Raw genomic sequence first — 144,179 nt, forward strand, 5'->3', positions numbered from 1 at the left:
GAGGTTAATAGTTTGACTGAATTTTTGGCAGAAATTCAGTTTCTCCAGTATGGCGGCTAGGTAGTTCCAATTAACCCTATCAAAGGCTTTTGTTGCATCTAGTGTCAATACTGCCAACTGAAGGGAAAAATTAGAGGCGAAGTCTATCGCACCTATTAAATCGTGTGTAAGATTGAAAAGATTTCTGCCTTTAATTAAACCATTCTGGTCAGTATGCAGTAGATCACCTGCAACTACACACAGCCTGTCAGCCAAAATCTTTGTAAAAACCTTATAATCGGAATTGAGGAGTGAAATAGGTCTGTACGACCCACACTTCGTAGCTGGTTTTCCAGGTTTTAAAATCAAAATAATATTTGCCTCTCCCCACGAGGTCAGTGGTTTAACCCCTTCTATCAAGATTTTATTGAAAACCATAGTCATGAAAGTTATTATCTCCTCGCCCAGGGATTTATACACCTCGGACAGAAGGCCATCTGGCCCTGTCGCCTTACCTGCTTTACAGGCTAGAAGAGCCTTCCTAACTTCCTGATAAAAAATGTCCTCCTCTAGTTTCTCTCGTTGAATTAAATCCAACGCTGGCAAATGAATCTGTTTTAACCAGTCTGCAGCTGAAGTTGTCTCTACGCCATTATCTTCCTCATACAATTCCTTAAAAAAGGTGTGAAAAGCCTCTCCAATTTCGTCTTCGTTGTTTGGTTTAATGTTTGTGTCATCCATTTGTCAAATTACGCACTCTGTCTGTTTTGGCCTTCCAGGCTAGTAGCCTACCTGCCCTCTCACCGTGCTCAAAATTAGCAGGTCTGCTCACCTCCCATCTTCTAGATACTCTATCTTGAACTATGCTTTCTAAACAGACTTTCAAAGAGTCCAAATTTGCTATTAATGGCCAAATTTTATCTTGATCTGATTCTTTAATAATTTTATTTTCCGTCTCCTTCATTTGTCTCTCAATAGATGAGATTTCCCCCCTATACGGTCTGTTTTTATACGACATCTATTTGTGACTAGACTCCTCAAAAAATGCTTTAAAAGTGTCCCAGACCACCATACAGTCAGCTGTTATTATTTAAGAAAAATGTAATCTCCTGAGACAAATAGCCAGTTTCAACCTCATCTGAAAGAAGTGTGCGGTAAAATGACCAGACCCTATGCTGAACATCCACTGCTAATTTTAAGTCCATCCAGATTGCCGCATGATCTGATAAGTGAGGGGTCGAATAACCTATGTTTTGAATATTACCTCTCAGATCGTTACTTATTAACATGTAATCGATCCTGGATTTGTGTCTGTATTTTTTGTTATAAAAGATGACACCTCAATTCTGAAAATTATCTTCTCTAATTTGTTGGGGTTTCCTTATACGGTAATTTTTGCAGGGGACTTAATATAGTGCTAGACCCTTTACTTGATAAATCCCCAAGCAGTAGGGCAAATCTCCCCTCTAAGTCTAGAGCATTTTTAAAATCCATGATGAGATAAAATGCACTGGTTGACATCTGGAGGTAGAGGGCAGGCACCCAATTGGGGGTGTCTTTTTATAACACCTTTTCCTTTTTGAGTTGATTTTAAACGTTGCTTTTTATTTGCAAGTTATTCAACATTTTGCATTTTTTCCACATACTGGTTTAAGAGACTCTTTACATCTCTCACCAGTAGGTCTTTTCTTTAGCACATTCTCTCCATCATATTCTTTTTTGATCTCACTTTTAGGCAGATAGCACTCTTTCTTCTGTTTTTCTCCTCTCTTACTTTCTCTGCATTGTAAATCCCCCTCTTTCAAGACAAGTGGATATCTGAAAAAGCAAATGTAGAATACTTTTAATTTTACATTACATACAATTATATTACATACCATAAGTAAGTAAGTAGCTACATTAGTGGTTATGCCAGTGTGTAACATGCTGTGCAAATGTCTCAGAATGGGTGTGTAAATGGGTATATGAGTGGCTGTACAGATGGGTTACTGGGTGTGTGAGTGGTTGAGTGCCTATGTGAGTGAGTATATAGGTACCTGTATTGGTGAATTAGCTGTTTGGGTATCTGAGTGACTGTGCTAGTAAATGTACGGGTGTTGAAATGGGTATGTAAGTGGCTCTATAGATAACTAACTGACTGTGTTAGTGAGTGTTTGGGTGCCTAACTATGTGCGCAACTGTCTGGGGATGTGGAATTGCCTCTGTTTGACTGATTGTGTAAGTGGCTGTTTGGTTTTGTAAATAGGTAGATGAGTGGCTATATATGTAGGTGACTAGGTGTATGTATGTGCACGTGCATGTTTACCTACCTGTCTAAGTGCTGGGTATATGAATAAACGGGTGTGTGAGTGAATCAGTCACAGTCTGGCTATATGAGTGGTGGGCACATAAATCCTCTGAGGGAGTGTAAGTGCCTGCATGACTATGTGAGTGGATATAAATTACATACTATTAAATTATTAAATTGCATACTATAACCAGGCACCCTCTTCTAATTTCAAACACATTAATCCCCAGTGGCTTGATAAAATAACTATATTTTCAGTATACCAATTTCTCTTTCTCCTTTGCTGATGACTATGCTTTTACTTAATGTACTCATCTACTTCATTTCTATTTTGCATTTTCTTTTGTTTTCTAAAAGCTACACATTTTCTTTCAGCTTATATGCAGTTACAATTACTTTTGCATATACATTTTTATAGTCCACCCTAATTCACATACCTGTTAATTATCTTTGCTGTTCTCCAACTCTTATCTTAATATCACTTAATATCTCTTACCAGTGCAAATCAGAAATTGGAAATATAGCAATGATCCTCCACTCTCAATACAAAGGTACCAATAATGGCTACCTTTCACGCTGTGCTGTTACTAATACTACTGTACGTAGCAAATCACAGGTGTTTTGGTCACATCCGCGGATCCACTGTGGCGCTCAGCGTGGCCCTGTGTAAATCCACTGCAGATCCAGATGGAAGCCCATACAAGCATTTAACAATCTTCTTTCAATGCTTTCCTTTTATATTTTACTTTGTAAAATATACTCAGTTACAAGCCAAGAACACTTCCTACTGAGCAACATTTTTTACACCAGTCTTTTTTTGAGTTTCACACTGCAGTCTATTATGTTCCTTTCCCCCACACTCTGTTAGCTCTATTTCCATAGTAACCATGTTTGCAACACTCTCCGGCTAGCAGTAGGTCAAAAGTTACTCTGACCCCATGTTTCAGAAATGAAAGTGTTAGTGACACAAGTTATGTGTCCAAAATATTTATTTTATTTGTTCACATAATTTGCATCTATGCCACAATCATCGGCATGGCCCCCTTGTACCACCGCAGGGACCTTCCGACTATTGCTGCAACACCGCAAATATTGGTGGAAAAAATATATTAGTGAATCATTAATACACATTGTTATAGAGATATTGAGATTCTAATAAATGTTTTTACAGAGTTATTTAGATAGTGATTTATCTAGTGTGATGGTTAGAATTAATGATATAGTTATAATTTTTTTATGTGGTAGTGGCTATTAAATTCATGCTTTTGCTTTCGAGACGTATCTGCGGGGATCGCAATTACCAACATCATTGCAATCCCTGGCCTCACCGTGAAAAGGGAAAAGAGGATTTAGAGATGGTTGTTTTAGAAATACACTAGAATCTTATGAGTTTGAAGTGTACAGTAATAATCCCCTAGTGTGTAAGATAGTGTAATATGTATGCATAGATGTGTTTTTCACTTTATGGAAAAGGCGCGATCGTTACGGTTAACGAAGTAATTGCGACTCTCCGAATACCTGCGAAAATGGAAAATAGGTCTTAAAGATGGATTTTAAAGAAACTTTATGCAAATACAAGCGTTTAAACATGTTTTTAAAGAAGCATGTATAAAGTAATATGTGTAGCACACTGTTTACAATGGATTTTTTTCATTAATATTTTTGGATGTGTTGGTGGCCGTTGAATGTCTGGTTTTGTTTCGTGATTTCACAACGTATTTATGAGGATCGCAACGTCATTGTGAAGATTCCCAAAAACTAAAAAAAAGGATCTTTATAAGAGGCAATTAACAATATTCTCAGGTACTAGGGTGGCTCTGACAAGAGCCTTTGTGTTGATTGTTTGCATATGACAGCTACACATAAGTCTGGATGCAGAGTTTTAGGTTACTTAAAAACATCCTGTTGCCTTTGCCTGTAAAGTGCACTCCATCATATCTACAAATTCCATGTATGTCAAAACGCAGATTGTTGTTATAGATACATCCCATGTAATGGTCTCTGAGGTATACAGAAACATTTTTATTAACATGTTTCCGGGCTTTGTCAATCTGAGGACAGAATTGATTTGACCACTTCCATTTCTGTCTTTGGCATATATTAGAGAACACCAAGACAGTAGAGGGAAAAGCAGCATCAGTTCAGCAAAGGATCTTCATTAGGATTTCCACCCCTACCTCAGTTAATGTGCCCATGTCATTTCCATCACAGTGCAAAATCATGAGGTGAGGAGCTTGGCAATGCCCAATCATATTAACCAAAGCCAGCAAGTGATGACACTTTATTCCTCTATGGCCAAACCAACTAATCTCCTAATTTGGCAAACTCAAGTCCCTATCAATATCTCTCTTTTGTGCAGCCTCTTTAGCCCAATAGACATAGCCATGGTCAACAATCCCCACTCCAAGCATTTTCAAATGAAGGAGAAATTGCAGTTAGGAGAAGGCTTGAGCTGAATGAGGTAATTTTCCAAGTGAAAAGCAGTTAAAATGGAAGCGCTTTCTTTAAAAAAAAACGAAGATATATTTCTTTGGATGCTGTCAGTAAGTGAAAAAAATGAGGTACGTTGGCTGCATTAGTAAGAAGTCCTATTATTGCTGTTGCTTAAAAAAGGAATGTAACACAGACATGGTTATGCAACTTAATCATTTCAGTAAACCACACCTGCTGAACCTCATTTGGAAGTAGCATGGGCCTTCTAGAATCTGCTTTGAACTTGTGACCTACTGATTCCAGTAGGCTGCTACACACAGTCAGCTAAGAGTGTATTGGGGGAAGGGTGTTAAAGAGGTAGAATTTTTTTTAAAGTACAGGTGTTATGAAAACATATAACTATACATTTTAATTTCCAATTCAGAACTATGTAGTAAACTGTTCTGTAGCGTTTACATTTTAAAAATAGGTTTGTACTCCTAGTTTTTTTTGCCATTACTCCATAATGATCGCGAATACTTAACAAACATACACAGGCAAAAATCTCTTTTTGAAAGAGAGGGAAAGGGTTAATAGATTCTAACCATTCACATGTGGAGCTAGAGTATTCTAAAATGAAGGACAAGATTTCATTTGCTGCCTTTTGAATGATTACAGATTGGAAAGTTGAAGAGGCTGCAATGTTATGGTTACTTTGTATGAGAGTGGTGTACCATTCTTGTGGTTAGCTTTTACAAATCCTGTGGCAAAACTATTTAAATTGCGCTAAAACAACAATATTATCTATGAACTCAATTCACTAGTATGTACATAACGTTTTAGTTATTTAATAAAAATTACATTAGAAATCAAGATGATATGAGAGAGTGATAAAAAAAGAGTTTCAGAGTGATATAAAAAATATATCAGACAAACTGAATCTGGCAGAAGGCATGTGTTTAAGATCTTAGTACAAAATGTTTTGGAAAGTAAGAAGAAAATGAATTAGTGCTCCTTTATTCCATTGTGTACTTCATAGAAAAACAACTGTACAGTATTGTTGAAAGCTACAATGAAGAATGTATTTAAAATTAAGAATGTTTTAAATATCTAAGCATCATGTACAGAATAGATACATCTATGTTTTTTGAATTCTGGGAGTTGTAGTACTTTTAGTCACATTATTAAACAGGATTAGTTAAGGCACTAATATAAGTAAATGTTATGCGCCTGTATATGTATTATAAAACAGTAATATCTGTTAGGTGTGCATTAGGAAATGTTTGTCAATGTGTTTTTTTACGTCTACGAGTGGTTTGCCTATGCTCAGATTGTGTTTTGCCTTGTGATTATAAATAGTTATATGTACGGTGGGACTCAAGTTTATTTAAAGATGCAGAGAAGACTAGATATTTTTGGAAAGATGGCTTGAAGGTGTAGATATTATGGGATCACATATATTTTTACATGGTGATCTATATTCTTTAAGGCTAATGAACAGTTTATCTATGCAGTGAGTGTGGTGTTTTTCTTTAAACATGCTTTGTTTATTATTGAGGGTAGGTTTTAGTCCAGAATGTCTGTTGAGAGTTCTTATGCTACCTTAATTTGGAGGAGAGGACATTTACTTTGAAAAATGCTGAATACATTTTTTAAACACAGAAGATAAAATTGAGAAATGATGTAGGTATGCCATTAAGACACGTTTTGTGCTTTGAAAAAGTGAGATTTGTTGTACACTAAAACAGATAGTTTGATACTTACAGAAGGAGTTAAAGAATGAGTTACAGATGTAGTCACAACTGTTATATATTTAACAGCAATGGAGATAATTTACAGTCACCCAAGCACTACTCAGGGACTCATCCAATCACTCAGCTCTTAGTCAGTTATCAAATCGCTCCCACACTATGTATGCACTTATTCCATCAACCAGGCACTACACATGCACTCTTCCTATCAAGGAGGCACTCATTATGTACACATTGTACTACACATGTAACACCCATGCATTTATCCAATCACCCAGGCACTAACCATTCACATATACAGTCACCAAAGCTGTACCTTTGAAGTTATTCATACACCCATGTACAACACAATTACTCATACAAACACTCAGTTATAACGCATGCACTCACCCAAATACTGGGGCACAACCCATGCACTCATGGAAACACTCAAGTACTAGTCATGCACACATCCAATTAAGCAGTAAGTACCATTGCAGTGAACTTATCACCCATCCAGTATCTATGCTCTCATCCAATTACTGAGGCAATACTCTTGCACAAATATAATCACCACAGTAGTACACTTGCTTTTATCCAATCAGTCAAGCTTTTTCAATGGACTTATGCAGTTACTCAAACATTAGTCATGCACTCATGTAATCAGCCCGGTACTACCGATGCAGTCATTCAATTATCCAGGCAATACACATGTAGTTATGTAATCCCCATGCACTACCTCTTCAATTAATCAAAACACACGGGCATCAGTCATGTGCTCATTCAGTCACTGAAACACAACAATCTGCCAGGTGCTATGTATGCACTTAAACAATCATGTACGCACTATGCATGCACTGAATAAATCACGTATATATTACGCATGTGGTCTTGTTATCACCCAGGGACTAGAGTAGCACTCATTTAATCATCCAACCAGTATCTATGCATGTACTGAATCATTAAGGCATTAGTCATGCACTTGGCTAATCATTCAGGCAGTACTCATGCCTTCATCCAAACACCCAGCCAGTAGCAATACAGTCATCTGAACACACAGGCACTTACTATGCAGATATGGAACCACTGATGTAGTTCCTACATACTCAGGGAATCATCCAGGCACTGCCTATATTCTGAGGGAATCACCTGGGTACTATCTATGCACTCATCCAATCATGCAAGGAGTATTGTTGTACTCAACCACAAACACATGTATTTAGAAGTTTTAGTGAGGAATATGAACTCTTTTAGAATGATCAGGTGAATTATATATGTAACCTGTCACACACTGTTTGCATGTGCTCAGAAGAATTAGTGAGCTATATGCTGTGATACAGATTGTTATATGGAGTGTGTCTCAAAAATTAAATCCGACACATCTAAGTAGAAAAGTATTGAAACTAAATCTACCAGTGAAACAGTTGTTGAGAGGTTTAGAATTGTGTTGTGTTTTGGGATTTACAGTATTAAGACACTGTATGTACATTTACACTTTGGTTCATGTTTATGTTAAAATGTACTACAAAAGGGAGAAAGTGGTATTTTACCATGTGCAAGTGAAAACTGAGTTATGGAACAGCTGTGTTGTAAGGGAGGGTGCTATATTATTAAAAGGTAACTAATAAATTAAGTTTGGTTTTTTGGTGTGGATTTTGATACATCTAAGTAAGTGCTTGTAATTATGTAGCTAGGTTCATCTGTAGATTAAAAACTGCAACATAACATAACACTGTTTTTGTATTATGTGTAAGCCAGTAGTAAAGTAGTTGGTACATTGGCTGGAATAAAAATTAAAATATAGTTTTTTTTTTTACAGAACAATATCTACATAACTACAGACAGAATGCCTACAAAAGCTCGGAGGACAGAAGCAACTTGGGTATCTATGCAGAACTGAGACACAAAAGGAGCAAAATGCAGAAAAAGTGGTGAAAGAAAAAAGAGCTACTTGTAAGAGGACAAAGTCATTTCTTAAAAATATATGTTGCCATTTCCAAAGATTACAAAATAATGAAAATACAATTCAAACAATGAGAAAGAATAACTGTGGATAAAATCTATATAACAAGAGCAGGAAAGAATGTAACAAAATGAGCATACCTTAACCAAGAGACAGAAGCAATTTAAGGAAATCAGAGCCTGGATGTTTCGTAGAAGAGTAGTTATAAATCTACTGAGAACTATGAAAAAGTATAGAAGAAGGAGAAAGGCACTGAAACAGGAAGAACGAGTTGAGAGAGTAGTTGATAAGTCCTTTGCTATGAAGAGGAAGCTTTTCATTTTGATTATAAATAGAATTAAGACTCTTGACAAAATGGTATTGTGCATGAGGAGAAAAAAACAGAAAAAAAGATTAGTGAATAGAAGTAACTTTTGTACAGTTTTTAGTGGAGAATGGATACATACTTCTAGTAGAGAGCTTTTCTTTAATGAAGAGAGCTATCTCCAGGATAATAGATTAGTTCATGCTATTGATGAAAGAGGACAATGTTATGAAATGAAAAATGGCACTTCTATAGCGAAAGGGGTGATGGTACTTAGAAATATAGATAGAGTTATTGCAGAAGAGGTACAAGGAAGGCAGAGTTAGGTGCCTCTATACAAATGGAATTGTAGTAGTGTTTGTAGTATTTGACAGCAATCCATTGATATATTAAGGACATTTCTGTGTATCTTTCCAAAGCGAAGTTTAAAACACAAAATAAGTATTTTACAAGGTTTGGATCCTTGCAAGATTAGAAAGAATACACATTTGCAAGGAAACTCACTAGCTTGTTTATCAAAGAAAGTGTGCCAAAGCACCTTTAATCATTTCAGGATGTTATCTGTACACCACTCAACAATGCAAACTTTAGTTAGGAGGCTGTAGAATGTGAAAACCCCTTTTTTTATGTTTAGGAGAAGTTAATAGAGCACTTTTGCATGGTACTGTGGTAGTCATAGAAAAGGATTGTGATGATGTTCAGTTTTCTTGCTTTGGTCCTGAGCAGGACTATAGTGAAAATAAAGAGTTGTTCAGATGAGGAGTTGCAGACCAGGATCCAGATATTACAGTTGATCGTTTTGAAGATGTGCATAACAAGTTATAACTGGTTTCTATTCCAGAACCACTTCAAGGTTTAAATATTTATTAGTCCAGTCTTATCCAAACTATTCATCCATTTCAGGCTATAGTCTGTATGGAGCCAAAGAGAGCCAAGTTATCGCCAAAAGAGCTGAAGAAAGGTGTAAAAGGTAGAGTAGTGTATTTGTCATTAGATTTTAAGAAAACTATTGAAACTTTAGGGGTTGATAAATATTTAGACGACGGACTGATAATTATGGAAATGGTGTGCCTACTAAGAACAAAAAGATATGGCAGGAGTTTGTAGTTGTTGCCAAAGTTAAAAAAGCAACTTTATATCAGGTACAAAATAATGTTTCCTATAGAAATGTAGAAAGCCTGCAAGATATCACACATATGGAGGCTCAGACATTTCTGTCAGCAGGTCAGTTTGAGAAGGTTGATCAGTCCAGAACAGAAGAAATTGATGGACATTATAGTATTTTCCCCTTGCATTCTAAAGAGGTTTTGGGTGATGCTATTGACCTGTTTCAAATAAAGGAGGCAAAAGGAGCTCTATTTAGTGTGTAGGAGAAATGTTTAGAAACTGTGTGTTTCCCACATCTTTTTCCTACGTGGTGGCATATATGACAACCAGCCTCTATAAGTACCTGTAGCTGAATATAGATCTACTAAACTTTATTCACAAGACTCTAGATTTCGTCAGTGTATTCCATATATATTTTAGCTACTATTTGAGAGTGACTTGTCTGACCTCTCATATGCTGTGAATCACATTTCAAAAACAGGAGCTAATTTGCTGAATATATCAGCAAGAGAATCTCTGGAGAAAGTTCAAGAAAAAGATGATCATTTGAAAACAATTTAAGAGCCCTAATGGCATGTCAACGTGGAACTAATACATACTGGTATCAGTGTCATAGGAAACACAAGTGTATGTTGAGGACCCAAAGAGCACCTCCTTGGTTTCTGACACTCAGTTGTGCTGAATATGCATGGGATTATCTCCTGGAAATCATGCAGGGGGAAAATTCAAGAATTAAAGACATTCATCTGAATACACAAGGAGAACTGTGCTCACTAGACCCTGCAAATGTTTGAAGATATTTTCATCACAGATTTCAAGCAATGAGGCTTTCATCTTGAACAAAATAAAACCTCCTCTTGGTGAAGTGACTAATTTCTTTTGGTGCAGAGAGTACCAAGCCAGAGGTGCTCGCCATATTCAAATGCTGTTGTGGGTAAAAAATGCCCCAAAGTTTGAAACAGATAGTAACGAGTCTGTGCTTTTTTTGCAGTATGTAAATTGCTCTTTTGCAATGGGGAGTGGTGACACAATTATTAAGACAATAATTTCTACAATTCCAAAATCAAATATGCGGAAATACTATCAGCGAAAATACAGAGCAAAATGGAAATTTTATACAAGATGTCATTTTGGATTCCCACAATCAGTTATCTCACAAGGAGGAGTCAACAGTTTCTTGTCTGCAGTCAGACACACACTTACAAGGAAATCACTGAAAAATACATACAGCATAAGAAGAACAGAGGGCTCCAAGTTCATTAATCACTACAACCCCGTGATTCTGAAGATGTGGAATGCAAACATGTATGTACAGTTTGTTGTAGACAACTCAATTCCTGTTGCTCAGTGCGTTATGTCTTATATAACAAAGTCAGAGAAAACTGAGATAAAGGAGATGTGGGAAGAGATTTCAGCAGAAAAGAGTCTTATAAAGAAATTGTTCAGTTTTAGTTTGAAAATACTTTCTCACCGAGAAATAGGCCGTCCTGAATGCATAAACCGATTAAGCTACTCTAGTTTGTTTTTTAACTCTAGAGAAGTTCTATGGGTGAGTTTAGGGCTTGCTAATACTCGTAACAGAGGACTGAAGTATTTTCCTGAAATCCAATATCTTGCAGAATTTGAGCCGAACAGTACAGATATTCTGAAGAGTAACATGCTGGATACATACTATCCAAGAATAAGTCCTCATCTGGAAAGGATGCTTCTCTATGAAATACTTCAACATTATACATTCTGAAAAAATGTCATAAAAACATAGAAGGAATATTTGCTGCAGTTAAATGCAACAGATGTATTGGATGTTTGGTCAGACATAACAAAGGAAATGTAATCCACCATCGTAAGCTAAGTTTCTAATCTCCAGACAAAGGAGAATTTTTCTATTTAGCCTTGTTACAGATGTTTAGGCCACAGCAAACTGAAATGGAGCTACCTGGAGAATTTAACTGTTATGAAGACTCATTCAATGTTGTGAAAGACAACAGTGAGTGATTTGTATTTCCAGTGTATCTTCAAATGTTGAAAGATGAGAAATAACTGCTGCTGAGATAGCAAGAGATAGTTCTCAGAGCAGTCAAAGTTCAGCACCTGGAAGTCAAGATCTTCTTGGGCAGCCAATCATTCAAAATGAAGCTGCAGTAGCTATGAATGAGGTGGAAAATGCAATGCAGCAAGTAAGACAGGAAACTGTGGATCTAGAACAACTAATACAGCAATTGAATACAGATCAGAAAGACATTTTTGAAGATGTAAAAGATAAAGTAGAACATGGATTTCTACATGAGAACAAAAGTGTGTATGTTCTTCATATAAAACAGTTCTATTGTACATGAGTGGTTAAGCTGGAACTGGAAACATTTTCTTGAATAAAGTACTGACATGTTAGCTACAGAAGACAATAGATTCCAATTTGTCATGTGTAGTTATTGGACGAACAGGCTTAGCTGCACTTAATGATAGAGGAGTTACCCTTTATCTATATGGCCGAGATACCCGCCACCCCCTCTCAACACAATCCCCAAGAATTGGGAAACCGGAAACAGTTCTTGAACTTTTGGAAGGCGGGAAGGGAGTCACCCTTCCCGGCCGTATTTATTAAAATATGAAACAAAAGAAAACATTAAAATAACAGTTTCATATAATGTACAATTTCATTTCCACATTACGATGTTGGCTAACCTTAACAGATCTCTAATACAAAGGTTCTCCTAGCCGAACTAACATCCTACAAAACATTTGACTTGAAATTGTACATCCTAACGTTAAGGGCCAACGGCAAGGTCGTAACCGGTGTCAGATCCCTAAACCAGAAATACCCCCCTCACTTGTGAGAGGGGCGACCGCACAGAGGCGTACCTCAAGTGCATTTACCAATTTCCCTTTGTACTTGACGGGGGCCCAAATAAACTCGACGCCATTTAACGGTCGTTCGAGGACTCGTGTGAGGTGTCTAAAAGGTAGCGTAAACCCCCTCCCGCACCCCACACAACTTACCCATCTGCCGTCGCAGATGTCCTGGCCCCGGGAAATTCCCCAGGAGGGGCCGTAGCCCCTCCTATCCAGGAAGGGGCCTTGACCACCTTTCCTTTCCTTCCGGCGGCCTCTCCTTAGACAGGACCGCCTCCCCATTGAGGGGCCAATTGGCCACCTCCCCCGCGCGCTCCCATCCGTAATGGGTGACGCCCCCTCATAGGGATCTTCCAATTACTGCTCACCGATCATGACCTTACCGCCCGACCAAAATAAATACGACAGTTTTACCTAAGTTACTAAGATCCTAAAGCAAAACAGCATTTATTATCAAGCGTAAATACTGATCAATCCTTGTTCAAAATTACTTTATTAGCAAAACATACTGAAAATAATCAATCTTTATTGCATCGCTAAGAACTATCACGACAATCATCACAACCTGTAAGAAAGCAGAGAAAACCAAAGATACTATATCAACTGTATTTACAACGAATCGCTGTCCTCAGGGGCTGGTGGGTGGGTCAAAATTGCTCTTCGTTCCGTCTCGAGCTCACGTGCAGCGGGGAGGTGCAGCTTCAGAGCACAGGAACAAGAGGATGCTTTGTTGGCTTCCGCTCCTTTTATCCGTCTTCAGGGTGGGCGTGAACCTGCCCCCGCCTGCCTCCAAGGGCGTGGCCGGCCGTGTTGGTGTCTAGGCCAGCCCACTCTAGGGCGGGAAAAAGGCGCGCCCCGGCTACGCCGCTTCGGGCATACCAGCCGAGACTCGCCTCCCGCCCAAGATGGCTTCCCGGGGAGATCGTGGTACTCGACCATACGTTCGGGGGGACCGATTGGTCGCCCCTTTCCATATGGCCGAGATACCCGCCACCCCCTCTCAACACAATCCCCAAGAATTGGGAAACCGGAAACAGTTCTTGAACTTTTGGAAGGCGGGAAGGGAGTCACCCTTCCCGGCCGTATTTATTAAAATATGAAACAAAAGAAAACATTAAAATAACAGTTTCATATAATGTACAATTTCATTTCCACATTACGATGTTGGCTAACCTTAACAGATCTCTAATACAAAGGTTCTCCTAGCCGAACTAACATCCTACAAAACATTTGACTTGAAATTGTACATCCTAACGTTAAGGGCCAACGGCAAGGTCGTAACCGGTGTCAGATCCCTAAACCAGAAATACCCCCCTCACTTGTGAGAGGGGCGACCGCACAGAGGCGTACCTCAAGTGCATTTACCAATTTCCCTTTGTACTTGACGGGGGCCCAAATAAACTCGACGCCATTTAACGGTCGTTCGAGGACTCGTGTGAGGTGTCTAAAAGGTAGCGTAAACCCCCTCCCGCACCCCCACACAACTTACCCATCTGCCGTCGCAGATGTCCTGGCCCCGGGAAATTCCCCAGGAGGGGCCGTAGCCCCTCCTATCCAGGAAGGGGCCTTGACCACCTTTCCTTTCCTTCCGGCGGCCTCTCCTTAGACAGGACCGCCTCCCCATTGAGGGGCCAATTGGCCACCTCCCCCGCGCGCTCCCATCCGTAATGGGTGACGCCCCCTCATAGGGATCTTCCAATTACTGCTCACCGATCATGACCTTACCGCCACAGGCCGGATAGTTGACCGGCTATCCGGACCCCCCACAAAACACTCCTACCTAAAGGTCATGCTGTAAACTCCTTAACCATGCTATGAAGTCTCCTATGAGTAATTCGTTCCCCACCCGGGACAAATGAACACCGTCCCCCAAATACATACTGTCCCCTTTAATACAACCATGCGAAACAGAATGCAGTGTACTTGAACGAAACAATCTACTCATTTTATTATTAATTTTCCTTACTGAATGATTCAGCGCAGAAACCGAAATAGCCCCCCGCCACACTTTCCGTGGGATCATATGGGACCATGCAATTGTGCACCCTGGAACTCTTCTCGCCAACCAACTTACCGTGGAAAGCATCGCCTCAAGAAGAAGTCGTCTACCAGTGGTCACCAAATCATTGCCCCCAAGATGTACTATGATTACAGATGGCGGTGACCTTGTCCGCCCTAACAAACCCTCGAAAAATGCTTGAAACTGGTCAATACAGAGCCCGCCCTTTCCGTAGAAGGACACACTGTACCCGTATTCCCCAGCCACGTGAATCATGTCACCTGCTTTGAATACGTCCGCGGCACGCCTCACGTATGAGTGGCCCACGACCCACACCTCCTTTTTCACAGCCGGTAATGTCTGACCGCTGGCCCCCCGGTGTCGGGTCGACTGGACAGTCCGCCCCGCCTCGTAGGCTTGCGCAACTGAAAACCAAACAAAAACAAGAAGCGTGAGTACATCGTCACAGCTTCACAACATGTGCAACCATACATACCTCTTATAACAGTTCGAGGACCAACGCCCCACACGTTTTATTTGATCAACATTCAGACCCCTGGCTGTAGCTTCCGTAGCAGCCCCTATCCGAAAGGAATGGGTCCCAAAATCGCCAGGGTTCAAGCCCGCGGCAGAAACCGACATCGCAAGCACCCGCTGAAACTGAAACCTCGTCAGTGGGGTGGCGTCAGCGTGTCTTAACAAGGTCCCCCCCCATGCTGCCACCCTCTTCGCTAAATATGCTTCTACGCACCCAACAGGGCACATGGCAGACCCGGGGATCCTCTGGATGATTACACAGTCCCCGATTGCATCCTGATCGGATTTGGACTTTACAAACGAGACCGTCATCGTCTCCTCTCTGACCTGAATGTGTTCCCGGCACAGTCCCCCCATCGTATCCTGCTTGTTCTTTGCCACTAATTCGCTTACCCGCATAGCCCCATGGAATGCTAATGCAAATGCGGCTCGGAACAACACTGCTTCGTACTGGGATGAACATGTTACCGGTAGCACGGATAATAACAGGGCCAACCTATCCAAACCTATCGGGTGCCTATCGTCTACTCTACGACCCTCAAGGCGTTGCCACCCACGTAGCGCTTTCCGCACAACGAAAGACGCTGTCGGGTCCTGGATCCCATGAGCCCTTGCCATGAAGGAAATGGCGGCCCGATGCCTCTGGGCCGTAGCCACTGACTTGCCTGCGTGACGTAAAGAGAGCAGGAATCTTACTACAGACTCTTCCAGACCCCAAAGCCCCCCTCCCGGCAGTACCCAAAAAGGCCCAATAGGAACGGAACGCCCCTTCATATGCCTTCCTCGTCCTGGGTGCTAAACTCTCTCCCACGAGGTCTTGTAGTTCGGGGCACCGAGAGACCAAAGAGCTTCGGGAAAGGGTGCCGCCACCGGGTCCGCTGTGGGCAGAAAACCCCAGAAGGCCTGCATACGGAAACGAGAGAGCGCATCAGCCGCTTGGTTCATCACCCCCGGCACGTGCCGCGCCCTAAACAGTACATTTAGTTGCATGCACAACAACACAATTTCCTTGAGTAGTCTCAGAATCAATTTGCAACGTGCTGCCTGACTATTGATACACTCAACCACGGTCATGTTATCAGACCAGAAAACCACAGAGTGACCCCTAAACCCTTCTGGCCATGTTTTCAAGGCCACCAGAATAGGGAACAGTTCGAGAAAAGCAATGTTACTCGTCAACCCGCACTCATGCCACCATGACGGCCATTTTTGAGCCGACCATTGTGTACCCAATATGGCGCCAAAACCCACACTCCCCGCCGAGTCTGTCCATAGCCCCAGCTCCTCGGAAGACACTGCTGGTTTATTCCAGACAATTCGACCATTGAAATCCGCCAGAAATGCAATCCAAATGCGCATGTCCTGGCGAACCTCCGCCGAGAGTCTTGTACGATGATGTCCTTCCTTCAAGCCGACCATGGACTGTGCAATCGAGCGGGAAAAGGGGCGTGCCATCGGCATTACTCTTAGGGCAAAATTCAACTGACCTACCACCTGTTGCAATTGATGTAAGTTCACTTTCCTTGCACGAATACATGTCTCAAGGGATAACCTGAATTTTAACACCTTTTCTTTAGGTAAACGAAAACAACCTTCCACTGAGTCGAGCTCGATCCCCAGGAACTCGATTAAGGTCGAGGGACCAACCGTCTTACCTGGCGCCAATGGCACACCAAATTGATTCATTAGGACACAAAATTCATGTAAAGCCTGTCCACACTCAGAATCCCCGGCTGCCCCCAGAAACAGAAAGTCATCGAGATAGTGCATAACATGTTGAAAACCTGTCTTCCTCGTGAATACCCACTGCAGAAAACAACTGAATTTCTCGAAGTAGGCACATGAAATCGAGCATCCCATTGGCATACATTTATCCATGTAATAACGACCCTGAAACTGAAAACCAAGGAGACGCTGATCGTCTGGGTGTACCGGGAGCAACCGGAACGCTGATTCGATGTCCGATTTGGCCATCAGCGTCCCGGGCCCCAGGCGATTTAACATGGCAACGGCCTCATCGAAAGATACGTACCGCACCGAACATACTTCAGGATCTATCGCGTCATTCACGGAAAGACCATGTGGGGCTGACAAATTGTGTATCAGCCGAAACTCACCCGGGTCCTTCTTGGGAACCACCCCTAGAGGAGAACACACAAAATTAGCAACGGGTGGCAAATCGAATGGACCGGAGACACGACCTCGAGTCACCTCTTTCCTAATCTTTACCTGCACCACCGCCGTGTGCTGTAAGACCGACATTTGATTCTTACAGTCCGGTACCCCCTGAAAATCCCCCACTGGGATGCGGAAACCCTATGAAAACCCGTTCCGCAACACCCCAGCGGAAGCATAATCTGGGTATTCGCTGAGCCAAGGAATCATTGCCATGGTATCAATCGGGGTCGGTAAAGGTGCCCCTCGGACTATATTAGACCTGTTTGGTGCCTCCCTTACCACCGTTATCACCCGTTTTGGCTCTGCACATGGACTCAGGATGGGATGGCTGCCCGCATCCCCCACACTCGTGTCTGAATTTGCATGACCCCTGGGGCCTGGTACATTTGCCCCTGTTAAAATTCCAACAGATCCCCCTTTTACCTGTGTTGCCACTCGGCTTCGTGTGGAACTCGTTACCTGTACCCGTCCGAAAGGGGGTCCCAGAGTTTTGGCGGGAGGATTCCCCCCCGTTACTCCCTACTAATGGCACCTTCAACATACCCGTACTCTCCATTTTTTGCCAAGACACAGAGTCGTAACAATCCCAGGACAACAACGGGTCGTGTTCTTTAGCTTTTCTAAAGAGATTATCATAGCAGAACCACTGATTGCCCCCATATGCCACAGAATACTCCATAATCCGTGACTGATAAATGGGTAACTCGGTCAACAACTCAGGTCTGCGCTCCCCCATGATGGAAGTAAAAATTCCCCACGCTCTGCCCCAAGTACCAATGGTCTCATCGACCTTAAAGGCGGCCATTTTAGCGCGCCAAACACTCGGATGCATGAGCTCCTTTTGACTCTTTACATGCTCGATCTCGTAATGGTCGGTAAGCAATGAAAACATGTTTACATATTTGTCCGCCCAAATCAACTCCTTGACTTCTAGTGGGACGTGCTGGGCAATCTTCTCCTTTCGAGAAGGTGCAGAGTCCCCCCCCGCAATCGGCAATGGCCGCTTACCTGAAGTAGACCCCACGCTTGTCGCCGAACTTGGGCCTGCTGTACTTCCGACCGCTGGGACCTGCGGGGGAACAGAAGATGGCGTCTTCGTAGCCTCCCTAGATTCCCGCAGTTGCCTCATCACTGCCCGGGCGTCGTCAGCCGTGGCGCCCTCGCTATCGTTTCCCAACCACGCTGCCAATTGCGCCGCTAACTCGGGGGGCATATCCTCCCTGTTCGCAGGGGTGACCACCACAGGGATTGGGTTCCCCTCCTTTGGCGCCGGGGTTGGCTCCTCTCGTGGCGCTTCGGGAACCGGGGTCTCCCCCCCAAGTGCTCCCCTCCTGGGCCTCTTGCTCTTTCCACCGGGAATTGTTCCCTGTAAAGGCCGTTTTGGTCCTCCCTCCCCGTCCTTAGCCTCAACCTTTCTCTTCAGATCGGCTATCTCCTTCATGAGCATGCGGAGCATCTCCTCGGTACCGACCCGCTTTCCGACCTTCTTGGGCATTTTTAGACGGGATATCTGTAAGACAAAAAAGAGGGATTACAACGCTCAAAATTGCTCTTCGTTCCGTCTCGAGCTCACGTGCAGCGGGGAGGTGCAGCTTCAGAGCACAGGAACAAGAGGATGCTTTGTTGGCTTCCGCTCCTTTTATCCGTCTTCAGGGTGGGCGTGAACCTGCCCCCGCCTGCCTCCAAGGGCGTGGCCGGCCGTGTTGGTGTCTAGGCCAGCCCACTCTAGGGCGGGAAAAAGGCGCGCCCCGGCTACGCCGCTTCGGGCATACCAGCCGAGACTCGCCTCCCGCCCAAGATGGCTTCCCGGGGGGATCGTGGTACTCGACCATACGTTCGGGGGGACTGATTGGTCGCCCCTTTCCATAATGAATGCTGCCTATTGAACATGACAACAAATTAGAATACAAAACATTATCTGGTGATGCTTGTCATGAAGTGGCAATAGCATTAAAGAAATTAAAGCTACTAATTATTGAAGAAGTCAGTATGATGTCTTACCTAATGCTAGCTTTTATATATTTAAGTATGCAGCAAATATGAAAAACTGCTACGGCATGCTTTTTGAAGGAAAACACTTAATAGTCTTTGGAGACATGCTACAACTAACTCCAGTAAAAGGACATCCTGTATTCAAGAAAATACTACACAATGATACAAGGAATTCACTAGGAAGTATTGGAAATGTAAACATTTGGGAAAACTTTCAATACAAAGAGTTACATCAAATATGCGACAAACATCAGATCTGCATTATGGAGATATACTGAATGAATGAATGAATCTTTATTCGGCAATTTTCACCATAAAAGAACACAATATATAAACATTTCATTTCTGATAAAAGATTATATAATACAGTAAAAGCAATGACACAACATTCACAGTTTACTAGCAGTAAAATCATCCTTAGCTAGTGGACTTTCCGGTTTGAAGTTTCAACAAACGGCAACGTGTCCTCCACGCACTTCCTAGGAATTTAGCCACCCCACAGATCATACTGGCCGATGAAGAGTCTGTAGAGAGGACACGTAATGCCTGGCTATGGCACCTCAGTCCTAGTTCCCTACAGACAGGTTTCAACCAGAATTTCCGTGCCCCTTTGTAAGAAGGGCACGCGAAGAACAGGTGAGCCACCGATTCCTTAGGGGCCGCACAACCCGGGCAACCCTGCGAGCTAGCATCTGTATTCTTCCATTTACCCATAAACTCATACACCGGGAGCGTCCCATATCGCAATTTTAGGTACAGCGCTCGATCCAGTGGTTTAGTTATTAAATCTAGAAATGGTTCCATTTTGCGCGTACACTTTATAGACAAAAATTGGTCAGTGAGAGAGCCCAATTTCCTAGACCTCATAACGTTGTTCTGTACCCAGTCCCAGTATAGTTTTTTTATGACATCTTTCGGTGGTGGTGATTGCAACTCCCATGCCTCTCTGAGACCCAAAGTGAAAACCAATTCCTTCAGGTTATTCAACCACGCTATTTTTTTACAGGTGTCCAGTACAAGTAGTTCATCTAGCCCTTCTGCATACTTTGCCAGCTCTTCAGTTCTTCGTAATCGGGACCAAAATAACAACGGACGGAGCCTCACCAAATCCTTTACTGATTTCCTGCCCAGATCCAATCTTAATGGGATCATTGGGGTGGAGGTAGGAAGGGCTACCACTTTCCTAAAAAAATTGTTTTCCGCCGTCATCAAGTCAGAAATCCCTTCAAACCCCCACAGCTCCGAGCCATAAAGTGCTGCAGGTAGGATCTGGCCCTCATAGATGGTCATAGCTGGGGAAACCGGTTTACTGGTTGACTCACGTATCTCCTTCAGCGTCACCCCGGATACTCTTTGATGGTTTAGAAGCATTTTAGACAAATGATCCTTCCAGGTCATGTGGTTGTTAATTCGGACACCTAGGTAGTCAAAAGACTCAACCAGTTCAAGTGGGGCATTGTTAAGCACAAAATTATTTCTGAATCTTTTCGAGGGAGCAAAGGCCATCAATTTGGTTTTCGATGTGTTGATAGTTAAGCCTCTGTTGGTGCAGAAGGAGCTAAACCGATCCAGGAGTTTTTGCAAACCCACCGGGGATTTAGAAATTAATAGGGTGTCGTCGGCGAAGAGGAGTGTGGGGATTCTCTCCCCCGCCAGGGATGGGGCATCCGACTCCTCCCCCATTAGATGGTCCACCACTCCATTTACGAATAGGGAGAAGAGAGTCGGAGCCATGACGCATCCCTGACGCACTCCTCTCCGCACAGGGATCCTATCTGTAAGTTGACCCTGGGATCCCCATCTCACCCTTGCATAGTTCCCCTCGTGTAGCTTAACAATTAGGCTCAGAAGTCCACTGGGAATACCCATCTCTCTTAGAATTCCCCAAAGTTTTGTGCGAGGGACCAGGTCGAATGCGGTTTTAAGATCAATGAACGCCATATACAAACTACCCTTCATAATAACAACCGCCTTCCAATATATGGCGAACAGACGAAAGACCTGGTCCATCGTACCTACCCTCCTTCTGAACCCCGCTTGTAAATGGGAGAGGATACTAGCCTCCTCTATCCAGTCTCCTACTCTTAAAATGATGACCCTGCCGACCACTTTCTGTATTATATCTATCAGACTAATGGGTCTGTAGTTTGCAGGGTCATCTCTAGCCCCCTTCTTATACACCGTAACTACCTCGGCCCCTTTCCAGGAGTCTGGAACCTGGTGTCCCCTCATGATCAGATTCATTATGATCGCGATTAATTTAGCCCAGACCTCCGGATCCGCCAACAATAGATCCCCTGGGATCCCATCCTGCCCAGCGGCTTTTTTAGGGGTAAGGTGTCTAATCGCCAAAACTACTTCACCCGTTGTGAACAAAGGATCGCTTTTATCCGCGGGAGCCCCTTCACCCTGACTAGTCACCCCTGGGCTAGTTAGTTCTTCCGCGTCTCCATAAAGAGATGCGAAATGTGTAAACCATTGCTGGCAAGTTATATGATCAGCCAATGGTTGCGATCTTCTCTGCCTTGATCTGTTGACCAATTCCCAAAAGAGGTTTGGGTTCCTGCCACTCACTGCATTGGAAAGATCCAACCAATGCTGTTCCTCCCACTCCCTTTTGGCCAATGATAATGATTTCTAAAGGACATAAGAGTTGGAGTCTTCACAAAAGAGGGAAAGAGAGTATTAGAAATGGGTCTCATCGAAAATCTGTTTTCAAGTAATGTTTCAACTGCTGAAGTAATGTATAATTTTGTTAAGGAAGAGTAGTCTATTGTTTGTTTGATGACAACTTTTGAGGAGTATAGTAAATTCAATGGATAATTATTACAACTTAAAAAAATAAATATCATTGAAATTACAGCGAATGATAAAATGGAACATCAAGGAGTTAGAGTGCTACTAACAGAAAAACTGCAATCAAAATTGGATAGTTTAGAGAAGTCTGTATCAAAAACTGCAGGACTAGAAAAACAGTTACGTATCTGTAAAAATTATAGTGTATTTTTACGTTGTAATTTAAATGTTGAAGAAGGGCTAGTGAATGGCGCAATGGGTAAAGTTATGACCTTTATTAATTATCCCAACAGAAATGACATGGAATACTTAGTCATAAAATTTGATGATGTTGGTAAAGTTAAGCAGCTTGGTAGGAGAGTTTTACAAAGACTTGTATGGACAGCAAAAGCAGGTCCCTGTGTCTTTAGCGTATGCAGCAACTATCCACAAATCACAAGGTTTAAGTGTAGATACAGCTCTTGTTAATATTGATAGTAGTGTATTCAAAGATGGAATGTCATATGTGGCTGTGCCACAAATTAGAACATTGTATGGTTTATTTCTGATTGATGATGATCAGAAGTAAGTCCTGATGTGAACTGTGTAATGAAGTATAATTGGTTAAGAGGTCCATATGCTCCTTATTTAGGCCATTATCCTGTGTTTGAAAAACCAATAATGTGTCCAAAGTGGAAAATATTATAACAGTCTATCAGAGCTGAACAGAAAGATGAACAAAAAGAAAACCAACAAGGACCTAAGGAAAGAAAACTACAGCACAATGAGGAAATGGAAGGCTATCACTTTGATAATAAATATGGAGTGAACTGTTATGCAAATGTAGCGTTAAATGGACTGTAATATTTGTTACATTTTACAAATTCTATCAAAGAAAAAGTAGATAAAAATGTCTTCAAAACTATGTAGTTTACTTGAAGAATTAGGAAGTGACCTAAGTATTATAATTCTCCGACTGTAATAAGAAAACTTACAGATGACTGTACTGGATCAGTAGTATTGTCTCAAAATCTTCAGCAGGATGCTCAAGAATGATTAAGGGTAATGCTAGGACTATTAGAAAAAGAAGTTGTTCTGATCAATTAATTATTTGGTTTAACTTATAAATGGAACCATAACTGTGAAGATTGTGAATTCGCGTCTAGCACGGAAACCAATTCTGAACGATTCCTTTAATTGACATTACCAGATTGCAACACTGTGCCCTTTGAAAATGTAACTAAAAACACCGCTCAAGAAATGACCTGTCCAAACTGCAGTTTAAAACTTAGGTCAACGTTGTTATTACAAATGTATGGAAAATATGTCATGGTCATGCTACAATGATGCAGAGTGGATGGTACTAAATTAGGAACTGAAATTACAAACCTCGTAGCTGGACAGATTTCCATTTCAAAAAGAACTTTCACAACTATAGCAATCATATTTTCTAAAGGGATTAATATAACCTCTGGACACTACACAATATATTTAAGATGAGTAACAGGATGGACAGAATGCAATGGCATTCAAATCAAGACTACCTAAAAAGTTACCAAACTAATTCCTGCTATTTCTAGAACCAAATTTCTAAGGAGAATTTAGGATTAAAAAATGTGGTATTGTGTTGACATGTATATGGCTTATGGGTTTCTGAGACATTATTTGGCTTATTAGGGGTATTGTCTACAGCCAGCTGTTAGAAATGAAACATACTTTTTAACTGCGGTAAAGGAATTTATAAAACATTTGAGGACTACGTTCCATTACTGCAGATACAAATTAAATGGAGATACTATAATACTAGTAGCCTTACGTTGTATCTCAGAAGTTTCTTTACCACTAAAAAATGTCCCCTTTTGTTTCTCCTAAAGCAATTTCTACATAGTACTGTGTGTTATGTTTTTCGTACATGGACTAAGAACATTTAGACATTATTTGGCCTAACAGAGATGCTGTTTGGAAAAGGATATTGAAAAAAGAAGACTGCTTCATAATTGTTGGACATTTTGTACCAGATATAAAAATATCAGAAACAGTTTTAATATATAGTTACTTTCATTAGGTATTTACCTGTCAGCAAGCCAGTATTAACAAACTTGTGGTGAGTGGAATGCACAGTATGACATATTTGTAATGATCTACTGCGTGAATATATATTTTTTACAATCCCTTGTTTGGTGTTTCCCACTGTTTGATGATGCTGCTGCATATAGACCACTGTAGAACAGTCAAGAAGTATGAAAGCAGAAAACAGTAAAAAACAGTAAATTATTTGACTATGGTAAGTTCACGTTTTGGAGAAAATAACACGCTGTGTTGTTTTGATTGCCAAATGTTCAAAATGAAATCCTAATACATTTTTCTCAGTTTATATTTTTTCACAGTGGTTGCAGATTGAGATATATTATGTGAGTCAAATCAATAATCTACTGATGGATTCAGCGAGTCACTACTCATATAGTCATGCCATGTCCAAGGCACTACACTTCCACTTATTGAATCACCCAGGCACTACCTAAGCACTCATCCATTCACTCAGGCCGTAGGCATGCACTCATCTATTCACTCAGACACTACTCATACAGTTATGCTATCACCCAGTCACTGCACTCACACTCATTCATTCACCCAGGCATTTGCATTTGCACTCATCTAATTACCCAGGCACTATACTTACATTCGTTCATTCACCCAGGCAGTACACTTACCTGTATCCATTAACCCCAGAACTATAATTGCAATCATTCAATAATCCAGGCACTGAACCTGTAATCACCCTGGCCCTACCCATGCACTCAGTCATTCACTCAGGCACTACCCATGCAGTCATGCAATCACCCATGCATGGCAGTTGCACTAATTTATTCACCCAGGCATGGCACTTGCACTCATCCAATGATCCAGGCACTGTACTTCCACTCATGCAATCATTCAGAGACTACACTTCCACTCATACAATCACTCATGGATTAACTTTTCTCTCATATAATCACCCAGGTCCTACCCATGCACTCATCCAATCACCCAGCAGCTACCCATACTTTCATCTAAACATCTAGGCACTACTCCTGCACTCATTAAATCACCCAGGCAGTACACATGCATTCATCCAATGACCTAGGCACTTCTCATGCACTCATTCAATCACCCAGGCCCTGTACATGCACTCATTCAATTACACAGGCACTGTACATGCACTCATCCAATCATGCATGCACTACCCATACAGTCATGCAATCACCCTGGGACTACACTTGCACTCATTCAATCACCCAGACATTGCAGTTGAAATTGTGTAATCACCCAGTCACTTCACCTAAACACTACATTTGAAGTTATCCATTCACACAGGCAGTGCATTTGCACTCATCCAATAACCCAGGTACTGCTAAAGTATTCATCCATTCACCCAGGTACTACACTTGGCCTCAGGTACTGCATTTGCACTTATTCATTCATCCAGGCACTGCACTTCCACTCATACAATCATCCAGGCAGTGCACTTGTACTCATACAATCACTCAGGCATTACCCATACAGTCATACAAACACCCAGGCACTGCACTTGCACTCATCCATTCACCCAAGCACTGTACTTGCACTTGCACTTATCAATTCACCCAGGCACAGCACTTGCACTCATCCAATCATCCAGGCATTGTACTTGCACTCATACAGTCACATAGGCACTACCCATGTACTAATCCATTTACCTAGTCTCTATGCATGCTGTCATGCAATCACCTAGGCACTGCACTTGCACTCATCTATTCACACAGGCACTACATGTGCACTCATCCATCCCCCCAAGCACTGCTCTTGCACTCATCCAATGATCCAGGCACCGAACTTGCAGTCATGCAATCATCCAGGCCCTGCACTTGCACTCAGGCAATCACTCATGCAGTACCCATGTATTCACCCAATCATCCAGGTACTGCTCATGCACCTGTTCATATACCAAGGCACTACCCATACACTCATGCAATCACCCAGGCCCTGCCTATGCAGCCATCCAATCACCCAAACACTACCCATAGACTCATCCAATCACCCTGGCACTACCCATATGCTCATACATTCACTTAAGCACTACCCATGCACTCATAAAATCACCTAGTCACTACTCGTACACTCATACATTCATCCAATCACCCAGATACTACGCATGCACTCATTGAATCACCCAGGCATTACTCATGCACTCATCCAGTCAACCAGGCACTACCCATGCACTCATGCAATCACCTAGAAACTACTGATGCACTTATTTAATTACCCAGGCAGTACTTATGCACTCAAATAATCCTCCAGGCACAACCCATGCATTCATAGAATCATCCAGGCACTACCCATGCAAAAGTCCAATCACCCTATTACTACCCATACATTCATACAATCATCCAGGCACTACACTTGCAAACATCCAATCACCCTATCACTACCCATACATTCCTACAATCATCCAGACACTAACCATGCACTCATTCAATCACCCAGGCATTACCCCTGCCCTAAACCAATCACCCAGGCACTACACATGCACTCATCCAATCACCCAGTCAGTTCCTTTGCACTCATCTAAATATCCAGGTACAACCCATGCAGTTATAAAATTACCCAGGGACTACCCATGCACTCAGAATCACCCAGGCAACACTCTTGCATTCATTATACCATCCATGCACCAGTCATGCAGTCATTCAATCATCCACATACCAGTCATACGTTCATTCCAACATACATACATACTTAACTGTAAATGGTGGTTCCAACAGAATCATTGAAAAAAAAATTGTGGTATTGTAAAGTTTAAACCATGTTTTTGTTTCATAAAAGTTCACTGAGAAATGTGCAAAAAATATAAAAGGGGTAAAGAAATGAGCATGTATGATTTTTTCAGCATTGCGAATAGCTGTAACACACTGCTCACCAGCACTTAAAACAACACCACAGTCCATGCAATATGTGGCCCTTCTAGAAAACTCTGGAGCCATATCTGTAGCACGAGTCTGGACCTCTGAAGGGACTTTCTGGTCAGGCACTGTTGCTGCTGCCACTGATGTTTTTTTTTTATTTTTATTTTTTATCCTCATTTACTACCCTGGTCAAGCCGTTAAAGTCTAACAGGGTCCAACACACCATCTCAGACATCTGGGTGACAAGGCCTTAGATCAAGATAGGCAATGCCAATAGTTGTGTCACAGAACCCCAACCGACCTATGTGCAGAGACCAAGAGTAATCTTCAGAGCGTTGTGTCTAGCCCACATACAGGACGCCGCCTGTTAGAACTGGGATAAGGGCAAGTGCAGCTTAATCATCGGACCGGGGGAAACCCCCCATCAGAGACTCTCGGTATTAACCCCAATTCAAAAGATGCCAAAAGGGTCTCTTATTCTGATTACCCAGCCTTGTTAGATCTAACTTGGAGACTTGTAGTATCGATGCTTGCCAGTCCTGTAAGGTAGGTGGTGAGAAGTCTTTCCACTTTTGGCAAATTTCTCTTCTAGCCAGCAAAATAGAGTAAAACAAAAGATTCTTGGCTGGACCTGAGATTCCATTTACTAATCCAAAGATTAGATGTGTTGGATTTAAAATGGTTTGACGATCAAGATGAGTTGACAAAAAGCTGCTTACAGAACCCCAGAAAGAGGACAGAATTGGGCAATCAAAGAACATGTGCAGGTCCGAGGCCGCACTTTCTCCGCATCTCAAACAGGATACCGGCAAACCTTGTGAAAATTTTGAGAGCCTCTGTGGTGAATAGTAGGCCCAATGCAATGTAAAGAGATGGTTATGACGTAGCCAAGCTGGTTTTACTATATCCCACAGTGTTTTGAAAGAGTCCAACCAAAGATTGGTAACATCCTGGGCTAAAAAGGAACTTCCCCAGAGTTTATCGGCAAGTTGAAATTCGCTGTCCATCTCCTCTAACATTGTATGGTACCAGAATGAGACCTCCTTTTTAACAGGGCTTTCGTCTAGTAGCTGGAGCTCAAGCTGGTTACCTCCACCCACTGGGAATCTACTCTTAGATACGGACTGTGCCTGACCCCAGCTAGCCATTTGCAGGTATTTGAACCTTGAAAGATCTAATCCAGTACTGTCCTTTAGAGAGTTCCACGGTAAGAGATCCCCTTCTAAAACAGATTGCCCCATACTTTAACCCCTGCCTCCCTCAAGGGTAAAGAAAGGCTATCCTTAAGCCATCCCAGGGCACCCGGTGAATCCCAAAGAGGTGCTTTACTAGAGAAATAGCCCAATGAAGCTGAACTACGGAGTTTAAACCAGGTTTTAGTCATTCCTTATAGGACTTTTAGTTTTATTTTCTTAAAGAATTTGGGGTCGACGAATTTAAACAAAAAACCCTCCAAAGAAAGGCTCGCTCCACTAGGCATGGCTCTAAACATGCAGCCTATCCCACTGTTGGTAGGCATCTTCAATAGCATGCAGGAGTGGGTAAGTTGAAAAGCCCATGCATACAATTGAAGATCGGGGGCTGCTAAGCCTCCCTTTTCCCTACAACGCCTCCATTTTTTCCAGGCAATCCTGGGTGTGTGTTGTGCCCAAATAAATGAATTAATGTCACTCTGCAGCTTTAATAAAAGTGAGGGTTCAAAATATAAAGGAATAGTGTTAAACAAAAAGGTAACCTCTGGCAAGATGGACATCTTAATGAGGTTAACTTTCCCTAGAGTGAACAAAGGTAATGTGGACCATGTTCTCATGAGTTTCCTACAGTCCTTTGCTACTGTCAAGAAATTTGATTATACAATTTTATTGATATCCTGTACAATTGTGATAACCAGATATTTCATTTTGGAGCTGGTCTGCACTCCCCTGTCCTCGAAATTCCAGGCCATAATCTCCGTTTTCGAAGCATTAATCTCATACCCCGAAATTTTTCTGAAATCATGAGCGAGTTTAATCACAGAGGGAAGGGCCGAAGCCAGCTTCGACGAGAAGATCAAGATATCGTCCGCGTACAGGGCTACTTTGTTTTTTCCACTCTCCATATTTGAACTACTTGATGTTAGCGTTGTCCCTAAATTTTTGGGCAAAGGGTTCAATATATAAATCAAAAAGGAGAGGGGAGAGTGGACATCCCAGACACGGTCCCCTAGTGATATTAAACGGGTCAGTCATTGCTCTATTCACCAAGAGGCACACCGAAGGATTTTGATAAAGCAGCCTCACAGTACGAAGAAACTTGTCTCTGATGTTAAATTTACCTAAGACCCCCGACAGGTATGACCAATTCACCCTGTCGAAGGCCTTAGTAGCGTTGAGCGTGAGAACAGCCAAAGGTATAGAGCATGTGGATGCTACATCAATAGCCCCTATCAGGTCATACGTTAATTCAAACAATTGCCTACCCTTAACAAACGCCCTCTGGTCCTGGTGCAAGATGTCTCCCGCAACGACCCCAATCTATTGGGCATAACGGAGGCAAAGATTCTAAAGAGTCACGCTGATTCAAGGTCAGTGAGGGAAGTTGAATTTCACTCAACCAGCCATCAATAAGATGCGGCTCGATGACTTTGCTCTTCCTATACATTTCTTGGAAGAACATTCTAAACAGCCTCCGGATATCCTCATCAGATATATATGCCACATTATCTTGGGTAATCGAACTGATGTTGTTGCGAACTTGGTCAGTCTTCAATTTCCAGGATAAGAGTTTGCCTGCCCCTTTGCCATACTCAAAATGGGCAATTTTACTGGCCTCCCACCTAAGCATAATACGAGTATTCAATACTCAGTCTAAGTGCCCTTTTTCTCTCAAAAGCTCATGTTGTAGGTCCCATCGAGTGTTACCTAGAGCATCTGGGTGTAGATCTATGTCCCTTTGTATTCTTACAATTTCCACTCTTCTCTATACAGTTTCTTCTTATGCATGCCCCTGCTAGTTAATTGTCCCCTTAAGAAAGCTTTATAGGCATCCCGGACGCAGCCTAAGGAGTCTGAGCCAAAGTTCACCTTCATGAAGCAATCCGATTCTTTTACTAAAAATGAAATCTCTTCAAGTTCCAGGAGAAGGGAACGGTCGAATGACCACGTCCGGGGAGAAACCTTAGACAGACCGTCCATTCTTAACGACACTGCAGAATGGTCTGATAGATGTAAAGGGAGATAAGTAATTGATTTTACTACACTCTTCAAGGACTGACTAATCAAAATTAAATCAATCCTTGATTTGTGATGATATTTATGATTGTGAAAAGAGACACCTAGTTGCTGACCAGACGTAACTCTCCATATATCCAAAAATCCATACTGTCTCATGCTTTCCAGTAGAAAAGACCTAGTTTTTGATACGATTAGCGCCCGACTATTCGGTGATTTATCTAAAACAATATTAAAATCACCTGCCTGAATAATCGGACCTGAGTAAAGCAATAAATGAGAGAAGATGGATTCAAGGGCAGAGGGATCATCATGGTTTGGGCCATAGTATCCCACTATTGTTACAGATGTACCTGCAATGATTGCAGTAACAATCACCCATCTACCTGCAGGGTCTACCTGCTTAGAGACTGTTACTCCTCTGATATTCATGGTCTGGGTTGTAGCAACACAAAGGTCTATCCATCTATTGTTTTTTGCCAGAGAGAGCATCTCTGGTTCTGTCATATGTGTCTCCTGGAGAACAATGACCTGCGCACCTGAATCACGAAGATACTGCAAGAGCTTATCCCTCCTGGGTGTGGTGCAAAGGCCATTGATATTCCAGGAGAGAACCTCCAGACTATTCATAGCAGGAGCTCTCCCCTCCCATCCTATTTGTAATACTTTGCGTAGACATGTAGACCTTTATGTAGAACATATAGAAGCTCTTAACCTCATATACAAATGCCACCTTTACAAAAGTCGCCCCATCAAAAACAACAAATATTACAGGAAAGAAAATGAGGACATTTTTTAATTTTTTACCAAGCAGTGTCCACCCACCTACCCTATTTTGTAGCTCCAAAACTTGTGGTATTACCTTAAAATAGGATCTTAGCGAGGGAGTCAATTTTGAGGCAAGAGTGGAGGTTGATTTGCCTACTTTGACTATCTTAGGTTCTTTTGTGCGCTTGGCTTTTATCTCGCCATTCAAAAAGGTAGAGGCCTTAAATTTCTGTTTGGGAATACTATGACTCAGCCCTTGAGTCTGAGTGTTCATATGCTTTGGTGACTCTGTTAAGGGACCCTTTCCGTTACTCAAATCTCCCAGTTTGGGCTGCGCCTTTACACCTCGCCTTCCCCTTTTCAGCCCCTTACTTGATTGAAAGACCCCTTTCTCTTTCCCCAATGCACAAACTACTGTGTCAACTGTATTCCCCCTCGCAACATCACCAGAATCTCGAATTTGCTCCCTCGGTGATCCCTCGGTGATCGTATGCCCTCTGCCTCCGTGCCTCCACTAATTAGCGAGCTATCCGCCTGAGCAGCCTGCACAGATGCACTGACCCCGCTAATCCTGCTGCTGCTGACGCCGCCCCGTGAAGTGGGGAGAAGGCTTCGGCGCTTCCTTCCTCTACGGAGCTCCAGGGCAGCTGACTCCCAGTGCAACAACCCTGGGGCGTATCGCGGAGTGGTGACGGCTAGGCACATGCGAGCTGGAAGATCTCCGCCGTATAACCAACAGAGACGGCGGGACGGAGGATGCCGAATAGGTATGGCAGAAGGCTAGAACGCCAAACGATAAAATGTATGCGTTTAAGCGTTATCAAAGGGGGGGATATTTCGTTTAAGAATCTGGCCGCATTCCTAACTGCAAGCCTCCAATGTAGACATGCCCGGAACCTTTAGCGTATCTCAAGCAGAAAGCATTACGGGCACCTCAGAAACAGAGCACTGCAACAGCTCAACACGCTGCCGCCATGTTTCACCAACAATAGCTATTGCTGCTGCCACTGATGTTGATGGTCCTCCAGTTTCTCTCTCCTTGATTGCCAGTTGCAGATGTTTTCCATGGTAAGTTTTAATAATGATTTAACATGTGTGTTCGTCCCACATGAAAAATATTTGTTTGTCCCCCTAGAGAGGGTCTAGGAGATGTCATTGGTGATGTCACTGGCCATCTCATGAATGATGTAATATGTGACATCATCACCTGTGGATTGCAGGCACGAGAGTTACAGTTAGTACAACTAACTGTAACAGAGGTATTTTAATGGTTTTGTATGAGGGAAATGTCCAGCTAACTATAACACCCCTGAAACCTATGTTTTTTTCAGTGAATTTCTAAGGTTTTTTAAATGCTAATTCCTAACTACAACCTTCTTGAAACCTATGGTTTTTTCTGTGAATTTCGAAGGTTTTTTAAATGACAATTCCTACTTATAATGTTGACCACTTTCCCATATTTTCAACAAGTAACCAAATCTGCAATGCTACCTAAAAATCAGGCAATAGTTCCACTTACCACTAACAACTTAACATCAACATTTAAGTACTGTAAGAACGTTGAACATGTACTGCGTGAATTACATTCAACTCACACCCATGTTTAAAGAACAATTTGTGATAGTTTCTAATAAAACACTTCCCACACCCAACAAAATCAAAATACCCAGTGCCACGATCACCACAACCATAGTCACGGACCCCTCACCCCTACTACCTCAGAGGTAGCGCAAAACAGTACTACAGACCTTTCCAAAATAATATATCTCCTCAACAGTACACTAGCTCAATCTGCAGAGATGTGGCAACCAAGTAGGTATAAGGGAATGAACTCTAACATCAACAATAATGTACACAACGCTAAGACTACCGGTGAAATACTAGACACAATTCACTATAGAAATCAAAAACTTTTCAGTGTGTACATATACCATTGATACGTGTAGTGTACTGAATAGTGGACGCAACCATATTATCTCAGACACTGGGGAATATTACGGTCATGTACCTGTGTTCACCACCCTCCTTTGAAACAGAAGCGGAGTGGGCTAGTCCAACGTAAACAACGTAAACAACGTCAACGTAAGACTATAAATAATTAGGCAACACCTTGGGCATGGTTCACTTCTGCAAAGAGAAGAGACTGTGCTGCAGCGAAGGTCCCCACCCTGCCACGTGGCAGCCACCATGACCACGTGTTTCCTCGATGCAGGCGAACTCATGTCTGTATCGACTAGTGGTTTCCATCGACACTGCGGACAGCGGGGTCACAACTTGAATTCAACTTTTGATCTAAATTTGTCTTCAGTATCTGTGCTGAGAACTGCCTTCAATCTATTCTGCGGTCATAAGAGTTGACAACTTGATACCAGTTGCACATCAGCACTACAGAAAACATTGAATTCAGTCTTGATTTATTTAAAACAGAGACAATTGCACTATGTCCTCAGATTTTGTTAAAGTTTGAACTGTAGGAAATTCAGCCTTCATTGATTTAATACAGAGACAATTATGGACAGCATGCAAGTTAGCCTTGATTTATGAAGGGAAGCGTCAATTTTATTAATGGATGCCACAAAAAATGTTCATCTATGTCTGTACTAAGTACTACCTTCAAGTGTACACTGCGATCAACAGAGTTCACCACTTCATACAGGAAGCGGTGAAGCACTACAATCAACATTGAATTAATTCTCGATTTATTGATGACAGAGACAATTCTACTGTGTCGTCAGAATTTGTTAACGTATGTGTCAAAAAAGCGTTTGTCGATGTTTCTGTGGACTCTTGCCAAAATTTACTCTGCTGAGAGCAGGGTTCACAACTTGAATTGAACTTTCCATCTACACTACGAACAGTAGGGAATTCAGCCTTGATTTATGTAATGTAGAGACAATTCTACTGTATATGTTCAGATTTTTTTTACATAAATCACAAAAATCATTTGTCGATATCTGTGCTGACAACTGTCTTCGATCTACATTGTGAGGGCTCACTATTCAGGTGGAATGGCTATTGCACATGACGCATTCAATAGCCAAGAGACATTGTACCAGTGCGACCCGTCCGAACCACGAATAATCGCAGGGTGCACACACGCCGAGTTCCTCAGGTACCACTAACTTACTGCACCACAAGTCATCTCCACGTGGCCTTATTAAGGCAGAACTCACTAGGCAAAAAACATTGCTCCCAGTGCGGCCTGCCCGGACTACGCATCATCGCAGGTTATGTACACGCTCAGTGCCAAAGGTACTACTAACTCAGTGCACCATAATTCATCGCCACATGGCCGTCCGTATTCAAGCAGAATTCAATAGAGAAAACACATTGGTCAGAATGCGGCCCCCCCTTTACCACTCATTATCACAGGGTATGTACAAGCTCAGTGCCAAAGATACTACTAACTCAGTGCACCATAAATCATCGCAAAGGAGAGTCAACAGTTTTATGTCACAGTGAGGCATACTGTCACTTTTAAATGGAATTCATGTAGGATTCAATCGACAAAAGACTTTACTTCAATTACTGTGCCTCTCCCCCCCGACCACGCATCATTGCATGGTACGTACAAGCACAGCGCTAAAGATACTACTAACTCAGTGCACCAGAAATATTCGCCACGTGACAGTATTGGATGAGATGACTTATTTAGAAGAAAATATATCATAGTTTTTGGAGATATACTTCAACTTACTTCTGTGAATGGACAACCAATATTTATTAGAAAACTTGATTTTAAAGACTTTGCTACCAGTGCATCCTGCTTGGACCACGCATCATCGCAGACTCCACAGAACGTTTTTGCTTCAGGTGCCACTAACTCTTTCCACCACTTATCATCGCTGCGTGCACACACACTAAATTACCAATACTGCGCAGCTCTAATCAATGTCACGTAGTCGTGGGCTCTTGCTAACCGCTGCCTTCTGCCTACACTGCAGTCATCAGATCTTACAATTATTTACACTGTTGATTTATTATTTGCCGACTTCCTTTAACAACTTTTTTTATATCACATATAGATTTTCTTGAATAATAACTTTCACGCTGCAAGTGCAAAGGTATACTTAATGATAGTCTACACTGTGGATAGCAAAGGTCACAATTTAAACCTCACTTTTTCTTCATTGGAAACCTGAATTTCTTTTTTGGAGACAAAAATGGCTACACCACGGGAAGAATCATCTGATTCTGATAATTTTGTTGCTGAAGAATTCATAACCATCAATAGCACTTTTGTTTACCCCCTCAAAATACATACAATCCAGTATGCAACATTCAATTCTTTGAAAGCAGCCCGTTCAGACCATGCATCATCGCAGGATGAGCATTTGCTAAACACCAGACATACCACTAACTCAGTGCACCATAAATAATCACCACAAGCCTTTCTTAATGCAAAATTATGTAGTCAAAAAAAATTATCCCCAGTTGGGCCTATCCTCACCACGCATCATTGCAGGTTACGTATACTCTCACTCCCAAAGGTACTACTAACTCAGTGTACCATATCACCACATGGCCGTATTCAGGCAGAATTTAACTGATTCTTCATTCATTATGTATAATGTGCAGTACCAAATAAAGTAACCTCCCTCAAACCTACACAAAATCGCCACTTGCCCCTACTAAGCCAGAATTCCCAAGACAAAAAACATTACTATCAGTACGTCCTGCCCAGTCCACACATCATCGCAGGCTCCACAGAACCTTGTTATTTCAGGTACCACTAACTCAGTGGAAACCAAAATAAGTATAACACGTATCAAAATCGAGACAATATCCCTTTAGTATGCTTCCTTCAATTTATTTTTTTATATCACTTAAATGTAAATGTCATCGTACTTATAGAGCGCACTGTCACCAGACGGTCACCTTGCGGTGTCTCCTATTCAGCTTCCTGGCGCTGATACTCATACCGCTGTGGAACCCCTCCTGGCTTTCCCTGTGAAGTGTCCACTCCTGGGCACCCCCAAGGGTGAAGCCAGGCATCCTCAGCGCTGTTGGGGCCGGTGTGGAGGTTAAGCAAGCTATTGCCCAGAGTTGCAGCGTGGGGCCCGTGATTAGAATAGGCAACGAGGCGAGAATGAACAGGTCTGAGGAAATTCAGCCCGAGACCCCGCCGAGGCGGGAATCGAACCCTGGTCCCTGTCCAGAACTCTGCATCAGGGTCTGCCGCTCTAACCATTGAGCCACACTCCTCCATAAATTTAGTTGAATGATCAAATGCACGCTGCATACATGTTCCATCTTCCACTTCCACTATGATTGCTGATGATGCACTCTAACCTAAGATGTACACTGCGGACAGCAGGGTTTACAACTTAAATTAAATTCACCTTTGCATCTACACTATAGACAGTACGAAATTCAACCTGGATTTATTTAATGCAGACACAATTATACTGTATGTATTCATATTTTGTTAAAACAAGTGAAAAAAAGCATTGCTTTATAACTGTTCTGACTGCTAGCTTCCGTATACACTGTGCACAGTAGGATTCACAACTTGAATTTACCTTTTCATCTACACTACAGACGGAATTAAATTCAGCCTCGATTAATTTAAAGCAGAGAACAAAATAGTGCTATTGCACTGCTAGTATGCGCAAGCTCCTTCAATTGTTGCATTCTATGAACTTTGATAACAAAGAATGTAGAAAATTGTGGCAAAATGTACATCCACCACCGGAAATACCAAGTACCTCTGGGATATCACCTTCAACATCACCACCAGACATACGTCCCCATTTTGAGAAAGTTAGAATGCACTACGTGAAATGCAATCATTACATTTGTTATGGGGGCCAATCAGTAGACCTAGTTTACAGAGCAATTGATAACCATCGATGCTACTTCCTGCCCCCAAAGTTCATATAGTCCAATATGCAACAGTGAATGGTTTGAGTGTAGTCCGCTCAGACCACGCAACATCACAGGGTGTGCACACAATAAACACACTAGTGGAGAAGCTATGACGTCATGCCAGGTGAGCCTTGTAGGGGAAGGGAAATCCTTTAAAGAGAGTCGTTTTCTCTCTGGATTTCCCTTCTCTTTTTGAAACTCCGGAGCAGCAACACTGTTGTGGTGCCACCAGGGCTTTAAGTGGAAGCTTTTTCAATATTCTATACAAGCCATAGTTGCTGCTTATTTATCTTTTGCAACTAACAACCATTGACAAAGCCAATAGTCCTGTCTTGTTGTAGGTATGATGTTACTTGTTGTACCATATATCTGGACGCAAAGACAGAAACATTAAAATACAATTTGGGCGGCACACTATGCGGGTGCATGTGCTCTACACCATTTTAGAGTTGCTCCCATTTCAAGCGCTGTGATGGCCCGTCCTGGTAGTTTGGGCGCCTCATGTAGGCCCGAACCACCCAACAGTGGGCCCACCATTATGTGCGTGGCCTCTTTGGTCACTGAGTTAGTGGTACCGAAGGGACTGAGCGGGTGAAGAACCTGCAATGATGATGATAGGAGCACGAGTATGTCGTTAGCCATACCGATATCAAGACTCGGCACCATATGTGAGACTTCTGAGTGGCAGATCGGGACTACATGATGTAGAAGGTGTCCTGTCCACAAAAAGGTGAGCAGTGAGGCCTGGGTGCGCATCCGAGGGAGTCGATGGGGTGCAGGGGACTGGATACAAAAAAGTGACGCAGCAATTTAGACGACCGCAATCCTATAAAGTGTATCAAATTGCATGTATATATTTTTTTTACAATAGCAGCAACGTTTTTATAATCACTCAAACGTCCGGAATATAAACTATACAAATAGTTCTTTTAAATATGAGAGGGAACGTGTGTGAAAGGGCGATGTTATTCAACTCCACATTAAGATAGTAACAATTACCAATCATAACATGTTACTTTTACTATCTTTTAGATGTAGAGCTTCAGGGTGCATTATGTCCCAGGACGTGGTAAAAAACACACTGGTGACAGAAAGTTGAGCTGCGAATATTCTTTGCAGGCCCTCTCTCACTTCCTCTCTCCTTTGATAAAAAATTACTCACAATGGCAACTTCCTTTTTGTCTTACAGGTTATGCTTCACAAATTGGCGTTCTCCCCCGACACCTCTAAAACTCAACGTACGAGGATTCTGCGATGATGCGTGGCAATCGTAACAACTTCTGAGAAAGCTGCTTCGACACATAGTGCACCCTCTTTGAAGCAGCCCAATGGCACAAGGTGAGCAAAAAAGCTTGTTTCCAAAACAACCACAAGTCATCAGTAAAAGGAGAAAGTGGGTAGTGTGCAGCAGCTTCACTGCGTAGGAATGTACAATAACCTCCGAGCAGTGAGAATAGATAGGTTACAACAGTCTAAGGGACATATTTACAAGCCCCTTGCGCCACCTTTGTGTCACTTTTAACATGGGAAAAGTGGCGCAAGGAGCATCTAAATCTGTTCTGACTTCCCAAGAAAAACACTCACTTCCGGACTCTGCGAGTCAAGGGGGCGCAACAGTCTAGATACCCAATATTGAGAACTCACCGCTATGCAGTGGGAATGCATGGGATATAGTACTTTGGAAAAAAACAGCGCACAGACACCTCCTTACAGTGGAACTTGTTGTAATATAGTATCCTGAGTGTACAAAAAAAAATGTACAAGTGCATTTTTATGTATTATGCTATTACTAACCTTATACACTATCTTTCAGATCACTAAACTGGAGGGTGCACTATGAAGCAGCACGTCCTTGGACACACAATGGAGGCAAAAGGTGAGCTACGAGTATTTTCTCCAGTGTTAACAGCTATAACTTTCTCTCTCTCACACTTTTCATGTTGTTTTTTCTCTCTTTCTCTCAGTCACTTTCTCTCACATCGTTTCTCTCTCTTTTAAAGTTATGGACGCTACTGTCCACTCTGACGTGTAGAACCAAAGCTGAGTTCAAGTTGTGAAGTTGCTCCCATTTCAAGCGCTGTGATGGCCCGTCCTGGTAGTTTGGGCGCCTCATGTAGGCCCGAACCACCCAACAGTGGGCCCACCATTATGTGCGTGGCCTCTTTGGTCACTGAGTTAGTGGTACCGAAGGGACTGAGCGGGTGAAGAACCTGCAATGATGATGATAGGAGCACGAGTATGTCGTTAGCCATACCGATATCAAGACTCGGCACCATATGTGAGACTTCTGAGTGGCAGATCGGGACTACATGATGTAGAAGGTGTCCTGTCCACAAAAAGGTGAGCAGTGAGGCCTGGGTGCGCATCCGAGGGAGTCGATGGGGTGCAGGGGACTGGATACAAAAAAGTGACGCAGCAATTTAGACGACCGCAATCCTATAAAGTGTATCAAATTGCATGTATATATTTTTTTTACAATAGCAGCAACGTTTTTATAATCACTCAAACGTCCGGAATATAAACTATACAAATAGTTCTTTTAAATATGAGAGGGAACGTGTGTGAAAGGGCGATGTTATTCAACTCCACATTAAGATAGTAACAATTACCAATCATAACATGTTACTTTTACTATCTTTTAGATGTAGAGCTTCAGGGTGCATTATGTCCCAGGACGTGGTAAAAAACACACTGGTGACAGAAAGTTGAGCTGCGAATATTCTTTGCAGGCCCTCTCTCACTTCCTCTCTCCTTTGATAAAAAACTACTCACAATGGCAACTTCCTTTTTGTCTTACAGGTTATGCTTCACAAATTGGCGTTCTCCCCCGACACCTCTAAAACTCAACGTACGAGGATTCTGCGATGATGCGTGGCAATCGTAACAACTTCTGAGAAAGCTGCTTCGACACATAGTGCACCCTCTTTGAAGCAGCCCAATGGCACAAGGTGAGCAAAAAAGCTTGTTTCCACAACAACCACAAGTCATCAGTAAAAGGAGAAAGTGGGTAGTGTGCAGCAGCTTCACTGCGTAGGAATGTACAATAACCTCCGAGCAGTGAGAATAGATAGGTTACAACAGTCTAAGGGACATATTTACAAGCCCCTTGCGCCACCTTTGTGTCACTTTTAACATGGGAAAAGTGGCGCAAGGAGCATCTAAATCTGTTCTGACTTCCCAAGAAAAACACTCACTTCCGGACTCTGCAAGTCAAGGGGGCGCAACAGTCTAGATACCCAATATTGAGAACTCACCGCTATGCAGTGGGAATGCATGGGATATAGTACTTTGGAAAAAAACAGCGCACAGACACCTCCTTACAGTGGAACTTGTTGTAATATAGTATCCTGAGTGTACAAAAAAAAATGTACAAGTGCATTTTTATGTATTATGCTATTACTAACCTTATACACTATCTTTCAGATCACTAAACTGGAGGGTGCACTATGAAGCAGCACGTCCTTGGACACACAATGGAGGCAAAAGGTGAGCTACGAGTATTTTCTCCAGTGTTAACAGCTATAACTTTCTCTCTCTCACACTTTTCATGTTGTTTTTTCTCTCTTTCTCTCAGTCACTTTCTCTCACATCGTTTCTCTCTCTTTTAAAGTTATGGACGCTACTGTCCACTCTGACGTGTAGAACCAAAGCTGAGTTCAAGTTGTGAACTCTGTTGGTCACAGTGTTTACACAAGGTAAGCAAAGCGGCCTACATATACAATCCCTCCGATTAAATGCATAAGAATTAAAAAACCTTATTTACAAGCCCCTTGCCCCATTTTTTCGTCATTTTCAACATGAGAAACGTAACACAAAAGTTGCGCAACAGTCTTGTAAATAAGCCCTAAAGAATATTGTCCTGTATAATGACTTGATCTCTCACCTAATTCTGTCTCATCACTGAATCATTTTAAAGACCTGTTAAGTGTAAATCTGACGCAGTAGGTACTTCCATACAGACACCGCTTGAACGCGGGCCTATAAGACAAATGAAATGTATCAGGCACACTGCACACATAAAAATAAGGAAATATAGTCAAGTGTTACTTTGACTTGTAATGTTTGACCTCATTTAGTCACATCGATCTAATTTTAAACACTAATTTTCTTTTTTGTTTTGCAGATTACCTACCGTACTTCTATTGGAGTCCATATCATATTTTGTTTATTATATTGTTTTGTTAAAGTTATGTTTCTAGTTATTTCTTGTATTGTTATCTTTAAGTTATGTTTCCAGTTATTTATTGCTTTAATAAAATATAATTTAAAAAAAGTATATAAGTCTTTTTTTGGGGGGGGTAGCGGTTCCCAATAGAAATAATATTTATAATTTGAAGTATAATTCAGAGGCTAACTCATTACCAGCTCTTTACCAGAGTCTATAGCTACGACTAACGGTTCCTATTGAAAACTTTTAAAACTCCAGCACAGTAACTTTTTCCATTAGCAACATAGTGTGGTGAACTTCTAACCTCTGTGCTCACATAAGTGTTCCATAAACTGTTACTCTGGTAACAAGGAGAAAGTCGTTTGGGGGTAGGGTTGAAAGGTACTGGCTGTACAAAAACGGTTATATTAACCCTGGATCCTCTACAAGACGAAAAGGAAAGCAAAGTAAAACAAAACACTGTGTACCAGATTTACAACCCCCTTGCACCACTTTCGCGTCCATGGCCTCCCCTACAAAATTAGAAGTGTGTGGGCCTCAATGACGACCCTCAAGCCCAGGGAACCACCACCCCCTGGGGACTTGTGTGTTGTGGGAGGCAGGCTGTGTGGCCCTCCGCCTGGTGCTCTCGAGGGCCCTGGGGACTGCCACGCTCGAGGGCCGCCTCCTGCAGTGTCCCGGGGTGCCTACCCCGGGACACTGCTATTTGCTTTTGCTTTGACAGGGCTGGACTCTCACTGCTCCGCCCTCCCACAGCAAACTGAGTTTGCATTTTGAAAGACAGAGCAGTGAAAGCTGTTCTCACTTTCAAAATCCAAAGCAGATTGTTTTTCCATGTGCAAGTTAGCGTATACCCTTGCGGAAAAGCAATGCCGGCTCCTCGAAGAATGCGGGAAGCCATCGGGACTGTGGGGGCATAGTGGCTCCCTCACGGTCCCCAACATTTTTTATAAGACCCGGGTGATACGATCCCCGGGAATATTAGAAAGTATTGATAGGGGCTATTTTTTATCAGAAAAAGTAAAAGGTGCTCACCCAGCGAAGCACTCAGTGCGGCCCCCTGGTGTCCACGCCCTGGATGCATGACTCATAATCTGTAGGGTGCGTGACTCCAGGTCCTTTGATGCTCAACTTCTACCCGTTTGGGAGACAGCATTTCTTTTACACATCACGAGCTACTAACATGCAGCTCCCCATCTGGAAAAGCAATCTGATTTGGATTTTGTGAGAGAGAACAGATTTCCTTGCTATGAGAGGGTGGGATGGGCACCCCGGGACACTGCAAAAGCCGGCTCTCCCACAATACATAAAGCCCCAGGGAGGGGTGGTCTCCAGTGCTTTGGAGACCTTACAGCCCCTCCTTCCTAGCCATGATTCTTTTGTTGTCCCCGGGGGTAACGGGGCTCTCCAGTGCTCCAGGAGGGGGGCCACGTAGTCCCCCTCCCACAATGCATAAACTACCAAGGGGTGATGGTGCCGGCGGATTTGAGGAGCTTCGACCCCTCCCCCCAACATTTTTTTCTTTTATGCCCCGGGGGCTGATGATCCCAGAGGTTGGGTCCCACATAAAATTTAATAATTTTGCCCCCGGTATTTAACCCCCCAGAGACAAATTATTAAAAAAACTCTGTTTTATTTTATTTATTTTACTGCACAGTCCACACACCCTACACGCATGTGCCGGTTTAAAAAAATAAATAAAATGTGGGCCCTGGGGGTCCTTCTGGAACCCCCTAAGCAGGTCTAGAGGGTAAAATTATTTTTACCCTGCCCCCTTTCTCCATTTTCAACACATATTCCACTGACTTCCTCAGCCTTGCTTCTACCGAGGCACAAAATGGCTGCCAACAGTTCCTGGTTTCGAATGTTTACAACCACTCGACAGCCAATTATGACTGAGTGCGTGATCGGAACGGTGCGCTTATGATACGATGCCAATCCTCGCACAATCCGCGGATCCCCGTCGCGCATAGATATATAAATGACTTCAACCATAATTTTCTCAGGAACTACTGAACAGATTAACACCATTTAAGTAAAAGGCACAAGCCTGAACTGAGGAATACCTCTTTTCCAAATTTGGTGTAATTCTGTTCAGCCTTTCGGGCTGTAGCCGTGGCTAAAGGTCCTATGGGAAATTGCATGGGGAAAATATTTTTGGGGAACCCCTTTTTTCTCGCCCGCTTGACAAATCACCCCCAAACTTTTAGGGAAGGAGCGAAATTGAGAGGCCAAAAGTATGGAAAATTTTGAGAAGATTCACCAATTGGCGCCAAAGTTATTGGCAATAAAATGTTGCGGATTTCCTATGCATAATAGGTCCTAACAATAACGATCTACTGGGGATCGCCAGTAGGTTATATATATATATACATATACATGAGCCTCCAAGTTTTAGTCCCTCAGAAGAGTTGGGGTTTATTATAGAGGACCGTCGGCAGACACTCAGGCCGAGAATACCCCAAGCCCAACCTCAAAATGCCACCGGAGGAATCAACGACGCAAAGAAAGGCGCAAAGCGCGGCGGCTACAACAAAAGGAATTAAAAAATAAAGATGGGAACATGGAGGCAATCAGTACAGCGGCTGCTAATACTGTGATTAATATGGCGGAGCTTGAATTAAACACTGCAGAACTTCAATTATTGGCCTTGAGTCTTTCTTTTTGTCCAAAAAGTAATTTTAAATATGTTCAAACCGCATTGATATTTTTAAATTCATTAGAAAGTTGAAGTTGGTCAAATTTCATAAATTGAAGAATTTTAATTCTAGGGCTTTATCTATTGAAGCAGCTAATCAACCAAGTGCCCTGTTTCAAGTTTCTGATGAATGAATGAATTGGCTGAAATGAATGATACTATATCTCTCAGTACTCAAGATGACTTATTGGGTATGGGTATTCCTACTACTAGAGCTGCCTCTACCCATTTTCGCCCGGCTTCCACCTTTGTGAACATTATGGCTAGAGATGCCATTGATATTTTTGGTGATTGTGCCGTGGGAGATTTGAAGAATCTACACAAAACTTGTTTGTCTAAAAATAAACATAGGCATTATAAAGAACAACAATATTCACGCCTTATGGAAAAAATCAGCAGTGATAAAAATATTATCATAAATAAAGCTGATAAAGGCGGGAATATAGTTCTTTGGCCTCGAGATGCATATATGGATGAGGCTAGGAAACAACTCAGTGATATTAGTTGTTACAAGTTGGTAGCTTTCCCTATTTTGCTTAAGGTCAAAGAGCTGGTCTAATTAACAAAGATGAATACAACTTTTTAAAAACTGAATTCCCTATTACTCCTACTTTATATTTATTGCCAAAGGTTCACAAACAAGTTACCCCGGCTCCGGGCCGCCCAATTATTTCTGCCCAAGGTAGTTTATTGGAGGCTATGTCAAAATACGTAGATTTCTTTCTCCATGACTATGTTACCAACCTTCCATCGTTCATTAGGGACACAGGCCATTTCCTGGAAAAATTAAAAGAGGTCAAATGGGAAGAGGGATATCACTTTTTAGTGATGGACATCTGTTCCCTTTATACAAGTATAGACCACCAGGATGGTTTGAATGCTATTAGACATTTCTTATCAGACAGAAATGTTTGTTTCAATGAACATAACAAAATGTTGGTCCGTATGACAGAACTCTGCCTGACAAACAATTTTTTCTTATTCAATAAAGAACTATATCAGCAGCTGCATCGAGTTGCGATGGGGGCGTGCTTCTCCCCTAGCTATGCATGTTTACATGTTGATTGGTGGGAGAGGCACGTCTTAGCGCTGACCCACGCAGATGAGTGCTCTAGGCATGTCATCAGATGGTGGAGATTCATTGATGATGTCTGTGTTGTATGGAAGGGTTCTAAGGAATCTGCATTGGAATTTGCTAATAAGATCAATACAAACTCCTTGAATCTTGAATTTACTGCCCAGATTAGTAACAAAAGAGTGTAATTTCTGGATGTAGACATTTTTGTGGAGAATAACAATATTTGCACTAAACTACATAGAAAGGCCCCAGCTGGCAATTCTATACTCCATGTCAGCAGTGCTCATCCTAGGCACCTTATTAAAAGCATCCCCTATGGGAAGTTGTTACATATTCAAAGAATTTGCAGCAGAAAGGAAGATCTGGATAACTGTTTAACTGAGTCTATGGATAGGTTTCTTGTTCGGGGATATGATCCTAAAGACTTACAGTCAGCATTGGCTAAAATGAAAAAGTATGTATTACCTGAAGAAGTTGTGAACGTAGATGGCACAGCTGAGCAACCACTGATAACATCTAAACCTGTGGTTAGACTCATTACTACGTTCAGTAGCCAAGAAAAGTCAATTAGGAAGATTGTCAGCAAGCATTGGCCTATTCTCAAAACAGATATGACATTGGGTCCTGAATTAGTAGCACAACCGACCATCACATTCAGGAGAGCTCCTTCTATGAGGGATGCTCTGGTGAGAACCAGTCCGGAAGTAACCAACCCTGTGAACTGGCTGACCAATAAGAAAGGCTTTTTTAAGTGCATTTCATGCAGAGCGTGTAAGTTCGGGATCAACAGACAGACGTTTGTTGATCCTTTCTCCAATTTGCCCAACACTATTCAAGGGTATTATACTTGCAAGACGGATTTTGCAGTTTATATACTGGAATGCACTTGTCAGCTTTCTTATGTAGGCAGCACTAAACTCCCTGTTTTTAATTGTATTTTGTAGCAGGTACGGGCAATCGTTAATTCGGATCCTGCTTATCCGGTTGCTCGACATTTTAAATTAGTGCATCAAAATAATCTGCAAGATCTTAAGTATTTTGTTATTGAGTCAGTTCTAAAATCCATAAGAGGTGGGAATCGAGAGAAAAAACTGCTTCAACTGGAAAGTCAATATATATTACGGTTAAATACTAAAATTCCAAATGGGCTGAATACACAGGAAGACTTGGTCAATTTCCTTTAATAAGTTTATGAATTGCTGGCTATTAGTTTGTTTATAATGATAATTGCGGTAAAATACACAAATCATGTATTCTCATGGCCAGTACTATTTATTTATTTATGTATTTATTTATTTATTTATTTATTTATTTATCTATTTGGTTATATAAATCCTTGAATGAAATGTAAGGAGGTGGTTTTTAACTTTTCTGCTGCTAATTAGATAAAATTAAAATGAATATGTTTATATTTTCCTTTGTGTGTATACATATATTTTTTTGAACTTGGATTATAAGGTTTTAATTCATGTATATTTATTATGGTTTTAATAGTGATGGATTTTAGGTATAGATTAACTTAATCATTGTAATACAATTAGCTTTATGAATTACATATAATACTGTGAAGTTTTATTGGTTTAACTAGGTCCCTAGTTTTACTCGTTTTTTATTTCTGGTAGGGGTGTAGTTATTGCACATCTATAATTAATTTTGTTACTATACGATTCAATACTATGATTGAAACATATATGAATCTATAAATCTTTTCATCTAGGTTCTCACATAGCTTTTGGGCAGGCTGGAGTTTGAACTATTGATCTTTGAACATGTTATATCGGCAAGCTTTTGGACAACAACTTTATGCATTATATTGTTCGCATCCGCTATGAATTTGTCAATTTAATTTCTGTGGGTACTAGATTAAGTAATCAGTACTTTGTTTTTATTGCACTAGGGTGTACCCAATTGTTGCCCTTCTCCCATATAGAAGTTTTGATATGTTGATCCAACTTCAAGGATATCAAAGTTGGGCACTTGCCCTTGATTATTTACTTATTTATTGTTAAATTTGTCTGTTGCATGTTCTTGTTCAACAATTATAATGTTGGGGAAGTTCACATATGCTTTTTACCTTTGAAGTCTCTCTACTACTTCTATGAATTGATTGGGAGTGACTATGAAGAAGCAACTGGGTATTTAAGGACGCAGGTTCTTTAAGCATGTCATGTGATCAAGGCCGGGGCAACCTAGCCGAAACACATCATGTTGAGGAATAAATTTGCACTTTAAAAACTCTACCTTCCGTGTGGCGGTCCGTTCCTGCTGGTGAAACGCAGGGTGGATTCTGCATTATTTGTGTTTCTAAGGACTTGGTTCTTCATATATATATATATTCACTGAAAAAACCAGAGGTTTCACACCAGTTATTGTTACCTGGAAATTTTACTGACATAAAACCATTGAAATTCCCACGTTATAGTTAGTTGGACTCGCTATAACTTGCGCGTGCAATGCACTGCTGATGACGTCACATATTACATCACTCATGACATGGTCAGTGACATCACTCATGACATCACTGATGACACCATCCAGTGAATGTGTGTCTTTCTGAAAAATAAATATGTTTTATATACGTATATGTCAAGGTCGATGGAAGAATAAATGTTTAAATAAGTGTCTAAAAGGATGTTTTATTAAATTTTAATATTGATTGGTTAACTGGCTTATTAAGTGTATCTTAGTGAATACATATATTAGTGAGTAATGTTTAAATATTTAAGTATATGTATCAGTGTTTCACTTTGTGTATAAGTGGCTGCATGGGTTGGTAAGTAGCTACATGTGTGTGTATATGGGTTATTAGATTTTTTTTAGTAACAGTATGAGTATCTGTATGGTTTGGTGGGGGTATTACTTAGCACATAGATGCATCAATGACTGACTCTCTGTTTGTATGTGTTTTGAAGACAGCATATGTGCAGGACTGTATGGGTGGATGAGTGTGTATATGTGTGTGTTAGTGAGTGAATGACACTAGTATATTTATCAGTAACAACATATGTTTTAATCTAGTATATGTGAGTATTGATATATAAATGAGTATATGTGAGAGTGAGAGATTATAAGAGTTCCTGTTTAAATATGTATGTGTTTCTATAAGTGATTGTTTAAGAGAGTAAGTATGTGTAAGTTTCCTTAGAAGTAAGGTGGTAGTGTGTGTATAATTGTATATGCAAATAAATGGATGCTCAATAGTATATTTGCATGTGTTAGTATGTGTAAGTAACATTTGGATCACTGTTGGTGTGTAACAGGATGTATAGGTGTATCACTACATATGATGAGTGAGTATATGTATGAGTGACTATATAGAACTGTTGGTGAATGAGTGGATGTGTATATAAATGCTGGAATTATAGGTTTGGTTGTTGTAACTGGTATGGGTATCTGCATTGTTTTGAAAATTATAGTTTGTATTTTTGAATATGTGTTTCAAGGGTTACATTACAGTGAAAGGAGGTCTGTCACTCTGTCACAAGGATGGTATCATCAGTGATGTCATGAGTGATGTCACTGACCATGTCATGAGTGATGTAATATGTGACGTCATCAGCAGTGCTTTGCACGCGCAAGTTATAGTGAGTCCAACTAACTATAGCATGGGAATTTCAATGGTTTTATGTCAGTAAAATTTCCAGGTAACTATAACTGGTGTGAAACCTCTGGTTTTTTCAGTTAATTTCATAGGTTTTTTTAATGCTAATTCCTAACTATAACTGATGTGAAACCTATGGTTTTTACATTGAATTTAATAGATTTTTTAAATGCTAATTCCTAACTATAAGTCTCACTTTATAAGTACATTGGTCTACATTGGGCTACATTTGGGCTACATTTGGGCTCTAACATATATATAGCCCAATGTGTCCCAATATTTTTTTTTAAGTTAATTTTCTTAAAAACCACTTGAGCATATATCTTGAGACATAGCAAAGGCACATCAGGCTACCAGTCCCTTCAATTTTGCAAATGTTTTTTTTGTATATTTTTATTTATTTTTTTTGCATTGGAGCGCTCCCGGGGAGCGCCCCGGGGAGCGCAATGGAAAGCGTACTATTATGGCGCGCCCCGGGGAGCGTCCCGTAAGTGCCATTTTCGCGAACGAAAACATGATCGTGACATATCGCGTAGCCCCGTCCGCGTGATACGCACGGCGTAAGCGCACCCGGAAGCACTCGAGCGAATACGATCGCGCAACGTAATCTTCCGACGTGCTTACGTGACGCGTCCCGGGGCGCGCCCTCGGGGCGCGTAGCGTAAGCGCGTCGGGTCATATGACCTAAAAATAACACTTTTCATTGGCTCATAACAGTTTTGGTTTCATAATGATGAAACCCCTGGTCATGTGACCTAAAATTAACACTTTTCATTGGTTCAGGATATTTTTTTTTCCAAATGATGAAAGCCCACACCTTTTTTCCTTATTCTAACTTTTTGCTTTGAGAGAGGAAGACCTTTACTTATATCTGTCGAAAATGGCTACATTAGCTGCAGCTGCTGGATCTTCTGGACCACCACCACCACCACCACCACAAGGACCTCCACAACTTCAAAGTGGTGGAGATCAAGAACAGGAGGAGGATGAGGACGAAGAGGAGAGTAGATTCGTCCGAGAGGACAACATAACCTACAAGCCAAAAGAGCACATCATATGGCAATTTTTTTCTATCCCGAGTGACAAAAAAAAAGCCAATGCACCTAAAGCAACCTGCCTAATCTGTCATCAGGAGCTGTCAAGGGGTAATCCCAACAAGAAATACTCCTTCGGCAACCACACAATGATTAGGCATATGCTTAGAAAGCATCCCAATAACTATTCTAGGGCAGAGGTCAGGGAACTGGCCAAAAACCCTGTCCAATTTTCTGCCAGCACCTCCCAAACTACTGTTTCCACCCCATCAGGACCGGAAGTTAGGGAGACATGCTCCATCATACAAACCAACTTTTCAAATTTTAAAATGGTTTGTAAATTTTGTGGTCAAACGATTTGCTATGGTGAGCAATGCATCACTCTTATTAATCGTGCTTGGGAAAACCACAAGTGCTAAAGGAAATATTAATTTGTTGCACTTTTTTTTTTCTCCTGTTGAGCCCTTTTGAAATGCCTGTTTTTTGTTTCTCCCCTTAAAAAATACAAAAAAAACAAAAAATGTTCAGAAAAACCAAAAAAAGAAAAAAATGTTTATAAACCCCCTAAAAAAATATAAAACACCAAAAAGAATAAAAAAAACAGTTCTTTTCAGAACTACCTCCCATTTATATTAAATGACTTAAATTTTAAAACTCTGCCATTCTCTTTTCTCCCTGGTGCGCTCCCCAGTGCGCTCCCCGGTGCGCGTACCGGGCGCTCCCCCCGCGCAAATTGAAAAAAAAATATCTTTTTTTTTGCCCCGCGGGGCCCTTTTATAGCCCACACATTAAACCTAGGGGGTCAGGGGGGTCTACTCTGCCCCCTAATGCTCTTTTGCCCCTTTGTTTTGGCCACCTCTTGTGTCTCGATCATACCGAGACACAAGATGGCGGCCGCTCCAGACCGTTTGGAGTGTTTACAGACACCCGAAAGCCAATCAGCTTTCCGTGCGCAAGTCGCGTAGAGCGCCCGGAGAGCTCCCCGGAGTGCGTAACGTGGCGCGCTTACAGATATATATATTTTTTTGAACCTAAATTACTCAAAATCCACTGGAGCACATATCTTGAGACATAGCAAAGGCACATCGGGCCACCAGTCCCTACAATTTTGCAAAATTTGGTTGAAATCCATTCAGCCGTTCGGGCTAAAAGTGAAATCGACCGCCCTATGGAAATTAACATGGGTCAAACGCGTTTTGGGACCCCCCTTTTATCTTGGCCCCCGCTTGACGAATCGCCCCCAAACTTTCAGGGAAGGACCGGAACGCCGCGAGGCCATTTTGAAGAAATTTTCAGTCAGATTCATCAACCGGCGCCAAAGTTATTCCAAATAGAATTTTGAGATTTAACATTGAAAAAAATCCTAACTATAACTACCTACTGGCGACCGTGTTCAAGGACACACCACACTCACGGGGGTATTTCAGAACAGGCGTTTATTCAGCAGCAGCATGCTTGATAGCTCACGAGTCCAAGAAAAGCCTCCGATAGATTCAAAGGCCGGAGGTTCGTCTGTTTACTTTCTGACGCATTTCGAAGGTCCTGCCTTCTTCCTCAGGGATAGACGAACAAAACATATGGTTGCAGGTACGAGTCCACTTTATAAGAATGACATGCCCCTAGGTGGGCAGTGCTGATGCCGCAGTTTCTTGTGGAACTTGTATGCTGGCTTCATTAAATGGCAAAATGCATTCCTTGCCCAGCCCAGGTCCTGTGCCGCTGTGAAAACCACCCTCTGGGCACCCCCTCGCCTACCACACGGCATCCTGGTCCATGAAGAGAGGAGCGGTCTATATCATATATATGTATATATATATATATATATATATATATATATATATATATATATATATATATATATATATATATATTACCTACTGGCGGTCGCCAGTAGGTAGTTATAGTTAGGATTTTTTTCAATGTTAAATCTCAAAATTCTATTTGGAATAACTTTGGAGCCAGTTGACGAATCTGCCTGAAAATTTCCACAAAATGGCCTCGTCAAGCTCCGGTCCTTCCCAGAAAGTTTGGGGGGGATTCGTCAAGCGGGGGCCGAGATAAAAGGGGGGTCCCAAAACGCGTTTTCTCCATGTTAATTTCCATAGGGCGGTCGATTTCACTTTTAGCCCGAACGGATGAATGGATTTCCACCAAACTTGGCAAAATTGTAGGGACTGGTAGCCCGATGTGCCTTTGCTATGTCTCAAGATATGTGCTCCAGTAGAATTTGAGTAATTTAAGTTTAAAAAAATATATATATCTGTAAGCGCGCACCGGTGCGCGCACCGGCGAGCGCTCCGGTCGCGCCACGTGAGGTGCGCACTGAAAGCTGATTGGCTGTCGGGTGTCTGAAAACATTCGAAACAGACCGGAGCGGCCGCCATCTTGTGTCTCGGTAAAATCGAGACACAAGAGGTGTCAAAAACAAAGGGGGGAATTGACCATAAGGGGGCAGGGTAGACCCCCCCTGACCCCCTAGGTTTAATGTGGGGGCCATAAAAGGGCCCCGCGGGGTCAAAAAAAATATATATTTTTTTGATTATCGCGGGGGGCGCGCATGGTACGCGCACCGGGGAGCGCACCGGGGAGCGCACCAGGGAGAAAAGAGAATGGCAGAGTTTTAAAATTTAAGTCATTTTATATAAATGGGAGGTAGTTCTGAAAAGAACTGTTTTTTTATTCTTTTTGTTGTTTTATATTTTTTTTGGGAGTTTTTAAACTGTTTTTTGCTTTTTTTTGTTTTTCTGAACATTTTTTGTTTTTTTTGTATTTTTTAAGGAGAGAAACAAAAACCAAGCATTTCAAACGGGCTCAACAAGAGAAAAAAAAAAGGGCAACAAATTAATATTTCCTTTGGCACTTGTGGTTTTCCCAAGCACGATTAATAAGAGTGATGCATTGCTCACCATAGCAAATCGTTTGACCACAAAATTTACAAACCATTTTAAAATTTGAAAAGTTGGTTTGTATGATGGAGCATGTCTCCCTAACTTCCGGTCCTGATGGGGTGGGAACAGTAGTTTTGGAGGTGCTGGCAGAAGATTGTACAGGGTTTTTGGCCAGTTCCCTGACCTCTGCCCTAGAATAGTTGTTGGGATGTTTTCTAACCATATGCCGAATCATTGTGTGGTTGCCGAAGGAGTACTTCTTGTTGGGATTCCCCCTTGACATCTCCTGATGACAGATAAGGCAGGTTGCTTTAGGTGCATTCACTTTTTTTTTGTCACTCGGGATAGAAAAAAATTGCCAAATGATGTGCTCTTTTGGTTTGTATGTTATGTTGTCCTCTGGGACGAATCTACTGTCCTCTTCGTCCTCATCCTCCTCCTGTTCTGGATCTGCACCACTGTGAAGTTGAGGAGGTCCTTGTGGTGGTGGTGGTGGTGGTGGTGGTGGTCCAAAAGATCCAGCAGCTGCAGCTAATGTAGCCATTTTCTATAGATAAAAGTAAAGGTCTTCCTCTCTCAAAGCAAAAAGGTAGAATAAGGAAAAAAGGTGGGGGCTTTCCTCATTTTGAAAAAAAAATATCCTGAACCAATGAGAAGTGTTAATTTTAGGTCACATGACTAGGGGTTTTATCATTATGAAACCAAAACTGTTATGAACCAATCAAAAGTGTTATTTTTAGGGCACATGACCCGACGCGCTTACGCTACGCGCCCAGGGGCGTGCCCGGGGGCGTGCCCCGGGTCACGTAGCGTAAGCGCGTCGGTGCGCTTACGTCGTGCGTTTCACGCATACGCGGCTACGCGATACGTCACGATCATGTTTTCGTTCGCGATATTGGCGCTTACGGGACGCTCCCCGGTGCACGCCCCGGGGCGCTTCATATAATTGCGCTTTCCGGGGCGCTACCCGGGGCGCGCTCTGGGAGCGCTCCCCTCCCCCCCCCCAAAAAAAAAAAAAAGAATAAATTAAAAAAAATGGGGAAAATTGTATGGACTGGAAGCCCTATTTTTAAGTTGTTTTTACGAAAATTAACTTTGAAAAAATATATATTGGGATACATTGGGCTATATATATGTTAGTGCCCAAACGTAGCCCAATGTAGCCAAATATAGCCCAATGTAGCCAAAAGATGGCCACCAGAGACAAAAAAAAAATTGCCCAAATATCAGCCAGATGTAGCAGAACTGTAGCCCAATGACAGAATGTACCAGCATTAAAAAAAACCTATGAAATTCACGGAAAAAACCATAGGTTTCACACCAGTTATAGTTAGGAATTAGCATTTAAAAAACCTATTAAATTCACTGAAAAAACCAGAGGTTTCACACCAGTTATAGTTAGCTTGAAATTTTACTGACATAAAACCAATGAAATTCCCACGTTTTAGTTATTCGGAGCCGAGATAAAAGGGGGGTCCCAAAACGCGTTTTCCCAATGTTAATTTCCATAGGGCGGTCGATTTCACTTTTAACCCGAACGACTGAATGGATTTCCACCAAACTTGGCAAAATTGTAGAGTAGAGTGAGTAGTAGAGAGTAGTAGAGAGTGAGTAGTAGAGAGTGAGTAGTAGAGAGTAGTAGAGCGTAAGTAGTAGAGTGAGTAGTAGAGAGCAGTAGAGAGTGAGTACAAGAGAGTAGTAAAGAGTGAGTAGTAGAGAGTGAGTAGTAGAGAGTGAGTAGGAGAGAGTAGTAGAGAATGAGTAGCAGAGAGAATAGTAGTGAGTAGTAGAGAGTGAGTAGTAGAGTGAGTAGTAGAGACTAGTAGAGAGAGAGTAGTAGAGAGTGAGTAGTAGAGAGTAGTAGAGAGTGTGTAGTAGAGAGTGAGTAGTAGAGGGAGAGTAGTAGAGAGTGAGTAGTAGAGAGTAGTAGAGAGTGAGAAGTAGAGAGTGAGTAGTAGAGAGTAGTAGTGAGTAGTAAAGAGTGAGTAGTAGAGAGAGAGTAGTAGAGAGTGAGTAGTAGAGAGTAGTAGATAGTGAACAGTAGGGAGTAGTGAGTAGCGAGTAGTAGGGAGTGAGTAGTAGAGAGAGAGTAGTAGAGAGTGGTAGAGTAGTAGAGAATGAGTAGTAGACAGTGAGTATTTGAGAGTAGTGGAGTAGGAGAGAGTAAGTAGTAGAGAGTAGTGGAGAATATTCCAAAGTTTGGCACAGCACCACTTTCACAATGAGTCCAATCAAATCATATCACTTAGAGTCCTTATTGAAGCGCTGAATCTTGGTGTATATTCAAATGCTTTTATTTTCCTTAAGTTTATGTACCACAGCCAGCCGAAACGTTTAGTTCTGTACAACATAACTTCTTCAGGGCGTACTTATTTCCTTCAAGTTATGTCGGTATCCTGTTGTCATATAACTAGATATTTCTTCCAAATGTTAGACGAGACATAAGTATATTCTTATTCAAAGTGACTAGGTATCAATTTTACCCACACAATTCGGGCAGACTTGAGTAATTTATAGCATCCTCAAAGTCAGTCTTTCAAAAATTCCAAAGTATAGGACATGATAATCCAAATCCAAATGTTTCTCAAGAAAAGTCATTTACAATCGTTCGGAATATCGGTGTTTGGGCAGATATGATCCAGGGACCCCCAGTATGCAAGGGGAATTAGTCCCCCCTCTGCAAACGCGCCAGTGGCCTGCATTGCAGAGAGGTGTAACAAGGTTGTGGCCTCATTACACTTCTCTGCAATGCAGCTCCCTCGCGCATACTGGAGGCTCCTGGTGGACTAGTTGACCCCAGGGACCCCCAGTATGCAAGGGGAATTAGTTCCCCCTCTGAAAACGCGGCAGTGGGCTGCGTTGCAGAGAGGTGTAACAAGGGGCATAGTCTCATTACACCTCTGCAATGCAGCCCCTGGCGCATACTGGAGGTTCCAGGTGGGCTAATTGGCCCCCAGGGGCCCCCAGTATGCAAGGGGAATTAGTTCCCCCTCTTCAAACATGCACGGGGGCTGCGTTGCAGAGAGGTGTAAAAAGGGTTGTGGCTTCATTACACCTCTCTGCAATGCAGTCCCCTGGCGCATACTGGAGATTTCTAGTGGGCTTTCAGGTCTTATATAGTTAGGAATTAGCATTAAAAAAACCTTTGAAATTCACTGAAAAAACCATAGGTTTCACACCAGTTATAGTTAGGAATTAGCATTTAAAAAACCTTTGAAATTCACTGAAAAAACCATAGGTTTCACACCAGTTATAGTTAGGAATTAGCATTTAAAAAACCTATTAAATTCACTGACAAAACCATAGGTTTCACACCAGTTATAGTTAGCTGGAAATTTTGCTGACATAAAACCATTGAAATTCCCATGTTATAGTTAGTTGGACTCACTATAACTTGCGCGCCTGCAATGCACTGCTGATGACGTCACATATTACATCACTCATGACATGGTCAGTGACATCACCCATGACATCACTGATGACACCATCCAGTGAATGTGTGTCTTTCTGAAAAATAAATTTGTTTTATATATGTATTTGTAAAGGTCGATGGAAGAATAAATGTTTAAATAAGTGTGTAAATGGATATTTTTTTTTAAAAAAAATTGGTTGGTTAACTGGCTTATTAAGTGTATCTTAGTGAATACATATATTAGCGAGTATTGTTTAAATATTTAAATGTTTGTATCAGTGTTTCTCTTTGTGTATAAGTGGCTGCAGGGGTTGGTGACTGACTCACTGTTTGTATGTGTTTTGAAGACAGCATATGTGCAGGACTGTATGGGTGGATGAGTGTGTATATGTGTGTGTTAGTGAGTGAATGACTGTCTTACTAGTGTCTTCATTAGTAAGAACATATGTTTTAATCTAGTATATGTGAGTATTGATGTATATAAGTGAGTATAGTATATATAGTGAGAGATTGTAGGAGTTCCTGTTTAAATAAGTATGTGTTTCTATAAGTGATTGTTTAAGAGAGTAAGTATGTGTAAGTTTCCTTAGAAGTAAGGTGGTAGTGTGTGTATAAATGTATATGCAAATAAATGGATGTTCAATAGTTTATTTGCATGTGTGAGTATGTGTGTGAGTAACTTTTGGATGACTGCTGATGTGTAACAGGATGTATAGGTGTATCACTACATATGATGATTGAGTATATATATGAGTGACTATATAGAACTGTTGGTGAATGAGTGGATGTGTATATAGATGGTGGAATTACTGAATTGGTTGTTGTTATTGGTTTGGGTATCTCCATTGTTATGAAAATGTTTGTTTCTATTTTTGAATACGTGTTTCAAGCGTTACATTACACTGAAATTAGGTCTGTCACTCTGTCACAAGGATGGTGTCATCAGTGATGTCATGAGTGATGTCACTGACCATGTCATGAGTGATGTAATATGTGACGTCATCAGCAGTGCATTGCAAGCGCGCAAGTTATAGTGAGTCCAACTAACTATAACATGGGAATTTCAATGGTTTTATGTCAGCAAAATTTCCAGCTAACTATAACTGGTGTGAAACCTATGGTTTTGTCAGTGAATTTAATAGGTTTTTTAAATGCTAATTCCTAACTATAACTGGTGTGAAACCTATGGTTTTTTCAGTGAATTTCAAAGGTTTTTTAAATGCTAATTCCTAACTATAACTGGTGTGAAACCTATGGTTTTTTCAGTGAATATATATATATATGTATATATATATATATATATATATATATATATATATATATATATATATATATATATATATATATATATATATATATATATATATATATATATATCAAAACAATACCCTTGCAGGCATAGAGTGACGCATAAATTATGCAAAAAAGGAGAGAACTCTGGGTAGTTCCCAAGTTTAGGAGGAAGGCAGCTCCTGTATAGAGCACCCGCATCACCAGCGACACTCTAAATTTGCTCACCTCAAATGTCTGCTTTTCTATCAAAGTTTTTAAGCATAGGATTAGCACAGTGCTATCCACGCCGGGCTGTAAAATGACAAAAGCCATTTACCACTCCAGGCACAATATTACAGCTTTGGATTGGTAAAATACCATCCAAGCTTTATTAAATGTCAAACTTGTAAAGTCTGTCAAATTACCAAGAATACAACCATGGCAACCTTGCCGAATAAAAAAACAAGAGTTGATCACATGCAAGAGCCAGTATGTTGTATATGTAATCGAATGTCCGTGCTCACTAAAATACATCGGTAGCACAAAATGTGAGTTAAAAAAACGGATACTGGAACATGTACGAGCAACTGTGAACTGTGACAGAAGCAACGCAGTTGCAAAACATTTGTAACAGAACCATGGAGGGGACTGGAAATTGTTACAATTTTAGGTTTAGCTTTGTCCAGACACAAGAGAGCACCCAGTATAAATCAAAACAATACCCTTGCAGGCATAGAGTGATGCATAAATTACGCAAAAAAGAAGGAGAGCACTCTAGGTAGTTCCCAAGTTTAGGTGGAAGGTAGCTCCTGTATAGAGCACCCTCAACACCAGCGACACTCTAAATTTGCTCACCTCAAATGTCTGCTTTTCTAGAAAAGCAGACATTTGAGGAGAGTATCGTGTATACACGGTTTTTCCTCCCTTTGTCTGAAGGAACTACAAAGGGACGAAAAACCACGTATACACGATACGACCGGGCGGACCGGCATCGGAGGGTGAAGGAAAGCACGGTAGACGTCCGTGTAGAGGGTTTGATGCTTTGTGACTGTTCTTTGAAACACTTATCTATCGGCAGCAAAGTGTACTTTGCTGCTTTCAAGCTGTTTGTTTCCGTAATGAAAAGCCAAATTGTATGAAGAAGTACCGCAGTGGGAATCCAATGTGATAGAGCGGTCTAAGTGATATGCTTCAGTAACAACAAGTGTTTTTCGAGAAATTACGGGCAGGATTATTATCCCCATACATATCCTTTTGGATGAACGTTTGTTGAATCAAAAAACAAAGATACCACAGTAAAAAGGCAACATTAAAACCGCAGGTTTTGTAAATTGAAAATTGAAAATGAATAATCGAGATGCAAAACGGTCAGAGGAAATAAACTCGTTGTTTAAGCAGGAGAATACAGCACAGAGTACATCTGGACAATCTAAAAATGTTTACTCAAATAAAACGGACACACAAAGCAAACTACGACAATGGGAAAAACTAAGCAAAAAAGAAATAAATAAATGGTGGTAGGTTACGACGCTCAAAAAATACATAGAAGTACAAAGAATACCTGGGGGGTCTAAGGATTTCAAAGATGCCAAGTGAACAGGTTGCAAGCAACGAGCTATTGCACGAATGGGGGGAATATACACTCAATTCCTCCTTAGGCCTCATGAATATCTTAGTAAAACATATTGAAATTGCATTGATGAAAATAAAAACCGATCTACAGTAACTTGAAAAGGAACTGGCAGGAATAGATATGACCCCAGAAATAACTAAACTAAGGGAGGACTTGGAAAAATGTGTGGATAGTCATGAGAATGTGGTGAAAGCAAGGAAGCAGTCTAAATTCCAAAGGGACAATGATGATTATGTGCAAGGACGCATTTTTACCTATGCTAAAAAATTTGATATTTTTAAACATCCGAGTCAAATGATGCAGACAACTTTAAGCTCAAGCAGTATCACTTCACTTACATCAACAGAACATAGCGAAAATTAGGCTGATCTAAGTGGGGCACAATTGAAACGGGATTTTTTTGGGGACATGAGACTAGTCCTCCAGCAGAGACATTGGGAACAAAATCGGGGCCAATCTCAAACCCCAAGGGGAAGAGGAAGGGGACGCAAGTGGGCCCCACGGGGAACAGGGCAAACAAGAACAACAAGAAAGCAACAAGGAGAGGCAACAGGAGAAAGTGGCTCCGAGGACATTGGAACAAAGACCAGGAGTATGCGCCAGACAGTTTCCAAGTAAGCTCAATGAATATACAACAAGAGAATGAGGAACTAGTGGTAATGAATCTGTCAACCCGCAACATCACAGAGGATGAAATTTCCATATAAAACATGGTATCAATTTTTGCCCTACTCAAATGATGGATATGGCACAGGCACGTATTGATCTTTAGAAATACGTTAGGAAGATGAAACTGGCTAAAATCTTCCAAGAAAATCAGGAAATGGCCAACTATACGAAAAGGAAAAAGAAAAAAAAGTGAAATTGAAATGAAAGACCCAGTATTAACAACAGTGGATATGCCAGCCCTTGTAACCCTTGTTAACCTTGACATAATGGATGAGGAAAACATCATAACCCAAACTACTGCTTGTCCACAAAAGGGATCAGGGTGAGTGGCAAGAAACCACCTTCTCATCTTTACCCACAGTTACCACAAGGAAACAAAATGTATTTATTCAAAGAAGCTGTAATCCAGGACATCTATAAAATCAAAGGGTCCAAGTACAATGACAATCTTAAGAAGAAAGAAAGGATGGCTTTAAAAACTTGATGGATGACAAATTAATAACAATTAAAACAGCAGATAAAGGCGGAAATATTGTCATCCAGAATACCATAGATTATGAATCAGAAGCCCATCATCAAGTAAGAAATAAACAATACTACAGGAAATTGACAACTAGCCCAACATCTTTATACAAGAAGAAATTGGACAAAAAGATCAAATAATGGAAAACTGATAACCTTATTGATGATGAATAGCGAAAATACCTTACAACAGACCATCCAGTGACAGCAACGGTGTACTTCCTCCCTAAAGTACACAAAAACCCTAATAAACCACCAGGACGTCCGATTGTTTCAGCGAAGGGGTCTTTAATGGAGCCGGTATCAAGCTATATCGACTTCTTTTTAATGCCTTTTATATTGAATTTGAGTTCCTATCTGAGGGACACCACAGATTTATTAACCACATGACTGCTAAGGCAATTCCCCTCCTGTGCTGCATATGCATGATCCCCATTGTTCATGACGAGCTGAGCTCGTCATGAGCACATGACCAGTGTACTGCATGACGAGCTGAGCTCGTCATGAGCAGCGAAGGGGTTAAGACATCTAGAGGACCTCCCATGACAAACATCATATTGCCTTATAACAATGGATATGCAGTTTCTTTCTTAAAGAACGAGATATTCAATTCAAACTCCATAACCAGATGTTAATGGACATGATAGATATGTGCCTCACACAGAATGCCTTCCTGTTTGGGGGAGAAATATACCAGCAACTGAAAGGATGTGCTATGGGGTTCTCTTTCAGTCCGGGATATGCGTGCCTCACCATGGGGTGGTGGGAACAACAGATTGCATGGCACCCCAATAACGACAGATTTGTAAATAAAATCACAAAGTGGCTAAGGTACATTGACGATCTCCTAATTGTGTGGGATGGCACGGAGGAGGAATTTGAGGAATATTTTAAGCTCCTAAATGCAACAAAGGCACATTTCAAATTCACATACTCTATCAGCAGTGAAAGAGTTATTTTTCTGGACACAGAAATCTACATTGCTAACAACAAAACAGAAACCACCCTACATAGGAAAAAAACATCGACAAATGCCACTTTGCACGCCAACAGTTTTCATAAAACCACGGTAATTGAGAATATCCCATATGGGGAGTTTTTGAGACTCCGGTGCATCTGCTCGGAAGTAAAGGAAAGGATGATTCATAGCCAGAACACAATCAGAAGATTCAAACAACGAGGCTACAAGGAAAATACCATCTAAAAAGGATGGCAACAAGCAAATGATAAAAAACGGGAAGACACTTTGAAGATGAAAAATCAAGCATCCAATGAGGAACATTCTACAAGAGATCCTGTTAGACTCATCTTGGATTACTCGAGGGAATCCAAACAAATTGTCCAAATCCTAAGAAAAAATTGGAAGTTATTACAACTTGACTCAACGGCTGGAAAAAATATGGGCAAACATCCAAATGTCACCTATAGACGTGCCCAGAACCTAATGGACAAATTGATACATAGTCACCATCAGAAACTGGGCAGAAAGAAGGGAACTGAATGGTCGAAAACCAAAGGCTTTATTAAATGTCAAACTTGTAAAGTCTGTCAAATTACCAAGAATACAACCATGGCAACCTTGCCGAATAACAAAACATGGCAAATTAAAGAGTTGATCACATGCAAGAGCCAGTATGTTGTATATGTAATCGAATGTCCGTGCTCACTAAAATACATCGGTAGCACAAAATGTGAGTTAAAAATACGGATACTGGAACATGTACGAGCAACTGTGAACTGTGACAGATGCAACGCAGTTGCAAAACATTTGGAACAGAACCATGGAGGGGACTGGAAATTGTTACAATTCTATGCACTGGAGATGATCTCCACCAGTGAGAGGGGTGGAGATCGGGAAAGGAAATTGAGAGAGTCACGACAAATTTTAAACTTTTAAACTCTTACCCTGTGGGGCCTCAATTAGAGCGAGGAACTATATGTGCATCTTTGAGGGACACTCTTTTTGTTTTCTGTGATGTTTGAAAAATCCGACTCATATCTGTATTATCATAATCAATTTCATTTTTTCATAATTTTTTGGAAAAACTTAAGTTTGACTTTGGTGTGCAGACATTGGTTTTTCAATTGTAGAAAATGAATTCTATAGAGTTTTAGTGCAAAATTAATTTGGTAGAGCGAAAAAAAAAGAAAACATTACCTTAAGGACCTCCCTTTATTAACTGAGAAATTAATCAAATTAACCATTCTTTTTTTGTGTCTTGGGCCCACTGGAGGGCTTTAATATAAGGAATACGCTGGACGCTAAACAACTAATAGGTTGAGTAAATGACATTCATCTCGGGGATGCGTCACTAACAGCGCAATCCCCAAATGGACTTAAATATCCAATATGCCCACTGGAGGTTTTAGTACGGAGTCAGATTTAGTACGAAGGGCATTAGGAAGACATCAATATAATTGGCCACTCGCTCCATCAGTGACCCCTTGGCTGATACAATCAGTCGCCCTGGTGGTTTTGATGGGTTTTTGTGTACCTTTGGTAGGAAATCTCTTAGCATGCGCCCCATACAATCGGTGGATTACGTTATTTTTAAATTTGACCTAGAAAGCTTCCCCCTCACTGTCGCTGTTTTTTATCGCCCCCCAGGACAGATGTCCAGCTTTCTGCCCTCTTTTGGTGACAAAGCTGCTGAACTGGCCATCAACCATGCGAGGACTCTCATTACAGGCGATTTTAATTATTGGCCCCAACATCTACAGGAAAGTACCTCCTCTAGGGAGTTCACTGATCTTTTAACCAGCTTGAACTTTCTTCAGCACGTTCATGTTGCTACCCATAACAAGGGCCATATTCTTGACCAGCTTTGGGCTCAAAACCAGGAAGTGTTAAACCTACAGGTTTCTCCATGTGCTTGGTCAGACCACTCTTTCATCTCTTTTCTCGTTCCTAAAGCCCCCTCTATTATACGCTGCCCCACTAAGTGCCCGCTTACTCGGAATTGGGGTAAGGCAGACGTCCCCTCACTTTGTCTTTCATTGGCCTCCACCACTCCCTCCTTTTTGGACGAGGCAGGTTTCCCCCTGTCTGTCCACACCCAGGCTGACAGAATCCATACCTGGCTTACAGACGCCCGAGACATCGTTGCTCCCTTGAAGAAACTCAGGTTCAAGCGCAAGCATGATGCGCAACGCTGGTTTAATAAATCACTTCCTGACTTAAAATTATCACTCCGTCAAACTGAGCGCAAGTGGAGAGCAGACTACTGCCCATTTAGAAAGCTCACATTTCTTGCAGCGCTTAAAGCATATAAGCTAGCCATTCTAGAGGCCAAAACCAAATATTTTTCTGAAAAAATGCTGGACGCTACTAACAAGCCGAGGGAGATATTCTCTATTGTTGACGAGTTGGCTAAACCTGATCGGATCACCATGACCCCCTCTTTTTCACAGCCCCTCTGTGATTCCCTGAACAACTATTTTGTAGAGAAGATTGCCCTAATTAAGGCCAGCATTCCCTTACCTGATGCAGGTCCATTTACAGTCAGTGCTTCAGAAAACAATGCCTCATTTTCTACCTTTCCCCCGATTACACTGGAAATGTTCATATCCCTACTTAGAAAGGTTCGTTCTGGCTCCCCCGCCGATTGTTGCCCTGCTCATATTGCCCGTGAAATCTTTCTTAGTCTCCCAGAGACTCCCCTCTCACTTCTTAATAATTCTCTCGCATTAGGGATAGTTCCCAATGCATTCAAATTCGCTGTTGTCTCACCAATTCTCAAAAAACCCGGGGCTGACCCTCAGGCCTTGAGTAATTTCCACCCAATATCTTTACTCCCTTTCTTGGGTAAACTTCTGGAAGCCTATGTAACGAACTGCCTTGGTTCTTTTGTAGAAAATTCTCAGTTCCTTAATCAACATCAGGCTCGTTTTAGACCACGCCACTCGAGTGAAGCCTTTATGGTGGCAGTTCATGACGAACTGAGAAAGGGAGCGGACGATAACATCTCTCAAGCTCTGGTGCTCCTTGATCTGTCGGCAGCTTTCGACACCGTTGACCATGCCATTCTTCTTCAACGGGTCGAGAGCGCGGGCATCAGGGGCACCTCACTGAGTTGGCTTGCTTCCTTTTTACAGGATCGTGAGCAAGGTTTTTGCCTCGGTCTTTTCACATCTGAACCCAAAAACCTGACCAATGGTGTCCCACAGGGCTCTTCTCTTTGCCCCCTATTATTTAATCTCTATATTTCTCCCCTTATTTCTAAGTTGCAAGAGCTACCTGGGGTCGTCTTCAATTACGCAGACGACCTCCAGCTCATCTTTGATATTGATTCCTCCCCTATCTCCATCGAACGATTCCAATCCACCATGTCTTTTATTGGTAATTGGATGAATGCAAACCAACTTAAGCTGAACCCTGGAAAGACAGAGATTGTATTGACCGGGCCTCCGGCCAACCCCTGGAGTTCCATCTTCTGGCCGCCCTCGTTGGGCAGTGCCCCATGCCCGGTGAGTTCAGTGAAGAGTCTTGGAGTTACCATCAGTGGGGACCTGACTATGAAACCACAAATTAAATCGGTTCTCTCAGCTTGCTTTTTCCATCTTCGCAGCATTAGGAAGATCAGCAGGTTCCTCACCCATGAGGCCCTGGTTCAGACCATGCTTGGGCTGGTCATGTCCCGTATTGATTACGGAAATGCGCTTTATGCGGGGATTCCCCTCTATCAATCCCGCCTTCTCCAGCTGATCCAGAACCAAGCGGCCAGGCTGCTTTTTCGCCAGCCCAAAACAAACTCAGCAAGGCCCCTCCTGAAGCGATTGCACTGGCTCCCTGTGATCCAGCGCTGCCTCTTCAAGTTGGGCTGCCTCAACCCATCAAGCCCTCGCTCAGCAAGGCCCAGCATTCATCTCCTGCCGCCTTGATCGATACTTTCCATCTCGAGCCCTTCATTCTTTGAGCTCCAACTTGTTATCGACATGTCTGTTTAAACGGAAAAGATTAGGTGGACTGAGATTTTCTTCCCAAGCTCCCCTTTTTTGGAACTCTTTGCCCCCAGGCCTCCGTCTCATCCCCTCTTATCTCAATTTTATAAAGGCTCTGAAAACTTGGGTATTTTTTCAAGCCTTCGTTTAGCTGTTTCTTTCTTCTGCTCAGGTTATCAACTAGCAGTTTTTCCTCTGCCATCCAAAGCGCCAAGAAGCCGTTTGTGTACGTGCACTTAATACATTTCTTTTTTCATTTCATTTCATTTCAAATATATTGTTGCTGTAATTGGATGTTCGTGCTTAGAAATGTTCTTTCATCATTATTGAGTAAGTTCTGTTGTTCTCACTGTACAATTTTTTGATCCAGTTTTTCTTTATATAACGGTGTAGGATTTCTTTCCAATCGTCAGTAATACTCTTTATTTTTCAGTTGTGAGTGGGCTTTCAGAACATAATCAGAAGTGTTTAAGATAACTATATTTCCACCCTTGTCAGCCATTTTTATGGTTATAGATTTATCCTCCATTATGTTTTTCAGGGCCAGTCTTTCTTCTTCTTTCAAGTTGTCCCGATATTTGATTCCTTTGATCTTGTAGATATCTTGTACAAATTTACTGACACGCAGTATAAATAAGATCGCAAAACTAAAAAGAAATAAAAAAGAGTAAGTTTCAGGAATAAAAATATGTTAACTTGATATATTAAAATATGGTTACCCGCCACAGCATACAAGTACCAGAATGCCATGCATCACCTAAGAATGATGAGGTAATGAATCACGTGTTTTGGGAAACACTGTGTATAGGTGTTTTTGAATGTGCACTTACTAACCGTGAAACAACAAAGTGGAAACCACACTACATAGGAAGACAACATCGACAAATGCCACGCTACATGCGGAAAGTTTCCATAAAAAATCAGTAAAGGACAACATCCCATATGGAGAATTCCTTAGAGTACGTCGCATCTTCTCAGAACCAAAGGAATGGCAAGAACACAGCAAAAAGATCTCAAAAAGATTTAAAAATCGAGGGTACTAAAAAGGCACCATCATGAAATGTTGGGAAAGAGCTAATCAGAAGAAAAGAGAGGACACCTTGAAATTGAAACAAACAATACCAACTGATCCAAATATTCAAACCCCGGCAGAGAACCCAGTTAGACTGATCCTAGACTACACAAGGGAATCAAAACAAATTGTGGAGGTCCTTAGAAAAAATTGGAAACTGCTACAATTAGACCTTACGGTAGCAGAAATAATGGGCACGCATCCAAAAGTCAGTTTCCGTCGGGCAAAAAACTTAAGGGGAAAGTTGGTACATAGTCACCATCAAAATCAAGAGACAAAGAAAGGCACACAATGGTTGAAAATAAGCATGGGCGGAAAATCCGTTACGCTCGCGGATTTTGCAGATTTTCGGTAAATTCGCAATCCGCGAGATTCGCGAATTTCCCGCAAAATCCGCAAATCCGCGAGCAGCGGAATTTATGGCTTGCTCGCACTGTTTGCGTGAGTTCGTGGCTTCCCAGTTCAACTTCGCGCCCCGCGAATAAGCGCTAAATTGCAGAAATACGATCTTAGCAAAACTGAAACTACTTACCAGGTTCAAAAGTTCAAGCTCATCATTAGTAGCCATTTCCTGTAGTGCTTCCTGAGGGGCCCCTCCAGAGTTCAGTTGCCTACTTGCAACTATTATGTGACCCTGCTCTGACCCTCAGAATAGTTACACAAAGGTCCTGAATTACAGCTAAGGCAGACAAGCAGGAGCCAGGCTGGAAGTTCAAATCCAGTGACACATTAATCAGCCCCTAATTCATTATTGTCAGTTGGGGCAGGGCAGGTGTTGTAACTAATTTTGCAACAATGAAAGCACTTAGCAAGTGCAAAAGATCACTAATCAGGAAGCACTAAGGAAGCAGGTGCCAGCTAAAAAAATATTCTGTGACACATTAATCAGCCCCAAATTAATTCAGGTCACTTGAGGCAGGGAAGGTGTGCTTTGCTTTGCCACAATAATGTACACCAGAGGGTGCTGTGATGAAACAGAGGGTGGCATGGGTGGGCCAGAGGGTGGCATGAGTAGTCAGAGAGTGGCAGTGGTGACAGAGAGTGGCAGTGATGAAGAAGAGTGTCCCAAACAGGCTGGACACGTAGAAACAACAAGTTCGCAAAACTTGCGACCCGACAGGTAAGTTCGCGTTTGCGAAATTGTACAAAACCCTTGCGAACTGGCAGAAACCCGCGCGAACACAAAAAAAAATCCGCAAATTCGCGAGAATTCGCGGATTTTGCGGATTGCGAGTTCGCAAATCCACAAAATTTGCGAACGCGAGATTCGCAAAATTCGCCCATGCTTAGTTGAAAACCAAGGGATTCCTAAAATGCCACTCCTGCAAAGTGTGCCAGATTGCTAACAACACTACGGAAGTATTACAACCAAACAACAAAATATGGCAAATAAAGGAACTAATCACGTGCAAGACTCAATTTGTTGTTTATTTTATCGAATGCCCGTGCTCCTTAAAATACATTGGCAGCACGAAATGTCAACTCAAAAAAAGGATTTTGGAGCACGTTCGAGCGAACAGTAAATAAAGATCGCAGTAATGCTGTTTCCAAGCATATGGAAAGCAATCATGAAGGGGACTGGAAATTGCTACGATTTTATGCTTTAGAAACAACACCACAACACGTGAGGGGTGGTGACCGAGAAAAGAACTTGAGAAGGAGAGAATCTCGCCAGATATGTAATTTCAGGACTTTTATGCTGTGGGGCCTTAATCAAAGTGAAGAACTGTATGTTCATCTATAAGGAACCACTTGAACAGAGTAACTTGGGTGTGATGTCTTGAATGTTTTGATGAATTACCTTAATGTTTACCTTATCTTTACTAAAGCAGGGCAGAGTAACATACATAAAACTGATAGCTTTAAAATCTAAAATTAAAACAATAATAAATAATATATAAATTAAAATATATCGCCCACCAGAGGGCTTGATAAAAGAGGAAACAATATTGGAAGTTGATCTTCTATAAAATGTGAAGATCAAGGAATCGTAAACCACAGTAGTAATTCCAACTAAATTGCCCACCAGAGGGCAGCATAAGGGGTCTAGAATTGAGGTAGCCGTAGAATAAAAGTATTACCGATGGGTTCAGATAATATAAATGCAGAAATCCGATAAATTTGGTGACATCTGTATAAAATCATGGCAACGGCTGTATCCAATGGAAGGGCGAACAACCCGTAAGATACTTAATGCCTTTTTCTCAAGACGTAGAAGCGCGAGCAGAATTAGATGGGCTACATATGGCAACAAAGAGGAAATTTACGAACACGCAGAATAAATAAGATCGCAAAACTAAAAAGAAATAAAAAGAGTACGTTTCAGGAATAAAAATATGTTAACTTGATATATTAAAATATGGTTACCCACCACTGCATACAAGTACCAGAATGCCATGCATCACTTAACCTCTTCGAGGCTATTGACGGAACCGTTCCGTCACGGCTCGTGGGTGAGCTGTGCTCATGACGGAACGGTTCCGTCACGGCCCGTCCGCCGGGCCTGCGTGGTGCTGATTTCACACCTGCGCGGCGCGTTTAATTGAGCGGACGGGGCCGTGACGGAACCGTTCCGTCATGAGCACAGCTCACCCGCGAGCCGTGACGGAACGGTTCTGTCACCCGCGCAGCTCACCCGCGCGCCCCCGCGACCGTTAGCGCTGCGGCGGAATAGCCGCCGCAGCGAAAGGGTTAAGAATGATAAGGTAATGAATCACACATGTTTTGGGAAACACTGTTTATGGGTGGTTTTGGAATGTGCACATACCAACCGTGACCAAGTTAGTGGTAACTAACGAAACGCGTCTGTATTTCTCTTTGAATAGGAAGCCTTGCTGCAAATAAAGAAATTGTGTAAACATCGGGCATTGTGAGTGCGGACCATTTCTTCTTGTAGAGAGAAGGTTGTGGGAATATATATATATATATATTCACTGAAAAAACCATAGGTTATAGACCATATATAGTTAGGGATTAGCATTTAAAAAACCTTATTTTATTTGCACAAAACCATTGAAATTCCATATATAGTTAGTTGCACTAACTATATATCGCGGACCCGCAATCCACTGCTAATGATGTCACATATTACATCATTCATGACATGGTCAGTGACATCACTGATGACATCACTGATGACATCTCAAATGACATCACTGATGACATCACTGATGACAACACCCAGTGACTGTATGTTTCTGTAAAGTTAAAATATGTCTTACATATTGAAGAATGAGTGGATGTATAAGTGTCTGGATGAAGGATTTAGTAGGTGCATGACTGACTGTATGAGAGAATGATTAAATGTGTCTCACTGAGTGCATGGGTTAGTGATTAAAGTGTCTTAATTTGGCAATCATTATTTATGTTCTTCTGTAAACTGCTGCATGTTTAAATCAGTAGCTATATCAGTAACTATATGGGTTATTGAATGGTTGCCCAAGTATTTGTATGGGAGACTGAGTATGTGTGTGGGTGGCTGGGAGGTGTATAACTCTGTGCATAGATGTGTGAGCAGTTGATTCCCTAGGTGTATGGGTTCAAAAGTGCATGTAGAAACAGCTGTATGGACAGTTGACTGTGTGCATGAGTATATTGGTGAGTGAATGGATATCTCAGTTCTACATGTCAAAGTAAGTACATATGTAAAACACACTCCATGTGAGAGTTGACATATATAAATAACTGAACATAAGAGCCAGTGAATGTGAGAGTGGCTGTATGAATCATTGTGAACTTGTATCAAGGATTGTATAAGAGAGTAAATATGTGTTAGTATATGTTTGAATAAGTAAGGTGTGTATAACTGTATAGTTGAGGAAATGGAGATGTGATTGATTCTTTGCATGACTGACTAGGTGTGTGAGTAACTCCATGGATGTGTGACAGTCTGTGAGTGCCTGTTTACACTGAGTGTATCTAAGGTTATATTAGAGTCTGAAGATGTATTATCACATAAATGATATCATCAGTGATGTAATCAGTAATGTCAAATGAGATGTCAGTGATGTCATCAGTGATGTCATTTGAGATGTCATCAGTGATGTCATCAGTGATGTCATTTGAGATGTCATCAGTGATGTCATCAGTGATGTCACTGACCATGTCATGAATGATGTAATATGTGACATCATTAGCAGTGGATTGCGGGTCCGCGATATATAGTTAGTGCAACTAACTATATATGGAATTTCAATGGTTTTGTGCAAATAAAATAAGGTTTTTTAAATGCTAATCCCTAACTATATATGGTCTATAACCTATGGTTTTTTCAGTGAATTTTCAAGGTTTTGTAAATGCAAATTCCTAACTATATATGGTCTATAACCTATGGTTTTTTCTGTGAATTTCATTGGTTTTTTAAAAGCTAATATCTATAGCTGTAAAATATATTCTTTATTAAGTGACGTATCACGTAGCCCGTGAGACGCCTCATGATGCATCGCATAACCGTGACGTATCGTCTCTGCAGCGCAAACCAAACCCAAAACGTAAGCGCGCCAGAACACGCTTAAAGATATATATATATTTTTTTAACCTTAATTAGACAAAATCCACACGTGCACATATCACAAACGTTCAAAAAACACAATATGTCGGACTCCCGTTACGCTGCCGGTTAGCTGCCCGGTTAACGTACCAGGAAGCACCTTTACCGCAAAAAATCGCAATTTTTTTTTCACCCCCCAGGGAACTTTAATAGCCCCCTCATCAATCCTAGGGGTTCAGGAGGGGTTTGCCTTACCCCTTTCATTCATTTACACCTTTTTTTTTCCACCTCTTGTCTCTCGATCCCACAGAGAGACAAGATGGCGGCCGCTCCAGACTGTTTACAATGATAACAGCCAATCAGCTTCTCCTCAGACTCCCGTTACACTGCCGGTTAGCTTCCCGGTTAGCTGCCCGGTTAGCTGCCCGGTTCGCGTACCAAGACGCGTCTCTACGGCGAAAAAATTGGATTTTTTTTTTTTTTGGCCCCGCGTGGCTTTATAATATCCCCCTCATCAATCCTAGGGGGTCAGAAGGGGTCTACCTTGCCCTCTTTCCTTCATTTCCCCCTTTGTTTTGGCCTCCTCTTGTCTCTCGATCCTACCGAGAGACAAGATGGCGGCCGCTCCGGACTGTTTACAATGTTGACAGCCAATCAGCTACTCCTCAGACTCCCGTTACACTGCCGGTTAGCTTCCCGGTTAGCTGCCCGGTTAGCTGCCCGGTTCGCGTACCAAGACGCGTCTTTACGGCGAAAAAATCAGAATTTTTTTTTTTTTTTTGGGGCCCGGCGTGGCTCTATAATATCCCCCTCATCAATCCTAGGGGGTCAGAAGGGGTCTACCTTGCCCCCTTTCCTTCATTTCCCCCTTTGTTTTGGCCTCCTCTTGTCTCTCGATCCTACCGAGAGACAAGATGGCGGCCGCTCCGGACTGTTTAGAATGTTGACAGACACCGGAGAGCCAATCAGCTTCGCTTCGCAAAGTTCCGATACGCGAAAAGTTCGCGAACCGGAGCGCTGCCCGGAGCGCTGTTACAGATATATATCTTGTTTTAAACGTTAATTTCTCAAAATTCACTGAAGCACATATATTGAGACCTAGCAAAGGCACATCGGGCTAACAGTCCCTACAATTTTGCCAAGTTTCGTGGAAATCCATTCAGCCGTTCGGGCTAAAAGTGAGGCCAACCGCCCTATGGAAATTAACATGGGAAAAACGCGTTTTGGGACCCCCCTTTTTTCTCGGACCCCCCTTGACGAACCCCCCCCAAATTTTTAAGGGCTGCTCAGAAACAAAATGTGCCATTTTCCTGAAAATTTCAGCCAATTCCGTCCACAAACGCCAAAGTTATTAGGCATAGAATTTTCAAAAGTTCCATAGAGAAAAAATCCTAACTATATATACCTACTGGCTATCGCCAGTAGGTTATATATATATATATATATATATATATATATATATATATATATATATATATATATATATATATATATATATTCACTGAAAAAACCATAGGTTATAGACCATATATAGTTAGGAATTCGCATTTACAAAACCTTATTTTACTCACACAAAACCATTGAAATTCCATATATAGTTAGTTGCACTAACTATATATCGCGCACCCGCAATCCACTGCTGATGATGTCACATATTACATCATTCATGACATGGTCAGTGACATCACTGATGACATCACTGATGACATCTCAAATGACATCACTGATGACATCTCAAATGACATCACTGATGACATCACTGATGACATCTCATTTGACATTACTGATCACATCACTGATGATATCATTCATGTGATAATACGATGAACCTCTTCAGACTCTAATATAACCTTAGATACAATCAGTGTAAACAGACACTCACAGACTGTCACTCATCCATGGAGTTACTCACACACCTAGTCAGTCATGCAAAGAATCATTCACACCTCCATTTCCTCAACTATACAGTTATACAAACTTTACTTATTCAAACATATACTAACACATATTTACTCTCTTATACAATCCCTGATACAAGTTCACAATGATCCATACAGCCACTCACACATTCACTGGCTCTTATGCACAGTTATTTATATATGTCAACTCTCACATGTACTGTGTTTTACATATGTACTTACTTTGACATGTAGCACTGAGATATCCATTCACTCACCAATACACTCATGCACACAGTCAACCGCCCATACAGCTGTTTCCACATGCACTTTTGAAACCATACATCTAGTGAATCAACTGCTCACACATCTATGCACAGAGTCATACACCTCCCAGCCACCCACACACACACTCAGTCTCCCATACAAATACTTGGGCAACCAATCAATAACCCATATAGTTACTCATATAGCTACTTATCAACACATGCAACAGTTTACAGAACAACAGACATAATGATGCACAAATTAAGACAGTTTAGTCACTAACCCATGTACTCAGTGAGACACATTTAATCACTCACTCATACAGTCAGTCATGCACCTACTAAATCCTTCATCCAGACACTTATACATCCACTCATTCTTCAATATGTAAGACATATTTTAACTTTACAGAAACATACAGTCACTGGATGTTGTCATCAGTGATGTCATCAGTGATGTCATTTGAGATGTCATCAGTGATGTCATCAGTGATGTCACTGACCATGTCATGAATGATGTAATATGTGACATCATCAGCAGTGGATTGCGGGTGCGCGATATATAGTTAGTGCAACTAACTATATATGGAATTTCAATGGTTTTGTGTGAGTAAAATAAGGTTTTGTAAATGCGAATTCCTAACTATATATGGTCTATAACCTATGGTTTTTTCAGTGAATTTTCAAGGTTTTGTAAATGCTAATTCCTAACTATATATGGTCTATAACCTATGGTTTTTTCAGTGAATTTTCAAGGTTTTGTAAATGCTAATTCCTAACTATATATGGTCTATAACCTATGGTTTTTTCAGTGAATATATATATATACATACATATATAAACATATATCATCTGTATATCTATATAAATACAAACATAAATGCATGCATACATATACTTATATGCATACAGATGCATGTTATTTACATGAAAGTTGAAAAAAACACTAATAAAAGCAAAGCTAAAAAGCCACCTCATTACAAACAGAATAGCTTTAACTTAAACGAGGGCGAGATCTATTGCATTTTCAATGCTTGTTTACTTTGGTTCCATCATGAAGGCATTCAGATGTGTCACACATTTGCCATAAATTCTGAATGTTAGCACTCTAGTTGCACATTATATCACTGTAGTAAAGCTACTGCTCACCAGGGACGTCTGCTGCTGGTATTCAAAGTGCATGTTTCAGTCTGCATGTCAGAATTTTTTTAATGAAATAGAAGAGGATTTGAGAAGTCACTCAAAATGATCCCTAATTTTTCTTTCTGAAGCACTAATCATACTTTCTTTGGCAAAATTAACCCCCTCATGTTGTTCCTTTTTAAATTGAGTGTTTTCAGACTTACCACTTCATTCCAATCAAGATGGCTTCTGGTGTGCCATACTTTTGTCATAAGTAAGACTGTTAGCGCTCTAGTTGTTCTTTAGAACACTCTGGGGCATTCTGTCATTGGGCTATACTTGGGGTACATCTGGGTGATATTTGGGCTACATTTAGGCTCTTTTGTCTCTGGTGGCCATCTTGGGAGACTGTATGTCAGAATTTTTTAATGAAATTGAAGAGGGTTTGAGAAGTCACTCAAAATGTGCCCTAATTTTTCTTTCTGCAGCACTAATCATAATTCATATGGCAAAATATACCCCCTCATTTTGTTCCTTTTTAAATTAAATGTTTTAAGAGTTACCACTTTATTCCAATCAAGATGGCTTCAGGTGTGCCATACCTTTGTAATAAGTAGGACTGTTAGCGCTCTAGTTGTTCTTTAGAACACTCTGGGACATTCTGTCATTGGGCTATACTTGGGCTACATCTGGGTGATATTTGGGCTACATTTGGGCTCTTTTGTCTCTGGTGGCCATTTTGGGAGACTGCATGTCAGAATTTTTTTATGAAATAGAAGAGGATTTGAAAAGTCACTCAAAATGTGCCCTAATTTTTCTTTCTGCAGCGCTAATAATACCTTCTATTGCATAATATACCCCCTCATTTTGTTCCTTTTTAAATTAAATGTTTTAAGAGTTACCACTTTATTCCCATCACGATGGCTCCAGGTGTGCTATACCTTTGTAATAAGTAGGACTGTTAGCGCTCTAGTTGTTCTTTAGAACACTCTGGGACATTCTGTCATTGGGCGATACTTGGGCTACATCTGGGTGATATTTGGGCTACATTTGGGCTCTTTTGTCTCTGGTGGCCATTTTGGGAGACTGCATGTCAGAATGTTTTAATGAAATAGAAAAGGATTTGAGAAGTCACTCAAAATGTGCCCTAATTTTTCATTCTGCAGCACTAATCATACTTTCTATGGCAAAATATACCCCCTCATGTTGTTTCTTTTTAAATTAAATGTTTTAAGAGTTACCACTTTATTCCAATCAAGATGGCTTCAGGTGTGCCATACCTTTGTAATAAGTAGGACTGTTAGCGCTCTAGTTGTTCTTTAGAACACTCTGGGACATTCTGTCATTGGGCTATACTTGGGCTACATCTGGGTGATATTTGGGCTACATTTGGGCTCTTTTGTCTCTGGTGGCCATTTTGGGAGACTGCATGTCAGAATGTTTTAATGAAATAGAAAAGGATTTGAGAAGTCACTCAAAATGTGCCCTAATTTTTCATTCTGCAGCACTAATCATACTTTCTATGGCAAAATATACCCCCTCATGTTGTTTCTTTTTAAATTAAATGTTTTAAGAGTTACCACTTTATTCAAATCATGATGGCTTCAGGTGTGCCATACCTTTGTAATAAGTAGGACTGTTAGCGCTCTAGTTGTTCTTTAGAACACTCTAGGAGGCTGCAGTAGAACACAAAGGAATCAACTGACAGTCTCTGTCCTTGTTGGATGTACATGTTTTACTGAGAATGTCAGACTTCATTTTCACATGACTGAGAAAGATAATGTGAATTTACAGAAAATATGCTTTCAGTTTAGCTTATAGATCCCCTTCCAAACCACTGTGGGAAAATCATGAGATATTAGTTTTCTTTCAAACAATATTCATGATATCACAGCAGAAGGTTTTTTCACATGGTAAAATCACCTTAGAACCCACCACAATTCCTAAAACGAGTATGGTACCATCAACAAATGATTTATAATGTAACTAAAGTCCTAAAACCCTCTATTAACTACAATGCTTTTTAATGAGGTGCTATCATGTATATTGGTCCCAAGATGGCTGCCAACACTTCTTGGATGAAGTGCTGACAGCCAATCAGATCAGATGTGTGGTTAGGCTCCGCCCAGATATATATCTTTTTTTTAACCTAAATTACTCAAAATCCACTGGAGCACATATATTGAGACCTAGCAAAGGCACATCGGGCTAACAGTCCCTACAATTTTGCCAAGTTTCGTGCAAATCCATTCAGCCGTTCGAGCTAAAAGTGAGGCCAACCGCCCTATGGAAATTAACATGGGAAAAACGCGTTTTGGGACCCCCCTTTTTTCTCGGCCCCCCCCTTGATGAAACCCCCCCAAATTGTCAGGGGCTGCTCAGAAACAAAATGTTCCATTTTCCTGAACATTTCAGCCAATTCCGTCCACAAACGCCAAAGTTATTAGACATAGAATTTTCAAAAATCCCATAGAGAAAAAATCCTAACTATATATACCTACTGGCGACCGCCAGTAGGTAATATATATATATATATATATATATATATATATATATATATATATATATTGATATAGATTCCCACACATGCCTCCACTCACTCCTGCAGACCCTTATGGGATGGTGCTCTGATAGAACAGAAAGTACTGGTTAATTCAGCTTGTGGAACTGTACAAACAAACAGACGCATTTCGGCTACAAGCCTTGGTCATTGTGTTTGTATGGTATGTCCCTCCCTCCTCCTTAAAGTGCAGGACATTAGTGACATAGAAACAGAAAAAGGCCTTGGAGAAATATGAGGTAGAGTCACATATTTTGGCCTTCTTGATATAGTAAAAGAGCTATGTGCTTATTAATGTGTATCAGTTAAAAATATCCTATTGAATTCATCTATTTACATTGATTATTATTTGTTCCCGTTTGTGAAAGACTTGGGTTCGTACATGAGGGACACAAAGGACTTTTTCAAAAATATTGATGGAATAATGCGGGTGGAGTATTTCATCATGACACCATCAGTTTGTACACAAGTATTTCTCACAGAGATGGAATGGAAGCCATGAAACACTTTCTCAAAAGTAGTCCTTTGAAGTACTACCAACACAACCGGATGATTTTAGATATTTTGCCTGTATCAAAATATTTTCCAATTTGGGGGTCAAGACTATAGGCAAAAACAGGGGATCAACAAGGACACCTGCTTTGCCCCCAACAATGAAAAATTCTTTTGGGGGCTGGTGTTAGATGCTGGTGGCCTGGGTGGATCACCGGAGCAAATGCATGGAACATCTTATATTGCGGGTACATTATATCAATGACTTTATTGTTGTCTGAAAGGGACAATGGGATAAAGCTGAAAAGTATATTTCCATTTTGAATCAGAACAACTTGAATGTATGATTGATTGTGCATATGATTTAACATGACGTCCATTTCCTTGATTTGACTTCACAGCAACCCAACAGAGGAAAATAGTATCTTACATGGAACTAGTAAACACCCACCTAGTTTGAAGTGTAGCATCCCCATTATGAGGAGTTTTTTCGTGCTAAACATAATTTCAGTATTAGTAAGGAATTTGACAAGTTTTAGGAGGAGATGGCCAAAAGATTTAGGGTATCCTGTTTCAGTATTGGAGGTAACCAAAGAGAGAGTCAAACAATACTCACAACAGGATCTACTAATGGATATGGTCAAACCTATAGAGGAACCAAAGGTTAGGTTTATAACTGATTTCTCAGTAAACACACCTACAGCAGGTAGACTGGATTCTACCCATGCATGAACTCCAAAGTGTGTACATGTACAAGGTACCAGGCAGGAAAAAGTGGGTCAACATTACAAAATGACTCTATTGTAACTCAGATTATACAATGTATTGCCTTCTAAGTCTGTGTAACAAACACATATTGGTAGCACTATACACCCAAATAAGAAACGCAGTCTCAAACATTTGCAGGCAATAATGGAGGGAGATTCAAAATATCTTGTGGCAAGACATTTTCAGGAGGTTCATGCCAGCAATCGCAATCATCTGAATTGTACTGCCTTCATAAAATAGTCCCCAACAAAAGAGGAGGGAATAGGGCTTTAATGTTATGAAGAGTGGAATCTAAATTTATCATTAATTTACAGACCAAGACTCCCAAAGGACTCAACAGTGATGAGGAATTGGCTATATATTTGGGCTGGTGGATGTGACATTTAATTCAAAGCCGTATACATGATTAGGGAATGAAGAGTACCAACTAAAGCAGCTTTCCCATTACAGGCCTGATTGATGGGGACTGGCATATTTACTTACATACATAATGGATTTGCATTGAGTCAAATTAATGTTAATGTATAATCTCATGGACAGGGAGAGATAATTAAAAGGAATACATATGAGTGATGCATGTTTGGTTCATGTGGGTTTATCCTGGTCACTTAACACATGTTTGATAATTATACAGCTAAGGATGAAACAATTGATTACCATTTAATATAAATCCGAAAAATATTTTACTATTGTATTTATATATTAATCTTAGCACCTTCTTTAACCATTCATAAAGTTATAGTACATAACACTTTGTAATAGACTATGATACTTAATAGTTCCTATTCCTTGTTGCCGGTTTTACTTTGTTTACTTTTATTGTCTCTTTCTGTGTACTTTAATATTTGTTATTGATTTGTATATTAGGCAAAGCAAAGAATTTTATGAAAGTAGCCATAATATTTTGTCCGTTACAGGATTGAATCAGCATGGGACATCAGTCCATTGTTACATGCATATTATGATTATATTTTTCAGTTACAGCATCTGTATTTTAAGTGATAACATTAATAAGCATGTATCTGAATCTATCGTGTCCTAGGTCTTTTTCTGTTTCTATGTCACTAATGTTCTGCATCCTAAGGGGGAGAGACATATGCGTAGAATCACAGTGACTAAGGCTTTTAGTATTATGCAACTAATTGTATATTTCCACTTGGTGAATAAACCAGTACTTTGAGGAAATTGACCTATATATCAGCTGTTCCACAGGAAAGGCATTTATTGTGTTGCTAATAACTTTGGCCCCGTTTGATAAATCTCTATGAAGCTTTCCAAAAGGGTTTGTGCATGGAAAGTTTTGGGGTGATACATAAATTGGGGGCCAAGAAAAATGGGGGCCCAAAATGCAAATTCCCTATGCATTTCCATAGATATTATTAGGCAGAGCCACAGAAAAAAAGTAACACCAAATTTCAATGGAAGCTTGATCTTAGTCCACAGATTTAGCTTTTTATGATTTGATGTAAATCTATTCAGTAGTTTTTGAGAAATTAAGGGTAAAAAATAATTGTATATCTAGACGGTTGGGTACACGAGAGTCTACCGAGACTCTTGTGGGAGAGCCAATTTAAAAATAGAGCGTCCTGATTGGCCCCAGGAGTTTTATTTCCCTTGGGTCACATTGTTCTCATTGGAATCAGACTTCCGCAGGATCAAGCACTCTGACTGGCTGACAGCAACATGAGGAAAATGTTGCTGGCAGTCATTACAGGTCTCTGGGACTTAGTCCCCTGTCCTGAACAGGTTTAAAACAAACATATGGGGTAAACCCAGAGTTACCCGGTTTATGCCCTGGAGGCTGTATTCACAAAGGGGACTGGGGCTGCATTGCTCTCCCTGACCAAGCCTCCAGAGGCCCGGGAGAGCCCACCCCTGGGCCAAACTTTGTTTATGTTGGGAGGGAGCTGTGTGTCTCCCCTCCCAAGCCTCCAGAGGCCAAGGGAGCCCACCCCAGGGGCTAAAATGTGCTTATGGTGGGGGTCATGCGGTCCTGCTCCTCGAGTCAAAATGTACTAAAGTAAAGGAGGGGGCTTTACAGCCCCCCATCTCAAGCCACAAAAGGCCCCAGGGAGCCCACTCCAGGGCAAAATGTAACAAAATGTGGAGGAGGGCACTAGTCTCCCTCCTCGAGCCTTTTAAGGCACACCCAGGGCCGATTGCTTTAAGGGAGGGGGCTGACTTGAGAGCTATGTCCCGGGGAGCCCTCCCCGGCACATAGCAGTTTCCCTGCCTGCATCGGCAAACACCATGTCCATTCCCAGCAAGCGGAAGCTTTGAAAATGCAGCTCCACACTGGAAGTGGACTTTTGGTCTGTTTCTTGCCCACACTGAAGCAAGCAGGGAATTAGCTCAAAAAATGCTTTCACCCAGAGGGAGCAGCATTAGGAGCTGCTCCCTCCAGGGGAGAGCAATGCTGGCTTCCACTGAATGCGGGGAGCTGAATGGGGCAGCATGGACCTTGGGTCTTCCTTTGCAGCCCCCAATGACTACATAGTGGGTACCCTGGATAGGCACCAGTGCATCTACTTTTAAAAAATGTGGGCCCCACCCATAGTGGATCGAGTCATGGGTCAAGTTCTCTTGAGGGTCATGCATTTGATGACCCTAGAGTCATACCTTTTTTTTAAATCCGGGGGCTGCTGTGCTTAATGACAGCCCCCAGAACACGTCTATAACATGTTGGTGGAGTCCCAGGCCAGTGTGGGGCACTACCAAACAGTAAATAAATATATAAATCAGCCCTTGAACAGCATTATGGGGCACTCTTGGCCAGAATCAGAGCATAATAAATGAGCTCCTCCTGCTATATATTTATTATTCATTTTTATGTTATAATTTGGGTGTCCTCGCCCTATCCGGGACACCCATAGTTTATGTGTAGTTGTGGGCTGGAGGAGGAGGAAGCCTAAAAGCAGCTGCGGTCCTTACTGGCTCCCCAGCCATATCCCATCTTGTGTGCCAGCAAAACTGGGCCTTTTTTAATAGCATTGTGGGGAGCTCACTCCCACAGCTTTTTTCTGGTGGTGGCTAGCTCGGTCCCACCTGGGCCACTTATAGCATTTTCCTATATTGGGGGTCAACAGAATGAAGGCCATTGCCCCTGCGGTCCGACTGGGAGCATCTTTTCTTTCTGCTCCCACCGGGCAAGGAACGAACCTGTGTTCCCTGTCTGCAAGCGTGTACGTCTACTAGTGTCAATGCACAGGATAACCAGAGATGACGAACACAATGAAAAGGGGTTATAATTAGTGTAATTGGAATTATGGGATTCTGTAGCGTCAACATGTTCTACATGGTTTTTAATTTAGCACGACGACACGTAATCTGCTAGTTGCTGCATTTATACATTTCCACCTAATTGTTGTTTCTAACTCAAATAGGTCCAAAGTCTACAAAATACACTGCAAATGGAGACCACAAAAGCAGACTCACCCCATAGATTAACTGGTAACCTTTTATTTGTTGATTGCAATAACCAGGTGGTAAACTAGTTCTATGAGGTGAGCCTTTTGCCTAGGCAGTATTCAGGTGTAAAAATTACAAAATAGCAAAATAATACTGCTGCAAAAAAGTGCCACCTCATCCAACACAATTTGCCATTCCTTGCTAAATTATTCAATTAACTCTAATACATACTTTGGTCGTTCCATTCCAGCATAATTCCAGTGGCCTTGGTTTTAACTGATGTGGATGCATATCAATATAGGGAAGGGTGATGTAATCTCAAGCATGAGGTAGCACACACCCCTTGCTACCTTTAACACTCTGCAATCAATTGCGGTTATCAACTCATTTACCTCCAAGGAGCACTATTGCACAAAATGTGCAACAAGCTGCTTTCTTGTTCAGCGACTCCCAGATAGAATGTATTCATTGGTAAATAGTTCAATTGATGCAATCCTTACACTTGTTTGCTTTTTTTTAATCTTGATTGGCACACAGTCTTCACATGCTTCCTGAATAGTTCAGGTGTAGTTGTTACTCAATGAACCCCATTTTAGTGTTGTGGAAGGTAAAATACAGTTCAAATGCTATCAAAAATATATTATCACTCTTTAGATGGACTTTCTCCCATTTCTTACTTCACAGGGCTGGTCCACAATGATTATCTGGCCTCGCCAATCATAGCAACGCATTGAGCAAATGCCTGCTGCAGAACGGTGACAGCAAGCTCTGCTGGCTTGTTGTGGTCCTCCTCCCTGGTTGCATTCATCTCAGAGTGAAGTGGAACGCATCAAGCCGCACGGGTGATTGTTCCATGTGCAGCCCTTTACACTGCAAACACAAGCTGTGTAGAGGTGCTTTTGAGTGGGCAGCATTTATTTACATGGTATGTGATTGATGGAGCTTTAGAAACACGTTTACCCTTAGTGATGCTAGTAGGTGGGCAGTGAACAACTACATAGAAGTGGCTCTAAACCAGCAGAGATTTAGCCCTGAAGCCTTTGAAGCAGTCAACCAGTCAGGCAATAATGAAGTCAATTCTAAACCTGCCTAGTTTCCAGTGTATTCAAGTCCTCATTTTGCAAACAAAACCTCTGAAAAATCATATTATGGTCAATCAGTCTTGGACTTTGTATTTTGGTGAACGTTAGGGTTGATCTCTTCATAATGTAGCTCTCTCCATTGCCCAACCATGCAGATTTACAGAAGTCTGCATAATTTCACCCTGTGATGCTTATTGGTGGCCTCCATTTTTTGCATATATAAGGTACAAAGTCAAAGTCAAAAAGCTTTATTTCGATAAAATTTCATTATCATAAAAGCAAGTTAATAAAATTGGTAACACATATCCAGTTAATAGCAAAGAGTATAACATTTACTAGAATAAATATCGTTTAAAAAGAAATTAAACAGAGTATTTAAGCTTTCTGGCTTGAATAGCCCAAGCCCAGAATAAAAATTTAGCTAGGGCACAGGCATAGGGTACATAGCTGTCCGAAACAAGTATCCTAATTGCCACATCATGGCTCCTGGTTCCCAGCTGCCGGCACAAATTCTTCAGCCACACCCTTCTTGGGTTAGCATATTCCTTGCAGACAAATAAGAAATGGGCTAATGTCTCTGGGTGGGCTAAACATGATGGACACAAGTCAGTTTTGCCTGTACAGGATTTCCATGTTTTGGTGAAAGTATTCAGTGGCAAAGTACCCGTTCTAAATCTAAAATACAAAGACCGGGCAAATGGTTTCCCGATTATGTCTAGGTAGGGTTCTCGCCTGGGACAGTCCTTAAACATCAAAAAATCCTCTGTAAGCCTGCCAATGGATGTGCTGGAATGTCTTTGGGAGCAAATCCAATCCCGATAAAGGTTTTTGAGTAATTGTTTTGGAGGAGAGGTTCTGCTTAACCAGGAATCCAATAGGCCCAAGTTCGACAATGAGGTTTTCATGTCTTTTAGCCATTTGACTCTGGCCCAATGTGGTGACGCCATTATTTCTTCCAGACCTCTGGCGTAGGCACTAAGTTCCTCTACCCGCCAAATACGGGCCCATAATAAAAGAGGACGAAATTTCGCGATTTCTCCAATCTGGGTACAGCCAAGGTCCATAAACAAGGGTAAAAGTGGGGTGCTTTGAGGGAGGGACATTATTTGTCTACAGAAAATATTCTCAGATTTTTGTAGAGCTTCGGTAGATGCAGAGCCCCAAAGTTCAGCTCCATAAAGGGCAGAGCTGACACCTTTGGCAGCGTAGATCTCAAGGACTGTTCCTATTGGTTTGAACGAACTGGAACGTTGCTCCCTCAATAGGGCACCTGTGATCCTTTTATGGTTCAACAGCATCTTGTCTAGATGGGGAGTCCAATCCATTTTGTCTGAAATGCGTATCCCTAAGTAATCAAATACTTTTACCCTTTCCAGGGGCTCAGTGTTTAAAATAGGGGGACGCACTTGCTGTTTGGGGGGATTAAGGACGAGGTATTTTGTTTTGTTGGTGTTTATGACCAGGCCCCGATCAGTACAAAATGATTGGAAATTGTCTAAGAGTTTCTGTAGTCCCATTGGGGTTTTAGAGATTAGGAGCGTGTCGTCCGCGAAGAGGAGGGTCGGTATGCGTACCCCCGCCAGGGATGGTTCGTCAGATGGAAATTTAAGTAAGTGCTCAACCACCCCATTGATGTACAAAGAGAAAAGGGTGGGAGCCAGAACACATCCCTGGCGGACCCCTCTCTCGACCGGAATACAGCCCGTTTTCTCCCCTCCAGAACCCCACCTAATTTGGGCAAAGCTGTCCTGGTGGAGCCTGACTAGTAAGGATAGTAGATACTGTGGGAGCCCCATGTTGGCCAGGACCTTCCATAGCAAATCCCTGGGGACAAGGTCAAAGGCAGTCTTTAAATCGATGAATGCGAGATAAAGACTGCCCTTGCCTATCACTACCACCTTCCAGTACAATGTCGCAATAGGTATCAATAAATAAGACAATTTCAAAGGTGCATGCATCAAGCATTACAGACAAAAAACAACAAGGAGTCTCAATACATTTGTGAAAGGCTTATTAATCACAGTCTTGTTTCAAATGGGGGATACAGTTAAAAAGCAGCACTGTACATTAAAGTATTCATGAAACAACCCAAATGGCACTTGGTGATAAGGTGATAACAAGGTGAAAGTGACGACGCAAGTGAACGTGGTGAACTGTATCCCCCATTTGAAACAAGACGGTGATTAATAAGCCTTTCACAAATGTATTGAGACTCCTTGTTGTTCTTTGTCTGTAATGCTTGATGCATGCACCTTTGAAATTGTCTTATTTATTGATACCTATTGGGACATTGTACCTTATATATACTGTATACCCAGTCCCAGTTTGGTTTATGGGTTTCACTCCTGTTCTTTTTCGCTCCATTTTTTGCATCATGAGACACCACAGTTTTTGTGTGGAAGAAAATGTAATACTTGGTGGTTCCTTCAGCTGTGAGGGTGAAGCACTCCTTGTTCTGGTCTTGAGGACACCCATTTAGTAGGAATTTGGTTGCATTTCTCACGAATTACGTTTGCCTTCCAAGAAACAACCCCCTAGAGTCAAAGTAGGCTTAAATGTCAACAAAAAAAGAAAATATATTTAACACATGCCTGCATCCTTTCAATATAGTCTGAAGGAAAGTATCTCTCTCACACCCCTCCATGTATTTCTCCCCAGAGATTAAGTGGAAGGAGGCAGTAAGTTAATTCTCTGTAAGCTGCCTCAAATAGCCAGAGTGGAAACATTTTGAACTTGACAGGTGACTTGTGGAGGTGAGGTTTGGTGCTTGGATGGTAAGAGTAAACCTAGATAAGTTAATTTCTCTGCAAGGGATGATGCCGATGATCTCTAACCTAACTCTTTACCGTGCAAGTTTCACCATGGGTAGAGGGTAAGGATAGAAAAACCATTATATGCTTATCTGAACCTCACCTTGTTCACGGTCGTTACTCTTCAGGAAATTAAGGAGGGTGCAAGACACTGTTCAAAATATCCTTCCAAGCAATACAAAAGGAGACAACGGCCGAATTGACATTTGTGGGGAAAACAAAAATGTACTTGATTGTATTTATGTAATTGTAACCTGCTTCCGCCATGTTTTCATGCTGAGGCTAACATTGCCCATAAGAAGTGCCATTAAGGAGCTTTGAATTTTGGATCAAGAGGCATACAAAATAATGATGTTGCTTAATTAGCTGAACACTGTTTACCTTTTTGTTCCTAGTGAAGGTCCTTCAGTCAATCTTATGAGCTCTGCCAGGCTATTGCTTCTATTCTTTGTGAGAAATGTTTCATTTGACAACTATAAAAAGCTTGGAGTGTAAACTACTGTCTCAACTTTTCTTAGTCAGCTTGTGTTCAGGATGGTTCCATTTGAAATAATAGGTAAATGCACATGACGATCAGTTAGTTCATGTGATCTCATTCTGCTGCCCCTTTAATAGATGTACCTGTGCACAGAGATGTTTAAAGGCTTAGGCAAAGTGGACAATTGGCCAGGGCCCCCATCTTCCTCGGAAAGTGATTTATTTGTGAATATCAACTCTATATCTCATTTTCATCCTCCCCTCTATCTGCCTATCTCTACCTCAGACTCCATCTCTCTCTACCCAGATTCATCGTAAGGATTTTGGGGGCATATTATCAAGGCGGTTTATCTCTGCTTCTTTGGCTTTAAAAGCCAAGAAAGCGGAGATAAAATTATCTCCCTATTACCTAGCTGTCGCCAACACCAGTTAGCGACAGCTAGTAGGAGATAGCGACCATCTTGGGTCCCACTTTGCATGTCAGTGATATTTATCACTAATGAAATGCAAAGTGGGCGTGCCAAGATGTTAGCGACTGGAAACAGTCGCTAACATTGCTATCTCCTATTACCAACTTTTGGAGATATTCGCGCTAAGCGCGAATATCTCCAAAAGCTAACACCTGCCCTGAGCAGTTCTTAGCCATGTTATCCAAAGGGAGGTGGATAACATGGCTAAGAGCATTAGCTCGGTAATGCATGAATATCGCTGACTTTTCAGCGATATTCATGCATTGCGGACGATTTTTATCACATTTGCGATAAACCTTGGTAATACCAAGGTTTATTTGCGATAAAAATCGCCGCAGCTCAGCGGTAAATTTTTGTCTCTAACCAAGCAATAGCGATAATTATCGCTATTGGTTGGTAATATGCCCCATGGAGTCCCACCCAAGACATAATTTGGCTGTTTTTTGTGTGACCCTGTTTCTGCAAATTTTTTGTATAGATTTATTTATTTAAGAGTTTTATATAACGCTAGCTAGACCCGAAGGTATCAGAGCTCTTTACAACAGTAAATGTTAAAAACATTGATAGCAAGTATAGTATTAATATTATTATTATGTTGTGCCTGAAGACACTTTAGCTCTCCACATGCCATGCAACAACGTCCACAAGAGGTGCACGAGGTGACCCTCAAGAGCCAAAGCTGAAGGATACAGCATTAAGCGGCACAAAGTCAGACAATTACAACACAAGGATGCATTGAGGAATGGCATCGGGGGCAGAACAGGAGACTGAAAGAGTCATGTGTCCATCCCGTAGGAACTAGTCAGAGTGAAACGCAGAACAGCTCATGCATGTGTCGAAGCAGCTGCTGAGGAGCAGAACGCCAAGGAGGTCCGCCGTCATATGCTTTGTCATCAAGCAGACTTGAATGAGCATAAAATGTGTAAAAAAAAAGAATCTACGTTGTTCTGAACCAGCCTCAGAATATGTCTTGCTCAAGAACCCAAATGTCCTTCAGATGATACTTCCTGTGCAACTGATAAACAGGATGTAGTTGACAAGATGCTGGGTAATGGACCCATGTAAAAATCACAAGACCCTCTGGATTGCCTACTTTGCGCTTTTCACAACTGTTTATGAGAACAATTCATGAAGGTGGGTGGAGGGATGTTCTAAATCCCTGCCACCTGGCTTCCTGCTCAGGGATGGCTTGCAAAAAGTAAAACACCATCTTTCCTAACCACAAAATGCCAGTGACTCTGACAAACCTCCTAACAACAGTCTGTCAATGCTGTTTCTATCTAGAAGCAGTAGCATTGACAGTATGCCAGGGGCCCTTGTGCAAGCGAGGAAAATACCCTCTATGACTGTGGTTGGGGTAGTAAAATACAGCAATTATCAGAGTTCAATCGGCCCTTTAGGGGTCTGGGCCCAGATGCCACTGCATCCATTGCACCAATTGTAGGTATGCAACTCTCAGCCTTGTCCCCATGGTAATGCAAACTGAGGGAAGGATATGTGTATCTTTAATCACAACAAACCTAATTGATGTTGCAAGGTAGTGCCTACAAAGAGTAACTGTTATAGGCAATCCAAGTATAAATTTTAAAAACTCATGGAGCTTTTTCTTCTAATGTAAATTTAAAGCACTCTCGATGGACCGGGAGCGATGTTAAATTGAGTAATTTGTTGCTCCTCAACTGAACCTGCCTGACAATTTTCAATGGAATTTACAATGTAAATAGTAAAGCACATTAGTCTTTACAATGACAATGAGACAAGAAAAAAAATAAAGGCAGGAAGGTTGATTAAAGTATTCAGATCATTTCAGAAAGCTAATAAAATGTCTAGGAGTCAGTCAGTTGGTCATTTAACTTGAAAAATAATATGATGCTCAAATTAAATAAAAAAGCAAAACCAGATATAGTTCAGTTCTAAGGAATAAATCAGAGGTCAGACCAACATAGGGGCATATTTACTAGAAAATTACGCAGAGAGGCGCTGCAAGCCGCCTTGCTGCCCCTTGCTGCGTCACTAGGAAAGTGCAGGGATGCATTGTATTTACAGCAATACAACGCATCCCTGTACTTTCCTCTGTGACAGAACACAATTGGCTGCCTAGCGCCAACAAAGGCACCCTTGCTCCCTAGTGCAGGGGTGCCTGCGTTGCAGGGATGATGGTTTTTGGGCAGGAAGGAGCACCTTCCTGCACAAAAACAATAATTGATGGTGTTTTCCTCCTATGTGTGCTGCAGAATGCAGCACACATAGAAAACATGGAGAAATAAACATATTTCTCCTCGTTTCCCAACTTTAATGCTTCTCCTGGGGAGGCGTTAGAATCTGATGCATTCCCAGGTTTACAAAACTTTGAAAATCTGGAAATGGGTCAGAATCCATGGGTGTTGTGTGGGAACAACCACAGCAACACCCATGGAATGCCCCTTTCACGAAGAGTAATGTGTGAAAGGGGGCCATATTTACAAAGCCATGAATATCCACGCAGGGTGGCTTTGTGTGGCCTTGTGTGGCCGGTTCAGCATTGTGCATCACCAGAGTGTCAAAAAAAGTGACACTCTGGTTGCACAGGGGCCCTGTAAATAAGGATCAAGGAAAGTGAGGCCACAGCCCTCAAGAAGAGGCTTCTTTTAATATGCAAAATAGAATAAAACACACATCAATACAGTTCTAGGACGGCCCCATATTTTGGACCAATCAGGTAAAGAAAGAACAGAAGCGTTTCTGAAATCACATTATTAAGCACCATCCCACAGATTCACATAATGCAATTCCTAGGTTCTCTTCAAATCCAAAACTGTACACATATTTTTACTTTTTATACAAGGGTACGTTTTTATGAGAAGACAGAGTGGTGGTCCCAATTAGTGAGGCATTAGGAAGATTTACTTTGAGTAGAGCATTGTGCTACAGAAACATAAAGAAAGAACCATCGTTCTGTATCTGGGAAAGTGACAAAACATTTCAAACATTGTTTACAAAGTTTCCTGCATATGAATTGCCTGTGTGCAAAGTGCGACAAAAACCAAATGATGAACACATGCTGAAATGATGGCTTCAAACAGCACCAACCATTTAATCTCAAGGTCTCCATTAGCCATGTAAGAAATAATTGCAATCAAGTTGTAATGTAATCTATAGTATTAACACTATTTTATAAAAACGTTCCCAATTCTACCTCTGATGAGTTTTAAAATCTTCAAAATTTACACTTTATTAACTAAGTCCCTTCATACCACAAAGTTCTCTGATTTCAGCCTCCGGCATCAGGCTTCTTGCAACTCCTTCATTCCGTCATAAATTTTAGATCGGAAATCTTATAGCACATAATCTTTTCCATTTCTTTTTTCTGCTCATTGCTGACAGCTTCTTCACATTGCCGCAATTTAACCCTACCCTGATCGAAAACATGTAATACTCATTACGCAGATTAAGACAATTATTATAGAGGTTGGTTTAATACTAAAGAGGCCTCTGCTAACTCACAAAACCAATCACCAGTCCATTAAAATTCTTTCCCAATCTCACTAAACACTGAGTTAACTCCCTCTCATGCACCTGGTTCTTGAAGAACCTTTACCTCACACATGATGTTAGTGATGTTTTAAACATAGCTATTAATTTGGTTACATTTCTCAGGCACATACATGCAGCATTGCTGTACGCGTAATATGTAACAGATTCCACCACCCTTTTATAACAATACATCTAAAGCTAACCTGTATTGAATAACCATAGCTCACATAGCCATTAGCTCCTTGTTAATGGTTGTTAAGCTTCATCAGTATTAGTAGCCAATCGATCCAATAAGATAAACAATTGTCTAATCTTCACATCTTTTAAAGCTATGCTAAGCGAAGGAATCATGGCACTAAATTTGTCTCCTAACACTTGATCTACGTGTGTTTGTCTTCACAATTGTATCATCACTTTCACTTAATTCATCAACATGAGAAACACAGGAAAACTAAGACTAAATAGCCAATTATGAGGGAAATTGAAATAGGCGATCCTCCACAATAAATCTCCTAGACAATGCTCTCTCATCCAGTAAATATCATATTATTTGCCACATAACTTTCCTCACACATACTCAAAACACTACTTGCTACTGTAATAAGTATACAAGGCTCTAATAATAGGCACCTTCTCCAAGGAACCTTCATAATTTCAAAGATATTATTCAAGAATGTCCAGGTTGGTACAATGAATTAAACATAGTGCAAGGCAAGGGAAAGGTGAGAGGAATATAATGATATGGTACCCTCTGGGCAGCAAAAGCAGGCAAAACAGTGCAAATGTAAGAATTACGCGCTCTCATGAGTTTTGAATATTCACCTAACTACTTAAAGTATACATTTTCCCTACAATTACCCACAGAGTTATCTCTATACAATGATTTGTTATCTAATTTTGTTCTTTCATATAATAAGGTCTGGTTAATTTTTAATTTAAGTGAGGCATGTCAACAAAAGTGTTAAATCCCATTAGTAAGCCAAATATAACTATTAAAATCATAACCATCAAAATTATTTCCAACTTATTGCAGCAATTTGTCTTGCTATAAGCCATTTTTCTTCTACACAGAATTCTAAAAGAAAAATAATAGGTACAAAACAAAACAGACTTAAACTTGATATTTAAGAAGTCCCAGTGCAATATTCCAGCAAGAAATTTTTGAACCGTAATTGTTTCATATTTGTTTAGTTCCGTGTGTATGAAGGATCTTTTAAAAAGAATTGACAATCTAACAAATTGGTGACTTATTCAACTGACTGTTGTGATTGCAGGACATCAACTACGTATGGCCATTCAGGAGATGCATACGTTCTATTACACAGTCTAAGTCTCTTTGATTTTGATTTGTTTTTAAAATAGGTTTATTTGCTTTTAATAATGTGAACATATAATCAAAATAAAAGTTATGAATGCACGTTACAGTCCGTCAGTTGGGCAATCGCAATGGACATAGGGCAAAAAGTACATCCACATTTCCCCTGAAAAAGAACACGAGGTTAGATTTCAACACAGTCAGGTCAGAACCAATTGAATCAAATCCCTGACAACCAGGAGAGGTCCGGCTTCACCATCCTCAGGACCCATTCCCCGCTCAAAGCTCTGGTAAGTGCAATTCCCCCTCCTCATCGACCAAATCCAATCCATAATATTTTATCCATAGCGCCCATATCTTTCGGAACATCCGGGGGCAGCCTCTCGCCTTATAGGTCACCCTCTTCGCTACCATATATAGGCCTAGGCTTGCTCTCCATTCTTCGAGTGTAGGGAACCGATGATCACCCCAGTGTTTAGCTATATCCCTCTTGGCAACCAGAGCCCCAAATTAGCCAATATAAGTTTATAAGGTCTACGTCAGTGAGGATCTCCAGTATTAGGAAATCAGTCTCTTTGATCTTTGGTTAATCACTGTTACTGTCATCTTGTTCTACATGCTCTGTTTCTTCTTTGATTTGTTTCGGGTATTTGTTTTTCTTCTGTATTCTTTTCTTCTTTCCTACACCTCTGGCCATCGTTCTTCTTGATATGCCCTTCTACTAGATGTGCTTACAAGTGACTCTAATTCACAGTACTCGTTTTTGACATCAGTTCTGTTTTCACCCAAAGCTGGCAATATTATTTCATTTGCCACAGGTGGACAACTGGTTTTGATTTGATCATCTACACCCCTCATGATAGACCAAGGCTTACTGGGGGTTCACAAGATGTACAGCTTTAATCTCTGTGTCTGTTACTTCTATGGGTTTGAAACTTCTGAGCATCCTCACCTTAATTCAACCCCTGTAGCTCTAGGGCTTGATCAGATGGGACCTGCTGACATTGACCGCAGAAACTTGACTTGAGTTTCTTCTCCTTCTAAATCCACAAATCGGGCTGGGGTCTGACTCTGTAAATCAGTGGCTGTTGTCACCACTTTTTCATCAGCTGGTTTCATTCCCTTCCTGTGTGATGCTTGAATCCATGGTGGCAAACAAGCACATTTCTCAACAGTTTTAATCACAAGGACCACCTGGTACAGCTTCGTCCAGCAAGGTGAGGTCTTCCAAACATGCTTTTTCACCAGAACCCAGTCTCCCGGGTTGAGTTCATGACACTGCTCCTTCTCCTCTGGTGGTCTTGCAAAGTCAGGCTGATGAAAGATAGATAGTAAGTACCACATCAGCCAGTTCTTTTGCAATACTAAAGAACAATGTAATCTGTGATGTTCACAAGCTTACAGGGACAGAGGAAGTTTTTTCCATCCGTACTTCATGGCAGGATATTCATGTTCTTCTATTAGGTGTACTTCTAAGGTCTTCAAAACAAGTGGGAGTGTAAAAGGCGAACTGAGGAAAGTGAAGTCAGCAAATACCTTTGCAATCCTGGATTTCAAAGTACAATTGACTTGCTCAACAACTCCTGATGCTTCTGGTCAGCAACAACAGTGGAATTTATGGTCAATTCTCAGGTCTACACAGAGTACAAATTCACCAGTTATAGTTAGGTAAAGTGACCATTAAATGCCAACTGCATTGCACTGCTTATAACTTCACATATGACATCACTCATGGCTTGTTAAATGCCCTAATTAATTCCATTACTGATTACATCTCAACTTATATTATTGATGACATCACTGATGACATCACTAATGACAGATTCCATGATACTGCTCTTAACAGTAGGTTTGATTTTTTATAATGGTGGTAATTATGAATTGTGATATTTACTTTATATTTAATATGAGTAACATCTTTTTATAATGAGTTGTTTTACATCTGTTACAGTATTTAAAAAAATGTATGAATAGATTTTTATTGGTGTGGATATTTTTTCAGAACAGAAGAGGGTCTTTTATTCTGTAATGACTGTTATATGTTTGTAGATTGGTTATTTAGGTGTATAAAGTAGATTGGTTATTGGTTATTGGTTACTGTGTTTTATGACCTTTTTTTTTTTTTATAAATTTTTTATTGAACATAGCAATGGATAATCAATGGTACAATGCATCTTTACAGTTTTAAATAAATAAATAAAGAAAAAAGACATCTATATACATATATATATCAGACATGAGAATTAGGAAAAGGGGAAGAGATTCATCGAGCACAGTAAAAAGGGAATACAAATAACGATTTAATCTAGAAGGGACTGTGCAAAATCCGCAATTTATAAAGTGTCGTTGTAAAAAAAGTGCAAAAGCCTACAATAAAGTGCTACTGCATGTGCAAAGAACTATGATACAGCGATATCCAAAAGAAGTGCTAGTGCTTTTAATTGTATTAACCCTTTCTTTATCTTTATCCTTCTTTTGCTGCTCATCCCTCCTTCAGTTGTTCCAAATCCCCAAAATATTTCCAATTCCTTTCAAATCTCTTAACCCCTTCGCTGCGGCGGCTATTCCGCCGCAGCGCTAAAGGGGCGGGGCGGCCGCGCGGCCGCCGCATGCTGGTGACAGAACCGCTCCGTCACCAGCTACAGTTGAGCTGTGCTGGTGACGGAGCGGTTCCGTCATGACCCGCCCCGCTCTTTAGAACGCCCGCGCAGGCGCGAAATCAGCGCCGCGCAGGCGCGGCGGCCGGGCCATGACGGAACCGCTCCGTCATCAGCACAGCTCAACTGTAGCTGATGACGGAGCGATTCCGTCATCAGCATGGAAGGGGTTAATAGAACCTACTCTGCCCGCATATGCTTTTTCAAAAAGACAGGTTCTCCTCATCTTATTAAACCATTTTATAAGTGATGGAATTTCCCTTGATTTCCAGTTTTGTAATATTAAAGAGTGAGCAATTGCACATGATATAAATATAAATACCTCCTCCGATTTGTTGATATTGCTTCTATCCTTGCTTATGCCAAACAAGGCTACTTCTACCGTTGGCGGAAATGGTTTTCCAATGGCCAATTCAATTTGCGCAAATATCTCTTTCCAGAATGACTCCAACATCGGGCAGGCAAAAAAAAATATGATACCATCCCCCCTGGCCATGTGCTAAGCATCTAAAACACTTATTTTCTGTTCCCGGAAACATTTTTTCCATAGCCTCTGGCGTATAATAGGCTAGCCAACGAGATAAAAAGGCCATCCTCTTATAGTTGGCTGCACGCAAGGATTTGTTTCCCAGTAAACAAAGAGCCTCCCAATCTTTGAAGGAAAAAAAGCACTGGGTCGAGAGACTTACTTTATTCAGATGTTTAACAATGAGTGGGGATTGGCCAGAGCAATGGAGCAACTTATACCACTGCCCTATCCCGCTGCTCTTCCTACCATAAAGGTTAATTAGTAAATTATTAGGGGTATTCAACAAGCCACTTCCTTCCTTTTTAATAAAATGAGTGATCTGAAGATATTCAAAGAAGGACAGTCGCCTTAAAATGTTGGATCTAGTTATCACCTCTTGCCAACTAATAACCCTATTTTGGACTAGCAAGTCTCTCAATTCCCGAAACCCACACAATTCCCATTTTTTAATCTTCGAGAAACTTAACGGAAGACCTATTTTACTACATTCAAATAAACTTAAATATTGGGAACCATCGGAACCATGTTTTTTAAAAAGCAGCAATAAGCGCGTAGTGTATTCTTTCAGCGTCTTATACCTCGATTTTTTGGGGAGTTTTGCGGTCTTTAAAAAAATAGGGATTTGAGAGCCTGCTTCTTGGACCATCTTCTCCAAAAAGAAATTGTCTCTTGTCTGATACACCCTTAAAAGACCTGCCACTATATCAAAGAATGCAGCTTCGTAGTATGTTTTTAAGTGGGGTAGCGCTAACCCTCCTTGATCTATTGTGAGTTGCTCCACCGGGAGTTTAACTCTCGGAGTTTTATTACCCCAAATCCTCTTAACATTGTTTCTAATTCTTTAAAGAAAGACAAATTAATTTTTAATGGTGCATTAGTAAACAAAAATATAAGTAGAGGCAGAACTGACATTTTAACCATTGACACCCTACCAATCACTGTCAGAGGTAGCAAGAGCCATTTATCTAACATATGCTTGATTTTGTTTTTCATTCTCATGTAATTTAGTTCTAAAAGCATATCATACTCTGCAGTTACAAAAATACCCAGATATCTTATTGGGTCTCTTTTTGCGGCTTGGGCTTGCAAGAAATTAGAGAGAAATCCTGTATCTGTATTTAAAGCAAGAACTTTTTTTAGCATTTATCTTATATCCCCCAATCCTTTCATAAGCTTTAAACTCTTTCAATAAGTTCTCAACCACCTCCTTTTCAGGAGCAAGATAAAGAATAATGTCGTCAGCAAAAAGTTTTAGTTTAGACATGCCGAGGATGGGGGGTGTGATAGCTGCATTATCCCTAATCCTTGCCACCAAAGGCTCAATAAAAAAAGTAAAAAGTAGGGGAGATAAAGGGCAGCCCTGCCTAGTGCCCCTGGTTACATTGATCCTGCCGGCCTGTTGTGCATTGATTATTACCTGAGCAGAGGCTCCAGAATATATATTATGTAGCATCTTAATTATCTGAACCGGGAATCCAAATTGTCCCAGGGAATAAAATAGGGCGTCCCACTTTACCAAGTCGAATGCCTTTTCGGCATCAACCATTAAAATACAAGCTGGCAGTGAATTGGTGTTCAGATAGTCCAAAGCCTGAATTAGGTATTCCGTATTTGTGGCCATATAACGTCCTGCAATAAACCCGGTCTGGTCATGATGGATTACTTCCTGAGCTGCCAGGACAAATCTTTCTGCCCATATTTTCATAAGTATTTTATAATCAGAGTTCAAAAGGCTAATTGGCCTGTATGAATTTACATCATCCTTTTTTTTATCTTTTTTAAAAAAGCATATAATTGTCGATTCTTTGAAAGCCCCAGGAACGGAACCTCCTAATTTTATATGGTTAAATAATTTTAATAGAGGTTGTTCTAATTCAGCAAGAAATACTTTGTAAAACTCTATAGGGTACCCATCCTGACCACAAGCCTTTCCCCCAGAGGTCGCCTTGATACTTGTACGAATTTCTAAAACAGTTAATTCCCTGTCTATTTGTATCTTCCGAGATTCCGAGATTTTAGGACTCTCTAAATTCGCAAAATACTTGTGAATCTTTTCTTCCTCTACCTGATAGTTTGTGGAGTAGATTCTCTCAAAGTGATCTAGGAAAATCCCAGAGATCTTCTCATTTTCCACCACTTCGATCCCACTCAGAGGATCCTGGATTTTGAGTATATGAGAAGATTCCTGTTTTTTTTTTACAGAGTTGGCTAATAATTTCCCAACCATCTGACTATCTTCATAGATTCTTTGCTGGAAAGTTTTTGAGTTGTTTATTTCTTCGAGAATAAAAAAATCTCTTAAACATGCTTTAGCTTGCTCCAAGTGATTTGGTTGAGACTGGAGCTGTACTAAATACTGCTCCTCGACAGTAGATTGTAATTTAGCTATTTTTAGTTTCCTTTCCTTCGCCTGAGCGCTTGTGAACGTGATTATCTTACCCCGTGCTGCTGCTTTAAACCCACCCCAGACTGAGAAGGGTTCAGCTGAGTCTTGATTTATTTCAAAATATTCCACAATCCATGATCTAAATCCAGATACCCAGGTTTGGTCCTGAAGCAAAGTGCGATCTAACTGCCATCTTGGGTGCACCCTATCGGTCCCTCCCAGAACAAGATCCAATTCAATTCTGCCATGGTCGGAGAAAGGATTGCATCCAATCAGATTATTTGAGATCTGCAAAGATCTTGATATTAAGAAAAAATCTATTCTGGATGCAGTCCGGAAATGATGAGAATAGCATGTGAACAGCTCCCTCTCTACATTCTTGGAGCACCAGGGATCCCGAAGTTGGTATTCATCTACGAAAGTTTCGAGAAAGCCTTTAGTTCTGGGCTTCAACTGTTTTTTATTTTTATTTGAAGTATCCCTTTTCAGATCTTGAATAAAGTTAAAATCCCCTCCACAAATAATTTTTCCTGGGACACCTCTTAACACCTCATGAATTTCTTTCAAAGAAGAAACATCGTCAAGAATTGGGCCGTAGTAGTTCACGAAGTTTAGGGGCTTCCCGTGAAGTTTAACTGTAACCCAAAGCCACCTTCCTTTGGAGTCCCTTCTGGTCTGAATAAACTCCCAGGGTAGATTCCTAGAGAAATAAATTGCTACCCCTCTCTGGGCAACTCCCGCAGATGAAAAAACAGCTTGACTAAAGTATCTCGGAATAAATAAGTTAGGGTCGTTCGTTTTCAGATGTGTCTCTTGAAAGTATACTACTTGAGGATTTAGTGAGATTACCCACTTTAAGAGAGCCCCATACTTTTGTTTGTTCAACATACCATTAGCATTGATTGACAGTATCTTACAAATATCATGATTCATTTAAACTGAAGTGTCTTATCCTTGTTAAGTACCAAATACTGAGAAAATAACTATTACATCCATTGCTTATGTATCTTTTTACTGCGTTTCTCACCCCCTGCTCCCCCCCACCCCAGGAATGTGGCAACACCCTGCACTTCCACGCTGACCACATTCCTCCCTCCCTTCCTTTTCAGCTGGGTGTCTTCTTCCTACACCCTGGGTGACCCGACTGACTGGACCCACCCTGATTTTTACCCAAAAAATGTGTTTTCTCCTTTTATAGAACGCTAGCTCACCCTTTTGCCTCCTCCTTCCCTTCACGGAGCCCACAGGATTCCAAGAGAGGACGAAGAGAGAGAAAAACCATTGAGGTAGGAGGGGAAGGGGAAAAGAAGAAAAAGAACGCCCAAAAAAAAGAAAGAAAATTCCTCTCGATCCGTTTCACTCCCTACCCCCTGATATCTCTTTCAAGAGAGACTGTGCCTCATCTAAATCTGAAAATATGAAAAACTTCCCCCTGGCCAAAACTTTCAGCTTTGATTGCTGAGCAATCGAGGCTTGAGCACCATTTGCTTTGAATAGCTGTAGAAGTTTTACAAATTCTTTCCTTCTTTTTGCAGCTGCCGCTGTCATATCGGAAAAGATCCTACATTTTGTAGTCTCAGTCACTGCAAATTGGCGTTGCTGATAGGCCTTCGAAAGAATCCTTTCCTTGATCCTGTAATCTGCAAAGTTCAGTAGAATAGTTCTTGGGAATGGTGAGTTTGCAAACCTCTGTGCTGGAACTCGATGGGCCCTAGTTATGGTCAGGTCTCCTTCATAATCGGGTAGAACTGATCTCTGGATGAATGAGTTGACCCACTGGACAGTATCAGAGCCTTCTGTTCCTTCCGGAACCCCCACAATTCTTAGATTAGATCTTCTAGAGTGATTTTCAAGCTCCTCGAGCTTGTTCTCCATGATGATCCTCTTCTTTACTGCTTCCTTGGCACCCTCTGAGACTAGATTCATACGATCCTCGAGGACAGAAATCCTCCCCTCTGCCTCTTGAATCCTGCTCGGGAGCACCATGTATAGCTCTTCAAATTTATCCATCCTAGCATGGAGAGCGGCTATCTCAGTTTGCTGGTTGTTCTTTATTTCCCGAATTTCATCTAAGATCAGATTTAACATTTCACGGATATCTAGCTGATATCTGACTTCCGTGGGTATACTAGCAGTTTCTGCCTCTTCTGCTCCTGATGTTTCATTCTGTGGGGTCTCCCCTACCATGGCTGACTCCTCCCTTGCCAAGTGGGGGGTTTGGGGGGTTTGGGGTCCAGATGTCAAGAGAGCCTTGGAGCTTTGGCCCCCCCTCCATTAGAACAGAGTCTCTAGGATCAGCAATGTCAATAGAAACAATAGAAGATTGTGGAGGAGGTGGTGGCACTAGAGATTTTGGGGACACTTTCTTGGCAAATAGAGGGAAGTGTCTCAGTTCCTTTGCTCCATTAGCTCCATTCGCTCCATTATCACTCTTCCTTATTTCCTCCGTTAGTTGCGATGATGTTGAGACTGAGACTAAAACCTGGGTAGGGGTAGGAGCGGGGTTCTGTTCTTGAGCCCCTGCCTGAGGTTGAACCAGAGAGCCCAGACTTTTACACCCCTCTACGGCTACTCTCAAGTGATCTTCATCATGGAGGGAGGGAGGGAGGGAGGGAGAGAGGGAGGGAGGGAGGAAGGGAGGGGGAGGAGAGAGTAAGTTCATCCTCCGAGGACTCCGGCGTAGTATCTTCAACAGAGTTATCCTCTCTAATCTTATCTTTCCCTTTCTCTTCTTCAGCTTTGGCTGCCTTACGTGCGGCTTTTTTGGCTTTAGCTAGTCGTGTCCTTGCTTTTGAGCGGGCGGCCATTTCGACTTTGCTTAGTTTAACCACCTCTTCTCCCTCTCCCTCTTTCATGGGTTTGCCCATTGTGGTCTCTTCTCTTCCCTGCCTTTACACCTTCCTTACACCCTCTTTTACCTTCACGGCAGGATTGCAAGGTTATTTCTGTTTCAGGTTGTAGAAAGGGAAAAAAAAAAAAAGTCCCCACCGGGTTTTGGCGGAATCCGGGTGATGCACTCTGGTCCTGATCCAGAGATCAAGTGATCTGGCCGGTTTGGGAGTAGCCGCTGACCATAATAAATCCACAAAATCACAGTCCGAATAACTACCACCTCAGACACCACCTCAGACTGCTACTCATTTTCAGAGACAGAAGACAGAAGAATGTACTCGAGTTAAGCTAATAGCTTAAAAAAAAAAAACAATGCTGCTCCATAGACCACAGTCCATCCAATATGCGGGGTAAGAAGAAAAGAAAAAGCTGCAACAGCAACTTTATTTTTTTAACCTCCTCCAAGCCCCCAAAGCGTTTTGCAGATCAATTACTCTGTCTGACCTTAAACTGGGAGCTCCGGTTGAGAATGCGTGATGACAGATGACTGGAGGCTGGATCGGCGCTTTTTCACGGCGTTTTCTCTTAATATAGCAGCGTTGCATTCATCTATTCGCCCATGTCCGCTATCTTGTGTAGCGAAATGCATCTGCCACTGTCTGGATTGCGAGCGGATTTTCGAGCGGGGGAGCTCCGGATACGATCAGCTAGCGTCTCAGCTAGCGTCTCACTATCACCATTGAGGGGGTGGGGTCCAGCCTTCAGGTCACGGGAGACTACGCAGAGGCGTGGTTCTCTGCAGCCTCCATCCTCGTCCGCCCCCGTGTGCTTGGTAGACTGTGTTTTATGACCTTGTTATGCATAATTTAAAAAATCTTAAATTACCTCATTGATGACATCACATATGCCATCATCCTTTGCTACCCATATTCTGCTCATTTCCCTTTAAGAAAATGATTTTAGTAGAGTAATATTGACTAATTGACACATGTAAAATAGTGTTACAACTTATAATACACTAAGTGCAGAAGTGATAATCCACATAATCTAATAATACTGTAAACACCTCTACCGAAACATTACTGTACTTCAAAAATTAACTGGCCATAAATCACTATAAAAAGTGCCAAATAAATAAATACACCCAGTATCTCAGTACTAAGCAAGCACCATCACAACATGGAAAAAACACCATAATATACCCTAGAACATCCATACTACTTCTGTGAAAGGTAAAACACACAATATAATAAATAGTGCAACACACCTTCCATGATTTAGAATAGAAAAACTTCCATATAAACTAACCATCACACCATATCATACAACCACAAATTCTCTGATAAATACAAACGGCAAAGAAAACATACCGTCAGTATGACATTATTATTATTATTATTATTATTAATTGTGTTTTGTTAAGCGCAACCTTCCCGGAGGCCTCGTAGCGCTACATCAACAAGCATAAACCAATATCACCATTTAACATATACTTACATATACATCACCATGCAAACAAAAAATAATGGTACAAACCCATACCCCAAACTCACCTGCGATGTGACAGATACGTTACAAATGTTGTGAATGATTTTATAGATGTGATTACATACCACATTACTCTTAACATGTGTTGATAGTTAGCCCCATACCTGCGGCAGACAAGACAATCACACATCTTCCACCTTACCTTTGAAATGTGCTTGCACCGGAGTCTTCCGCTGAATTTAAAAAATATCGGGCACCAACATGGAATGACTTCTGCTTTAGTCCCCGCCCCATCAATGAAATCAGCACACTCAGTGCATCAACATCATTCACCCACCGGCCGATGCTAGTAAACAGTGCTGCACAAGTCTGGTGGGAGTCTGGCCTTTCCAGCAGTGTCTCTTCCACAAATCACCGAGCAGGATTTAACAACTAGACACAAAGGAAGTTTTCTGAGGGGGTGGCCCTCTCTCCAAAGTCTTCTCCCCAAGGGACCGATATTACCAAAAGATCATTTCCCTTTCTCCCTTTCCTTTGGTGATCAGATAACACCCCACCAGTAGGGTGAGATTGGTCCCTTCAGGGAATAGAACGAATATACGATGTTACAACAATAAGCATTAATTACCATGCTTTCACAACGATCTTTTTAGTTCGCAAATACTATTACATCGCTGGTTTTTTTCCACATACCGTTACAACACAAATCAATACAAACCTATTAAAAATGCTTTTACAATGATTTTCAGTACATCGCAAAATAATACAACACATTTTTTAGAAGATACTTAATATAATTTTTTTTAAGTAACCTAAATCCCTGGGACGTGATGTATAGGAACTAGGGGTTCTGGATGGGGGAGTAATCATATAAACATCTTACTAATTTTAATCTTCTACTTATCTTTTTATCTTACCTGCACACAAGTCTTCCTATCATTCTTGTCCTTTTCCTCTCCACTATATTTTTTTTACCTTCTTGCATCACAATTATCTTTTTTTATGCATAAAAAGGACATTATTTTCTTTTTCTTCAAATGCTGTGCTCTGACCAGACAATGGAACATTTATATCAAGCCAGGCTCTTATTATGTTAATCCTTTTTTAAATCGATTCCCCTGCATGTTCAAATACTTTTCACAGAACTAAATACAAGATCCTGTTTACTTCACACTGCAGTAATTTCCATCAACTCCGCTACCTCATTCGGTAAGAAGCAATTTTTTTTTCACATTATAAACGTTATTTTTTTCTCGATATTTTAGAGTACGCTATCAGAACAAGGATTGGTTGGCCCGTGCTGATTTTCTTTCTGATTTCCAATTTGAAAGAAGGGGAGCCATACTCTAATAATTCTCTGGTACTCTTTTTCATTTCCGAAACGTGAATGCATTTTGATATTGTGTAAAAACGTGAGCAAAAAGAAAACTAATACTCTGGTACTCTTTTAACAAAAAACAATCCTGATTTTCCGTTGTAACGCAATTCGTGTTGTAACAGTATTAGCGTTGTAAAATGATGCGATTTAAAAGCTCGCGTAATAAGGGCACCTGCGAAGAAAAGGTTGCGTTGTAAAGGTATGTCGAAGTTGTAGTCACGTTGTAATGGTGGTTTACCAATAGAACATAAAGAGACCATTTTCATCTGTGATCACTTCCAACCTAGGGCTGTAGCAAACATGACATATATGACACCACTGGAAAGGGAAAAGAAATCCCCTTTGTAGTGATGCCCCTCTGCCTTGGGTTGCTGCTTGTTGAATGTAACCAGGGAATCCCACAAAGTTTTTTGGGGGTGCCGGTTTGGCGCTTAGCTCCCCACTATAGCATACAGCAAGATCTGCCCTTCTCAGCCATTGGTTAACTTCAATGTGAATAATGAAAACCAATATCTATTACAGTACCTTTCAGATAGCCCTCTTCATCTTGTGTCATTCAAACTTTTCTTCTGCCCACAGCATCCGTCAGTGTGTCAATCCACTTGAGCTATTGGCAACCTTCACTGTTAGAGATGGCATTCTACATAAATTACCAGCACTTTCATTAAGCCCTCTTCCACATTTAGGCCCCCATTAGGATAATGGGTGGACTTCAGTCTGCCTGCCACCCTCGAGGTGCTGGGACCGACCGCCAGTGGTGCGGCGGTCCCGCACTGCCAATTAGGATGTAACCCTGACCCTGGCGGTCGCTTCCCGCATATATTAAAAATTGTGGCGGACATTGCTGTAAGCAGCACCCGCCACAATGTTGAAAATGCATGTTGTCCATTGGCATGCACAACGTTACAGGCACTGCAGTGCCTGCCACCTTGTGAATGTCAATGTTGGGGGGTACCATGGGTACTCCCCAGGTGTGCGAAAAAAGTATTACAGTGCACACCAGTATTTTCAAACTTCTCTTTTCTATTTTCATGCAGTGTTCTTTACTTTTAACTCATTTAGCGTGCAACCAGGCAGCAGGATCCACCCTGGCATCCCGTTTTTGTATACAACATCAAAAACGAGGAGCGAAGTTTCCACTCCAGTCCGGTGCACAGCTGATAGAATCATTCATCATATGTTTGCTAAACAGTCCAAATTCACCAAAATACCAATTCTAAAATATTCCAAATGAATTTCATGTGTAGATTTTATTTCTCGTTGATAATCACACGTAAGATGCAGTAGCATTTAAATAACTTCTTGTGCTGCAGATATGCCCATCCAGGCCTATTTCTGAGCATGCAATAAATATGACATACATCCTCGATAACAGAGCTTCTTAAACCCAATGCATTTCGGGACAGAATCGTCCCTTCCTCAGGGGTTCACTGTGAGTAAAAATAACATGATATTGAAATGCCATCTTAAAGAACAATTTGTACATATGCCATGTCATATTTTATTCACCCAGTTCAGCGTTCTCCCTCTAAACATAGAAATGCTTCTACAACAACACTGGTTGCATCAGCCTCTGTAGTGATACATAGCTTGGCCTCATTACATTGTCTCATCAAAGGTAACCACCCTAGTGTGTAAACCTTATGCCACTGCCCTCCTAACACGCAATGTTTAAGCAAAAGAAGCCTGAAATCTCCCCTTATACCTTAGTCATTTCAAACAATGAGATCTATTTCCCAGCACGATCTTTTCTACTGAAAGTGGTGTTTCAAAAACGTTACTCCTGCTCTCTACTCTTTAAATTTGAACATCGTGACTCCGCCCCTCTCCATTGACAAATAGCATTGAACCTGCTCTAACACTGTCGGTCCTCAAAAACTACCATACGAATAATCCACTGCTATGAACCTCCGTGAATGTGGACCCGCTTTATTCTGAACGGAGGTTCATCGTATACATTCACTGTTCAGAATAAAGCAGGCCCACATTCACGGAGGTTCATAGCAGTGGATTTTGGTGAATTTGGACTGTTTAGCAAACATATGATGAAGAATTCTATCAGCAGTACATCGGACTGGAGTGGAAGCTTCGCTCCTCATTTTTGATGATTGTATACTCCCCAGATGCAGCACCACACCCCCCATTGCGCCCCCCCCCGGGGGCCCACAACAGGCCCAAAAGTAAACACCGCCTGCCTTTCCATGGCGGAGTCTCCACCATGGAAAGGCATTTCTCAGCAAACATCATATTATGGATGGCGGTGCCTGCTAGGCACCGCCACCATATTATGGGCCTTTTCCGCTGGGCAGGCAATGACGATGGCCTACCGGGGAAAAAGCAATGGAGGGTCTTTCCGTCTGCCGCCCTACCCCGCCATGCTAATTTGACGGGGGTAAATGGCCGTCTGGCGGTGTGTTTTGGAGGGCGGATCGCCATCCCCCGTCGGACGGTGGCAATCCGCCTGCCATGCTAATGGACCCCATAGTCTTTTGTAGACCTTTGTCTTTTGGAGTGTCCCTCACATTTGTCTTTGATTACTACAGCATTCAGCATGGGGTAATGGGTTAGCAGTCCACTTCAGCCATTATCCAACTCCACTGTGAGTGACATCATACTACTCTTTCACAAGAAGCACAAGGAGTTCTTCTTTACACAAAGTTCTTTCCTTTTGTGTCAAGTACTACAATGTAAATATATGACTTTTCATACCACAAAAGTAATTTTGCTTTTTGCCAATTGTTTTGAGGACCCATCAGTTCCACAACAACAAAGATCTGCAAAAATCATGGAACATTGTTAGTATCATTCCTATTGCATTTAGTTTGCCTTATTTCATGTGTTGCAAGTTGAAATTTTACTACTAAAAATGGAAAAAATACTTTCAGAACATATACGCTGTTTAATTTCTTTGAATTCTTTTTCTGTTTCTTTCATACAGCTTTCTCAGTTCACCAACATTTCTATGAATGCCTCTGCATTCTACATAGCACGCAGAATTGGATGAAGGCATATTTAGGTAGTTAATGGAACTTGCTGGATGAATTTTGCCCATGTCATAACTCAATAATGTAAATCGCTGAAGCAAGTTTGATACTGAGACTGCATGTGAGGAGAGGATCAAGGTTTAGAATGTGAAAGGGATTTTTCAGTTGGTGGAGTTCCATCTGATAATTACTTGTCTTCCAGTGATTCTTGGGAACCTGGCCTTGGCAGTTGTGATGTCCATTTGCAAGCACAATCTATGCAGCTGATAGACAGCTCACTCTCGCGTGCAGGCAGGTGCCGCATGGAGCACAGGGAGCATGCTCACTTGGTAGCCACCTAATAGATTTCAGGCACAAATTCCTCCATTTACTGGAGATGCTGGAGGTAAAGTCGGTTCTGCAAATAATGTGCCCATTGACTTATTCCATAATTTTGTGCATGAAGTGTTCCTTCAGAAAATTGTGCACCAAATAAATATGTATGCTGAATAGTTTCTGAGAGAGTATGGAGGTTCTCTGACTCCTCATTCTAGGATATACCTGTAAACTTCCACTTGGCTTGGAGAGTGGTAAACATTTTTGGGCCTTACAGTGCAGATGGCAATAGTGCACAAACTAAAAGTATAGCCTTGCTGGTCTACGTATAGAATTTGAGCAACACCCAGGTTCCCATCTATCATGACCAATGTTCATTTTTGATTCGGCAGCATATTTGCAGCATTGCCATGGGACTAAGCAGACCATGACAGATTATTAAAACTTTAGGCCTATCATTGAAAATCTGACTGCCAAGGTTCCAGAAATGTATACTCCTGGGAAGAATATAGTGGTCAACAAGTGGTTGATCCTGTACAAAGGGCGATTGCTGTTCAGGTATTACATTCTAATGAAAAGAGTTATTTTTGGCATCACGCTGTATATGTTGTTCGAGAGCGCCACTGGTGGTGTTGAGACAAAATATTGAGTCGTAAATGTGAACCTACATAAATATCGAGTTGGTTAGATCGTGATTCAGAAAAGTCAACAGCAAGAATATAGTGGTCAAGAATATCGAATTTATGGTAAGAAATATAGGGGCTTATTTATGAGCCCTTGCGTCACTTTTGGGCCGCTGGTGCGTCACTTTTTGGGATGCACCAGTGGAGTAAAAAATGTGCCTTCTTGCGCCATATTTACAAAGTGACGCATCTAGGTAGATGTGTCACTTTGTAAACCCCTGCGCCACATTATACCTGTGCCATGTATAATGTATGCAAGGGGGGCGTATTGACGCAAGAAAAGGTCATAGAAGTGACGCAGTGAAATTTAGATTTTTCACAGCCTGCTGGGCAGAAAATCTGGATTTTATTAAGGACACGGAGGCTAATATTATGCAAATCTCCTTTATTACCACAGCTCAGTAGCAACAATTGAAGAATATAGAACTTCAATGAACATTCTGAGTAAAAATAAAGTTCCTTAGAAACCATCTCTCATCCTTCTTTGTCCAAACTGCGAAGAAAGATCAACGTGAGATAAACTTGAAGATCAAAGGTTGAAGATTCAAATTTCATAACCAAAAAATCCAGAACGAATTATTCTGAAAGAAAAAAGTAAATATCGTAAAAACAGTCAATTGGGAGGGTTTAAGAAAAAGAGGTGGGATAATATTAGCCTCCGTGTCCTTAATAAAATCCAGATTTTCTGCCCAGCAGGCTGTGAAATCTAAATTTTATGGCACGACACGGAGGCCATTTTATGCAAGTTTAAAGTGCATTAAGAACATTATCAATCACATTAGGTATTGGTTTGAAATAACATGCTCTAAACATACTATCATTTGACCAATCTGCAGCTCTAAGGATGTCTTGTAATTCTCCACCTAAACAGAAAGCTTTTGAGGCTGAAGCACCTCTTAAGGAATGAGCACCAAAGATGGATATATCAACACCACTTTCATGCATAACGTTTTTAACCCATCGAGCAAGGGTTGGGGAAGAGACTCCCTTATGAGGAGATCTATAAGAAATTAACAATTGTGATTCATTCATTCTTAGATATTTCGTTCTTTTTTCATACTCTTTTAAACATTTAACCACACAGAGTCTATCATTCGCAGAGAAAAAGGGATAGAAAATAGTAGAGGACAGAGTCTTCGTTCGTTTCTTCAGGTAAAAGCAAACTCCTTCAGGTTGAAAAGCCCTACTTGAAATGTCTAAAGCCTTAACGTCTGAAGTTCTTCGAAAAGATACCAGACAAAGTAAAACAGTAATTTTAAAAGAAATGCGTTTAAGTGAGAGAGAAGAATTATCTCCCCACGATGATAAAGTTCTAAGCACCAGAGTAACGTCCCACAGTGTGGTATATTTTGGGCCAGGAGGGTTTAGAACCCTCATGCTTCTCAGTATCTTTTTAGTTAGAAGATTTTGTCCAACTGATAATCCATTAACTAATGAATGACCAGCTGAGATTGCGGATCTATAAACATTAACAGTTCTGTAAGACAGACCTGAAGTAAAAAGATCCGAAAGATAATTGATAACATTGACTAGATCAGTTGAAATGGGATCGTAACACCGTTGAATGCACCAGCGAACCCATTTGTTCCATGCCATTCTATAAGCTTTCCTTGTGCCAGATGCCCAAGATTCCGATATGAGTCTGAAAGCGTTTGACGAAAGTCCAGGGACTCTCCATTGTCTCCTGAAATCTTCCATGCCGTCAGAGTTAGAAGGCCCTGCTCTTCAAGGGGATGTGTATAACCCTCTGGATCTAGAAGGATTTCTTTGAAAGAAGGAATTAAAATTGGAAAATCTATGCTCATTACCAGAATAATCGGAAACCACGCTAGGTATCTCCAAAGGGGAGTTTTCACGACCATGCTCTGATTGTAACGTCGGGCATGGAGGAGAAGGCGAGGGAGCATTGAGAAGGGGGGAAACGCATAAGGTGCTAGGTTTGTCCAGTCTTGTAAAAAGGCATCCACTTTCGTGGCCTGAGGGTCTGGTCTCCAACTGAAGAAGTCTTTCAGATGGGTGTTTATATGGTCTGCAAACAGATCTGTTGTGAATGGGCCCCACATCGATTGGATGGATAGGAACCCATCTCTGTTCAGTCTCCAGTTGCTGGAGTCCTTGAAATTCCTGGAGTACCAATCTGCAACTTCGTTCTTCAGTCCGGGAATATGTTCCGCTACAACTGAAATACCTTTGTTCAAACAGTGGTTCCATAGGCCCTTCGCTAAGTCTGTCAAATCTTTGGAATGAGGACCGCCCAGCTTGCTGACATAGCGAACTGCTGACACATTGTCCATTCGTAAAGTTATACAGCATTTCATTGAATCTTGAGTGAAACAACGAACTGCAAAAGAACCTGCTAGTAACTCTAAGCAGTTGATATGCAATTCTTTTTCTTGTGGGGTCCAGCGACCCCCTGTTGACGAGTTTTCACATCTTGCACCCCAGCCTTCTAAACTGGCATCTGATTCTATTATTAAATCTGGTAGTTCTCTGAAGATGGCTCTTCCATTCCATGCCTCTAAGTTTTTGAGCCACCAAAGTAGCTCGGTTTTTAATTCTTGGTCTAATGAAATTAGTTGGGAATATGATGCTTTGGATCTCAAGTGTCTTGATTTGAGTCTTTGTAGTGCCCGATAATGAAGGGGTCCTGGAAATATTGCTTGAATCGTGGAGGAAAGAAGGCCCAGGATTTTCGCTAGATATCTCAGAGGAAAGACTTTCATAAGAAGTGTTTTCCTCAGTTCTTTTCTCACTTTCCTCACTTTGTCGCTGGGAAGACGGAGTTCTGTCTTCACAGTGTCTACCAAGAAGCCTAGGAATTGGGTTTGTTGAAAAGGAATTATACATGATTTTTTTAGATTTATAACAAAACCCAGGTGTTGTAAGAGACGTATTGCGAGATCCGTATGAAATGAGACAGTCTTTTTTGACTGGGCCATCATAAGGATATCGTCCAGATAAATAATCATCCTCACTCCCCTTTGTCTCAACCAGGTTGCGACGGGTCGTAGTACCTTGGTGAAACACCAGGGGGAGGAAGAAAGGCCGAAAGGGAGGCTGCAAAACTGATACTGATGGCCTTCCCATGTAAATTGGAGAAACTTTTGATGGGGTCTCCAGATAGGAATCGTTAGGTATTCGTCCTTTAGATCGAGTCTTGTTAGCCAGTCCCCTTTCCTTAGAACATCTCTTAGGAGGTGAATTCCCTCCATTTTGAAATGTTGGTAGACTACCCATTGGTTTTATTCTTTCAAATTTATTACTGGTCTTTGTTCTTTGTTTTTCTTTTCCACCAGAAATATATTGCTGAGGAAACCCACAGAAAAGCTCTCGATTATTGCGCCTTTTTTTAAGAGTTCTTGGACTTCTTGAGAAACTAATGTCTTGTCCTTGCCAGAAAAGGTGATCTCTCTTGGGATTTTTTCTGAAAGGGAGTATCTACAAAATCTATTTTGTAACCCTTTACGGTATTGAGTACCCAGGGGTCTTTGGTTACTAGGTTCCAGTTCCCAGCAAATTGGAGTAGTCTCCCTCCCACCTTTGGAGGGGTATCTGAAGGGTATGGTAAGGTTCTTACCTGTAGAGAAGGAGCGTTGTCTTCTCTCGCCTCTGAAGTTTCTCCCACAGGATCTTTGTCTTTGAGGGTAGAATTGTCCAAAATTGCTGGAGTTATTGGTGTTAAATCTGCCTCCTCCGTGAGACATGAAGGGTCTTGAATTTGAGTTTCCTTGGCCGGGAAAACGACCCCGCAATCTCCCGGCCCGTGTAAAAACACGATCTTGGAATACTCTTTTTATATCTTTTTGTGACTTTTGTATTGAGCTAAATGCTCCGACATATCTTGCCATGTCTTTAATGAATTCTTCTCCAAAGAGAAAGCCTTGAGTATTTTGGCCCCCATTGTTTTTCGCCAATTCAATTAGTTTAGGGTCTATTTTGAATAAGATCCCTTTTCTTCTTTCAATAGATAGGGCGGTATTGGCATTACCAATTAGACATATAGTCCTTTGGACCCATTCCCTCAGTTCTTTAGGGCCGACTTGTCGATCCTTTAAATAAGCTGTTTCCGCCATTTCAAATATTTTGGTTATCGAGCCAATTGAGTCTAATAGGCGGTCTTGGCAGGATCTAAGGCCTTTATCTAGTCCATTTCTGGGATCTCGAGAGGTCTTTGAAATGAATGCTATTTTTTTTTATTTATTTTTTTATGACATTTACTTTTTTCTTCCATAAGATTTCACTACGCCATTTCTAGGATGATAATTCATCAATATCTTACTCCTGCCTCATGGCAGGCGTAAGACTGACGCAGAAACTATCAACATGGAACTTGCCCATGTGTAATGACCCTTTGCTGAAGTTGCGTCACTGTTGTGACACACTCCAGCAATGCGTCATTTTTGCGCCTACAGATACGTCAGAAATACTGACGTATCTGTAAATCCTTGCGACATGATGTGTCATACAGTAAATATGATGCATCATTGGTGTCGCAGGGAGTGCACAGTGAAAAGTGACGCATCGCTGTTTTCACGCAGAGATGCGTCATTATGCATAAATGAGGCCGCTAGTTTTTAAAAATATCGAAGTCATTAATATTGTTTGCAAAAATATAGTTGTTTAAAATATCGATTTTTTAATTAGTGTTATGTATTTTAGTTTATATTTTAAATATATGTGATGTATGTTTTTGTATAAGTATTGTTCATATTTTTTAATATATGTGTTACATTTTGAGTAGTTATCAATTTTTCTTTTAATTAAATTATGCATTTTTTTTTCGTTCCGTAGCAGGTTGTGGCTTTATAGAGGAATAGGGTGGGAAGTAATTTAATTATAATAAATTAATGATTGTTTTTTATTTATTTAGTTTAGATTTTATAGTGTTAATTGTGGGAAGTAATTTATTTGCAATAAATCATTAATTGGTTGTTAATTAATAATATTTAATTAATTGATAATGAATTATGGTAATTGCGTAAACAAATTAGGTGCGAGTTGTTGGGTTTATAGGGGTAAAGGGTGGAAAGTAATTTATTTTTGATTAATTATTAATTAGTTGCTAATTTATATTAATTAATTGATTGAAATTTTATAATGGAAATTTTGTAATTAATTTTCTGTGTGTGATTTGGGGTTTATGGGGTAAAGGGTGGGAAATCATTTATTTTTAATAATTAATTATGAGTTCTTAATTAATATTAATGAATAGATTGAAAATAATTAGGGAAATTTTGTAATTGATTTTAGGTGTGGGTTGTGGGGTTTATAGGGGTAAAGGGTGTGAAGTAATTTATATTTAATTAATTAATAATTGGTTGATAATTAATGTGAAGTAATTCATTGATATTTAATTAGGGTAGTTGTTTATATTTTTTTGTGTGTGGGTTTTACTTTTTTAGGGGTAAAGGGTGGGGAGGAAATTAATTTTACTTACTTTAGGATTCGTTTTTATATACTATTAGTTTTTTAATTGAAAATACGTTTTAATTGTGTTATTCATTTTTTTACAGTTTAATTTTTCCAGTGGTTTGTGGGGATTATAGGGGTAAAGGGATTTTTAATGTACAATATTTCTTGAATTGATGATTAATTTGACTAATTATGTAAGTACATTTGTTTTAAAAAATTTAGATGTGGGTTGTGAATTGTGTGGTGTAATAGGGTAGTAAATAAAAAAAGTAAACTTATGTAATAATTAATGTTTTTGATACTAAATAATTTCTATTTAAAAATATTTATTTGTTTGAAAATTATTTTTTATTTTATTTTATATAATATTTGTAGGTATTTGTCAAATGCATTTAACATTATAATATGTTTTTTTTAAATTGTAATATTAAATGCATTTCTATTTCAATTTTTGATATAGTTATATGTATTTTTATTTATTTTGTTTTTAAAATATTTGTTCGTTAATATTTTATTTGTTTTAACTTTTGAACTGACACTTTCCCTACTGTTACACAGGAGTGGGAATAATACGTTTTACTCTTCCACTGTTGAAGACTTTCCCTATTGTTGTACTCAATGGAGTGGGATTAGTAAGCTTTACCTCTCCGCTATCCAACAGTTTCCCTACTGTTGCAATCATAGGTGGAGTAGGAATAGTAATTTTTACCCCTACGCAATCCAACACTTTCCCTACTGTTGCACTCACTGGAGTGGGAATAGTACGTTTTTCCCCTCTGCTATCCAACACTTTCCCTACTGTTGCACTCATTGGAGCGGGAATAGTAATTTTTACCCCTACACATTCCACCACTTTCCTTACTGTTGCTCTGACTGGAGTGGTAAATTTAAGTTGAAAGATGTTTAAATAGTTTAATGTTTTATTTCATAATAGAATGTTTTTTTAATAGATTATTTGTTATTGGTATAGATATATATATATATATATATATATATTACCTACTGGCGGTCGCCAGTAGGTATATATAGTTAGGATTTTTTCTCTATGGGACTTTTGAAAATTTTATGTCTAATAACTTTGGCGTTTGTGGAAGGAATCGGCTGAAATTTTCAGGAAAATGGCACATTTTGTTTCTGAGCAGCCCCTGAAAATTTGGGGGGGTTCGTCAAGGGGGGGCCGAGAAAAAAGGGGGGTCCCAAAACGCGTTTTTCCCATTCATTTTTCCATAGGGCGTTTGGCCTCACTTTTAGCTCGAACGGCTGAATGGATTTGCACGAAACTTGGCAAAATTGTAGGGACTGTTAGCCCGATGTGCCTTTGCTAGGTCTCAATATATGTGCTCCAGTGGATTTTGAGAAATTAACTTTTTAAAAAACAGATATATCTGTGACAGCGTCACGGGTAGTGCTCCGGTTCGCGAACTTTTCGCATAACGGAACTTTGCGAAGCGAAGCTGATTGGCTCTCCGGTGTCTGTCCACATTCTAAACAGTCCGGAACGGCCGCCATTTTGTCTCTCGGTAGGATCGAGAGACAAGAGGAGGAGAAAAACGAAGGGGGAATTTAATGAAAGGGGGCAAGGTAGACCCCTCTTGACCCCCTAGGAATGATGTTGGGGTTATTAAAGGGTCCCGTGGGGCAAATAAAAAAAAATGATTTTTCGCGGTAGAAGCGCTTCCCGGTTCGCGAACCGGGTCGCGAACCGGTAGCGAAACGGGAATTCGCCATTTTGTGTTTCGTTTTAATTAAATTACAAGATGGAGGAAAAACAATGTGAGAAATGGGTATAAGGGGGTACGGGAGACGTATCCTGACCCCTTATGTTTTCTGAGGGTGGCTGAGGATGCTCATATATGTTGATACATGTCTTCCAGCGGCTGCGCGTGAGCGTTTTTTTTTTTTGCTGCTTGACGTCTGTTAACGTTCGATTCGAAGGAAATCAGGAAGTGTTGACCGCCATTTTGTCACTGCGAGTAAATATATTGTTAAAAATAATTGTTATAAATTAATCCGTATTGATAAACATTGTCTGCGCCATCTTGCCTTTTTTCCAATGCCACACTTTTGTTGTGCACGGCAGCCATTTTAGATGCCTTGACCAGACCCACTCTCTGCAGGCCGCCGATCCCCAGCGCGGCTCCCCACCCTCGCAAGCATCTCCTCCACGCACTGGTCACCCCCGCTCTCTCTCTCATGCATGGGCCATAAACCTCCCCCCATCTGCGCTGCTCTTACCTGAGAATCACACCCTGTGCCCGCCCGACACCTCCCTTTCACCCTATTCACTACCGCACCCTCTGACACTCCTCTTCCTCTGTGTCTGATTGTCCAGGCCGGTCCCAGGCTATCACCTAGCCCTGCAGATGTAGTTTATTGCCCCAACTGTAAAGAATCACCCCTCTTCAAAGGAGTTACAGTAGATCAAGGCCCCCACCCCATGAGATCCGCCACAGCAGACGCGTTCCTACTATCTGATAACGATCCTGTATTGTGATTGGGGAGGGGATTCTCACTGTAAGGGTGTGTGGGACCGAGCCTAAAGCGGAAGATTCCAGGGATGCCTTTTTGTACATCAAAGTCTTCACAATTATGTGTCACATTAAAAATATATAGCACTCCAACAAAGTAGTAGGATTATAACACTTTAATGACTTATAAATATATACAACGCTCCAACAAAGTAAACACGTTAAAAAAAAAAATTTCAACAACTATTTACATGGCAGCCTGCTGCAACATCCATCTCAAAGCAACAATGGGCTGCTTTGGTCTGTCTTTTAGTCGGCAAAATCCGTCGGCCTGTGAGGTGGTGTCAGTAGCGGTTCGTTGTGCGAATAGGGCGAAGGCAGCACAACGCGCCGAGATCCGGACGGCACCCAGGTGGTGTCCAGTAAGTTGCCGCAGTGGTCTGGCCATCCTACAATGCTGCGCCGAAAAACGGCATGGGGCGCCCCGGGGGGGGAGGGGGGAGAGGCGGTGCGAACGGGCCTCCCAAGGTGGAGGCTCCTCTGCTGCAGTGGGGCGCCCCTTTAGCGTTTCAGTTGCCATTCAGCTGTTTACCGCCCGCTTTTGCGGCACTGTGCCTCATCCGCCATTCAGCTGAGTTGCACCCACTCTTGCGGTGCAGCGATAGGCGGCTGCCACAGGACTCTTAAAATGGCGGCCGGCTCTTCGGATTTGGGCCAGGTCCACTAAAATGGCCCTGGGACACATTTGAACTCGGACATTTGCCTGCTAGGGCTTGGGCTCCATTCCCGAAAGCGTACCCTCAGCCTTGAAGATTCTACAAAAGTCATCGGGGCCCCCGACTCCCGCAGGCTTCCGGTGGGGAGCGCTTGCCATGATTGCCACTGTAGACTACCAATTCGATGACTTCCGGTGGAGCCCCAACGTAACCCGGTAGGGAAGAACTTGCCCTCCCCTCTTTTGACTGATGGTTCTTGTTGCCTGTCCCCTCTGTTGTCATCTAACGGAACCTTTTTGGACTGCCGAGTGAGAATAAAAAAGGTGGGGCTTTCATCATTTGGGAAAAAAAAATGTTTCAATCCAATGAAAAGTGTTATTTTTAGGTCATATGATCAAGCCTTCCATCATTAGGAAACCAAAAGTAAAATGAACCATTGAAAAGTTTTATAAACAAGTCACATGACCTGTTATGCGGCTTTGGGCTATAAAAAGCCTACAAAATCCGTTGGCCTGTAAGGCGGCGTCAGTAGCGGACCAATGTGCGAATAGGCCGTAGGCACCACAACGCGCCGAGATCCGGATGGCACCGAGGTGGTGTCCAGCAAGTTGCCGCACTGGTGTGGCCATCCTACAATGCTGCGCCGAAAGACGGCGTGGGGTGCCGGGGGGGGGAGGCGGCGCGAACGGGCCTCTCCCGCCTCCCCGGGTGGAGGCACCTCATCTGCAGTGGGGCGCCCCTTACCGTTTCACTTGCCGTCCAGCTGAGTTGCGCCCGCACTTGCTGCTACAGTAGGCCGAAGGCAGCACAACGCGCCGAGATCCGGATGGCACCGAGGTGGTGTCCAGCAAGTTGCCGCACTGGTGTGGCCATCCTACAATGCTGCGCTGAAAGACGGCGTGGGGTGCCCGGGGGGGGAGGCGGCGCGAACGGGCCTCTCCCGCCTCCCCAGGTGGAAGCACCTCATCTGCAGTGGGGCGCAACTTAGCGTTTCCCTACCCATCCAGCAGAGTTGCACCCGCACTTGCTGCTACAGTAGGCCGAAGGCAGCACAACGCGCCGAGTTCCGGATGGCACCGAGGTGGTGTCCAGCAAGTTGCCGCACTGGTGTGACCATCTTACAATGCTGCGCCGAAAGACGGCGTGGGGTGCCCGGGTGGGGGGGGAGGCGGCGCAAATGGGCCTCTCCCGCCTCCCCAGGTGGAGGCACCTCATCTGCAGTGGGGCGCCTCTTAGCGTTTCACTCGCTGTCCAGCTGCATTGCGCCCGCTCTTGCGGCACAGTGCCTCACCCGCCATCCAGCTGAGTTGCGCCGCTCTTGCGGCTACAGCGTCTCGCCCACCATCCAGCTGAATTGCGCCCACTCTTGCGGTGCAGCGATAGGCGGCTGCAACAGGACTCTCAAAATGGCGACCGGCTTATTTGGATTTGGGCCTGATCCACTAAAATGGCCCTGGGACACCTTGGAACTCGGACGCTTGCCTGCTAGGGCATGGGCCCCATTACCGAAAGCGTCCCCTCTTTTGACTGATTGTTCTTGTTGCCTATCACTTCTGTTGTCATTTAACGGAACCTTTTTGGACTGCCGAAAGACCGCTGGTTGGTGGAGACATTTTGACTATATCCTAGACCTGCCCGGCCTCGCCCAAAATGGCGCCGGTATAAATGGGACTCGTAACTCCTTGTTGTGTACTGGTTGCCCAACCTTGATATCACGAGATGCGTATGCAGTTTTGAAGCACATGGCGGGCGGGGACGAGTACTGATTGAACATTTGGACATCCCTATTGATATTAAGTTCTGATGTGTTATTGATTACTGCACTATTGAAAGTTCGAATTAACGTCACCCATGGTACTTGCCCGCAAATGTATATCTAGATAATTTTATTGTAACTGGCCCTGTCGTACTTTAATTATAAAATGTACGTCCACCGATTCCGCAACTGTTAGACACCTTAGTTCTTGCAACCTAATGGGTCGCCCGTTACGTTTTTCTACAGTGTAAATGTCCCCTCATCATATACGATTCCAGTTTGCTCCGTGGCCGGCCCACGTGGTTATAGGCCCGTATTTGTATACTGACATTTTCACAATAAAGGTTTTTAAAACAAAACATGGTAGTAGTACCTAGATTGGTAAAGTTTTGAATAATAGCCACTGTTTTCGAATCAGTAAAAGGCAAGTGAAATAAAGCAGTCCGATTACATGACGGTTAAGAGGTATAATACGCAGGAACGCAGTAAAGATAAATGGTCAAGGGCTGTTGTGTTTTCCACTCCTGCAACATAAAGTGATCGATAAGAATCCGATATTCATGCCTATCAGCGACTAAGACAGCAGGCCGAGCCTCTTTTGTTCAACGGCTCCCTCATGGGACGAAGAAACGCCCTTTTTCTCGAAATAGGAATATTTTACTTGCAGGACAGTTGTAAATTTCCCGGGAAAATACATTAGCCTGGAACATTGTTAGTGATAAACTGTAAATGCATCTGGGTCCTTTGCTTTACAAGTCAGAGTGAGAAAAAAAAAGGTGGGGCTTTCATCATTTGGGAAAAAAAAATGTTCGAAAGCAATGAAAAGTGTTATTTTTAGGTCATATGACCAAGCCTCATCATTAGAAAAACAAAAGTAAAATGAACCAATGAAAAGTTTTATTAACAAGTCACATGACCTGTTATGCTTACGTTACGCGCTGCGCGCCGCGCCCTGGATCGCTTCCGGCAAGCTGCGCCTCCAGCACCGGAGCACTTCCGGGTGCGCTAACGCGGCGCGTCATATGACGCATTACGCGACAACGCAGGTCCAGAATATAGTCAAAATGTCTCCACCAACTAGCGGTCGGAACACAACCCCTTTCAGCAGTCCAAAAAGTTCTGTTAAATGACAACAGAAGGGACAGGCAACAAGAACCATCAGTCAAAGAGGGGAGGGCAAGTTCTTCTCTACCGGGTAACATTGGGGCTCCACCGGAACTGATCGAATTGGTAGTCTACAGTGTTTCTGGATGTTTCAGACTGAAGCTGGCATCAGCATGAGAGCACCACCATCTCGTGGCTACGTCATGGCTATTCCGCGAGCAATCATGGCAGTCGCTCCCCACCGGAAGTCTACGGGAGTCGGGGGTCCCGGTGACTGTTGTAGAATCTTCAAGGCTGAGGGGACTCTTTTGGGAATGGGGCCCATGCCCTAGCAGTCAAGCGTCTGAGTTCCACGGTTGCCCAGAGCCATCTTTGCAGGCCAGGCCCAAGTCTGTGGAGCCGACCGCCATTTCGTAAGCTCCGTAGCAGCCGCCTGTCGCTGTACCGCAAGATTGGGTGCAATTCCGTTGGATGGCGGGTGAGACGTTGTAATAGCAAGAGCAGGCGCAATTCAGCTGGCCGAGCGAGGCACTGTGTCGCAAGAGCCGGCGCAAGTCAGCTGGTCGAGTGAAGCGCTGGGGTGTAGCTGAGAAACCTCCACCTGCGGAGGTGGGGGAGGCTCGTTCGCGCCGCCTCTCCCTTCTAGTGCACCCCACGCCGTCTCCTGGCGCAGGTATATGTGATGGTCGGACCAGGGCACCGCAGGACGTGTCTTCAGGTCAAACGGATTGTGGGACAAGGTGTGGAGCAGACGCAATTATCTCGGGGGCCTCCGTCAAGCGGTTCAGGGAGGCACCGCATCACATTGTTTTCCAATGCAGTCAGGTCCACAAACAGCCCCCACTTACTTTGAGAATAGTGAAGCTGCAGCAGGTGCAAATAAGCTTCAGACAGTGTTACAAGCGCTGCTCGGAACCCTCAACTATGGCACCCAACATCCAGGACTTATGCCATTTGTGCAAGGCAGTGACATCGAAGCATCTCAGGGACCAAGCAACAGACCATATCCAGAGTCCTTTCCACAACCTCTGCCTTCCTTCTTACCTAGTTATTGTTCTTTCACTCCCACTCCAGGCTTTTAGTCTGTGGATGGAAAACCATGAACCTACACTCACCTATGAAAATCTTACTATTGATGGTTGAGCCCCAAATACAAAGGCTTGTTTGGATCGATGTTGCAGCAGGCTGCCATGTAAATAGATATTTAATAAAACGTTTTACCCTGTTACTTGTTGATTTTGAGCCCCAAATACAAAGGCTTGTTTGGATCGATGTTGCAGCAGGCTGCCATGTAAATAGTTATTTAATAAAACGTTTTACCCTGTTACTTTACTGGTGTGTTGTATATATTTATAATATTTGCATAGTGTTTGTCGTTATTTTGGGTGGGGTGGTCGGCGGAGCCGAGCTGTCTTGCAGCCATCATGGTGTCGAGCTCAGTCCCTCTCACTAGTTTCGTATTTCTCATGAGGGGTTGTTCATAATGTTTCTATTTTAGCGAGGTCAAAAAGAGATCCCATTAGTGGCCTACTGATTTTGCTTGATTCCTTTTGTTTTTTTAACGATTTTTCACTATCTGCAAAGACTAAACAGAGTATTGCGACTCTGTGCTTGTTTGTAAATAGAGAATGCACCAAAGAGAACCAATTCAAAAACAATAAATGCTAGGATAACAATCAATCAAATGGAGAGGGAAGCAGGCACGACGGATTACAACGGGGGCAAAGGCCTGTGTTACCTACCCTTCACTATCTGCAAAGAGAGAATACTCCTAAAAGAAAAGAGGAGGGGGGAGACAGCGTTCAAAGCACATCAGCGTGCATAAACACGAAAATGTTTTTACCTACCACGTACTTGACATTTTACAGCTTTTGATATTTGCTATTAAAAAACCATTGAAATTCACTGAAAAAACCATAGGTTATAGACCATATATAGTTAGGAATTAGCATTTACAAAACCTTGAAAATTCACTGAAAAAAACATGGGTTATAGACCATATATAGTTAGGAATTAGCATTTACAAAACCTTATTTTACTCACACAAAACCATTGAAATTTCATATATAGTTAGTTGCACTAACTATATATCGCGCACCCGCAATCCACTGCTGATCATGTCACATATTACATCATTGATGAAATGATCAGTGACATCACTGATGACATCACTGATGACATCTCAAATGACATCACTGATGACATCACTGATGACATCTCATTTGACATTACTGATCACATCACTGATGACATCATTAATGTGATAATACGGTGAACCTCTTCAGACTCTAATATAATCTTAGATACACTCAGAGTAAATAGACACTCACAGACTGTCATTCATCCATGGAGTTACTCACACACCTAGTCAGTCATGCAAAGAATCAATCACACTTCCATTTCCTCAACTATACAGTTATACACACCTTACTTATTCAAACATATACTAACACATATTTACTCTCTTATACAATCCCTGATACAAGTTCACAATGATCCATACAGCTACTCTCACATGTACTGTGTTTTACATATGTACTTACTTTGACATGTAGCACTGAGATATCCATTCACTCACCAATGCACTTATGCACACAGTCAACCGCCCATACAGCTGTTTCCACATGCACTTTTGAACCCATACATCTAGTGAATCAACTGCTCACACATCTATGCACAGAGTCATACACCTCCGAGCCACCCACACACACACTCAGTCTCCCATACAAATACTTGGGCAACCAATCAATAACCCATATACTTAATCATAAAGCTACTGATCAACACATGTAGCAGTTTACAGAACAGCAGATATAATGTTGCACAAATTAAGACAGTTTAATCACTAACCCATGCACTCAGTGAGACACATTTAATCACTCACTCATACAGTCAGTCATGCACCTACTAAATCCTTCATCCAGACACTTATTGTCAGGTCCAGGTGTCCTCAGGATCGTACGATGCTCTATGGGTTCCACCTCTCAACAGCCCCTGGGTCTGAATGAGAACAGACACACAGGAATGGTCAAGCGAGGGATATCAGGAAGGGTAGGAAGGGAACTGCAGGGAGAGGAAGCTGAAACGAGAACAAGGCACCATGAGTCAAGCACACACTTAGTAATATTGAACACAGGTAGGTAATACCAGACACAACCCCACCCGCCTTTTGATCTGAAGGCCATATACCTGGAGAATGGATAAGGTTGGCTTTGCCTGGCAATCAGAATAGTTAACCTTGAAATACAGATCTAAAACACAAGAACCATAATGTCATCACTCTGATCAATGCTCAAGTTCTAATCACATATGTGTTCTTAAACGTACCTATGCAAAATTCCAAAATGGCTTCAACAGAGGACAAATGGTAATTAGCCAGCCAGGCGAAGCTCATATGCCTCTGTTGTACAAAGCAAACGAAATGAAGATAAAGGTTAGTGTCCGATGCCTAACTTGTACAACACCTGGTATCTTACCAGACCTTGCAATGACCTAGGAATATGTCCTGTATTTCTTACATAGGCTAGAACACCTAAAACAAAGAACGCTGAATACTTCTTTAGAATGAATCTTAACCCAATAGTCTTGGTTGAGTGCTATATAAGCGCACAAAGTCACCAGATGAATTATACTCCAAATACCCCTTACTCCAGAGGGATATTTGGCAAGGAGTCTTACTTTCTTGTATCACTGAAAACATAAACACGGAGAAACAGTCATAAGCACGGATCCGGGAAGGAATCTCCCCGGTAAGTTTAGGCTCTTCCCTGTGAAAAGTACAGCGATATAGCCAAGGAAAGCCTTTACCAAAACCCGAGCCTCATGGAGACTCGAGAGCGGAGCCTCAGCCGAGGACTCCTCTGTACTTGAAAATAGAGCTCCGAAACAGCGAGCCAGGACTCGAGTGGAACACTCCAGGACTTACTCGTCAACAGAACCCACCAAAAGGATACGCTGGAACCTCGAGGGACGAAACCTCACCGTCTTCGGAAGTAAGCAGATCCGTGTTGTAGCTTCCGCGTGTGACGTCATCGGCACAGACGTCGCGCGCAGGACCTGGAATCATGGGAACTGTAGTTTACTCGATTACAGAAACATCTCTTGGCAGTGTTCGAGACTGGTCCCCACCGTGGAACCTGACACTTATACATCCACTCATTCTTCAATATGTAAGACATATTTTGAGTTTTCAGAAACATACAGTCACTGGATGTTGTCATCAGTGATGTCATCAGTGATGTCACTGATCATGTCATGAATGATGTAATATGTGACATGATCAGCAGTGGATTGCGGGTGCGCGATATATAGTTAGTGCAACTAACTATATATGAAATTTCAATGGTTTTGTGTGAGTAAAATAAGGTTTTGTAAATGCTAATTCCTAACTATATATGGTCTATAACCCATGGTTTTTTCAGTGAATTTTCAAGGTTTTGTAAATGCTAATTCCTAACTATATATGGTCTATAACCTATGGTTTTTTCAGTGAATATATATATATATGTTACCTATTGGGGTAGCCAGTAGGTAGTTATAGTTAGCACCTACTTTACATGGGAAATCCACAACATTTTATTTGGAATAACTTTAGTGCCAGTAGATGAATCTTTGTGAACTTCTCCAAGAAAATGGTCTGCTTGGTTCCGCTCCTTCCCTGAAAGTTTGGGGGTGATTCGTGAAGTGGGGGCCGAGAAAAAAGGGGGGTCCCAAAATGTGTTTTCCCCATGCAATTGTCCCTAGGGACCTTTAGCCAGGGCTACAGCCCGAACGGCTGAACGGAATTACACCAAATTTGGCAGAGAGGTAGAGTTTGGTTCGCAGATTGTGCTTTTTGTTAAATGGTTTAAATCCGTTCTGTAGTTTCTGAGAAAATTACAAGTAAAATCATAGCGATATCTAGAGACAGAGTTCTACAAGCGGACTGAGATCCATTCAATTACGAGAGCGAGCTGCATGCTGATTGGCTGTCAAGTTTCTGTCAACACTCGAAACCAGGAAGTTGGCCATCTTGTGCCTTGGTAGAACCGAGGCACAAGAAAACAGTAAAACAAAGTTGAGAAATAAGGGAAGGGGGCTGGCTAGAAACATTCTGACTCTCTAGGCTTGCTTGGGGGTCGTACATGGATGTTTAGGCTCTATTGTTTTTTAAAAAGAAAAATCACGGAGTACGTGTACGGAAATCTGTACAATCAGGAGCATGAGCTGCATGCTGATTGGCTGTCAACACTCCAAACCAGGAAGTGTTGGCAGCCATCTTGTTTGTCGCGAGAACCGAGTCACAGAAAAACAGTAAAACAAAGTTGAGAAATAAGGAAAGGGGGCAGGGTAGAAACATTCTGAACCTATAGGCTTGGTCAGGGGGTGGTACATGGATGTTTAGGCTCAATGTTAATTTTTTTAAAAATAAAAAATCGTGGGGTACTCGTGCAGTACTCGTACGAGGTGGAAAAGGTGAAAAAAAACTATAAGTCTGTTTTATTCATTAGGTCTCGGGGGGCAAATTACGGGGGCAATTCTTTTCCATAATGGGCGGCTTGTAAGGTGCCCCGAGGACTGGGGAACGCTACTCTTTTGGTTTTAATTTGAAGTGTGTGGGGGGTTACGGTCCTACTCCCCACAGTATCGGGGAGCGGCGCTCCTCGGGGCTTTTTAAAAAAATATATGTTTTTGAGCTCTCCCTCCCTCTCTCCCCATACACGTCGCGGGGATCGCCACCTTTCTGGGGCAGTAATATGTAAAATGACTTTCCAGCTCTGGGTACCTACACTGTCTGTGTTTTTTTATTAATGTTGGGAGGGCGTCGCGCGGCCCCCTTACTGGAACCCTTATTGTCCCGAGGAGCACCATTTCTCAGGGCCTGCTCTTGCAGTGTGTCGGGGTGCATACTCCCGGGACACTGCTGTTGGTATGATAGGGCGGTACCGTTGCGGCTCCCACTTTACCACAGCAAACCGTTTTACTATTTGAAAGAGAGAGCAAGTTAATCTGCTCTCGCTTTCAAGTAGGAAAGCAGATTCATAGGACGCGGGGAGCCATCTGGGATCGTGGGGGCATTGGGGCTAAAAGAAAAAAAAGAGTTCTTTTTGAGAACTAGGGGGCATATTATCAAGGACCGGTGATAAAATTATTGCAGTTTTATAGGCAGTTTTGATAATATGCACCTAAGTTTACTGGTCAAAAAAAGAGCTATATTTGTATGATAGTATGTAAAACTTTCAGTTTTTTTTTGTGCAGCAGTTGTACTCTCTACGCTTGCGCAGCCTTGTTTCGAAGCCCATGTTTTTTTCTTTTTCTTCAAGTTCAAAAAGCAAACCTTTCTTTATTTCCGGTATTACATTTGCCGCTTTCTTTTCTCGGGTCGTGTGTGTCATCCGCTGCTGTACTTTTGTAATATATTAATAATCATATTTTAGCTATATTTATTTGAAACGTAGTGCTGAGTCGCCAAACGTTTATTCCGTACTCCGTCCACCGCCATTTTAGTAGTTTTTCACTGTTATTTTAATTATATCAGTTACTTTCATTTTACCGTCCCCCTATTTTCTCTGTGATCGATGAGATTTCCTGCCACAGACGGTGTTTGTCCTTGGGCTCTGATGTTATCAGACTTGGTCACACATATACATAAAAACTCATTCGAAAGACGTAAGCCACCGCCATTACAACACGTGTTCGTCAACACAAAGACATTATTAAGATTATGTGTTTATCATGTGTGGTAAATGCATACTAAGTGTAAAAGCATGCGTGGTAAAGGCATGCGTGGTGAAGGTATATGCTTGCTAATGGCTTCTTGGTGACGATTACGCGTGCTTATGACCGCATTGTAATGGCTGTTTCCCCAAGGACACTGCAGCAACCGGGTCTGGGCGTCATGGACTCCAGGGCAGTAGGCAGAGGGCACACAGCTCCTCATACAATATAGAAATCTTTGTGGGGTGATTTTTTCCGTGGTTTGAGGGGTGTGATTGAGGTCCACACATTTAATTTTGTAGGGGGGTAGGTTTGCACGGGAAAATGTCGCATGAAGTTTGTAAATGTGGTACACATTGTTTCGTATTATTTTGATTTCTTTTCTAAGTTGTAGTCTATCCAGAGGAAATATAACTCAGTAGTTTTCAATCCTAGTCTTGAACATCTTACTATAGTATTTCAACATTATTTTTATTGTGGACCATCATAACCCCCCACAAAATAAAAGAAGTATGTAGTATTTTTTATTAACTTTTATTAAAACAATAACTGAAAACAAAACTTAATTGTAACCAAATTAGAAGCAACTAGAACAATAACTTTAAAAAAAGAACAATATTATAAACAAATTGTGACATGGGCTCCAAAAGATGTCAGATTGGTAATCTGCAAAACAAAAAAGAAAATTAGAGTTTAGAATTATGTAGATGTGAGTAAATGAGCTGAAGCATTACAAGTCAAGGTAACTCGGTTTTACGATTACGTGTGCAGTGTGCTTGGTACATTTCACTTCTGTTATAGTGCCGCGTTCAAGTGGTGTCTATATGGAAGTGCCTACTGCGTTACTGACACAAAAGTGGCACAACAGGATTGTAAATATGCGGACTCATTTCTAATGCATTGCTATGAAGGCTTTGTAGATCTAGGCCTCTGTGATTACCGTTGTATAAAGATTGCGGTCAAACACTTCAGACAGTGGAATTCACAACTTCAGTTAGGCTGTTCTTCTACACGTCCAAGTAGACAGCAGTGTCTATAAGTTTAAAAGAGAAAGAGAAATGATGTCACAGAGAGTGAGAGAGAGAAAGAGAGAGAAAAGAACATTAAAACTTTCTCGCAGAGTCTGGAGTTGAGATTTTTTCTTGAAAAGTTAGACGTAGATTTACAAGCTTCTTGCGTCACTTTACGCATGTTAAAAGTGACAGAAAAGTGGCGTAATAAGCTTGTAGATTTTACACAGTGAAGCTGCTGCACACTACCGACTGTCCCCTTTCACAAATGAACGTAACACTACAGTTTTACGTGTGCATTGTGGCTAGTACATTTCAGTTCTGTTATAGTGCCGCATTCAAGTGGTGTCTATATGGAAATGCCTACTGCGTTACTGACAGAACAGTGGCACAACGGGATTGTAAATACACCGACTTATTTCTAATGCATTGCAATGAAGGCTTTATATCTAGGCCTATGTGCTTACCATTGTATAAACACTGCCGCCAAACACTTCGGCCAGTGGAATTCACAACTTCTTTTGAGCAATTCTTCTACACGTCCAAGCAGACAGCAGTGTCTATAAGTTTAAGAGAGAAAGAGAAATGATGTCACAGAGAGTGAGAGAGAGAAAGAGAGAGAAAAGAACATTAAAACTGTCTCGCAGAGTCTGGAGTTGAGATTTTTTCTTGAAAAGTCAGACGTATATTTACAAGCTCCTTGCGTCACTTTACGCATGTTAAAAGTGACAGAAAAGTGGCGTAATAAGCTTGTAGATCTGTTTGTCAGACTGTTGTAACCTATCTGTTGTGACTGCTTGGAGGTAATTATACATTTTACACAGAGAAGCTGCTGTACACTACACACTCTCTCCTTTCACAAATAAAGGTAACACTACGGTTTTACGAGTGCAGTGTGCCTGGTACATATCACTTGTTATAGTGCCGCATTCAAGCGGTGTCTATTGGGAAGTGCCTACTGCGTTACTGACACAAAAGTGAGCAACGAGATTGTAAATATGCCAACTTATTTCTAATGCATAGGTATGAAGGCATTGTATATGTAGGCTGCTGTGCTTACCGTTGTATAAACACTGCGGCCAAACATATCGGCTAGTGGACTTCACAACTTGAGTTGAACTCTGCTTCTATACGTCAAAGTATATTCAATAAGTTGCAGACAATTCCATTGCTGTTGCTTGATAGACGGTGATTGCTTCTGAAGGATGTTTAGTGAAGGAAACAAAAGGACATTTTGATTAATCATCGAACACTGAGTTGAGAAAATACTGTCAAAAGGGAATTTTAATGTGGGTTCTTAATATTCCATACTTAGACTGTTGCAGCCCATTGAGTCGCAGAGTTTGGAGTTGAGAGTTTTTCTTGAAAAGTCAGACGAAGATTTACAAGCTCCTTGCGTCACTTTCCTCATGTTAAAAGTGACAGAAAAGTGGCGTAATAAGGTTGTAGATCTGTTTGTCAGACTGTTGTAACCTATCTGTTGTCACTGCTCGGAGGTAATTATACATTTCTACACAGTGAAGTTGCTGCAGACTATCTAGTCTTTCCTTTCACAAATAATTTGTTGTTGTTTCGGAAACAAAGGGCCATATTATCAAGCAAGGGCGATACATTATCGACGCTTTTATCGGCAGGAAACTTGCAGATAAAGCGGCGATAATGGGCTTGGTAGTATGTCCTTGTGAATGCCCATAGCAGCCCAGGTTAACACAAGAACCTGGGGTGCTAAGGGAATTCACAAGGACATATTATCAAACCCATTATCGCCGCTTTATCGGCAGTTTCCTGCCGATAAAAAAGGTGATAATGTATCACCCTTGCTTGATAATGTGGCCCTCAATTCTTTGTCACCTAGTGTCATTGGGGTGATTGAAAGATGGTGCTCTACATGTGGAAGAAGACTTCATTGTAATCAAGAGAGTTAATCATCTCAATTCAGATATGGTTGTATACAGCAAAATGGAGATAGTAGCGTCCAAACCTTTAAAAAAGAAAGAGAAACGATGTGAGATAGTAAGAAAGAGAAAGAGAAAAAAGGACATTAAAACGTGGGAGAAACACACAACAGGGGGGTGTACGTGAAGCCAGAGGGGCAACCACAGTCAAAATTTTCAGGGGGGGGGCTTAATTTCAAGCAAAAAGTGGAGCTGCAGGGGCTGTAAGCGGGGGGGACTTCAAAGCTTCATTAACAAGCAGAATGTCTTTAACCCCTTCCATGCTCATGACGAGCTCAGCTCGTCATGAGGTAGCCTGGAGCTGTGCTCATGACGAGCTGAGCTCGTCATGACACCAGCAAAATGGCAATTCCCAGCACAGGAGGGGAATTGCCTTAGCAGCCATAGTGTTAAAAGACCTGTGACGTAGTCGGGTGCGACTGTGTGCGGGCACAGGAAGGTATGTCATCCTAGCTGAAGCCTCGTTAGCCCAATGTGTGTTTTGCGTGCCTGCTGCATACTATAGATTCTCTCCTTTTACATATAACTTGTTGTTTCAGAAAAAAGCTTCTTTGCTCACCTTGTGCTATTGCCTCCGTCCTTGTTACATAATCCATTGTGAAGTTGTACATCTAAAAAGAATTAAAAGAAAGATGGTATGATTGATAATTGTTGCTATATTAATTTAGAGTTAGATAACATTGCGCTTTTATAGACGTTCATTGTTATATTTCTACGTACCAGGGGGCATATTATCAAGGACCGGTGATAAAATATCGCTGTTTTATCGGCAGGAAACTGCCGATAAAACAGCAATAATGGGCTTGATAATTCGCCCTTGTTAATTCCCATAGAAGCCCAAGTTCTGGTGTTAACATGGGCTTCTATGGGAAATAATAAGGCCGTATTATCAAGCCCATTATCGCCGTTTTATCAGCAGTTTCCTGCCGATAAAACAGCGAATATTTTAACACTGGTCCTTGATAATATGTCCCTGTTTGTATTGTGAATATATTCCGGACATTTCAGCGATTATAATAACGTTACTGCTATTGGGAAAAAAAATTAAACACATAAATTAATACATTATATAGGAGTGCGTTTGTCTAAAATATTAAGTCGCATTTTTGTATGTAGTCAGCTACAACCCTTTGACTCCTTCTGATGCGTACTCAAGTGTCACTGCTTACCTTTTGTGGAAACGACAGTTTCTTCATGATGTAGTCACGATCTTCAACAAAGAAGTCTCATATATGGTTTCGAGTCTTGATATATCTATAGCTAACGACATACTCGTGCTCCCATCATCATCGCAGGTTCTTCACCCCCTCAGTGCTTCGGGCACCACTAACTCAGTGACCAAAGAGGTCACGCATGTGGTAGTGGGCCCCATGTTCGGTCGTTTGGAAATAACTCTAAAAGGGCGTACAACACGTGCACTCCGTCTTTTTTATAGATAGGGTCACGTGTGTAGTGACGAATGCGCTGGATGGGTGTGGTGTGGGTGTATACCAGCCATGAGGGAGTGTGTGTGTCGATCTGACAACTAGACCTGTAACTAAGAAATCACTACAATCGAAGTTTGGGCCTTGTACTTTTGTTGTGTTTTCCTAGTAGCTTAAGAGTGGGCTTTTTTTTTCTATGTGACGTTATAGAGTCAGCATGTATGTAGCCTATTTTGTGACACATTTTATTGTACAATGTGTTTCAAAAACTAGTTGTGGTAGGGTGCTTTTAAATTAAACTGTGTACTCTTCTTACAAGTTTGTTGAGTGTAGAAGTATATATATTTTTTTTCTATTTTGTATTCATACATAATTGTGCTGACTTTTTTACTTTAGCGTGCAGTACTATATTATTTTATAAAATGTATAAGAAACTGTTGAAATCATGTTTGAAATTAGAATGTAAGCATGTAAGCTGCTCTCTGTGAGGAATAGCAATGCCGGCTCCCGCAGGAAGTGGGGAGCCGGCTGGGATCTTGGAGGCCTTGGGGCAGTTTCCACGGTCCGCAAGGTTAGAATTGAAACCCAGGGGATGGGGCCCTCGGGAATTATAGAAAATTTGTGATAAAGGCTATTTTTTTTCATGGTAGATTTATCGTACGCGTACCAAGCACGTATGGACAACGTACAGCTGGATTATTGGAAGTCGTCCAGTAAGCGTACGTAAGCAGGAAAAATAAAAATAATTTTAGATATTTATCAAGTTTATGTTTTAAATGTTGGGTGGCTCTAAAAAGAGCCTTTGTGTTTATTGGGAGATTTTAGTACCTACAAGTAAGTACTGATGCAGAGTCTTAAGTTTATGAGGAAGACTCTGTTCCCCTCATCTGTAAAATGTACACCATCTCTCCTATAGATGTCATGCATATTGAAACGCAGATTGTTGTGGTAGATGGACCCCATTCGATAGTCTCGAAGAAAGGCAGAAACAGATTTATTCACATGTTTCCGAGCTTTTTCAATCTGTTGACAATAGTGGTTGGACCAGTTACATTTCTGCTTTTGGCATATATCAGAATAGACAAAGGCAGTTTGGGGGAAAAGTGCCATCAATTCTCTAAAGGTGTCCTTCATAAGCATTTCCAGACCTACCCCAGTCAAAGTGCCTAGGTCATTGCCATCACAGTGTACAATTATGAGGTCAGGGTGTTGGAGATGTAAAAAGGATTTCACCAATGGCATCAATTGGTGACACTTTAATCCTCTCTGTCCAATCCATTTAATGTCTACATTTGGTAAACCTAGGTCTTTGTGAATTCTTTTCTGTTGTGCGTACCTTTGACTCCAGAAAATGTAATTACATTAGAACTTTTTATATCTTTTAACTGTCAATGAAATAATTATTTGCTTTTTAAATTGTTTTTAAAATACTGTATTTTTATATGAACTTTTATGGTCTTCTTACAATTATGGAATCCGAATAAAGTTTAATTGAATTTAATTTACTCCAAAAAATTTTGCTGTGTCCCACAATCCACACTGTAAGCATTTTGAAGAGAGGTCTGGATGCACGCTGATGGTCTCTGTAAATGAAATGGCAGTTTGAAAAGTAACATTTTATTAAAATGGTGGACAACATGCAGTTTTGAAAAAAGAAAAGAAATGATTGGTTATTTGACAAAATTTTACAGAAAACTAGGGTGCATGTTTCTGGTTTTTAAAAACCTTATTTTTATCCTTTAAGAAAAACTGACAGAACAGAACGTTACATAAAATAAGCTGGTATAGTCTCAAGTCAAGCATACTTACTGTTTTAATTTGCAACAATGTATGATGAACTTTTCATCTGTGTGCTGAGTTAGGTGTTCCCTGAAGTGTTTCTATGGTAACTGGCAGATTGTGGAATGGGGGAAGTGTTGAAAGTTTTGTCAGTTGGAAAGGGTGCAAAAGTTCAAGCAACATAAAAGTGTGTTTCGTTTTGAATTTAATGTGGGAATAAATGTGATTTTTTAATTTATTTGTATATGTGTGTAGATTGAGTGTGTATATTGATCGGAAAAGTTTGCTATTTGCTATAGGACTTCCTGATCCCGTAGGACTGCTTAGGGGGGTTTACATCATCCTCAAGGTCAAAATCTTTGATGGCCTTTGTTGAGAGTTTGATGGCCCTGGGGAGCACCATCTCCGAGAGTCGGCTCCTGCAGTGTTATAGGGAGCCTATTCCTGGGACTCAGCTGTTTGCTATGGTTTGGCGAGAGTTCTCTTTGAAGTAGGAAAGCAGATTGCTTTTCGTCTGAGAGAGCAGCATGTAAGCTGGTTTCTCTGACCAAAAGCAATTCCGGCTGCCGAAGGACACAGGGAGCCGGCTGGGTCCGTGGGAGATTTGGGGCTCTTGTAAAAAAGTAGTGATAGATGCTATTTTTTTTTACGGTATATTTAGTGTACACGTACAGTGCGAATTCTGAAAGTTGTTCCATAAGCGTACGTAAGCAAGACAAATCAATTAAAAATAAATATTTTACAGTTATCTATCAAGTTTATGTGTTTATAGCTTGGTTGGTTGTAATGAGACCTTTTCGCTTTATTGGTACTTATAAGTAAGTGCTTATGCATAGTCTAAATTTGTTGAGAAACAGTGTTTTATACAGTGCTGAACTTTTGACCTCTGTTGACATATGCCTTTTGCATGATTTGTTGAGGGTAGGGTGGAAAGTTATGTATGTTGGAAAGGTTTGGAAGGTTAAAACAATAGAAATGTGTGTTTTGTTTTGAATTAATGTGTAAAGGATTTTAATTGGTTATTTGTATGTATGTATGTGTAAAATGAGAGGGAAAATGTTCCATTTCACAGTTCTGCTGGAAACACTGAACTAGAGAGATTCTGTATAAGAATATCCACTGTGTGAGTGGCATTCTTCTTAATCTACAAATCAATTTGAAAGGTGAGTTGATAAGTTGTATGGGAATGTGTGTGGTGCATTTTTGTACATTAAGGAATTATGGGGTATATCAAGACAGGCGATATTATTATCGCCGCTTTATGGGTAGCAAACTGCGGATAAAGCGGCGATAATGTTATTGCCTTTCTTGATAATATGCCCCTATATTCGTCCGTTGTTAAACCTTTTATAGTAGTAAATTTGTTTTGCTATAATGCATGCTGTTATGTTTTTTAGTTTAATATCAGTTTGTGCGTCTGTGTACATTAAGGGATTATAGGCCATATTATCAATAAAGGTCGATACATAATCGTCACTTTTATCGGCATGAAACTGCAGGTAAAGCGGTGATAATGGGCTTGATAATATGCCCTTGTGAATTGCCATAGAAGCCCAGGTTATGGTGTTAACCTGAGCTTCTATGGGAATTTACAAGGATAAATTATGAAGACCATTATCCCCGCGTTAGCGGCAGTTTCCTGCCGATAAAAGCAGTGATAATGTATCGCCCTTTACTGAATATGTGGCAGTGACGGGCATATTATAAGGACCGGTGTTAAAATGATCGCTGTTTTATCGGCAGGAAACTGCAGATAAAACGGCGATAATGGGCTTGATAATACGCCCTTGTTAATTCCCATAATGGCGTTAACATGGGCTTTTATGGGAACTAACAAGGGCGTATTATCAAGGCCAGACGTGCCCCTTGGAGGGAGTTGCGGTGGGACAGGCGGGGCGGGCGGGGGAGGGGCAGGGTAGGGGTGATAAACAACAGAGTGTGGATGATTGCAGGTAAGTAAACAATTAAATTAATAAAACCTATCTCGGGGCATATTATCTAGAACAGGCGATAATGATCGCCTACGAAAGTCATCCGCATTTTTTTTATCGCTTCATTTCCTGGACACATTTCGCATGTTTATCGACCTATTATTAAGGTGTCAATAACATGCTATGGTGTCCGGGAAAGGCAGCAAAAACTCCCACTAACATGCGGTAAATATTCATGCGATAGCTTGGGAGACATGCGTAAGCACTGTGCTAGCGGCGATAATATTTACACTAACGAGTAATCATGCCTTTAAACCCCCTTAAAATCTAATGTATGACATAATTAGTGGCACAACTAACAAGGCAGGCTAAAAACAGTTAAAAATGTATGTTTAACAGTAATGTATAAATGCTTTGATTGATTGATTGATTGATTGATTGATTGAATGTAATGACACATGGCGAATGGTGTGATATAATGTTTTACTGCTATGTACCCGCTTACAATACAACGGCACCACTGAACATACTAAGGGGCTAACAATACAGCATGACCGCTACCTCTTTGGTGTCTCTGGCTTCTCAGATGGGGATCTTGGCTAGTCTCCCCGATGTACCTCCATGCATCACCATCTTTAGTCTGGTTTTTAGCAGGTGTTAAAATCCTGCGTTCTTTGGGGCCTAGCGTGATTTTCTTTAGCGCAGGTCATTTTTGATAATACTGCGATGTACTTTTAGCAACTTTTACAGTGAAATTTAGGTCAGTAGCGCCCACCTTGCATGTCATTTGGATAAATATCGCTGGCATGCAGGATTGCTAAAAGCGCGACAAAAATATCGCCACTTTATCGGCAAAAAGTACCACTTAAGCGGCGATAATGCCCTTGATAATATGCTACTTCGTTCCGTGCCCTGCATCGCATTTTGCGATGCAGGGCACGCTACGAAATTCATTTCGTGCCCTGCAGGGCGAGCTACAAAATTCGTTTTATTAGTTTAATTGTTTACTTACCTGTAATCATCCAGATTCCGTTGTTTATCACCCCCCCAACCTGCCCCTCCCCCGCCCCGCCTGCCTACCCCACCGCAACTCCCTCCACGGGCTGGGGCTGATCAAGCCCATTATTGCCGTTTTATTAGCATTTTCCTGCCGAAAAAACGGCGATAATTTTAACAGCGGTCCTTGATAATATGCCCCTATGGGGCATATCATCAAGCCTGGCCGTTAAAATTATCGCCACTTTATCGACAGGAAACTGCAGATGAAGTTGCGATAATGGGCTTTATAATATGCTCTATGGAATTCCAATCGAAGCTCATGTTGGATTTTCTTCACATCTAACATGAGCTTTGATTGGAATTTCATAGAGCATATTATCAAGCCCATTATCACCACTTTAGGGGCAGTTTCCTGCCGATAAAGTGGTGATAATTGTATCACCCAGGCTTGATAATATGCCCCCATATTCGCCCCTTTTTGCATATTTTCTACACTCTCTTGTCATACTCCCTTCTCTCTTGTGTTACTCCTTCCTCTCTCATTATACTATCTTCTTTTTCTTGTATTCTGTTCTCTTTTAATACTTTTTTTTTCATACTTGCTCCTATTTTTGCAAGTTTGTCCTACTATTTATATTGTCTCTTGTCTTTATATTCACCACTGTCGTCATAGTTGTTACTGTGTTCTCGTAGTACTCCCTCTCTGCTTATACGGTCAGTCTTCCTTTATATTTGTCTTTTCTCCATATGTTTGTCTCTGTGTCTTTTTACATTCCTTCGTCATTCTTCATATATACTCTTCTGTTGTTATATTCTATGTTTCTTCTTATTCTTTCTGTCCTTTGCAGGTATTCCCTATTGTTTTTTCATACTTTTCTTTTTCTTCTAATACTCTTGTGTCTGTTCTCATATTTCTTCTGTCTTTTCTTATACTTTGCACTCTCTACTAATATTGTCATCTTTTGTAATTGTGACATTTCTCTCCTCATTTGACCCCTTGTTGTTATACTGCCCCCTGTTTTCATATTCTCCTCTCTCTTCTCTTACTTCTTAATGTGTCCTCTTACTACTGAGTTTTTCTTATATTGCCTTTTGTCCTGTATTCCTTCTCTCTGTGTTCCTATTTTCCACTGTTTCTTCATATTTGATTTCTATTTTTATTTTCTGTTCTCTCTGTTTATAGTTCTTAAATCTGTTCATATTGTTTGCTCACATCTGCTATTGCTCCTTGATTCACTGTATACACTCTGCAGCACTTTCCTTATTCTCTGCAGCTCTTTTCATACTGACCTCTCTCTTTATATTTGTTTGTCTTGTAATACTTCTGTCTCTTTCGTCATACATTTTCACTCTTTATATTCCTCCTTCTGTTTATACTCCTTCTTTTCACCTCAGACTGTATCCTCTGTTCTTGTTTACCCCTTTTTTCCTTTTGCTCCACTTTTCCCCACATTCTTCGTGCTTTCTTCTGGTACTGTTCTCTCTGCCCTTATACATACTGTCCTTTGCTAGTATTCCTATTTTGTTCTTATAGTTGCGTATCTTTTCACATATTCCTTCTTTTTTTCTTTAGAGTCTTTCTCTCTCTTCTTATAGTGCCCCCTCTGTCCTCTTACTCTATTTGTTTCTTCTTATACACTTTCTTTTCCTCATATTTCAATGTTTTTCTTCATACTCGCCCTTACCTAATCATACTTTCCAGTTTATTCATACTTCCTTTATTCTGTTATATTCCAGTGTCTGTTTATACTCCTCTTTTAGGTTATATTTTCCCTTGTTTCATACTCTTTCCTCTTTTGTTTGTAAGTCCTTTTATTTTTATAGTCCCACGTTTGTCCTCATAATCATCCCTCTGTTCTTGTAAGTAATATAATAGAATATTTGATATATTTATTTTTTGTAATGTTATATATATTTTTTATTATAGATTCTATTTATCGATACTGAAAAAACTATATGATGCCTACTAAGTTTCAAAAGCGGAAACAACGAAAGAAAGGTGCTTATTTGAAGAGAAGTCATCAACAAGATTTACATGAAGAACAATGTGTTAACAAAGAGAAAAAAAGTCCTGGTAAGACAAGGAACACTTTTCTGAGGAAAATATTAAAGACTAAGGGCCAGATGTAGGTCACCAAATACTGGTCGGTAACGGCCGATTTCGGCCGTTACCGACCGGTATTTGGTGATTGAGATGTAGTGGGCCTAAATTGTACAGATTCGGTAAATTTACCGAATCGGTAAATTTACCGATTCTGTAAAATACTGATTCGGTAACTTTACCGAATCGGTAAATCTATATGTAGGTGGCACTGCAAACAGTGCCACAGGCCCCTAAGAATTTGTTATTTACCATGTAATACTATTGCATGGTAAATAACGAATTCCTGTGTACATGCACATCTGTGCATGTACACCTGTGCCATGTGGCACACAGACGTGCCCTAAGGGCATGTATGTGTGTCACATGGCACACAAGCCTGAATCAGGGGTGCAACAGGGTGTCAAAGTGACACCCTGTCCCCCTTGTCAATTCAGTAATTTTACTGAATCGGTATTTACCGATTCAGTAATTGCCATATGTTCCTAAGGGCCTCAAGGCCCATAGGAATCAATGGCAATTACCGAATCAGTAAATACCGATTCGGTAATTACGGAATCATATTGATTCAGTAAAAATTACCGAATATTTACCTACATCTTATTTACCGAATCTAAAATACCGAATCGGTTAAATTCGGTATTTTAGAGTCGGTAAATAATATTTACCTACATCTGGCCCCATGAGTAGTGTGCACAAACAGAAAAATGTTATTAGTGTATCTACAACGAAAAAGAATATGGCTGAGATACCCGCCACCCCCTCTCAACACAATCCCCAAGAATTGGGAAACCGGAAACAGTGCTTGAACTTTTGGAAGGCGGGAAGGGAGTTACCCTTCCCGGCCGTATTTATTAAAATATGAAACAAAATAAAACATTAAAATAACAGTTTCATATTATGTACAATTTCATTTCCACATTACGATGTTTGGCTAACCTTAACAGATCTCTAATACAAAGGTTCTCCTAGCCGAACTAACATCCTACAAAACATTTGACTTGAAATTGTACATCCTAACGTTAAGGGCCAACGGCAAGGTCGTAACCGGTGTCAGATCCCTAAACCAGAAATACCCCCCTCACTTGTGAGAGGAGCGACCGCACAGAGGCGTACCTCAAGTGCATCTACCAATTTCCCTTTGTACTTGACGGGGGCCCCAATAAACTCGATGCCATTTAACGGTCGTTCGAGGACTCGTGTGAGGTGTCTAAAAGGTAGCGTAAACCCCCTCCCGCACCCCACACAACTTACCCATCTGCCGTCGCAGATGTCCTGGCCCCGGGAAATTCCCCAGGAGGGGCCGTAGCCCCTCCTATCCAGGAAGGGGCCTTGACCACCTTTCCTTTCCTTCCGGCGGCCTCTCCTTAGACAGGACCGCCTCCCCGTTGAGGGGCCAATTGGCCACCTCCCCCGAGCGCTCCCATCCGTAATGGGTGACGCCCCCTCATAGGGATCTTCGAATTACTGCTCACCGATCATGACCTTACCGCCCGACCAAAATAAATACGACAATTCTACCTAAGTTACTAAGATTACAAAGCAAACATCACTTATTACCAAGCGTAAATACTGATCAATCCTTGTTCCAAATTACTTTATTTGCAAAACATACTGAAAATAACCAATCTTTATTGCATCTTAAGAAATTTCACGACAATCATCACAACCTGTAAGAATACAGAGAAAACAAAAAAGATACTATATCAACTGTATTCACAACGAATCGCTGTCCTCAGGGGCTGGTGGGTGGGTCAAAATTGGCTCTTCGTTCCGTCTCGAGCTCACGTGCAGCGGGGAGGTGCAGCTTCAGAGCACAGGAACAAGAGGATGCTTTCTTGGCTTCCGCTCCTTTTATCCGTCTTCAGGGCGGGCGTAAACCCGCCCCCGCCTGCCTCCGAGGGCGTGGCCGGCCGCGTCGGTGTCTAGGCCAGCCCACTCTAGGGCGGGAAAAAGGCGCGCCCCGGCTACGCCGCTTCGGGCATACCAGCCGAGACTCGCCTCCCGCCCAAGATGGCTTCCCGGGGGGATCGTGGTACTCCACCATACGTTCGGGGGGACCGAATGGTCGCCCCTTTCCATATGGCTGAGATACCCGCCACCCCCTCTCAACACAATCCCCAAGAATTGGGAAACCGGAAACAGTTCTTGAACTTTTGGAAGGCGGGAAGGGAGTTACCCTTCCCGGCCGTATTTATTAAAATATGAAACAAAATAAAACATTAAAATAACAGTTTCATATTATGTACAATTTCATTTCCACATTACGATGTTTGGCTAACCTTAACAGATCTCTAATACAAAGGTTCTCCTAGCCGAACTAACATCCTACAAAACATTTGACTTGAAATTGTACATCCTAACGTTAAGGGCCAACGGCAATGTCGTAACCGGTGTCAGATCCCTAAACCAGAAATACCCCCCTCACTTGTGAGAGGAGCGACCGCACAGAGGCGTACCTCAAGTGCATCTACCAATTTCCCTTTGTACTTGACGGGGGCCCCAATAAACTCGACGCCATTTAACGGTCGTTCGAGGACTCGTGTGAGGTGTCTAAAAGGTAGCGTAAACCCCCTCCCGCACCCCACACAACTTACCCATCTGCCGTCGCAGATGTCCTGGCCCCGGGAAATTCCCCAGGAGGGGCCGTAGCCCCTCCTATCCAGGAAGGGGCCTTGACCACCTTTCCTTTCCTTCCGGCGGCCTCTCCTTAGACAGGACCGCCTCCCCGTTGAGGGGCCAATTGGCCACCTCCCCCGAGCGCTCCCATCCGTAATGGGTGACGCCCCCTCATAGGGATCTTCGAATTACTGCTCACCGATCATGACCTTACCGCCACAGGCCGGATAGTTGACCGGCTATCCGGACCCCCCACAAAACACTCCTACCTAAAGGTCATGCTGTAAACCCCTTAACCAGGCTATGAAGTCTCCTATGAGTAACTCGTTCCCCACCCGGGACAAATGAACCCCGTCCCCCAAATACATACTGTCCCCTTTGATACAACCATGCGAAACAGAATGCAGTGTATTTGAACGAAACAATCTACTCACTTTGTTATTTATCTTCCTTACTGAATGATTCAAAGCAGTAACCGAAATAGCCCCCCACCACACTTTCCGTGGGATCATGTGGGACCATGCAATTGTGCACCCTGGAACTCTTCTTGCCAACCAACTTACTGTGGAAAGCATTGCCTCAAGAAGAAGTCGTCTACCAGTGGCCACGAGATCGTTACCCCCAAGATGGACTATGATTATAGACGGCGGTGACCTCGTCCGCTCTAACAAACCCTCAAAAAAGAATTGAAACTGGTCAATACAGAGCCCGCCCTTTCCGTAGAAGGACACCCTGTACCCGTATTCCCCAGCCACGTGACTCATATCACCTGCTTTGAATACGTCCACGGCACGCCTCACATATGAGTGGCCCACGACCCACACCTCCTTATTCGCAGACGGTGATTTCTGACCGCTGGTCCCCAGGAGTCGGGTCGACTGTACAGTCCGCCCCGCTTCGTAAGCTTGCGTAACTGAAAATCAAACAGAGACAAGAAGCGTGAGTATATCATTACAGCTTCACAACATGTGCAACCGCACATACCTTTTATAACAGTTAGAGGACCAACGCCCCACACGTTTTACTTGCTCCACACTCAGACCCCTGGCTGTAGCCTCAGTAGCAGCCCCTATCCGAAAGGAATGGGTCCCGAACTCGCCGGGGTTCAAGCCCGCGGCCGAAATAGACATCGCAAGCACCCTCTGGAACTGAAACCTCATCAGTGGGGTGGCGTCAGCGTGTCTCAACAAGGTCCCCCCCCATGCTGCCACCCTCTGCGCTAAATATTCCTCTACGCACACCACAGGGCACATGGAAGACCCGGGGATCCTCTGAATGATTACGCAGTCCCCGATTGCACCCTGATCGGATTTGGACCTAACAAACGAGACCGTCATCGTCTCCTCCCTGACCTGAATGTGTTCCCGGCACAGTCCCCCCATCGTATCCCGCTTGTTCTTTGCCACTAATTCGCTTACCCGCATAGCCCCATGGAATGCCAGTGCAAATGCGGCTCGGAACAACACTGCTTCGTACTGGGATGAACACGTTGCCGGTAGTACGGACAATAACAGGGTCAACCTATCCAGACCTATCGGGTGCCTCTCGTCTACTCTGCGACCCTCAAGGCGTTGCCACCCACGTAGCGCTTTCTGCACAACGAAAGACGCTGTCGGGTCCTGGATCCCATGAGCCTTTGCCATAAAGGAAATGGCGGCCCGATGCCTCTGGGCCGTAGCTACTGATTTGCCTGCCTGATGTAAAGAGAGCAGGAATTTCACTACAAACTCTTCCTGACCCCAAAGCTCCCCCCCAGCAGTACCCAAAAAGGCCCAATAGGAACGGAACGCCCCTTCATATGCCTTCCTCGTCCTGGGTGCTAAACTCTCTCCCACGAGGTTTTGTAGTTCGGGGCACCGAGAGACCAGAGAGCTTCGGGAAAGGGTGCCGCCACCGGGTCCGCTGTGGGCAGAAAACCCCAGAAGGCCTGCATACGGAAACGAGAAAGCGCATCAGCCGCTTGGTTCATCACCCCCCGCACATGTCGTGCCCTAAACAGTACATTCAGTTGCATGCATAACAACACAATTTCCTTGAGCAGTCTCAGAATCAATTTGCATCGTGCTGCCTGACCATTGATACACTCAACCACGGTCATGTTATCAGACCAGAACACCACAGAGTGATCCCTAAACCCCTCAGGCCATGTTTTCAAAGCCACCAGAATAGGGAACAGTTCGAGAAAAGCAATGTTACTCGTCAACCCGCACTCATGCCACCATGACGGCCATTTTTGAGCCGACCATTGTGTACCCAATATGGCGCCAAAACCCATACACCCCGCCGAATCTGTCCAGAGCCCCAGCTCCTCGGAGGACACCGCTGGTTTGTTCCAGACAATTCGACCATTGAAATCCGCCAGAAATGCCAACCAAATGCGCATGTCCTGGCGAACCTCTGCCGAGAGTCTCGTGCGGTGATGTCCTTCCTTCAAGCCGACCATGGATTGTGCAATCGAGCGGGAAAAGGGGCGCGCCATCGGTATCACTCTTAGGGCAAAATTCAACTGACCCACCACCTGTTGTAATTGATGCAGGTTTACTTTTGTTGCCCGAATACATGTCTCAAGGGATAATCTGAATTTCAACACTTTTTCCTTGGGTAATCGAAAACAACCTTCCACCGAGTCGAGCTCGATCCCCAGAAACTCGATCAAGGTCGAGGGACCCACAGTCTTACCTGGCGCCAATGGCACACCAAATCGATTCATTAAGACACAAAATTCCTGTAAAGCCTGTCCACACTCAGGACCCCCGGCTGCCCCCAAAAACAGAAAGTCATCGAGATAGTGCATAACATGTTGAAAACCTGTCTTCCTTGTGAACACCCACTGCAGAAAACAACTGAACTTCTCGAAATAGGCACATGAAATCGAGCACCCCATTGGCATACATCTATCCATGTAATAGTACCGGGAGCAACCGGAACGCTGACTCGATGTCTGATTTTGCCATCAGCGCCCCGGGCCCCAGGCGATTCAACATGGCTACGGCTTCATCGAAAGATGCGTACCGCACTGAACACACTTCCGGGTCTATCGCGTCATTCACGGAAAGACCACGTGGGGCTGACAAGTTATGTATCAGCCGAAACTCACCCGGGTCCTTCTTGGGGACCACCCCTAGAGGGGAACAAACAAAGTTAGCAACAGGTGGCAAATCGAATGGACCGGCAACACGACCTCGAGTCACCTCCTTCCCAATCTTTACCTGTACCACCGCCGCGTGCTGCAAGACCGACAGTTGATTCTTACAGTTTGCTACACCCTGAAAATCCCCCACTGGGATGCGGAAACCATATGAGAACCCGTTTCGCAACACCCCAGCGGAAGCATGATCCGGGTATTCGTTGAGCCAAGGAATCATTGCCATGGTATCAATCGGGGTAGGTAAAGGCGCCCCTTGGACTATATCAGACCTGTTTGGCGCCTCCTTTACCACCGTTATCACCCGTTTTGGCTCTGCACAAGGACTCAGGATGGGATGGCTGCCCACACCCCCCACACTCGTGTCTGAATTTGCATGACCCCTGGGGCCTCGTGCATTTCCCTCTGTTAAAATTCCAACAGATCCCCCTTTTCCCTGTGTTGCCACTCGGCTTCGAGTGGTACTCATTACCTGCACCCGTCCGAAAGGGCGTCCCAGAGTTTTGGCGGGAAGATTCTCCTCCGTTACTCCCTACCAATGGTACCTTCAACATTCCTGTACTCTCCATTTTTTGCCATGACACGGAGTCGTAACAATCCCAAGTCAACAATGGGTTGTGTTCCTTAGCTTTTCTAAAAAGATTGTCATAGCAGAACCACTGATTGCCCCCATATGCCACAAAATACTCCATAATACGCGACTGATAAATGGGTAACTCGGTCAGCAACTCGGGCCTGCGCTCGCCCATGATGGAGGTAAATATGCCCCACGCTCTGCCCCAAGTACCAATGTTCTCGTCGACCTTAAAGGCGGCCATTTTTGCGCGCCAAACACTCGGATGCATGAGCTCCTTTTGGCTCTTCACATGCTCTATCTCGTAATGGTCGGTAAGCAATGAAAACATGTTTACATACTTATCCGCCCAAATCAATTCCTTAATTTCTAGTGGGACATGCTGGGCAATCTTCTCCCTTCGAGAAGGTACAGACCCCTCCCCCGCAATCGGTAATGGCCGCTTACCTGAAGTAGACCCCGCGCTTGTCGCCGAACTTGGGCCTGCTGTACTTCCAGCCGCCGGAACCTGTGGGGGAACAGAAGATGTTGCCTTCGCAGCCTCCCTAGATTCCCGCAGTTGCCTCATTACTGCCCGGGCGTCGTCAGCCGTGGCGCCCTCGCTATCGTTTCCCAACCACGCTGCCAATTGTGCCGCTAACTCGGGGGGCATATCCTCCCTGTTCACGGGGGTGACCACCACAGGGATTGGATTCCCCTCTTTCGGCACCGGGATTGGCTCCTCACGTGGGGTATCGGGAACCGGGGTGTCTCCCCCAAGTGCTCCCCTTCTGGGCCTCTTGCTTTTTCCACCGGGGACTGCTCCCTGCAAAGGCCGTTTCGGTCTTCCCTCCCCGTCCTTAGCCTCCACCTTTTTCTTCTGATCGGCTATCTCCTTCATGAGCATGCGGAGCATCTGCTCGGTACCGACCCGCTTTCCGACTTTCTTGGGCATTCTCAGACGGGATATCTGTAAGACAAAAGAAAGATTACAACGCTCAAAATTGGCTCTTCGTTCCGTCTCGAGCTCACGTGCAGCGGGGAGGTGCAGCTTCAGAGCACAGGAACAAGAGGATGCTTTCTTGGCTTCCGCTCCTTTTATCCGTCTTCAGGGCGGGCGTAAACCCGCCCCCGCCTGCCTCCGAGGGCGTGGCCGGCCGCGTCGGTGTCTAGGCCAGCCCACTCTAGGGCGGGAAAAAGGCGCGCCCCGGCTACGCCGCTTCGGGCATACCAGCCGAGACTCGCCTCCCGCCCAAGATGGCTTCCCGGGGGGATCGTGGTACTCCACCATACGTTCGGGGGGACCGAATGGTCGCCCCTTTCCAAAATACAAATAAAGAGAACAATCATGGAAAATCAAGTGCAGAGAAAACTGTGTATAGTAAAAGGAGGAAAACCTAATTCATGGAAATTAGGAAGAAAATGTTTTATAATAGATTTGTATCAAATTTAATTGAAGAAATTAAGGTATGTAAGAAAAAAACAGTATTTTATAAGAAGAAGAAAGGTATAGAAAATATAGTTGAGAAAGATTTGGAATTGAAAAGAAAATTGTTCTTTTTAGTAATCAATATAATTAGATCACTAGATAAGCCAATCCATTTACTGAAGGCCAAAAGTAAGTGGAGAAGAGTAATTAACAGAAGTAATTTTTGTGAGTTTTTTTGGGTGAATGGAAACATAGTTCAAGTTCTGAGCCTTTTTTTAATGAAGAAAATTATCTTCAGAGTAATTTGAATTTGAATTTGAATTTGAAGGGGGTTTATAGAGCGCATGGCTGCCCGAGAGCGTCCCAGCGCTATCTGAAATCCACTATGAAGTCCAGAGGTAGGGTCAGGCGGGGTGAAGAAGAGGTCAGGGGAACAGCCATGTCTTCAAGGATTTATGAAATGACAGGAGATTAGGTTGGGCCCGAAGGTCCGGTGGGAGAGTATTCCACATCTTGGACGCCTGAAATGAGAACTGCCGACCTCCAGAGCGTGTTCTCTTGATCCTGGGTATTTGGGTCAGATGGGCGTTGGTTGAGCGTAGGGTTCTGTGTGTCGTATATGGAGTCACGAGATCTTTCAGGACCGGATGGGTTTTTCCGTGCAGGATTTTGTGAGTTAGGCACATGGCCTTGAATTGCACCCTTTGCTCCACCGGAAGCCAATGGAGTTCTTTGAGTGCGGGTTTAGCAGAGCAGCGTTTTTTTGTGCCTGTGAGGATTCGGGCGGCCGCATTTTGCACCACCTGTAGCCTAGAGATGACTTTTTTGGGGGAACCAAGATATAAGGCGTTGCCGTAGTCAAGTCTAGACAGTATGAGACCCTGTATGAGTAGTTTTCTTGACTGGGATGGGAGTAATGGGAGGATCTTACGGGTGGAGCGAAGTAGGCCAAAGCATGTGCCTGCAGTTTTCCTGGCCTGCGTGTTGAGGGTTAGTTTGTCATCCAGCCAAATCCCCAGGCTTTTAATTTCAGTTTTGGGGATTGGTGGTGGGCCCATGCTGGGAGGCCATAGAGACTCCGGGCGGAAGTGGGACTGGTTGCCCAGTACCATTAGCTCGGTTTATCCCCGTTGAGCTTTAAGTGGGAGTCACTCATCCAGCTGACTATATCCTCCAGGCAGGAGTACAGATCGATGGTGGGGGGTTCTGACTGGCTGAGGGAAACGACCAGCTGTGTGTCGTCCGCGTAGGTCAGGAGTTTAATGCCATAGGGGACGACAATTTGGTCAAGA

This window comes from Lissotriton vulgaris, chromosome 5 (genome assembly GCF_964263255.1).
Source record: "Lissotriton vulgaris chromosome 5, aLisVul1.2, whole genome shotgun sequence".
NCBI lineage: Eukaryota > Metazoa > Chordata > Amphibia > Caudata > Salamandridae > Lissotriton > Lissotriton vulgaris.